Source organism: Erithacus rubecula (assembly GCF_903797595.1).
Source record: "Erithacus rubecula genome assembly, chromosome: 4".
NCBI lineage: Eukaryota > Metazoa > Chordata > Aves > Passeriformes > Muscicapidae > Erithacus > Erithacus rubecula.
Window position 1 is genome coordinate 13,679,448 of NC_136686.1, and position 128,397 is coordinate 13,807,844.

At 39.5% G+C, this 128,397-nt stretch overlaps 1 protein-coding gene across 2 annotated transcripts; it reads left to right on the forward strand.

Annotated features, from left to right (window-relative positions):
• Positions 1–1,021: 1,021 nt before the first annotated feature.
• PTN (pleiotrophin) lies at positions 1,022–77,994 on the forward strand. 2 transcript variants are annotated; one of them, XM_079305115.1, is made up of 5 exons: positions 1,022–1,366; positions 53,675–53,774; positions 55,278–55,451; positions 56,473–56,634; positions 71,367–77,994. In XM_079305115.1, the coding sequence occupies exons 2-5, from the start codon at positions 53,693–53,695 to the stop codon at positions 71,417–71,419; spliced, it is 471 nt and encodes a 156-aa protein (XP_079161241.1). In that variant the 5' UTR covers positions 1,022–1,366; positions 53,675–53,692; the 3' UTR covers positions 71,420–77,994. The 2 variants fall into 2 exon arrangements, with proteins under 2 accessions (XP_079161241.1, XP_079161240.1); XM_079305114.1 differs by having other exon boundaries at positions 1,287–1,366; positions 53,665–53,774.
• Positions 77,995–128,397: the final 50,403 nt, after the last annotated feature.

Sequence of the window (128,397 nt, forward strand, 5' to 3'; positions counted from 1 at the left end):
AATGCTGAAACAGCCATGCCAGGATTGAACACATTACTGTGTGATGAAAAGAAGATGCCAAGGTGTGGATGGAAAGGATTAGTTTACTTTACTAAGGACTCCAGGTGAGTGCAATTGCCCATGCTGGGACTGGCTGTACAGTGCATTTCATTGTCACAGATGGTAGGTGTTAGATGATGCAATGTGTACAGTGCCAGACAAATTACTTTTTTAGCTCATTTCCCTGGAAACAGGAGGGGAATCTGAACTGGATTTCTGTGCAAAACTAGAGCAGAAGCTGCAAGCTGCAATCCCACCTGAGACCTAAGCAGTGAATGGGCCCAGTCTTTCAAGTGGAGGCAGAGACTTGCTCTGGGGAGAGGGAATTACACAGGAATTGCCTGGAGTTTGGAACAAGTCCACTTAGTTTTAAATTAAGTTGTGGATTGAGGAACACTTATTCAGTGAATGTAATCAACCAAAAACTTGGAAAAGCCTGCTCCTAAATGAAAGCCCTGATACAACTCCAGCAAACACTATGACCAAGGGTGTTCAAATGACATGGCAAAGTTCTCATAGCACTTTTAGGCCAAGTTGAAATTAAAAGCTGGGGGCGGGGGACTTGGGGGGAAGAAGGGGATGGCTGTGGGTTTGAAATTTTTTATTTATTTATTTTCTTGTTTCCCACTCCCTAGCAGTATTTCCATCCTGCCACTTTCGTGGTCAAAATGGCAAGCTGGAAGTCAGTGAGGCCGAAGTTAGAGCTCTCTAAGCTCTGGCAGCCAAGGGCTGAAGTTGCGGTGGACGTTTGTAGCTGCAAAGGCATCTCAATCCCCGCACCAACCGGGCTGTAGGGCGCAGTGCCCCTCTCTCTGCCTGGGGAATGAAGAGGAGGGCAAGTTGCTTGGGCTAACAATCCCGGCAGGGAAGGTCGGGGGAACCGCGCTGCACAGCTCCCCGGTCTCTGCCGGGGAAGCAGCGGCCGAGGAGGGGACGGGAGGGGCCGGGAGAGGACGGGAGAGGCCGCGTCCCGCCCTCGCCCAGCCCCGGGGCGAGGCTGCCCCGCTGTTGACCCGCCCGATGGGCGCGCCCCCTCCGCATCACACGAGGGGGCAGCGCGGCCGCTCGCTCTGCCCTAGCGCCCGCCTGCCTTCCCTCCTCTCTGCCTTCCAGCTTGGGCTCCGCCGAGTCAAAGCGCGGATCAGGTTCCCTGCCTCCCATATAAAAATCTCGGCGAGAAGGCTCTGGCGGGACAGAGGGTTCGGCGTGAGGTGGCGGCAGGAGAGTCCGTCCGTGGGGAAGCGTAGGCAGGACCAGCCGCTGCTCGCCGGGGACCGTCGCGGCTCGCCCCTTTCAGCTGCGGGAGAAGAGCTTTTTGCCGCCTCAAGTGAGTTCGAGGCAGCGGCGGGGTCTGTCCGTGAGGTGGTTCTCAGAGCGGGCTCTTCTGGGGTCTGCCCGAGGGATGGTGCCTTCAGCGTTTGATCCCCTGTGGCAGAGTGGGAAGCGCTTCCGCTCGACCCTGCCGTGGCTCCGGGACACTTGCCCCAGCAGGACTCCGCAGAGGGTGGCCGGCCAGAGGGGCCGTGGGGCTGGGTGGGACAGGGGTGCACCTAAGGGGGACACCTGAGCCCCTGGAGACACCTGGCCGAGAGGCAGGCGGGGTGGGTGAGGTCTGGGAGTGCCCAGAAGCAGGAATGGGACCGCGCTTTGCCGGGAGCCTTGCCACGGTGCTTCGGTCCCTGGGAGCGCTTAAATGCCAGCGCAGGGTGACAGGGACAGGGGTGGCAGTGGCTGGCGTGACCCAGCGGGGACGGGAGGCAGGAGTGTTCGCGCAGGTCCGTTCCCAGAGGACAAAAGGGCAGCGGAGCGGCAAGCCCCCTGCGTGTCTCAGGTGCCCTGTGCCAGGAATGTCCCGACTCGGGAGTTTAAATTGTACCTTCAGACCGAGAGCTTCGGCTGATATTTTTCTTGGGACTTCGCCTTCTTATCCCTAGTTTACTTCTGGTAAAACAACTAAATCTACCAAGTGCTGATAGATCTATTAAAAACTGCTGTTGCTAGTTTGTATCTTCTTCACTGGGAGGGATAGGCTGTGGAAGATCTGACTTAACAATGGTGGAAAGTTTGCTCTTTGTTGAATTTATATGTTACTCTGCAAATGTTCCATAGCTCCAACCTCCTAACCTCCTAAGGTGCTTCTAACTACTTACCTTTTTAAAAGTACAACTTTTCATAGGCGAGAGGTAGTCTTCATTCTAGGGGAGCTTATCTGCATCTTCCACTTGGCTGTCTCATCTCTCTTCCATGCTGCCAGTGGCTTTACCTTAGTGGTGAATGTCTACTGCCCTTTAACTAAGTGGCATCCTCAGGAAAATTGGCTTCTAGGATGTATACCTGTGAGACTGGTTGGTTCTTGGGAGTACTGGGGAAATGTTTGTGACAGGCATTAAATCTTCCTCCGTGAGATAACCCTGCAGCTACGGACAGTGGTACTTTAACTAAATCCTGTTTGCTTGCAATGACTCGTATTGCGGTAGAGGAACATTTTACCTGTGGCTCATCAGCTCTTGAGTTGATGTTCTTTCCTTGTTTTTCCTTCAGGCACTGATTTTTTTTGAGATTTAGCAAAGCTCAACTTTTTGAACATGAAATAAAATGTGTGTGTAACTGACTGTATTAGGGAGAAGGACAGAAGGGATGGAGAGAGAAAGAAAGAAAGACAGAAAGAAAGTAAAAGTTACTACAAAGAGATACTTGGATTTTTAGGTGTCCTGAGCAGTGTTCTTGAGCTGATTACAAATCAAAATTAATGTTTCTGTGTGTTTGTATTGTTTCATTTGTTTTGGTATCCTCCCTGCAAAGGAATAAGAATTGGAAAAAAAAAAGTCTGAACTGTTGATCATGAGAAATAGTGTGAAGGGAAAATTGAATCAGTGAATTTGTGACAACATTTGTTAATTTGCTATAGGAAAGAAAATTCAGAATTGTGTTGAGAGGGTACTTCATTGGACTAAAAAAAATCCCAACCCCCCCTATAACTGATCCCAAAAAGCAGCAAAATCAATTCCTGCTGCATAATTTAGCGACTTTTGCTAAAGAGAAGGAAAGTGAAGGTTTACTATACTCCTGTCTCCAGGCTAAGCTAAACTCTTCATTATTTTTTTTATGTATGAAGCTTTGGGTGAAACTGAATGATAGAAATTCACCAACTTTACTCCCAAGCGAGCTCTTGGATGGGGAAAAAGAGAAGCCAGCAAACAATCTTTCACAAATGGTATATATTCATTTATAGTGTAGAAGCAGCCTAAGAAAAACAGGGTTTTTTCAATTATCCAAATGTCTATCCCCAGTTATTTGAGATGCAGTCTTCTGCTGATGCATCCTTGCCAGCAGAAGGTTTGTCTTACTATAGGATTACAAAACATAGTGCTTCTATCCCAGTGCCATATGCCTGACACTAGGGACACTTTGGAGGCTCATCTTATTCCTGACACAGCTGTGCTGATGGATGTTTTGTGTAGATTAATCTTTCTGCCACAAATGTGAATATTGTTACTTCCAGCAGTTGTGGCTTTGGGAAGGTACTTCCTTAACATGTCACCGGTTTCTTCTTGATCATACTGAGAATGGTTGTTCCTGAGTCCTTAGACAACACGTAAAAATAATTATTTACAGGAGCTTTGAAAAGGACTCATTTAATTCATACTGGGTTGTTTTTTTTTTTCTGTGTGTTTGTGCGTGTTGGGTTGTTTTGTCAAGGAAAATACAATTTATCTAGTGTTATGGTATAACAAGTGTTTTAGTGTAAGGCTAGGGCATTAGGGGTGGAGCTGGCATGGCTCATTGCTTCTGCTCTTTTCAGGCCTCCTCATTACCTACATTCCCAACTGTGGTGTTTTCTGTGGGAATTGCTCTTTAACAATGTATGCTTTGCTTCAATATTTACAACCTCTTGCTGATCAGTGTATCAAAAGCATTTTCATTTAGAGGATGCATTTCAGGACTTTAATTGAGGAAATCTCTTTGTTCTGAGGCTCCATAATAAACCATACAAAATTCTGTCTTTGAACGAACTAGGTCACTGTAGTGTGTGCGCATATAGACTGATTCTCATCTGCTTAGGGTAGCTGACACTCGCTTGAGCCATATCCCTGGTGAGCTTGTCCCTGATTTATCCTTCTTGGACTGGCTTGTTCACAGGGAGCTTACACTGAAAATTCGCTGCTGGAGGTCATTCTCCATTCTTGGCATCACTGGCAGCCTTAAGCTTAAATTGCAGCCTCATTTTCTATCCAATCAATACCACTCTTATGTCGCTGAGTTTCCATGGTGCCCCCAATCTTCTGTCTACACATTAATGTCTGACAGCAGGAATAGCATTCTGTGTCACTATATATACTTACTAAACCTGTCAAAACTATTTAGGGTCTGTCACACTAATTTATATCCATATCCTGATATTATTTGTATCTGTTGAGCTTTGACTGATGGAACTTGCTGCACTAAGGAATCAGCCCCAACAATGCACTCCAGGGATGGCTCAAGGGATGGATGTTTTGAGAAAGGGGAAAAAGACTCTTCTAGAGTAGCTGGGGTAGTCTAGAATCCTTTGAGCACAATAGAGTAGTTTTGAAAACATCCAAGTCTCAATGGCTCCAAGTTAATGCTTTGGAAATCATTCTTCATTGTGCTGCTCTGAATGCACAGAGGGCCGTTTCCAATGGAGCCCTGGAGAGGAAAATAGAAAAGTGGGCATTGTCAAGTGCTCAGTGTGTATTTGAGGGGAGTTTGGGGAAATTTGAGTCAGTTGTCTGACATAAATTTCTTCAGCAGAAGAGGTGGAAAAATGGAATTAGAGGAGCCAGCAATATCTTCAGTAATGCGGATGTTTTTGTTTTATTACAATAACCCACAGAGCAGAGTTGTTGTGTAAGAAATGGTGTGGTGGTGTCTCTGTGGACTGACACAGCATCAGTGAAGCCAGATGAGAAAGGGCTCATCTTCTGAATTTCAGGGCACTGACTACTTGTTACTCGTGTCAGCAGTGTTAGGCACTAAATAAAGACCATATCAATTTTTATTTGCTTTGCAAACTGTTGATTTTTAGATTGAACAAAGTGGTCACAGCTGAAGAAACTCTTTAATCCCACTACCTTTAACATGAGCTTGATCCAGCCCATGAAATAAGAGCTGGCAGTCAGGATGGAATTTGTTTCTTAATATTTTTCTTGTTCTGAGTTGTTAGAAGAACTGATCTTGTGATGCCAGGTTTGTCAATACTTTTCAGGCTCCTACAGTTTTTTTTCCCTAGTGAAAAGTAAGGACCTTGAAGACTTAAAAGTACCTGTTGCATGTGCTGGTATTGAAGCAGTTCATTTTTTTTCATCAGTGTTTCATCTTACCATGATAGAAAGGTCAGCAGGATTTCACCTGACTAGACACTCTCTTGGCCAATATGTCTCACCTTCTTCTATTCCAAGGAGCAGAATCACTGTGCCATTTAAAATATCTGACTCTAACTTCTGCAGTGGCGCTGTGATGATTTTCTTATTTTCTAACTTGTTTCATTCCTTGTCTATATGTGTGGGAGTGACTTTTGAAAAACTGTAGTCGTCTTGCAGACTGCTTTTTCATATATTTCAGGCTGAAGATTGAGAGAACAGCTGCAGGCAGTTTGATGGGAGATGAGAAGGAGGATTTGGAATGTAATAAAGAACGAGCTGTATTACTAATAAAGCCAGGGATTTTCACCCTCACCATTCTTTCATTCCAAAAAGTCCTTCCTAGCCTTCCCAGAATGGCACATTCTGGTTTCAATAGGGATGACCTCTGGAGGTGAGGAGTTAACTATATCTGAGGCAAAATCCAGTTCCATTACATTAGGAAAAATATATTAATGTGTTATTTTGGGCCTTAGGAGCACATTGCTTGGCAAGTGCCACTGATTGCATGGCAGCTGCAACAGAGGGGTAAAGCCTTTAGAGCAGAAGAGCATTACAGGAGTTGGGTATTTTCAAACAGTGTTTGAAAATAAATAGTGCTTGGAGTTCCAGCATATTGCCATTTAGTAAACTGCAAAGTTCAGTTTTAAACTGGGTCTTTCTTCTTTGAGGCCTGCCAGCGCTATTTCAGAGCTCATTAAATGTTTCATGACAGCATTATAAAAATCTTCCTTCCTCATTGGTTTCTTCACAGTTTCAGTATAGCTTGGACCTTGTAGACATCCCCTATTTGTTTGTGAATGAAACCATCACCAAATGGCTGTGGGAAGGGAAGAGAAAGAGGAGAAAATCTTGAATACCCCTACCTAAATCCTTAATTTGACGCTGGTCTACAGGTAACTAACCTCATTAATAAAACAGAAGTTTTGCTGTCTTCAAACAATGTTTTTGGATGATTTCCCTATCTGTACCAAAATTATCCTCCTAAGACTAATAAAAGAGGGACTGGGAGGGAAGATGAGGCAGGATGGGCTTTGCTTTCTTTCTCAAAGCCTCATCTACACACGTGGGCTGATGCTGAGGTATTTTAGGGTGGCTGGTCCAGCTGGGTGGAGACAGGCACAGGACAATGAGGTGTAGATAGACTGTTTCTCAGGCTTGGGTGCAAAGTTGGTCTTGATCTTCTGAGCTCATTAAGGCTCAGAGACAACTCTGCAGTTGTCTTCATCATCTGACTTTGCTAATTGCAGCTACCTGTTGCCTTTTTTGTCCCTAAGGAATAAAAAGGTGAAAAAAAAAGATAATTTGACTCCACGGGTATTCGTTGTGCATTGACACGAACAGTAAATATATGTGTATCTGTGGAAGCCAAAGTGTCTCTGCACAGAAGTAACTGAGTTAACTTCTCAGATTCAGTCCCAGGGGATATCAGGAACAAAAACTGTATTGTTCTCACTCTTTTTTTTTTAAATTTTTTTTTTCATTTGTTTGTTTTTGTCCTCAGAGCCATTCAGACAGTGGCATTAGTTTCAAAAGCAACTAAAGAGGATATGACTTTTGCATTTAAGGCTTCCTTGTTTCTACTGGATCATTGGAACAACAGATTCATTTATGTATGTATTTATTTTTTTAGCTCTACTCCTCACACATCATGTATCTTGAAGTGCAAAGGAGCCTTAGTAGTGCAGTGCAAATATATGCACCCATCTGTACCCAACAACAGAAGGCTCACAGTCTGCAGCATCTTTTCTTCTGTGATAGGAGCATCCAAAATGTGCTTAATACATTGTGTAAGGGTATTTGTTGTATCAAAAACTTTGTTTTTAAAGATAACTATTTTAGGTGTTGTTTTTTTTTTTAGTTTTCTATTTTAGCAGTTTATGGCATGCGAACAGCAGTGGGAAGAGTGACATTGTCTCAAAATGCCCATTTTAACATTTCTGTAATGCTCATTTAGGCACTTTGTCAAATGGCATGGGATGGATCTCTTAAGAAAGTTTTGTTTTCTTTGAAAGTAAGTTAGAAGATAGAAAGGGATTTGGAAATAGCCTTGGTAGAAAGATGACAGTTCTGATATGGTGGTGTTTGTGCAAAGGTGCTACAAAGTCATGGCTTGCTTTCAGACAACCAAGCTTCTTCCATTTCGGTATTTAGATCTTTTTTAGCTCACTAGAAATCATATTTTTTCTGTCTAGAAGAGATTAATATTTAACCAGGCACACATCCTCCAAGCATTGTTCAGGCAAAGTTGATGCTGCAGCAAGAGCTTAATCAGAATAAGGAATCTATAATTCAGTCTAAGATTTACAAAGAGTACCCCCTCCTTTTTTGGGCAACAAATTGTTCAAAATAAGACACAAATGTGCTATAGTGCTGCTAAATATTTGTGACCCTTGTGCTTCATGCAGCAAAATTTCATTGAAAGCATGTTTTGGACTGAAACATCTTTTAGTAAATTAGAGATAATAGGTTGTTCTGATGTTCTTAAATATTCTTAAATCTGATATGCTTAAATCTGGTAGAGAAACTCTTTTTTCCTGTAGTTCAAACAATAAAAGTTAAAATAAAAAGTAGGCTTCCCACCCCATCACATTAAACAGAAATAATTTGAAGTTCTTTTTCTGCCTAGGATGGTTTTACCTGGAAAACCAGTCTCACACTGTAGGGATTTAGCTTGCATTTTTTGTTTTTGCTTCCCAATAGCTTGTGCCACCTGAGTGCCTGGTTCTTTGCTTGGATTGCTGCCTTCCCAGAGGCCAGAAATCTGTTTTTCTTTGTACAAGAGTCAGTTGCTTTTATTAGAAGCCTGTCTGGCTGCAGCTGATACGCAGTAGGGATGGGTGGATGGAAAAGATCTACTAGCCAACAGATAGGATTTTCAGCAGTCTTCCAAAAAAATGCTCCAAGCTTTGATTTGGGAACTTCACTTACTAAATCCTCACTTTGCTAAGCTGTCTCTTCAGCCCGTGTTTCTTGTCCGATTTGTGCGTTGTCAGATGCTTTTGCTAATCTCTGTAGTTGATGTTTGCTTAAGTGATTATTTGGCAGAAGCGTGTGAGCAGGCGTGAACGTGTGTGATTGCTGTTGGCATGGCAGTTGGTATGATATGGCATTAGCATACTTGTTCTGAGCTCTGGGCCTCCTTCTCTTCTAGGCTTATTTATGCAGCAGAAGGACAAAAAATAAATAAAACCCCAAACCAAACTAAAAAACCCCACAAACCAAATGAGAAACCTATGTGGCAGCTGGTTACGGTATGATGATCCTTTGGCCAATTTGACCAGACATGTGCAGAGTTCAGAGGAGCCTGGATGTTGCTCTCATTTTCTGTCTAGTACTAATCCCAAATAGACCATCCACCAGCAGAGGATTTGTAAGGAGCTGCAGGGACTTTGGGCTGCCTATAGGGCTATCTGCATTGAATCTAGTCTTTGCTGTGCTTGCAAATACCATGGGAAACTGCATTTATAGGGTGGTAAAGAAGAAAAGGCAAGACCCTCTCCCTTCATGTTTTTGTTTTTGTTTTTTTTTCTCAAGAGCCTGTCATTAAATGGTTTCAGTTTATATATTGGACTCATTAATATTGGGATTATAGGTGTATATGGTTTAAGAGGTGCTGTTCTCTTCTTTCCATCGCTTCTAGTTGGAGCTATAATCTTTGCTTGTCTCATATGTTGTTGGAACATCTTTATGAGCTCTGAGTTGCCTCACTGAAAATAGTGGGATTTACTTAGACAAAGTAAATATAAAACTGTGTGTGAAATCTTTGCTTGATTGTGCAAACTTTGTTTATAAGGTCCATGCCCTTTGTGAGTGGGGTGGGATGAAAGCTCTTGTGATAAGTTATATAGCAATATATTTACTGTGAGGCCTCTGACAGCTTCACTTGGTGTATTTCGGGACACCTGTTTAAGCATGAGCTTCTCTTGTATGATTTTTTTTTTTTTTTTTTTTGGTATGTGTAAAGTCAAGCTAATGATGAGCTGGGTTTCTCCTCCACTTTTTGATGAAAACTGCTTCTGTTAGTCCTGTTAATGACCATACCTTTCCAAGACTGAGTCTGGGCTGTGCAAACCCCTGGCTAAACCTGTCCCTGAATGACAAGATGGTCTGGGTTTATCCTGATGAGTGTGGGAGGCTGCCAATCTTCCCACTGGGATCAATCCCTGCTTTTCTCTCTGAAGAAAGAAAATCTTCTGGGCTTAACATCTGATATGCTTGTAAAAGTTGGGCTGAAATCAGAAATGTAGGAGACAGGAACGTTTTTTCTCTGTTTGCAACTACCTGCAAAATTGGCTATGTTTTCATGATGGAAAAAGATCCGAAGTTCAAAAATTATTTTGAAATAGCTGAAAAATATTTATATTTTACAACTGAGTTAACATTTATCTCTTCTTACTTGAGTGTCCTACATGGTCATAGCCTTTCTTTGGCTGCTCCTCTCTGCCCAAATACAGCACTTTTTTACTGATTTTCCCAAGGATGAGCGTTTTTGAGAATAGCAGTAGGTTGAATACTGCCACACAAAAAAAGGACCTAAAAATAGAAGTGACATCTCACAGCATCTACTTTGTTCGTTTAATTGCTATATGTTATATTTTAGTTTGAATTATTTGTGTCTATGCCTGAAAATCTTTTAAGTAAGAGCCCTTTCCTGTGCTAACCACAACCATAGGATGAGTGGGTATGGAAAGTGTGTGCTTTTATAGAGGAAAAGAGAGAGATATGTAGAGACTTTGCCCTGACATCATGCTTTACACACACACATACCAAAAGCAAGTCTCTGCTTGGAGAAACTTTAAAAAATTTAGGGATGCGTAGCAAAAATGTGTTAGATAACTTTAGACTTACCAATTTTGCAACATGTACTGTAAATGACAAGTTCACATCTTTGTGCATTGACACCTCCAGCATGTGCAATAAGTCTCTGATTCAAGTTGGGATTTTACCAACTGATATTTCTCTAGTAATTGTGGGTGGGAAATTCTTGTCTTATTTAAACTGCAACAAACAAAAAACTCAAAGCAGAAGTCTGTGAAATGTAAATTATCTGTCTTAAGTCTAGAAAATTGAGGTTGAAATATTTATTCTATGGCTTATTGAAATGGAAATTTGAGTTACTGAATCCATGATTTCTGTTCCAGGTCAATGGAATTTTAGTGTGTATCCAAACACTTTCAGCACTTAATGAGCATAGAAAGAATGGAAACAAGAACTTAGACTACATATGAGATAGGCATGTGGGCTACAGTAAGCTCTTCATGGTGCTAATGCATGCTCTTCATTAGGGCATTTTTATGATCATGATGTATCAGAAATAAGTGCTATAGAATACAGCAGTGGGTAAAAAGGAGCATTTTATCAAGTTTATCCTTTCCTGATCCATTTACAATTTTTTCCAAAGCATACCTTTGAGAATTAGAATCTAAGTGTAGTATTTGTAAACGTTTTAAAGAGTTGCAAAAATTATAAGCTATCATAAAATTGTCTATTTACAAAATAATTTTGAACAGTTTAAGTAATTTGTAATTGTTATTTACAATTATTACTAATATTATTGTAAAATTGAATAAAAATAGAATTTCTATTTAGTTTTTTCCCCAAAAACTTGTGCATGTGCTTTTCAATTGTTGCACAGGACACGTTTTTTTGGTTTTTTTTCTTTTTTCATTTTATTCTCCCCTTATAATCATAACTTCTGCTGCAAAAACCATTTGGTTAGTGCCCTTAGCAGAGAATAAGCTTGTTTTTCACTGCCTGATGCAAAGTTTGATATGAAATGAAAGAGACATTTTTAAAATCTCATTTGTATCTGTCTTCTCCTTCAGGTTTAAAAATATGTTCTAGGCCTAAATACTTTTTGCAGTAGCAGACCGTCCAAGCTTCAGCTGCTGATTCCAGGTGAATTCTGGTTTCCTTGCTCAGATTCCTGTATGGTCCCAGCTTTGCTGCCTTGCAGAGCTAAACCATTGAAGGCAGAAAATGTTTCTGTAGCAGCAGCTGGGTCAGTCAGTGGCATGGGTCACTCTCTTCAGTCTAATTGTAAAAGATGTGAAAGTGGATGGAAGAGCATGGGTTGATTTCTGTAAAACTAGGCTTATGTAGATTTCTTAAAACTGTTCACAGATAGCATACATCTTCCTTAGCTTTAAATCTGGACAGGTCTTCTGAAAGGGGTTTTCCCCCATGCAGATAAGCCACAAGCAATCTGTTTTTTGCTTTGAGGATATATTTTTATTACTCTGAATAGCTGAGGTTTCCTGAATCTTAATTTTGAATTCAAGTGTCTATACCCTTATTTTCATAACCTCCGCTTGTCTCTGCTTTAATCTCTCTTCTATTTAAATAGTGCAGTAGGCCACCTTTCATAAATATTACACATTCTTTCATGTTTCTCATTTTCAGTAGTCTTTTACTGCCCCATGCCTGGGTCTAAATAAATAGAATATTTCAGTTTCTTTATTTCTAAGTGTGCTCATAATTCATGCCCTTATTCTAGCAATTGCATTTAGTTAAAATTTAACCTGGCATTCTATAATTTTAGTTTCCACAGTCAAATGTTTTTTCATACTACAGCTTACAATTTTAGAAGTGCTGTTCTAAAGTTTTGTCTACTCTGAAATGACTCTTTTGCTAAGCACAGGGATGTGACATCATCTGTCTTCAGATTTTTTTGATATAAGTTATTCTAGTAGTCATTAGTGGATAGTGGTATGGAAGCAGATAAATAGGATTTTTTGTTTGTTTGTTGTTGTTTTGGTTTTTTTTTCTATTAGACTTCAATATGTCTGTGGTGAATTTTATCTGGTATTTTGGTTGTCCAGTTGCCCGAGTAGTTGTGAGGACAAAGACCCCCATACTCTTGGTTAATACCACATTATATGGGCAGCGTATTTTGTGACCTTGTTTTCTTCTCTTTCTTTCAGATGCTTCACAAATACCTTATGCAACACTGATCCTAGGCAGGACTTCAGGTGCTAAAATGTCTCCCTTTTGTACAAAAAAAAATACTATTCTTATCCTCAGAGTCTCTGTTCCTTGGCCAGTATTGAAGGAGTGACAGGACCTTTCCTCTTGTCCCAAGATAACAAAGCTCTCCTAACAAAGACTTTGAAGATCTGAACAATTTACATCTAGTGAAAAACAGCCAGGATAAGTTTTTGAAGTATTTTAGTAGGTTAGTGAGTTGTTGTTTGTAGGTTATGATTTATCATTGTGAAAAATGTGCTTTTTTATACTTTGCTAGTTTGCAGGGTTCCTATTTTATCTGGTTTACATTTGCCTTTAACTGACTTTTCTCAGCTCTGGAAATGCAGTTAATGCAATCAAATTTCTCAAAGTAGCTTCTTTTTATCATTTGATTTATTTTATTTCCCCTAACTCTGCCTAACAGTTCTGCCTCAAGTTCCCATTTAACCTTGGGGCATGCATCTCCCTCCCCTGTAAACAGAAGCAAGGGAGCCATTTAACTGCTATGCAATATCTCTTTCTGCCCTCACTGACTTTGCATCAGGAGAGTCTGCAGGACCTGCTGGCTCTTCTGGGGTTCCAGTCTCCCAAGTGCTTAAGGAATGCCTTATAACTTGTCACTATGCATTTGCTGCCATGTTTTTCAGCCTTGCTCTTGGACCTCTTAATCTCCATTTTACATCTCGCCTGCCAAAGTTGTTATCTTCTATTAGTTTTACTTGGGCTGCATTTCCATTTTCTTTCTCTTAAAGATATTCTGTTAGTGAATAAATTCTTAAACAACATTTGTGAAGTAATTATGGTTGTTTTTTTTTTTTTTTTTTTTTTTTTTGACTGACCAGAAGTATCATCAGTGATTGCACTTTGGCATCATTTCAGAATATCTGTGCTCATTCTTGGTATGCTCTTTGAAAGGACAGCTCTTGGGGAACAGAAAGAAGCAACTCCCAGATTCTGTGATTTTTAGAACTTGGTTCTCTTAGCACTAATAATGACCTCCGAGTCGTATTCCCATAATCAGATAGTAACTGTGATGTGAAGATTTCAAATAACTGCGAGAGAATTCTGTGTTTATATCATGTGGAAATGTGTGTGAGCTGTTGCAGTCTTCATGTTGGAAATAAGTCTAGAAGCAGCTCTAATCCCTTAATCAATAATTTTACATTGTTTGAGACTTAATCATTGTAGATTTTTTTTCTGCAATCTTCAAACTAGCTGCCACCATGTGAGCTGGCTACTCTGACAAGAAATCATTGATTAAAATGATTGTACTTTCACCTTTATAGAAAATGGTAATGCCGTCATTTGATCACCAACTATTTCACATCGATCAGCCCTGGTCTGAATTGGAAACTTGTATATTATCATCCTCAAAACTGTAGCTCAACATTTTTTGGTTGGAAACTCTCATCTCCTGCACCTCCCTGCCAGGAAAGCCTGAAAAGTCCTATTTGTCCCTCTGACTTCTGCATTCTTAGCTGCTATATGTGCAATATCATATATTTTTGCCTTTTAGAAGAAATCCCTCTAAGCATTTTAGCTAACAGCCTGATCCAAAGTATCTGAAGGTCCTCCAAAGTACCTAAATATATGTATAAAAGTGAATGTATATATGTATATGGGCTCATTGTGATATAGACTGACTGTATAATTTAACAATTTTTGTGCTCCTGCCTTGTTGGGGGAGGTTTTTGATTGTTAGGCTTTTTCTAATTAACACCTGGGCAAACTGTGCTCCAGGAAGCTGTTTGTGATATTAGAAATGTAAATTAATAGCATCCATGTACATCTAATTTTTTGCCCTGATACTTTCCAGCTGTGGTAAATGCATAACTATTTGAAAACAAATATGTTGTCCGAAGTGAAATATCCTGTGCAAACCACAGTCTTCCCTTAAGTCTGTAAAGCCTGACTGTGTTCAGTTTATCTGATGCTGACTTAGTCTCCATGCATCTCACAGAAAATTATTTTAATATTAACTTCTCATAGTAGCACTTACACATCTAAAATGTCCTTTATTTAACTCCTAGAATTATTTATATTATTTGCAAAATTGATGTTTATTCTCCCCTTTTTTCCCCCCGTCTGATTCCTATTATAGAAAATCAAGTCTTAGTAAATTGAGGTTGTGGCTACTATAATGTTTTTACCTTTTATGTGTGGAATCCCAAAGCAACTCTTTTGAAAGAGAGGAAGCTTTTGTTTCAGCCTTCATTTTGGAGCTATCCTGCATTCTCAGCAGTGCTGGGGAGGGCAGGGCTTGGACATCTGCCACTGTTCTTACTCCTCAGCAGAAGGTCACAGGCAACCCTTTCCCCAGGTTGCATTCCTGTGCACAGATGGAATGAGAGAGATGGGACATTAGTGTTTTATCACTAGCTGATGTCATAACAAGCAGTCTCAAAACATCTCTGTGCTTTTTTTTTTTTTTCTATTTTGATGCATGCCAGCATCATTTTAGCAGAAGAAAATCAACTTATGCAAGCATATGCCAAGAGAAGGAAGGGAAGGCTATTTGATCAGGAAGTGTGAAATGGGCTTGTCTTTGACAGTTGGTTTTCTTTCTTTGTGCTACTGAAACAAGATTTAAAACAGTGATTATTAATCACAAAGGTCACCCAAGCCATTTTAAATTCATATCTTCAGGTAAAAGCATCTGTAAAGGAATGTATGTAGAGGAAAGAGGCAATTGTGAGCCTGAGCTAGGCAGCACTGACATGGTCGTCCTTTTTAGCAAACTAGTGTGTGCAAGTTAGGTGCACTGCCACTTGTCAGCCCTTTCTCTCAGCATTTCCATATAAGCCTGTTAACTGGATTGGGCTGGACTTAAGAAAGAGCTCAAGTGGCTTTCATGGAGGGTGCTGTGCATGGGCACTAGAGCTTAGTGTTCCTTGTCATCATGGGAGTCACTGAACGCATTACAGGTTTTGCTGTGACACACACAACACCAGGAGTGACAGATGCCAGCAGAGGCTGCAGATAACCTCCTGCTTCTAAAGGTGGAGCTTTTAGAACCCTTGCCTAGCATGCCTCTGAGTGTGGCAAATGAAGGGGTGACAAGAAGGTTTTATTTAAAGTCAATCATTATTTAGATAGAAGTTGAGGAGAAATAAGCCTTGTTTGAACGGTGCTCTACTGTGAAAAGGCTTTGGAAATGAAAAAACTTGACCTTTCTTAATAGCACACCTGTGTTTGACATCCAGCTGCTAATGCTGCTGCACTGAGCTCCATGGTTAGAGGATTTTTGGGGGAGGGAAGAATTTAAGTGTGCTGATCAGAGTTCAGTGGGAATGATTTTGCCATATGACAAGTAGAAACAAGCCTCCTGGGGCTGGAGTGAGCCTTCAGCTTGGTCTGGTGGGATTGGTCTGTGACATTTGGTGGCCCTGTTAACACAACAGTGGTGCATTCTCTGCTGCTCTGGTATTCACTACAGCTCACACAGCATCCATGACATTGTCTTATGGCTGGCTTTGCTGGCTTCCAGAAGCTCTGTGAGATCCCAGAGGAACCTACCATTGATGCCATTCTCCTCCCTCCCTGTGACACACACAGGATGTGCATATAAAAGGCAAATCACAGCAGTTGAGGTCAGGGGTAGTCAAAATGGTCTGGACAAATCTTTTTCTCTGGAACTGAAAGGTTCTCACTGTAAAATGGAATGCACTGGCCTTTGAGGTTAATAAAATGTGCACATACAAAATTTGCAAATGTATAGTAGTAGGAGGCTGTGTGAGAGCAGTTTCTATTTGCTGCCAAGAATGCTGAGTGTTCATTTTTTAATCCAGTCACCCCAGGACAGCTGAGCTCTAACTGTGGCCTTTATGACTTGTTTGGTGCACAGGAACTAATATAGTTACTGTGTGCTTTCAGTTATGATACAATATGGTGTAAGAATTTCCAAGTGAGAATTTGGCATAGTGGCTAAAATGTGCTTGACCCAATTTGATGCAACTTCAGCATCTGCCTCTTTGGAGGCTGGGTTGATTTGGAGCTGGGGATGCTCCTGAAGAGGCAGAGATCTGTCAAAACATTTGGTTTTGTGATTCCTGGAACATAGCTGTAAAGGCAGATGAAGATGGTGTCCAAGAAAAGACCAAAGAGGATTGATTTGCAGAGTGCTCTAAACCTGAGGAGAGGACCTTGATGTGCTATGACAAACCTAGACTGGACATGCTGGGAAGCTCCCAGGCCTAGCACTGATTGGAAAACAAGCTGGATTGTTGTGCTCTTAGACCCTTTTTCCAGGGCCAGACTTGGGACAGCTGTTGGAATGGTGTGGCTCCCACACCTTGAGGAGAAGTAGATGCTGCAGGTAGTGATTAATAAATTGTGTGAGTGCAAGCACACCAAGGACTGCAGTAACAATACCTTTTTTCTTTTTTTTTCTTTTTTTCCATCCTTGTGGCTAGAACAGGACTGTGAATATGGAGGGAGTGCTGTAGGATGACATATTTCTATGGAAGACCAGGGCAAGAGAAGAGAAATGCTTTAGCAAAGTTGCATGTAGGAAGTTTATATTTTACTTGTGTGCAGGTCACTTGATGTAGTTAATAGCATTTAATGCTATTATTTGGGGTCTTTTTTTGAGGTTTTCTTTTCCTCTCTTTTAAGCCATGTGTCTACCACATAAAGAAAAACAGAATGTTATTCATGTATGTAATACCTTCCAGGGAATTGAGAGGAGTCCAGAGCAATTTGCAGTTGACACAGATTTATTTCTTCCTGGCTGAAAAATCAGTTCCTGGGGTACTGTGGGACAGGCCTGTGATTGGGCTTTCATAAAATTCCAGCTTCTTGTGTCATATTGTCCATTCAAAAGATTTCAGGACATTTTAAAAAGCTGTCCTGATCTGGGCCCATGTATGATTGTTCTCTCCTATTCTCTTTGCTATCCTAACTATTTATAATTCACAGTGCCTGCACCTTGAGGAGAAATCCCATCAAGAATTGTGTGAAGCCTCTGGATCTTTTACTGGATACAGATTTCAGGTTTTCTCTTGCTCTTCATTAAGAAAAAGGAGAAAAATAGTCTATTGCTGAAAACATATTGGGTTCAGAAGACAAGAGATGAAATAAATACACCTTATGGTCCTTGAAATATAAGGATAAGTGGGTGTAGTATCACACTGCAAGGGAAATCAGAGGCAGATCTCCTTCCCCAGGGAGAGTTCCTTCCAGTCTAGGCATGAGCTGACATGTCTGATGGTAGAATGTTTTCAGACTCTTTGAAGAGGTTGATGTTCTGGTGCTCCTCAGAAACCTGGGTATTAAATAGCATCCCTTTCCCATTTTCTAGTCACACAGCTGCATAAAATAAAAGCTTCGTTCAACTCCAGGACCTTGGATTGGTCTTGCAAAACCCAGCCAGCCATTGTGAGTGTGGTTAATTCACACCGTCGCCACAGAAGACAAAATGATCTTTGAAACAAATGTGGTGGTGGGGGTAAATCCATCAATCATGTGAATGCTTCTTTACAGTAATTCACAACTGCAGCTTTTCTCTCAGGCAAGGGCTGGCCCAGTCTGATCAATCCCTTGGCTCTTAAATAGGTCTCAGCAGGCAGTAGCTTGCTCCTTGTGGGTTTGTATGTACATGAAAGCCCACTTTATATTAACTCTGTGGAATAGTATTTTTTCCTCTCTCTAAACCCCTTAACACTAATTCAGTGTAATTATACTCATTGAATACAGTACTGACAGCCCCACTCCTCCCCCTTTCCTGTCAGGATATTTGCCTAAAAATCGCTAGATGAAGAAAATCCAAATCAACGATGGGATTCTTTGCTCTGGCCTTCTGCATAGGTTTTTGTTTTTTTAATGTAATCCAGTGGTCATATTTTGAAGTATTTTCTTTAAAGCTGAAGACAGAAAACACATTTTAATTTTTTTTTTCTTTCAAAAATTAATGAAGAATTTTACTTTAGTCTATAAGGAAAATGTTAAATAATGCAAAAGTCATTACTAACTTAGTATTGGAGTAATTAACAGTCTGAGGCTGCTGAGGACCTCTTTCTACCTTTCTGGAAAGAGGGAAAGATGTCAGGAAAAGGCAGACAACCTCTTTCCACCTGTTCCTATGTCTATGTGTCTGTGTCTTAGGGTTGGGTGACATTTTCCCTGTCTTGTTTCAATTCTGAAACTAATGATGTAAGTGGCTTAGCCCATTTGTCACAGATATTTTAACCCTTTCTATCTCCATATGTATGAATTAAACTTATATAGTGGAAATATCTGGAAAGCAGTCATTAAAAAGGATTTTAGGGGGTCATAGGAGGCAGGAATTGGCAGATGAGCTTTGTATGTAGTGCTGTCAGAGAAAAGCCTAAAACTAAATCTTAGGCATATGCCTGAGAGGGCCAGACCAAGGTGATGATGGAGATACCAGTATAAGGCATCCTGTGTTGGTGTCAAGATTTTCAAGAGATAAAAAAAAAAAAAAGAGAAAAAAAAGAAAGGAAAACAAAAACTCCCCAGCAAACTAGTGTCTGGAGAAAGTTTGCTCTGCATCTTAAAGAGCTTAGTTTGCCTGACAAACTCAAGAAGAACAGATAACTACATTATAAATATCTCATGGGAATAAAAATTACAAGTACTGAAGGAATCTCTAACTTTCTGGGGAAAGCTATGATAAGAAGCATTCAGTTACAAACTAATTTACTATATTACAGTGTTGATGGTGGGAGGCAGGATGATAATTTCACAAAGGCTTTCCTTAGGAGGAAGTGGATCCCTCATCTTACAAAGTGAAAATGGCAAATGTGGAGTTGTGGATACCAGAAAATTGGTACAAGGTGCTAACTTGGGGCTTTTGCATAAGGACATCCATTTTGTCTTGACAGAAGAGTTTTTCTCAGCTTCTCAGAGGCGAAATGTGGGCAGGTTAGGGAAGCAGAACTTGTGTTTTAAAAGATAGCAAATGTGTCCTGCTTTAGCAAGTAATTGAGTTCCCTTTTTAACTGTAATATGCAAATTTAGGTGCCAATTTGCTTCCTACAAAGGCTGTTGCAAGTCACACCTCTTGTGTTGCCCTTTATCATATCAATTTGTAACTTGCCTTCTGTAAACCTAGAGAAATGGAGTCAAACATTGTGTGAAAAGCAGAGGGAACAGAAAAATATGCATCATAGAAACTAAAAGGGCTGTGTTGGGGTGTCATTTACTAGCCAAGCAGAGAGTTGCTTACTCTTTCCTTTCTAAGCATGTATTGGTTGTTGGTAGTTTTTTCTGTTTCCTTTCTGTTTTTTCTCCTGCTTACCTTGGCTTTTTGGAATGCTAGTTAAGTGCACACTTTCCTTTCCAATCAAAAGATATTTTCTTGACAGTAGGTGGGCAGGCCACAGCCCTTATTCCTGTAACCCAGGTCCTTAGGCATCTAAATACTATTTTCCTCTCTTCAAGTCACACCTATATGAAGCCTCTTAGAAAGGTGAATCTGAATGAAGAAAAACATGCATTTTTGAGATAGATGGATTGTATTTGGGTGGGGTGGAGGTAGTGTCAGTATTATGGGCTTCCTTTCCTCATGGGAGTACCATATGCTTTTCTGGTCATGTGGATAAGCCCGTTCTGTTGCCAGAATCAAGGGAAATGCTGATTTTTCTCTCACTGAGAACAACGAACCAGCTTAGTAGCTTTGAACTCTAGTTCAATTTGAGCACTGGCTATAGTTATAATAAATTGCTGGCTTTATTTAAGAAGATTCTGAAATATCAAATACCAAGCAGGATTTTCCCAAATGGGAAAATTTATTCCTCTCTCTGAGAATGTGGAACTGTGCTTGTCCTTAAATTGTGTAATACAATTTGGGTAGGAGGATATGGGAGAAGAAGGCAGAAGTTGTAAGGTGATGGTGTGAAAGGTGGTTGAACACTACATCAGTTCCACAGATCTTAGAGCAGCCTCTCTTCTCTTTGTCCTGCTTTGTTTTACATGCTCATTCTCCCAAGTGAGCATTAGGACCCATTACATTTTGTTTAGTCTCTCTGATTAATTTTGCCTGTTTTGATGATTATGTTGCTATAGTGGAACTATCTGGTGATTCAGCTTTAAAAGGCAGAAATTTTAGGCTGAAAACTTTGGATAGAAGTGCCAGGATTGGGCTAACCTGGATTCTGTGGAGCAGCAGGAGAGTAATTCTGGATTTCTAGAGCTGATGAGATATTTACTCTCAAACTTTATGCAGGTAGCTCCTCCTGTTGCTAAAAGTGTATTCAACAAGTTGTGTTGTTTAGGCCAAGGGATCTTAATTTTGAACTTTCCTCTGTGAGCAGTTGCCTAGGTAGCAAACTTTCTAGCTTAAACAACACACACAATAAGTGTTACCAGAGCCAGATAACTCCAGGTAAGCAGGCGGCCTGATGATATTAGAAGGGCAGCAGTAGATACCACAAACAGAGGAATAGCTGATTAGCTCCTATAGTCCTTAAACAGACTTTCCTGAACTGTGCATGGTTGAATTGTTCTCTCATGGGACACTGTGCTTTGATTTGTGTTGCTGACGCAGAAGAAGCATCCGTGCTTACTTTTGAGCAATTGTGAACTGCCAAGGCTGAGAGTTCAAAGCCTGGAGCACAATGAACTGGGGAAAGGCAGCCTGGAGCTGGTGCTCTTGATGAACAGATGGTGACCCAGAAAGCTGGCTGCTCAGCAGTAAGTACTTAATGACATCCAGGTGTCCTTCATATCTGCAGCAATGAAGTTTTTAAGTTTACTCTAGGAAGTTTCTTTGAAGACCAAATGAGGCTTCCCACCTCTGTGGAGCCATTTGTGGCACAATTTGCTACTTCCAAAATCTGTCTATGTTAAACAGATGTGCAGCACAGAGCTGACCTGAACTGCCCTACAGCAGGAATTAAGCATGGATCAACCAGAGACATCTTCATTCAAGGCAATTCAAAGCTTTACGCTGAGGCCAACAGAGAGAAGAACCATTTAGAGGGTAACTCCTCACTAAAATATTACTGGTATCTGTTCTTAACAGTAACACAAGTTTGTTATGCCAGAGCTGTGTGTTTGCTCTGTTTGTGTGGAATAGCATCATCCTATTAACTTTTGTCGTGCCCTGAATAAACAGTTATTTTTAAAGAGCTTTCAAAATCCTTCCTAAATTATCTTTTTGCCTTTGCAAGCAAGTTCTGAATAGGTAAAGCTACATGGAGGTGGGGAGAGCAGAAGTATGTGGGTCAGAGGCCTGAGGAAGATGTGGCAAGGTGTGAGGATGTGAGGACCATCACTGTTGGCTTCCTTGGTCTCTTTCCTTTTACCCTCAGCTGTGCTGCAGCCTGAAGGACAAGGAGCAGAGGGGTCGCTGCAATTCTGCATTGTGCTCTCAGTGCTGGCATCCCTCTGTATGGAGATGTGCCTCACTAACCTTAACAGGAAATACCTGTGGTCTTAGCAAGACTTTGTATGTTTGGAGGGATTGACTTCCCAAGAACAGCGGGTGAAGGTAAAAAAACCATGTCAATAGGCATTCTGCAGTAGGCATTCTGCAGGTGAAAAGGAGTGGTACCTGTGCCTACTTCCATTTTTGATAGATGTGTTTTCGTAGCTGTGGAAGAGAGATTTGGAAGCAGTGGAGAATGCCAGCTTTAGTTTCAGTTAATTTGTATAGAAGTTGCCAATTCTGTTTTTCTTTATTCAAAAAGCTTTGTGAATATACTGGCTCCCCCTTACTGTGATTCCTAGGCTGTATATTGTATATTCACTGAAGTGAGTGTTTCTGCTTGTGTGCCTGAATTTCCCTCCCTGAGGAATGCTCAGAGTAGCTCAGGCTAGGGCAGGGTTTGAGCCACCATGGAGGGTAATACAGATTAACCAAAAGATGAAGTTTAAGTATGAGCTCTGGGTCTGAGCTCATTGGCCAGCAGAGGTGCTAATGTCATTCCTAGGAAGCTTGGCTTGGCATCCAGTTCACTGAATTAACACTGAATAAAATTTTATAATTCCTGGCTCTCAAATTTCACTTGAATTCTAAAAAAAAAGGAATTAAATTGTGGCAAAAGGATTGGAGGAATAAAAGAGAATCATGCCTGATTAGCTTTTGGAAGAAGGAAAAAGAATCTCACAGCTCAGAATGGTAATGGCTCTGCATGGGGCAGCTATCTTCTGGAGTTATCACTTAATCCCTAGGTAGGCTCTCTTCTGAGTCATACTAAATGGGTAAGCTTTGGACTGGCCTTCACTGGAAAGGAGAACTGCATTTTTATTTCTCTGTTGGAATAAGTCTGGAAGGCAGTCTTAGATAAGAATTTACCTCTTACTGAGATCTGCCCTTTACAGCTTTTCTGCCATAACCATCCTCAAGGGCCCTGCTGGCTTCTGCCTAATTTTTGGTATACTTGAGATTAATTTTGACTGGTTATTCTGGGAAGTCATCAATTATATAAACATCCTAGTATAATCTATGACACTCTTACCTAATACCTTTGCAAAAGATTTGGGGTTTAGGGGATCACTTGTCACAGCTTGTTGCCTTCCTTCTGTCCTGCTTATCTCTTTTTCAAGTGGTGCAGGCAAGTTAAGCTCTTTGGAGCTGCTGCATTTCAGACTTTCCCTTCTGTCCTTCTCCCTTTCTTTCTGTCACTGGCATCAGCAAGCTCACTCAGCTCTGTAAGTCAGCAAGCAGTAGCACATTTTCCATCATCTGACGTTGGGATATGTGGTGTCATTTGGCTGTGTTTTTAATTATTATTGTATTACTGTGTACCTGATTCAGATGCTCTGAAAAGAAGGAGCTCTTTGCAAGTGACATTGCAAGAAATGGGGGAATTGGAAGGATGCACCAGGAAACCAGTGCTATATCTGATGAATTAAGCTATTGCTTCTAGAGTGCTTTATTCCCTAGTGCTAAAAATTGCTTTGGTATTTGGTTGATATCACATGTGAAGACAAATCAAGCTATGTGATGCGGAGGTGATGGGGGGGGGAAGACAGGTATATGCATTGGGAAAAAAAATACTTCCCTCTAAAGAAGAAGATTTGCTGAACAGAATTTAAACACTAAAACTACAGCTTTGATTCTAATTCTATTTTTTCCTTTCCATGAGTGCTCCATCCTTCAGACTTACACTGAGATTTCTTTTCAGGCATTTTTCCCTTCTTCCCTGAAATATCTATCCTTTTCCTGGTAATCCTTTCCTAAGAAATCCTGTCTTGGAAAGCAGCTGAGGAAACAATCCCTGCTTCAAAAACCAACATCTTTCTTGGTAGAATCTGTAGTTTTTGCAAGTGAACTATGTTTCCTCACACCTCCTGTGATTTTCTTTTTCAAATCACATAACTTCCTGCATGAGGTAACCTTTTCTATCTCAGGCTCTCTCTCCCTTGCTTGCTCTGCCTCTGGCTTGCTCTCTGGATCCCTTGCTCAGTGATGAATGAGTTTCATTCATCTTTCTTTTGGGGGCTCTGTGAAAAGCTTTAGACTTTGCCTGCTCCCATTTTTTCGCTCAGCTATCCATTTCCATGGTGATGGAGAAAGGAGGGGGGTGGCAGAGTGGGTGGCAGTGGGGCCAGAGGTCAAGAGTGGCCACTTTCTGAATTAAAGCTTTGAATTCCATTAAAGGTGACACGTTGTAACCTGGCGTAACTCTCCAAGAACTTGGCTGTCAAAGTCATCAAAGCAAAGAGTGAAGGAGGCAGGAGAAAGAGAGAGATCGGAGGAGGAGGGGGGAACCAAGTGCTTGGAGCTGCTGTCAGGATTACATCTGGTGACTTAATATAGGGGTAGTTCATTTGTGTTGCCATACACTGTGCTTCAGTGAGGTCGTGCTCCAAAATCTGATTGTGGATGGGGTGTGTGAGCTAGGGAGGATTCCCCTCATCCTTTCATCAACATATGTAATATTCTGATTAAGTAAACAGCCATTCTCCTCTGAGAAATGGGAGGGGAAAAATGAGTTTAGGTAAGAATCCCAGCTACTTTGGCATTTCACTAGGTTATTTTTTATTTCTTTCAGAGAGGTTCTAGGAGGACCTGCTCACAGAGATGAGGCCTGTTTTCTTGGTATCATACAAACAATCCTTGAGTGAAAGTCTGTGTCCCAGAAGACAGCATGTGAAGTATCAAAGTGTATCAAGCTGTTTTCAAACATACAAAATACAAGTGCTTTAAATACATTTTTAGGAAACTCGCCAATCCCTATATTAAAAACCAAAAAAGCCAATATGAAACAACAAAAGACCAAAATCAAAATAAAAGTGGCTGGATTTTGACATTTGTGATGGTTTTTCTCTGAAGGTTGATTATACAGGGGAGGAATTAGGACCTCACACTGTGTAGGTTGCATTCTGAATTCACATCCCCTGTGAATCAGGGTCTCATCATGTGGTAATCAAGTCTGTGCTAAGATTTCCCTTTTTTTCATTTCTGTGACCTAATGAGGCAGTGGTTCAAAGCAGAATTTTCTGTTGGATTCCAAGTGTGGGATCTTGCTTCTGATACTATTGAGTTTCAGAATTTGTAATCCTTCCATCTCCGGTTTCCATTTCTTCTTGTATGATGACCTGAGCCTAATATGAACTACAAGGAAAGACTGAAAATTGTGGAGTGGGAAAAAAATTGTCATGCTTGATTTCCTGAGTTTTCTGTTGTAAATGAAAATGCAAAGTTTGGTGCTAAACTCCTTCAGGAACCTGCTTGGGAACCTTGCCCCAGCATTATTTCTCAGTTTGTTAAATCTGCCTAGATCCTAGACAGAGCAATACTATTCTTGCCAGTCCTGGGTGTGCTGCTGTCAAAAACTGTGCTGTGTGATCAGCAACCACTCTCTATGAATCATACATGATAAGAAGCCTTCAGCATCCAGGTCAAGCTGGGATGTCTGGAAAGACTCAGTTCCTTCTCATTCAGGATACTTGACACTTCTTAGAAAGGTTTTTCTTGTAATTACAGTTTTTCTCCTTGTTTTGCTACTCACTAACATCCTTGAGCTTTCCTGTGGCCCTGTAATGAGCAGTTTAACCTGTTAAAGGTAGAGAAGGATTCTGAGGTTTTTATTTTGCTAGTAAAGTGTGGCTTTTTTTGCTGGAGGCTGTTAGGGCTCTTTGGTGAAAGTCAATTGTGACAGACTCTTGCTGTTTTTTTTTATTATTAGACATTCCTTCATATACAAAAATGTATTCTGGAATCTTGTAAAATAATGATCTTAGTGATTCTTTTTTATTTTCCAAGTTTGTATTTTCATGGAGTTTTTTTACTGATGTGTGGTATCTAAGATAGTAGCCAGTAATTGGTCTAGTAATGAAACATATTTTTTTTAATCTTAGGCGTTTCTTCACTTGTTTAAAAAGCAGTAATGAAGGACTTGTAGCAAAAGGAACACTGGGATTTTCAGACTGATTAGTACAAACCCTGCATCTTTTCAATGAAGTAAAAGTAAGAATTGAGGCTGTATATAATAACTACAGGAGGTAAAATGAGGTGCTAGGAAAGTTATTATAAAACATTCATGTGCATTTTTAGTTTGTTTTTGGCGAAGGAAAATAGGGAAGGAATAGCCTGATTTGTCAGAAATACTCTAAACTGACAAGTAAAGGTAGAATGGAGGCTTACATTACTGAATGAATGAGAGTCCTATCAGTCAAAAGTAACTCTAGAGATGTTAAAATTCCTCTAATGAGGGAGAGATAATATTCATTATTCAATGCTAAAGGAGAGACTGCAGAGAAAACGAACTCTAACTTTGGAGAAATGCTGCAGCTAATAAAGGCAGCTAGACCAGGCAGGGAAAGAAAGGATCAAAACTGCAACAGCAACCCAGTTCAGAGGTATGCAAACTGAGGCTGAGGAGACCCTAGAAAAAGACCAGAGACAAAGTGAGTAAGAATAAAGGCATAGGAAGTCTTCTTATATGAGAGGTAGAAGGAGGCAGTGCAGGGACTGAGAGTGCAGTTCCTTTGTTAATAAGGAAGATACTGGCCTACTTTAGCACTCTGACTGTTTGGCAGCACGTGAATAGGAGGGAAGCTGCTATCGTGTTTGTAGTTGTGACATTTGATGGGAGGTCTCCCAGTGTCTGCAGGATAGTGAGTTTGATGCAGCATTATGTCAGAGAAAGGGTGCTGTGAGCTGCCTCGGGAGCAGCACTTGTACCAAGTGAACCGGGGCTATTCTCCTTTCCCTCTTAAGAGATTTGTCTCCTATTTTAATCTGCTTTTGTTGGTGAGCTGCTTGTTTGGAACAAATCTGCTCCAGCAGGATTTTAGGTTCTGTTATTCTCTATTCCACTCACCCAAAACAAATCGACAGAAAGCATAGAAATTTGATATGCTGTGAGAGACTTGATTTATCTGCTATCTTTGATCCTCATTTTCGAGGTACACTTTTCTTCATGTGACACGTCAAGGGTGTTGGCTTACTCAGTCTTATTAAATTCCTTTGTATTTTCATATCTGCTTCCCCTCTCTATAGCAAATCAACTTGTTGATGTTGGCTCTACCTTGAAAAGCTGACTTAATTGTGTGTTATCTGAGGAGTGAGAGTACACTTCATTGAAGAAGCTGTAGTAGGATTGATTGGGTAAAGGACGTGCAGTTTTTTTTCCTGTCAAGCCATTTTGAGACTCAAAATGCAGGAATATAGCATTTTGCAAGCTGCTATAACCACACCTTCCATTTAGAGGTGTGTCTTGCTGAAGAGCAAGACATTAAATCACACGGCTTTTGCCTCCCTAGCTGGCTAGATGTTGACAGTAAAACTTGTTAGCATGGATGGGGTGAAGAGAAGGGCATTCACTGTGTGTTAGCTTAAAAGGGAAGAGGAAATGTGGTACTAAACTAGCTTTTTGTTTGTAAGAACTAAGGGTATCAATATTGCTACTTCAGCTGTTGTCTCAGTCATGTGCAGACACTGACATCCTGTTAAAGTTTTGTGTCTGAAGGAGCAATGTTCTTGCTCCTTCCAAGAGACCTAACTGCTATGGAAGACAACCTGGAGCTGCAAGGAAACTGGTCCTCTGTTGTGGTTTGTATCAAATGAACATTTTAGACTGCAATGCCTTCTAGGCATCCTGTGTGTCTTCTTTGGTCGTGGAGCCAGGAGGCCAAAGTAGCCAGGGGCTAAATTTGGTAGAAAGCCATCTAAATGAGAATTGTCTTTGCTTTGGAGGGAAGTCCAAACCTCCAATATGTGCAGAGGAATGGTTTAATGATTTGTGCAGTCTGGATGATGTGAAGAGGTCCTGATCACATGAACTGCTTAAATATAGCTGTTCTAAAATCTATGAGGATGAATTGCTGCTAGGAAAACTGGTAAGAGTGCCTTGGAATGATCTGCTGTCAACTGGCCCTGAAAATGGCTCGAATTCCTGGGATAGTTTTTGTTCATTCCTGCCCTACTCTCCAGGCTTTTTCACTAAGAGCCCTGTTTTTTATTTCTGAGGTAATTTCTGGGTCAGTGAAGATGAAGATATAATCCTCGAGCCTTGTGAGGTAGTTACCTTAATCATCCAACCTTCTTCTGGCAGAAAGCTGCTTACAACAAGCCTATGCTGTGGCAGGGAGAGAGGTGGAGTGAGAGGAAATAGGGTGGCCTGGATCACAGATCTGGAAATAGATGCTGGAAATCCCACTCTTCTGATGTAGAACTCCCATTGTTAAATCCCCTGACAGCCTCTGGCTTATGTAAATGTTTATATGAGAGCGAATCAAATCACTCAAATCTTCTACCGGTTGAAAGTCTGACATCTATGGGTAATTGCTTTTCACATAAATTCTATAAGGTTTAGTAGTAATAGTTATTAAATTCTATGTTTCCATCCTTTGAAATCTTACAGGGTGTTTTTTTAAGTCTAGCTCTTAGTAGATTCTGGTATAATTAAGCTGTCATCATCTTGGCTTGAGAAGACAATCTTTGGAAGGACTTATTTTTCTCCAGTTTCTTTGCTGAGTTTCAGGGCATACAAACTAGTTACTTGCTGTCACATGCTCTCATGTGAGCTACTACCTCAGTTCCAGTGTCTGCATCCCTGCTGGCTGGGCTGAGCTCCATATTCAGAGACTTCCTGTATCAGCCTTCCTTCTCAATTCACAGCTTGTTTGTCCCTGTGTCTCCTGGCCCATCCCATTCTTGATTGTCATTTTCTTCCAAGTCCTTCCTTGTTCCATCTGTTGTAGGCCTTTGCCATCTGTGACACAGTCCTCTACCCTGAAAGAGTTCAGAGTCTTTTCCTTGAGTGATAGAGTTGGGACTGATTTCTCTGCTCAGTGTATTTGATGTATAGCTTTTGTGCCATCCCTGTCAGCTTTTGACAACTGTTTCTCATAAGGTGTATATGCAATATCTGTGTGCTAGGACTTTACCTTCAGGAATGAATAAGACCTCGGGTAACTGGTCTTTGAAAATGCAGTGATATAGTATATTTGCTTCTAGAATATATGTTTAGAAGAATTAGTAGATGAGGGTTACAGTCAAATGTAAATCCAAGTTCTTGTCCACTTCTCACTGCGTTCATTGTGACTGAATCCTGACTTTTCTCTTTCTCTGGAAAACTGCAAACTAGGCAAATATTGACTCTTAAAAGATCAAGCAAATAATTTTTGCTCTTCTTTGGTTTGTGCTGTTGTAGTAGGAGGGCAGATCATTGGAGTGAATCAGAAGCTGGCTGTCTGCCCTGACCTGTAAGGAGACATGGTCCTAGGAGTAGAGTAGAGCTGTGGTAGAAATGGCCCTGCATGTATTCCATCCATTCCAAGGGCAAACTGTGGTTATGGCCAGTCCTTCTCTGTGTGATAGTGAGGATCTATTGCAGGTTGCTCTGCATCAGAGCATCACAGTAATCAGCAGTGCTGCTCTGGAAATCTAGGAAGAGCATCAGACTAATTTTCTCATCACTTTTGGCTGATGTGATTAGCAGTTAACGCAAACTACCTGCAGGAGCATTCCCTCTTTCCTCCCTGAATCTATCCATGAGAAAGCTGGTGTTATGATCCTTAGCCATATAAGCTGTTCTTCCTCCTTTCTGTCAGAGATGAAGATATGAATATTAATGAATTTAAGGGTAATGCTTCATCGTCTTTCCTCAACTTTTCTTCTTTCTGTGTTCCATGTTGTTTTATTTCTCCTGTTGGTAGAATAAGGAATTACTGGAATGTTCTCAGAAGCAATCTCATATTCCATACATCCATACATCTCATATTGCATACATCCATTATGCAAACAGTATACCCTCTGTATCACAAACTATCCACAAGGGAAAAACTAACATGGCAAGGCTGGATTTTGGTGTTTGAGCCCTTGCCTCCTGTGCTGGCAGACATCACTGAAGGTGCATTCAGCCTCACTGAGCTACTTGTTCAGGAGTGGGATTGAGATTCATTGAATTGATGATGTACAGGGAGAAGGAAGAGTGTATGGCTGGGATCCATAAGGGCCTGCTGACTGAGTGGTAGCTTGAGTGCTGAAGATTTTGTGGCTACAGTAATGCAAAAAGGTAATGAGGTAATTTAGCTTCTAATAAGCCCTATGAAGCTGGAGATTGTCAATATTCTAGCTACTCAGGATGGAGCTGAGCTGCAGTGATATTTAGCTGTATTTAAACTTCACTGCCATCTGAGAAATTATCAGCACTTGCTGAGCACTGAGCAGACGTGTAAAAGATGCTTGATTCACAAAATGTGTATCTCACACCAATAAAGTCCCCAGTCCCTTAGGACTGAATGTGCAAGAACTTGCCTGATTAACCCTATCACCACTGTGAGTTGCCAGAGAAAAATAATGTAGTCTGTGGCATCCATTAAAGGCAGTAAGTTCACTTAATGTGGGTTTTACTTTCTAAAGCTTGCAACCTTGGACATGAACACACTATCTTGCAGTTAAATGTGAGAAAAGATCCAATGCTGTGTCCATTGAATGTTCTGGACTTTGTTTTGGCTTGATTTTTTTTTTTTAATTTTTATGATTATTATTTTTATTTTTGTAGAAACTGAGATGAGAAGGGAGGATGAATGCATTAAATTTTCCAGTATTTTAGGCTTTGTTTGTAAATAAAACAGTTTTTGGCTCTTCTTTCTCTTGGCATATGCTGAACAATAACAAATAGCATAATTTTCAGAAAGTTTTGACAGTGGAAGGTTGTTCCTTGCCCTTCTGTCAGCATAACTCTTTCATTCTCCAAATTTCATCAGGAGTCATGGTGCCACGAGGCCTGAGTTGAATGTAAGTCTTTCTGTTTCTGCTTGGACTGTTGTACTTTACTTATGCCTTATTGCAGTTGCTCAACCCTCAGAGATTTTCTCTGATAGGGACTAAAAGTCATTCTCAGGAAAGCTTAAATACACTGTTTTAGGCAAGATATTTTGAAAACTGGACTTTTCCTACCTTCTTGTTGACAATAATTTCCAAATGCAATTATATGGCATAATTATAAAGAGAACAAGCTATTTTTTCCTCCTTTCCCTGTTGGCAACGTTTAACTAAAAAGGCTACATGTTGCCAGAGTCCTCCCACTCAAGTCCTGTCCTCCAGGGACTCTGCATATTGCTTTGGAATGTGGCAAGACCTTTTTGGACACCCACACCCTGAGAGAGAAAAGAAGATTAGCCATTTGATAGTTTCCCTGCCTTGATTTTTTTGACATTGCTATGAAAAGTATCAGGAATAAACTGTCACTCCTATATTTGTGACCATCTAAAGCCTTGCAAAATCTTTTTTACACCCCCCCCCCCCCCCCATAGTTGTTCAGGACAGTGCAGTGGTCACATGGAGATTTTTTGCATTTTTACATACTGTCATCACCAAGTTTTTCCCAGTATAAAGCATAAATAGCTACTGTTGTGGGGGGAAAAAAGGGTTAATTTAAGCAGTTAATAAAAAATGCAATCAATCATGGACTACAGTGTGGCCAAAGACTAAGAACAGTCTTAAGGAAAGTTTATCTTTGTAACTTAAATTTTAAGCAGCAATGTGTTTGGGTTTACATTTTTGTTTGTTTGGTTGTTTTTTCTTTCCATTTGAATGGTTGTGCTTTAGAATGTAAAGTAGGGAAGGAACCTGAGTGTGACATATTGGGAATTTTATATGCATTGCCTTGCACCTTGCATCACTGTGCTGCAATATTTTCATTTTGATTTATTCCCTCAGTCTTAAACTGGAGTGATCATTTGCATCACTGCTCCAAAACAGTTGATAACTGGTTCTGTTTTGGAATTGTTGCATGTTTAGGTGTCTTCCATCATTACAAGAATGATTTTACGGTTTGGCATGTTGTCCAGTCATTGGTTCAAGGTGAGTATAAAACATTATTGGATCGTTTTGCCTAGTCATTTGAACAGAGAGATAATTAAAAAAAAAAAAAACAAAAAGCAGTAAAAAATTAGGCTGATGCTGTGAATTGTGTTGTTTGATGTCTTCCTGGTCCATAAAAGTCTATTTTGGCATCTAGGTAAACCTTGTATTTAAGAACTGATTTCTAGATAATGAACCTTATTATCTTTGTTTTTTATTATGCATTTAATTCTTATCTTTCATCTGTCACTCTTTCAGTACATTCTTAGGAATTTGATATCTGTATACTTTCATATGTAGTACTGCAGACCTTTAATTAGTGTTAAGTTCTCTACTTTGCACCTTTAACCTAAAATCACTAGATGATCAAACCTTGACTTGTGGTGCTAACTTCTTTCTAGAGATCAAACAATATAGGCTTTTTTTTGTTTTGTTTTCATTTCATGTGGCTGGGGTTAAAAATTTTTAAATTAAACTCCAGCCATTGCTCTTGGCTTGCCAGTACAGGGGGGAAAACAAGAAACAGGAAAAGGGCAAAGTGCATTTGGAAATGCAGTACAATGGAAAGGTGAAATGGTATGGTGGCAAAATTTAATTAGCTGTAAGATAAAACAAATAACGACATTTATTTTTAGCAAGAAGCCTCCCACAGAGAACTCTGAATACCTTGCAGGGAGAAGCAGGCTAAAGGGGGCTATTTAGAGTACAGATGTTTTCATTAAATGACGAAGCAAGCAAGTATCTTTAGAAACTGAAGTTTTTATTGTTGTAGTTATCACTATTAACAATACCACCCATGAAGAAAAGTGGGTTTCTCCCGCAGCCACTAGTGACATAAGAGTTGGAATCTTAAGAAAGCTGGTGATATAAGAAGCTGCTTTTGCAGACTAGGTATTCCAAAGAGAATATACTGCATTTTTGGTGGAAGAGGGAAAATAAGTAAAATGGTAATCTGAGACTGGAAGGAGAGAATAAGGTATAATGAAAAGGGGAAAATTAACATTAAAAGAAACAAAATAAAGGACCACTTGAGAAGTGCAAGGGTAGACTCTGGAAATTAGTATAAATGGAAAAGAGCTTTCCTTTTGCAATTCCTTTTTATCTGAAACAGTATTTTGTTTAGTCTCAGCTTCCGGTATATTAGTCTGAATTAGCAGATGTCCTGATTCTCTGGATGGGGTCCCATTTTTGTACAGTGTCAAGCTACAGGATGCAAAAGACCTCACTGTGTCTTTTACATGGACAGCAAGAATAATAGCTGAAGAAATACAGAAATGGGATTTTGTGTCTGTAGTTAGGTCATGTGAGTATAATTAACCTGTTGCAGGCAGCTATGTTCAAATATGTATTTACATATATAGATGTGCCTCTATACCTGTATATGTGTGTGCATTTGGTTATACCAAAAAGTCGATAAAACAGGGAATAGTTAACAAATGATAGATGATGAAAAGCAGGAATGGACAAAAAGATTTGCTTTATATCACAGTGCTGCATCCAGTTTGCTCTTTGTCATGGTTCAATCCCAGCTGGCAAATAAGTACCATGCAGCCAGTAGCTCAACTTTTTCTCTAGTTGGCAGGGGAGGATAATTAGAAAGAAAGAAAGATCCATGGGTTGATGTAAAAACAGTCTAACAACTGAAACAGAATATAATACTTGTAACAATAATAACAATTGTAATGAAAAGGGAGACAGCACAAAAGAGAGAAATAAACCAAAGAAACAAAACACCAAATGATGCACAAAACAATAGTTCACCTCACAATGACTGATGCCCAGACCATCAGAGGTCCCAGAGCAGTGGTTAATTTCTCCTAGTTTTATATACTGAGCATGACATTCTGTGGTATGGGATAGCTCTTCAGTCAGCTGGGGTCAGCTGTCCTGTTCATGTCCCCTCACAGCTTCCTGTGCACCTCCAGCCTGCTGGCTGACAGCAAATAAGAAGCTGAGAAGTCCTTGACTTAATGCAAACACTACTTACCAGCAAGTAGAACATCAGTGTCTTATCAACATTATTTGCATACTAAACCCAAAATGCAGCACTATACAAGCTACTAGGAAGAAAATTACCCTAGTCAAAAGCAGGAAATCCTTCCTTATTCTTGTCACACTCATCCTTCACAGCTATGAAAAGACGAAACATCCCTTGAGTCTTCATCAGACAATGCCCAGAAAGAAGTTGGTAGAAGTTGGATACAGCAGTAATGCTGTGTGCTGGATAACACCCAGCTGGATATGACAATCATGTGTGACTGACCACTCTTGTAGGTACCAGAAGTTAGCTAGAGTTCACCTACAATTCAGTTTTGGCCTGTTTAGGTGTTGTGTATCTGTGTGTAAGTCACTCTGCAGTATTTGGGTTCTGGGGAATGCACAACAGTCCGAGACTGTTGCTGCACTGGGGAAGGGCTGACTAAGCCAACACTGCCCCTTGTCTGAAGCAGTGCTATCCCTGTGGGGGGGAAAAAAAAGGCTTCTTTCATTCACTATTTCATTCCTTATTTGGTGTCAGGATATTCCCTTATGGTAATTAGTACAGTGATTTTAAAAAATCATCCTCTCTAGCTCAGCTAGAGGCAACTTTGCATGAGTAGACAGCTTAAAATCCAGCAGAGGGCAATGCTGTATTGCACCTACACAGATATTGCAAATTAGTCTGCCTAGAGGACCCTTGAGTTATCTTCCCTAATGAAAAATCATGCATTTAATTCATGACAGATTATACCAACCTTGTGGTTGGGATTTTGCAATACAGCCCTGAGGTGTTTCTGGAAAAATCACTCCCATTGGAGGTAGGTGTGTTGCTAGTATAAGAATGGACTGATTGCATTGCAGGTTTGAGCTGTGAGGAAATAAACCAGTAAAGACTTGTCATAATTTTCACTAATGCTATCAAGAGTTAACATCCCTCACCGTTTCTTCTTTCCTTTCCCTACCCCTCCTCAGTACCTGCCCATTAACTTCAGCTATTGCAGTTTTATTAAGGCCTTTTGCCTCCATTGGTGTTTCTTGCAAATTCACAAAAATGAAAAATGACAAAACTCAGTAGTTAAAATAGACAATGTTCTTGAGAGACTCATTGCAACTCAATTCATTTTTTACAGAAATTGTGAAAAACGTGCATACTATGGCACTTTTCTGCTTATTAAATCTCTGTGAAGAAATTAGAAACAAAGGATCAATGGGAAGTACCTTTTGAAGTTACAAATATATTCAGCACTCTAATCCCTCATGAAGAGTATAAAGAGCAGTGGAAAGCTTACAAGGTCTGATGCATTTCTAGACAGCTTCAATTTCAGAGGTTTATATGACACTGATTTCATTTGAGGTGGATGGCACTCCTGTTGTCACAGGATTCTTATGTGTAATTCTGCCCTAACTGAAGAATCCAAAGCCTTCGGGAGCTCTTTGCTTCAACAAGGGTCCCTGGGCCCAGAGAGGAGCCCATAAAATTGATTTTTCAGTCACACACTAACTCATCTTTATTATCACTATGGCAGCTCACAGTAGTAGTAGTATAGTCCCTGGAAAGCTGCTTTTGCTATGCTAGTCTCCAAATTCCTCAGTCAGCAGTTGCAGTGAAGAGTTTCAGTTAAATTTGTGGGAATAGAAACAAAAAAATGTTCACAGGGGATTCTGTCCTGAGTAAAGCACGTCTTTGAGAAACCATGTGCTCTTTTCCTATCCTCTCAGGTAGACAGTTCTTTGGAATAACCTGCAGAGAGGCTTGAAGCACCAAATGGAGAAGGATTTCACTCTAGATGTCCAAAATGTGTATGTGTTTTTATCACACTTTGTGATTTTTTTCCTGTTCCTAACTCCAGAACAAGTCATCAGTGAATTCCACATCTTGCAAGCCAGTTTGTTCTAGGGGACTAGCTACATTTATTAGGATGCAGGACAGAGAATCCATTTTCTGTGGTTTGCATATTTGATTTTAATTGTAGAGAGCAAAGGAGAGGAGAGGATGGAGAGTGTGAGGATTTGTTTCACTGGTGCTTAGCTCTAGTGCTGTAAGGATGGTATGATACTGAGGGAGGATATATTGGAAGGGAAGGAACACAATGCAATGCCTTACGAATTTGAACCATGGGTGATGCACCTTCTTGCATTTAAATATTGTATCTTGGAGGATCCAACTTGTACAAAAAGATCTTGCTGGAGAAGAGCAGACAGATGCCACCCTTCTTTGTCTGAGGGATTCATGTTGCTACTCCTGTCCTGGACACACACCACACAGAGGCATTTAGCCTGGGACCAGTAAAACACTGTGACTGATGTTTTATACATAATTGTTGTAAAGAATAGAAAATCAAGAACAAGTTAAAATTTAAGGGGTTTAGGACAGTGGATTACATGAGGGAGGTAGTAATGAGTTTTTCAGTGACAAACCCTACAGTCTGGGAGTTATAACTAATCTCCAGGCAAACTGTTTTTCTTAATTGGTCTGTGCAGAAATGAAGATGACCTAAAATTCAAAGTCTGGAGCCAGTCCCCTCACAAATTCTGTGTGTGTGTTTTTGCCCTGAGTGATAGACTGCCTGCTGCTTTCTAGGAGGACAGGGGTTCCTGGGTCAGAGCTGTAAATCCCATGCTATAGGGTAAGTGTCTCAAGCTACTTTCTTAGCAGGTGCCAAACCAGTGAAGCAGCCAAGTTGTGTCCCAGGAAGAGGAGCTGTCTCAGGTGCTATCCCCAGTCTGTAGCTACCCCAGTGACACCTTCAAGGTGCTTTGGAGTGCTTTCAAGATCCTGTCTGTCCCCACCAAATCTAGCCCCAATAACAGGTGTTAAAAATGGATGAGAAAAAGATACTGAATTGTGTAGTAAACAACAGGCTAGATACAAAAAAGGGTGAAGGCAAAAAGACTGCCATGGCATTTCAGTGAGAGCTAAAGCCTCCAAGTGTTGTTTATAAAACAAGTCTCAATATCCAGCTTTTCTCAAGTCTTTAAGAGTGCAAATGTATCTTGCAGCCAGCAAATTTTCATTGTCTCTGCTCTGTGGCCAATTAAGTGTTTTAATTATATATTTTTTTTAAGGACATTTGGACTGGGTCTCTGAATACCAAGTCCCGGCTGAGCATGAATTCAAATGACTGAGGCCTAAGCCCTTGATAATAAGGATTTAAGGAAGCACTAACAGAGCTGAACTGGAGTGGACTGAATGGCTAAACCAAAATAATGGGATGCTTGTGGCAACCAGAAAATGATTGTTTATTGGCATAATCCCAGGATAAACTTCTGCCAAGAGCACACTGTCTTTCCTTGCCAAGTTCTTCATATGGGGAAATACAGCACTGAATTTCTGCACGTATTAGCAGAGCAGAAGACTGGGAGGAGGAGAAGTGGCAGTTTGCATGAGGAAGGGAAAAAGCAGGCTCTAGAGATCACCTGGGTTTCAACTTCAGGAACATGGTCAGAAAATCATGGATTTGGCTATGGAGTTTTATCACTTGAATCTCTTAAGTATCCCTGCATGCATCATGCAGAGAGTAGAAAAATTGGAAACTTTTTTCTAAAAATCCTGCTTTTATGATTTTTGAAGTGCTTACAAGCAGTTTCTTTCACTCATGACAAACAGGACTGTTTTGGAATTCTGCTGGGAGATGCATTCTCAAGAAAATTCTGTTGAATAACATTTTGCAGTATTTTAATGCAATTGCATGGTGTAACTACATGACTGCAGGTTAAGTTTAAAAGTTTATGGAATAACTGCTGTTCATATAAGAAAGAGGAGAGACTGCTCTATATCATACTGTCTTGCCCTTTTCTAGCAGTTTTTTGAATATGATATTTAGTGAGGGAGTCCTGATTTGCATTACCTCTGTTTTACTGGGAAAAATTTTTCTTCTCAGTCCAAAACTGGCATATCTGAATATTTTCAGATGCCAGAAATATTGTCCTATGAGGCACTTTATTGTGGTAGTTTCCCATTTCTCCTGTGCAAGCTAAACACACGGTATAAAATACTTAAATATTCCCTGGAGCATAATAGTCTTGCCTTCCAGGAAAATGCCTTGGAGGCCCTCAGAAATATTTGTAATATAAAACAAGATTGATGTTCCTGCCTGAAAAAAATCTTTGAGCTATAGCTAGGGCTATTTTGAGGAGTAGACAACAGTAATCAAAACATAAGCTATCAATTACAGAACAGAGATCCCAAGATTTAAAATTTTGTTTTAAATAACTGTAATAACTATAATAATTGTAAATACCTGTAAATTATTTTTCTTTTTCTTTTACTATCTGCTGGCAAACTAGCACTATGTTTGTGTGACTAACTGGTTGTTCAAAGTGCCAAAGGCTCAAAGAGCTTCATCATGAACCTGATTGCTGAAAACCAGTCTGGTTTGGAAAGATGTGGAAAATTTATTGTCTGGGAAAAAAATCAATCAGTAGATCATCAAGTGATCGGTGCTACTCTCAGACTGCATTTTTTTCCTTTTTTTTACTTTTAGTTATTACTGCATTTGGGTAAGTGGCATAGATGCAACTTTTAAAAGTTTAAATGTTTAAATATAAACATATTTATATGTTAATAAGAATTCAATTTGAATGAAACCTTCCTTCCAGCAATATTTCAACATCCTCGAGGCTATAGCTTCCCTTTGGAGGTTAAAATGCCAACTTCTCCCTTCATAAATGAAATCTTATCTTTCTGATATCACCTGGATTAATCTGTAATACTGTGATGCTACACTGTATAATTAGTATGACTTGTATCATACAAGTCTGTGCAGAATCTGGACATCATTCAAAAAAAAAAAAAAGAGAAACAGAAGTGAACTAAAATATCTCTTATCTCTTTAGCCATTAAGGTTTGGAAAGACAACTCTGGAGAAAGCTTTCCACACATGACTTGTTGCATTTTTATTTATGTGAATATTGAGTAAACTGAAAAGTAGTTCTCAGGTTATTTTGTTGTTCTCAGCTTGCTATCAACTCTTTCTACCAAAGATAGTGGTCTTAAATGTCACTATTTAATACTTTCTTCGTTCTTTTTTGAGTATCTAGTTCTCCTGTTTGGACTGTCATGGTAACAGTGGATCTGGTCTTCCCTCTGTTAGCTGCCAAAGTCTGCAGTTGTCTCCCTGAGATTTTCTGGCTCCTACTTGCACATTGAATGCTGACATCTGTGGCAGATGCGAAATGAAGACAATGGGAACATTGTGAAATGTGTATTTATTTCCCTGCCCAGATTTTAAGAAGAGTTTCACCTTTACATTGCAAATTTTGCATTAGCATTGCTCAATGAAATTTCAGTTTTCTCATTATTGTTGGGTATGATCTTCCCATCAAAGAAAATGTTAAATACTTATTAGCATAAATAACTCCTCCAATTTTTTCCCCTTGTGGCATTGCTTTATGTTCTCCAAATGCTAGAAATTATCCTTAGTGTCAGAGACATAGATGGAATAGAATAAGTGTCTGGTTTTGGAAGAATGTAATTTCCCTTAGGAGCTTGCACCTTCCAGTGGTTTGATGAATGCTACCTTCCAGTTTAGAGACAGGACTTTTTATTTTATTTGTTAAAAAAGAGCTCTTTTATTAGTCTTTATTAGTTCTCTAGAGAGAACTTTGCAACCTGAAGCAGCCATAAGGTGCAGAAGAACTGATAAGGACATTCTCTTTAAAAATGTGTGTACAAGGAGAAAGGAACAAAGAGGAAAGGAGCATTATCTTGGCTGGAGAAGGTGAGGCTTGGAAGGGTAACTGAAAGGACAGAGTGAAATGGTGACCCTTAGTTTAGAGCAGTGATGTCAGATGACAAGAATTTTTCATTCTTAATTTTTCCATAACTTTCCAACAGATAAGGATGATAACAGAGAAGATTAATCAGCCATGAAGACACATTACTTGGGTAGATGAAAACAGGCTTTTAAAGAATTTAATGTATTTTGACCTGTTGCTTTGCTGGAATGTAGCTGAGGCACAGTGTCCTTTCCATAGTAATACAGTAATACAGCCTGCAGCCTTACTCTGTAGCTACCAAAATTATACTGCACATATGCAACTCTGTATTTACTTCCAAAATGGAAGTATTTTCATGGGAAGTAACGAAAAAGTTCAACTGTTCAAAAGCCAAAAAAAGGCTGCACTGAAGTCTCGCCTCAGGTTTCATGCTGTACAACTTCATCCTCTGCCATCTGAAATGATATAGCTATGCTATCATTTGACATTTTTTACCTTGTATAGGAAAATGAAACTTATTCCAATAGGAGACTGTACAGGGACAACTCTGTCTTCCTGGGCATATTTGAAAGTTGTATTTTCTGTCTAGGATGTTTTCCTCGTTAAGGTGAAAGACTATTTTCTCTGAAAAAAGTGCTCTCTGTCACACACATTTTTTTGATAATTACAAGCATGTTGATTTGTATCTATAAAGCCCAGTTCTTGTTCTGCCAAGTGATGTTGATTGTACTTTTTGTACTTTGTTTTCTTCCACTGGCTTGCTTGTTTCCAGGACACAAGAAATCTCCAATGGATGGAGGTAATACTTGTGGTGCTGACACCACAAGCTGCTTCACTGCAGCTGTCAAAAGGTTGTTCCTTTCTAGCACTGATGGTGAGCATTGGCCTGTCTCCAATAGCTGAAAAGGAAATGGCAGTGCATCCCAACACATTTTTGCTGTTATTAAATTATATGATGAATGTTCTTTCGCGAATTCAAGGGAGGGTCCAACGTAGTTGCTAAAATTGCACTGGAAGTGGTGAGGCAGTTCCTAAAGTTCCAGCTAAGTGGGAAGGGCTGTGAAGTACTTGACAGTATGTTGTGGTGAGATCAGGCTCAGTCTCTTTTCCGAAGTAACAGGTGATAGGATGAGCAGAAATGGCCTCAAGTTGCACCAGGAGAGGTTTAGATTGAATATTATGAAATATTCTTTCACTGAAGGGGCTGTCAAGCTCTGGAACAGGCTGCCCAGGGAAGTGGTTGAGACACCATCCCTGTAATGTGAAGATGTGACACTGAGAGACATGGGTTACTGGTGGTCTTGGCAGTCTAGGTTGATGGTTGAACTTAATGATCTTAAAGGCATTTTCCAACCTAAAATATTCTGTGTTTCTATGAATCAGTTGCTGAGCAGGACTGGTGTCACAGTGGAGGCCATACGTGCCTTGGAGATGCTATTTGCTGACTGGCAAAGATGAGATAACATGCCACACTGCTGCTCTCTTCTCACTGTTTTTGAAAGGGAAGGATTTAAAAACACATTCTAGTCCTGTGTCAACGAGGCTGAAACATGGATTTCATTTTACATAGCTTTTGTTTCAGGGTTTCAGTTTATTTATATTTTTCCTAATTCATTTTTGTGTAAATGTCCCAATGCCCTGATGTTTGTCACTTGAAGCAAAGAGACAATTTCTCTGAAAAAAAAAAAAAGTATAGATGGAGTCCCTTGGAAAGGTTAATAGAGGGCATTGGTGAGAGGCTCTGTGCTTTCAGATTAGATAGTTTTCTGATTGTACTGCATATTATGGAATGTCATCTGGAAGGAAAAACAGCAAAGGAGACAGTCATAATGAATAAAAGAAATAAAATGGGTTATTTTCTTTATGAATATGGACTATTTCCCGGAGCCTGATTTGAAGTTAAAAAACAAAAAACAAAACAGTAAAAATTCTGGACCTGACAGCTATCTCAGACAAATCAAAACTTGAATACTTGCCAAAATTTGTTTACTTTTGAGGAAAGGTACTTATCAAAGATAAGGGGGTTGTGCTGAGTCTGGCAGCTTTCCTTTAGCAACATGCTGAGCCACTGGGAGTTCGAGTGTTCCTGCTGTTCTCCTCTGCTTGGGGGAGTCTGGCTACCCTGCTCAAAACCTGGAAACCAGGCATGAGATGCAGGAAAGTAGAGCAAGCTGCAGCTGATGCTGGCTAATAAAGTTATCCCCTCTTCACATAATCATTTTTATTATGGGTTTCTCAGTGTTCTTTTAAGGGAGGCTAGTGCTATTATCCCTGTTCCATAGATGTAGAAATGAAGATAGTAACAGATGCTGTGATTTGCCCACTGCCATTGAGCTGAAAATGTCTTCATTGGAGCAGAGGGGTAAAATGAAAATAGAGTGGAGGCATCTGTTTGGCTTGTACAGCACAGCTATTCATTATGCAAATCGTGTCACAGCTTTAACAGCTCTCAAATGATTCATTCACGATTGTGGTGTGACCACTGGGGCTGTGGTGACATCAAAATATATCTGCATACAGCTTGTGTTCTCACAGTATTAGTAATAATCGTTGGCTCTGGACCCAGTTACAAAAAGTTAGTCCTTGATTGCTTCTTTTTTCCCCCTTCCTGACTGTGATGCCCATAGGACATTGTTGCAACTGCAATGGACAGGAAATTGGGGATTCATAATCTTGCTCTGTTTCAATAAATAAATTTATATGAGTAAAGAAAACTTTCTCTTTGATAGACAGAGACAGTGAAAGACTCTTCTGCATTCTACTCAGCAAAAGTGGATGGGAATATGCCACTCCTTACTCTAACGTTTTTCAGAATGTACCCAAATTAATCTCTGGTAGATGAAAACACATTAGGTAGCCAAGGAAGTGTTGGAAATATTCATTATATCAGAAGGCTCACTGTAATGGTATTGATTTGCCTTTTTCTGGTCTTGTAGTGTCATGGTAGTGGAGTAGTTGGGATCTGGCCACTTATCAGGGACTTTGAAAATCTATGCAAAAATTCTTTGTGTTTTAACAGTCTCAGGCAACCAGAAGATCCTTAGGTAAAGCAAAACCACGGGTAGTTTGAAGTGTGAAAAGAGGCAGAAAGAATAACTATTAAGAGCCTGTTTTCCCTCTGCTGTCATCAAGTAATTATATCCTTTGCATTCTGGGGGGGGGGGACAGAGTTGAAAGGGAATAGAGAGATAAAGAACTATCTATTCTTTAGTCCTGGAGAAATGAAAATTTAAGAAATTTACTGTGATTTTGTTGATACTGAGACAGCAGTGTGATTGTAGTGGGAAGAGCAAGGAGGAGGAAAAATTGCAGCAACAAGTGGCTTAAAATGTCTTTTTTTCAGTTAAGATCTGGAAATATAGTTGAATGAACTGAAATAGGAGTTGGTTTGGGTTTTTGTTTTGTTTTTCCAGCCTTTCAGCTGGAGAAGGTCAGTAGAAGAGGCAGTTGCAGAGCTGTATTAGTTATCAGTTCAGAGCCCAGACTTGCTCAGCCCCACAAAGAGTGAAAGAGAGAAAGTGTGTGTGTTGTGGAGAACAACAAAATAAGAGCTTGGGGAATGAGAGGAAACTGATTTCGACAGCAATGTTCATTTCAAAAATCTCATTTCTAAGACAATTTTTGAAGTCCAGGGCTAAGAAAATTATGTCTGTACACTCACTGGGGACCCACAGAAAAAATAGCAACAACCCCTTTTACATTAAAGAAATGTAATGCTTTGCTTGATAGCACAGCATGCTTTTTCATCCCTTATAGATATAGCTGGTTCCTTAACGTCAGTTTATGATACTGAATGGGGTTTTCTTTTGTTGCTAGGTTGTTAGTTGGGTATTTTCTCCTTCTTAGTTATTACTGTTTAGAAGTATTAGATGTATTCCCTAGGCTTTCTGAAATATAAAATCACTTGTTAAAAATTTCATGTTGGAGGTCTGGAAAGAGAGAAGCATAGCATTTTTAATCCCCTTGAAAATTTTGACCATTTCCACTCCAGATTTTTAATTCTTTGGCCTTCTAACCATCAGTGCTGCCTGTTGTGTTTGTTTAGCACTATGTTTCCAGTTACTATACTTTGAGGAAGGAACTATTTGCTACCATTGTCTTTTTCACAAACGTATTACATAAATGTTAAATTTTGACCCCTGAATATGACACCTTTTATAACTGATTCATTCTTCTTTGATGAGATAAAAGATTTTAGTGATCTGGTTTGGCAAAATTTTGCCTAAAACTTTCAATAAAGGAATTGCACATAGATGAGAGAGAGAGATTGAGCTGACTAATGAGGAGTTCAAACAGAGGTTCAAATTTCTAGTTTGGATATTATGTTGCAGTAGTATCTGTAGAGTCTGCTGGTGAGAAGCAGTAGGATCCTCTGTATATCTTGTGTGAAATTATTTTTTTTAAATGGAAAGGGAAGCAGTTGTGTAGTAGTAAGCTTACAAAAACATGCACAAATTTCTTTTAATTGATAAGAATGCTTTCAAAGACTTGCTATCCTGTAGAAATTGATTTTTTTCCCATGAAACTTTTTGGAAAAATGAAAGAAATGTTCCATCTGTAATTGTTTTCCATTTTCTTGAGTCTTACACCAGTCTAAATAATGCTCAGCATTTGAAGGCAGAATTCATGTACCTAGGGGTATCTGTTATTAATTTGAACTATTCATTTGTGTCTGGGGAACTAGAAATATAAAATATCCACAGCATGTATATTTACCTTAGTCTCATGCGAGAGACAAATACACAATCAGCTAAGCAAATATCAAAGACTAGGGGAACTGTTATTCACAATGGAACTAATTAGTTTATTTACTTGAACAAAACTAGATTAGGTGTGTTAATAGGTCCTTGTTTTTGTGGGGTTTTGATGGTGGTTTTTTTTTTTCTTTTGTGTTTGTGTTAATAATTTTCTTCAGGCATGTAACTCTTTGTTCCCTACTTCTTTTTATGGCATCGGCATTGTTTGCTGACCTCATTGCTCATTTTCTGGTCCTTAATAATGTCCGTGTTGAAAAGAGAACATAAAAGAACATAGAATTGGTTACATATTGAAAAAGGTTGTCCTTGACCTGCACACTGCAATTTTTGAAAGTAAGTGTTTGACTTGGGCTTATCAGAAGGATCATGCTATGATTTTTTTTTCCTTTTTAGCTAACTGTTTAATTCTTGCTTTTTCTTATGGTACCCTGTGCTGCAACTTGTATAAATGCTAGTTTGAAAATATACACAAAGTTTGCCAAATATAATTTCTGCCTTGTAGGGCATTCTCACTTCTCCTGGCTTGTTAGCACATAAGCCCAGAGTACTGGCATCCAGTGTTTGGTGTTAGTGATGGAACTGCCAAAATTTCATTACTATGAGCCAAGAGGAAACCAAGTCCTCTCAGAAAAGTCACAGAAGTATGAAAAATGAGCACACAGGTTTTTTCTTTTGGCAGTGGCTTCAGGTCTCTGAATTAATATGGGGGAGTTTTTTGATACATGGACCAACCAACTCACCCTTACCCACTCAAGCATAAAATATAATTTCATTAATTAAGTTGCCTAAAGAAGAAAACATGGTGTTTCAACACTATCCTAGTAGGTTCTCTTTATCAAAATCATTCTGAAAGATCACTATGGTTATAAATGAGATTAAGATGTGGTTTTTCAGCCAGAGAGTGGCCATTTGGCTGGACCATCAGTTATAATTAAACCTTCCTTCTTTCCTTAAATCTTGGCTTGGTCTTGGGCTTAGACCACTAAGGCTATAGTAATAGATTTAAATGAACACAGAATTTCTTTGGTGCATGAATGTGTGATAACATGATGGAGACTCAAGATTCTGTTTTCTGAGAAGATTTGGGTGAGTTTTACCCTTGAGAAAGGATACAGAGAAATACATGTGATGTCTGTCTACTTTTCACACTCAGGATAGGAAAAGTAAAGTGAATAAAGATTATTCATTGTATAAAGGAATGACACTACAGTGGCAGGATAGACAAGACAAAGAGCTGAATTAGATTATAAACCACAGTAGTCAGGATGGAAAGCAGTTAAGGAGAAGTTGGAACCTGAAACACATTTGGGTGAGAATAGAGAAATATCAGGTGTGGGTGGCTGTAATGGCTCTTTAAAATGCTGTTTATTGTCTCCAGATGATACAGCAATTCATGGGTCGTGGGTGAAAGATCCTAGCCTACAGCTGTCATCCACAACTGTAGCCTTGTCTGAAGCCAGCTCTAGTTCTGGTTACAATGTATTATGTACTTTGCTGAGAATCTTAATACATAACAACCAATTTATTTGCTTGGTAAAAAATCTTCTGTTTGAGGTGGGTTTATTCTTTGCTCTGAGACATAAAAGCGCCTTCTAACTAACATACCCTTTGCCTACTTAGATATCCAGTATGACTGGCTCAGCAATTCTCTTCTATATCAAACTTCCTTTAATTTCTATTCCTTCTTCAGATTCTGCATTCAAAGAACTTCCTGCTATGCATACATATCTGTGAGACTTTCTTGTCAAGCTTTCATCCATCCTAACAGGCCTGGGAAATTAATTGGAGAAGCTGGAAAGAGGTGTAGTACTTGAAAATGAAAATTATGTGGTTAGCCCCCATACACTCTGTAACTGCAGTCATAACTGGTTAAAAGAACTTGAAGGTTCAGAAAATAGAGAAACCACAGCAAAGGAAATGCAGCTAGAAATGAACAATATGCACTAGATAAATATATAAATGAATAAATAAAAGCTATTGGTATACTTGTTTTGTTCAGCCCAGAGAAGAAACTGAGGGGAGACCTCATTGTGGTCTTCAGTGAGGGGAAGTAGAGGGGCAGGTACCACTTCTCTTCACTCTCATGATCAGAGATTCGACAAAACAGCCTGAAGTTGGTTGGAAGAGGTTTAGGTTGGGTAATCAGGAAGAAGTTTTTCCCGTGGTAGGATGGGCACTGAACATGGTCCCCAGGGAAGTGGTGCCAGCACCAAGCCTGTGTTTGTACAATGCTCTCAGGCACATGGTGTCATCCTGGGGTGTGCTGTGCAGGGCCAGAAGGTGGAATTGATGATTCTGATGAGTCTTGTCCAACTCGCATATTCTACGATTCTGTGATGCACAAGACAGTTTTAAGTCATGTGAATCTTATCTTGGAGAAGTATAGAAAAACATCTACTAGCTTTATGTCATCCCAAAGTTAGATGTGTAACTTTAGTTAGAAGCCCTTGTGTTATTACACATGGGTAAAATAGAAAGATATATTTCATTACAGAAAGGTTTATCTTCCAAAACCTAACTTAGAAGGTAAATGATGCTAACAGTATTAGGAGTTAAGCATTTGTTGATGTGATTTCTTCACAGGAGTATAAAAAGTTGAAGTACTTTAGAATTAAATTCAGTATGAGCTTATATCTCATCTTAAAGTTTATCCCAAAAAATAACCATTTGTATCTAGTGTTAGCAAGAAAAAGAAGTGGGGGAAAAAAGCTGTAGAGAGGAATTCCTTATCTAACAGGAAATCAAGCCACTGAAGGGCTGTTATGAACTTGAAGAAAGTAAAAAAAAAAAAAAAAAAAAAAAAAGGTAGTGATCATCCTATAAAGAAATGCCTTAAAAGTCCAAAAGTGGAAGATTGCTGAGACTCACCAAAAACTAAGCTGGCTTATATCTTGCAAGGAAAGTGAAGAAGCTTTTAGATTTTATTTTCCTAGTAGGGGAAATCAAGACAACAAAGGAAATGTGCATGTGTGTGAAGGAAGAGGGAACACCTTAGAGCTGGAAGATTATGGCTCATAAAGGTGTGGCTCCAGAAGCATGTTAGCTTTGCCTCAGAATTGAATGGAAGATCAGGTACAACATAGGGCCAAGCACTGGGGGGGTGGATGAGATAAAGACCTGGAGAAACAAAAGATTCTTTAAGTGCTTCTGAAGTAAAACTCCCAAGAGCCAACTGCTCTTAACTGCTCTTTTACAGAGAAAGCTTGTGTTTCCATCTCTGACTACTGTAAAAATGGCATGTGACATTTCAGATTGATTAAGACCATTAAACCATGGACCAAATTTTATTTTTGGCTGTTGTACAACTGGAGTTTAGTAAAAAAAAATAAAAAAAATTACGTTTAAGAAGAGGGAAAGAAGCAGATCCAGGTATCTGCAGACATATTCATCTGCCCTCGACAGTCTGTAAAGTAGAGCACATTTTGAATAAGAGAATAATTTAAGAAGTGGAGTTAAATATTACGTTTCATTAAACACAGCATGTGTTTACTGAAAGGAGACTGATGTCCCAAACTAGCTAATTTAAAAACTGATTTTGTAGACGTAACTAATCTGGTACTAATCAAACTGTAATTTATATTAAAGTATTTGTTGTGGGACTTGAGAGAAATTGTTCATTTAAGCAGGAAAAAAGAAGGATTAATGCAAAAGTTAGTTCTAACGTGAACAGGGAGTTTAAAGAGGACTCAAAATGAGCAGTGTTTTGAAGAAAAAGAATGGATTGAAGGAACTTTTTAAGTCTGCCCCTGGGATGTATTTTTATTCATGGTCATGGGGTGAAAATAATAGTGTGTGAAGCTGGGAGTCACAGCTCAAAATACTGTCCAATGCAAAAGAGGAACTATACCTTTTTTTATATAGTTATATTAGGCCAAAGATTTATTTTTAGTATAATTTAAATCTTAATGGTCTAATCCAAGGATCGTTATTAGTGTGCATATAACTATTGCAGAAAAATATTATATCTATGCAGGTGTTCTAATAATGTTAACAACGTCACCACCACAGTTAAAATTGTTATACGTGAACTTGGATTCAAATGCTTTTCCTGATGTTATGTTGACCCTTCCCCAGCTCTTCTTATCTCAGGTTGGTGATTTCATCGTGTGGGTGGTGGGGATGGTTATGGTGACCTGCCATCCTCTGAGGTCCTTGTTCAGAAGAATGTTCATGTTGCTGGTTTCATTTTCCTTGCTCTAGGATCAACCTGGGATTGTTTTTTTGGGGTTTTTTGGAGTTCTTTTTTGGGTTATTTTTTTTTTGTTTTTTTGTTTTTTTGTTTTTTTTATGTTTGCTATCATGCTTTCATGCCTTTCTCTCTCTCTCCATTAGTCTGCAATCTTGTTATGTGCAAACTTCCTAGAGAAGACACCTTCTAGATATATTGGAAACTATTTCTGTTTTCTCTTTCTTGCCCCTGTATCCAGCTTCATCCAGGTCCATGTCTGAGCTTCTTTATCTGACTGTGGGATAGTTGTTTATAGCAAATGTTTGGGTCTCTGTGTCAAGCTGGTGCACCATATCTTCCATGTCTGTACTCCTCTGCATTGTATCCTGTGTCTCCACTTCTCAAGGCCTCTGCTAACATAATAGCTCTGCATTTCTTTATAAGATATTATTATAATAGAGTCATAAAACCTGTGTGGCTCATCAACACAGCTGGTGTTTGGCACGTTATGCTGGAACAGCTGGAGGATATGGGCAAGTTGTTATAATAATGTGAGAAGACCTGGTCATTCAGTGTGGTAGATTATACTCATATGGACTAATAATGAAATACTTGCTTCTATAACTAGGACTTTGACAGTTGCTTTGGAAAGAGCAGATGAAGGGAAGAGCTTGTGCATAAAAGTTATTAACAGCAAAAAAAGCCACCTGTAAAAGGCATATGTGATCCTGGGATGTGTTGCATATGCCAGCTTCATTCAGGCCAGGAAAAATAAACACTTGCTCACCAATAGAGCTTCATCCAAAATTGTCTGCTTTGTTCTGAAAGCTTGTATTTGGGAAGACTTGCTCAGATTCAGGAGTACTTGGGTGTCAGTTAATTTTGTGAGTGCAGATTGAGTCACTCTGGCAAGCTTAACTTGCACTTAGAGCAATCCAGAGGTCTAGGAAGAACAGCATTGAAATGCCTGTGCTGCCTGGGCTGCCCACTTGAGTGGGATTGTAAAATGGATTGGGTTGGGGGTAGTGTGGGATTTAGAGTGGGAGGCTCAAGCTCTGCTCAAAAGGTCCCTTAAGTTGCAGCCATGGAGTGATTTCTGCCAGATTTTCTTTCTGAGGCTCAACGTGTAATTGAAACCATGGATGGATGGTTGATGAAGTCATTAATTCTCTGACTGCCTGCCACTTTTAATTTTACATTCATTTTTTACTCTCAAGCAAAATTGACTGTGAAATCAACTGTAACACTGAAGTAATTCCTATGCCTTACTTTTGCTGCAAGAAGCCACTTGCTATGGTGTATCTCAACTGGTCTTCAATTCTCCCTTCATTATGAACTTCATGCTTTTTTCAACACTCTCTGGTTTAGTGTTTAACTGTCATTAACCACTTAATCTCTTCTCTCTTTCTTGCTTTGGTGCTCTTTATGTGATTACTCGCTCTCTTTTCCTCATGTTGTTCCAACTTCCCATTTAAACTGTTCTAAACTCTTTCTTTCTCTTTACCTTTTCTCTCTTCTGAAGTTTCCTGTAGCAGCCCAAATGTTAAAAATATATTTTCTTTCTTTGACTATTATCTTTGTCTTTCTGTGGTTGTAAATACCCCTGCCATTTGTTTAAATACTATCGCTTGCTTTGTTTAAGGAGAGTCATGCAGGATTTTAGAGATGCTTTCCTCTCATGGCATGATTTACCTATTGCAGTTGGTGTACCCAGAAGGCTCATTAAAAAAATCAAAATATCCAGGAGGAGTCTGCTTTGTATGCAGTGTAACACTTTTTATTAGCAGTTCTGGCTATTCTTTAAATCAAAGGCTCAACAGAAAATGTTATCAAATAATCTCAAAAAAAGCCAGACTGTCACCTCTGAAATTTGAAAAAGTAACCCAAAAAAGACACAGTTATTTTCAGTAACATATATTATTCACAGAAACAAGTCTGGTCTGGCGAGTTTTTATCTTAATTTATCTTTTAACTGGCAACTAAAATATTCCCAAGAAAAACAGATGATTGGACTCATATTGGCTTGTGGATGGCATTTGCTGGACTTTTGAAAAAAATATCTACTATTTTGTGAGTACTACATATGGGCTGTTCGTAATTTTGTGAGAGCACCCACCTTTGCTGTTTATCATGTGCAAAACAGTTAAATGGTTTTCTGTGATCGCACTGGTTACATCATATTTGAAGTGTTGGTGTGGTGTGAGGCTTGGTCTCCATTTGCACATCATGGCTTTTCACTTGTAGGTGTAAGAAAAGCACTTCAACAGGTGGCCTGGGTCTCTGCAGAGAGATGAAATATCTGTATCTCTGCAGGTTCAGTGTTTGCATTAGACATCTGGCAAGTGTTCGAGCTGTAGGGAAGTCTTGAGTCTTAGGAAAACATGCTGTGTTAAGGGTGTGTGGGGTTTTGTTCATAGGGCTTCTGGAATGTTTCAGATTCCCAAACCTAACTATTTTCCCCTGTTTTACTGAAAAGAATGTTAGATTTAAATTTGAGTCCCTTTTAAATTATTATGAGGCAGCTTCCCTAGTTATCCGTGACTCCCAGTGACTGGGGAGTCTCTGGGGTATGTGTGACCACATCCCAGATCCCTGGGGTGGGCAGTGAGGATGTAGGAGGGACCATCTCTTGTATTTGGTGGCATCCTGTAGAGCAAAACCACTTGTGCTGCCTTTGCTTCAGCTTCTGACACCTCTCTGTGACTTGAGGTATGCAAGTGTTTGAATCTCATTCTGTGGCAGTGCATATGCAGCTCTTCTAGGGGCTGCAGTTTGGAGCTCAGCTGGCCTGTAAGGCAGTTACCTGGGTGAAAATCCCGGCTCATCTCTTGGACCCTGGGTGCTCATGTATGGCTGGTTGAGGAGATGAGTGACTGAAATAGTGACCAGACACCTGTGTGAGCCCGGGAAAGCTCAAGCACCCTATTTAAGCGTGCTCACAGTGACCAACGAGTGTGGTGTCTTTGTCTCCGACCTGGCACACCAGCCCCCCACCCCGGGCCCAACCAATGCAACAACAGAAACAACTGTAACATCCTGCTGTGTGTGCTTCCAGGACATCAATTAACTCTCTCCTTCAACACAGGATTCTGAAAAACTGATTGGAAGAGATTAAATGAGAAGACAATTAGAGTGATAAGGGGGTGTTAGTGGGAGTGCAGTGTAACTGGTGGGGAAGCTTCCCCAAAGGAAGGGGACAAGGGACTGAGTGTGGAGATTAATTTTTTTTTTTTTTTCTTTTAATAGTATGACAACTGTGTTTGAATCATAGAATGGTTTGTATTGTAAGAGACCTTGAGGACCATTTAATTCCAACCCCCTACAATGGGCAGGGACACCTTTTTACTAGACCAGTTGCTCAGCACTCCATCCAGCTTAGCCTTGAACCCTTCGGGGGATGAGGCTTCCACAACTTACTCGGGTAACCTGTTCCAGTGCCTCACCATGGTCACAGTAAAGAATTTACTTGGGTAACCTGTTCTAGTGCCTCACGATGGTCACAGTACAGAATTTTTTCTTAATATCTCATCTAACCCTACTCTCAATTTGAATTAATTCCTCTTTGTTCTGTCACTACACGCTCTTGTGAAAGGTCTCTCTTCATCTTTATTGGGAGCTCCCTTCAGGTACTGGAAGGTTGCAGTTAGGTCACCCCAAGCCTTCTTTTTTTCAGGCTGCACAAATACAATTCTCTCTGCCTTTCCTCATAAAATGAGATGCTCATTTGATTATGGAAAATCAATTTGATGTAAGCTGACCTAAAAGGCAGGTTGCATGTTTTATTTTTAATTGCTTATTTAATGTATTTATTTAGTTAGTTAGTTAGTTATCTATCTATTTTATTTCATTATTTTTCTGCCAAGCATGAGAGGCTCTGAGTGGAAACATGTAGCAGAAGAAAAGGAAAAATGAAGCCAAGCTCTCTGGCAACTCACATGCTCAACTCTGGGCTCGTTTGAGTTTGCTGGAAACAGTGGTTGTCCTTTCTTCTTCATGGGACATGATACTTTCTTTTGAAGTAAATGAAACTGGTGCTAATGACAGCTCTTTCAGACATTTGAATGCCACACCTCTTGCAGTCTTCGAATGAGCACGCCTATTAAGATGTCTCATCTGACTTCTAGGATGATATTAAAGTCAGATACTTAAAAGTCTCTATGTTTGGGATTCCTCTCCTGACTTCCATGTCAGTTATAATTATGTTGCATTTGAGCAAGAGATGGCCAGCAGAGAATACTGAGGAAAGCCAAATTAAATTTCAAATACATTTTGTTCTTTGTTCACGTTGAGAAATATTTCTCCTCCACGGTTGCTGTGCTCAGCAAATGAGATCAAGCTGCCATTAAACTTTAATATCAGTCCAGCTGAGTTTTAAAGACCATCTTAGTGGCACTCTTACACTTCATCTGAAGGCTGGTATAACATGCACGTCATGGGTCCCGGTGTGAGAAAAAAGAAAAACTGAACAAATAATTGGAGTAACCTTCCTTTCTTCCAAGAGAAGTCCACTGTCTTGGTACCTGGCTGCCTACTGAAGAGATGTCTCTAGGAAAGAGGGAGGTTGCTTATTTTTAACATATGTATTGAAGGCCCTGTGTTCCAATAAACAGTGCCAAAATGAGACAGTGCAAATCATAGAAATGGGAAAGAGAAAACTCAGAATGACTTTTGGTGACTGATGCTTCAATCCCAAGCAAATGTATTTAATACCTTTTGGTATTTGAATATTTACTTCCCAAATCCAGATTTTGGGTTAATTAGCATGATGTGGATAGCCTCTAGGAGTGTGTACAAGTCCTATCTCTGTGCCTACTTTGTATTTCAAACAATTATATTATAATTCAAACAATTAATTTATATTATGAAGAGACACTAATTTGAGGGGAGGAAGTATGTAGCAACATGCCAATGACAAGATGATGCATCACATACCACCAATATAAGTTTTTGTGAAAGAAGCTATTTTCAGATGTCAATTAAGCCTAATAAGAACTTCAACCCTTGCAAAGTGGACAGTAGAGTATTCCCCACTTCATATGAATTAATAAACTGAAACATGAAGTGTATGTTTTGCTTATTTTTACACAGCCAGAGGTCAGAAAAGAAGAGTGACATTCCAAACCTGTCAGGATCCTTGATTCTCCAGCAGATTTCTAGAAGGCAAGCAATAGTTACAGAGCTTCCCATACCAAAACTCCTCCAATAGCATCAGTGATATAGATTTGGTACACAGGCTGGAAAATAGTTAAAAAAATATCTGTATTCTCTCCATACTGGAGATAATTGCCCATTCTGGCAATAGCTAGTTATGTTTGACCTGCTTCTGTCTTGTGGTCCTGAAGCAGTGCTTCCTAAAAATGCTTTAGTTGAAGTCCCACTTTTTACAGTCTCACTAACCATATTTTTCCCTCTGTCATTGATCTGCAGAATGCATCAGCAACAACTGCAACGTCGAATGTTCAAAGCTGCCTTCCTGGCACTCATTTTCCTTCTGGCAGCTGTGAGTACCACTGAGGCTGGCAAGAAAGAGAAACCAGGTAAGGTCCAGTCTAACTCAGTTAACCCTCAAGATAGACTGCATATGTGTGAGAATGTCAAATACTTCTGGTTTTGTTATGAAATCAAGTCACTTGTTAACCTTTTGATATCAAGGTAGGATTTTTGGCTGTCATGTTGTTCTGTGTTAAATAGGGAAACAGAAAGGGGTTTCCATGTCAAGTGGTAGCTTGGCTGCCCCAGAAACTGGGGTAAACCCCTTGGTTTATCACATAGTGGGTATTGCAAAGCAGCTTAAAATCTGCTCTGTGAATAGTTTCATGTTTGACTTAGGGGGAACCAGACATGAGTGATGAAAGAGCAGCTATGTCACTTGTTCAGTGTTATATATGACAGTGTTACACTGATGCTGTGTGATGTGGAAATCCTCTGACAAAGAACTGTGCTAACATGCTGTTGCACAGCCAGACATCCAGCAGTACTTGCTTTCTGTCAGTGATGAACTTAGACCTCATTATAGGAGAAACCGGCCCGGGGTGGAAAATTCATATCTGTCAAATCAGCTTTGACATTTTTTAAGGAAAGTATTTTTTGGTGGTTTTCTTGAGGTCTTACTATTTTCAGGCAACTTATACACCAGATAATATGAACTGTGACTCTGTCATAATTAGTGTTCCCAGTAAAATAATAATAATAAAAAAGAACTTTTAAAGCATTTTGGCTTTGTGGAAATTCGAGGGAATGCTAAGATAAGCATGCAATACCTAGAAGAAAAATAATTTAATATAAGTATATTTATAGTCACTTGTGATGTTTTAGGGGCCTAAGTAATTATTTTGTGAATCCTTTGGTTTGATAACATTGCTGTCTTTTCTCATAAAAATGGGGTTTAAGGATCTACATAAAATCATGATCCTTACTTTTTTTCCCTGTGCAACAAACCCACCTGAATTAACAGCACTTCGATAACACTTTTTCCAAGTAGCTGCTTTGCCTTTGAAATTTTATTCATATTCTGATACAAAATATGACATGGTACAGCAGATCAAAAGTTTGCATCCCACAGTTGCTTCCTGGAGGTGCTCAAATCCTCTGATACACAATGCCAGCACATACATTTCTCATTGCCTAGTTTATAGGGCTTCAGCTGGAAGTGATGATATTTGCATGCCACTAGCTACTGGACATAGGGGAGTGTTCTTTCTGAGTGAGAGCCCTCCTGCATGTTTTGGTCAGTGATCCCTCTGGGTTTTTAGATTTCTGAAGATGAGAATTCACTTGAGAATATACAAATGGAATAGTAAACATGGCAGTGGGGCTGAATTTGAATGATCATCCTGCTTTGGACTTAAAGGGACTGACTTGTCTCTACAGAATTGTGAAGAGGATGTCAGACCTTTTGCTTTTAAGGCAATCGTGTTACGAATGTCTTCCTAACTCACCCTTCCAGGTGCTGTGATTTTGGTTAAGTTTGGTTAAGGCAACTTCTCTGTAGGCTCTGGGTATTAACCACTTCCCTGGCTTGGTTCCTTGTCTTCATCCAGAGAAAAAGGCAAAGAAGTCTGACTGTGGGGAATGGCAGTGGAGTGTGTGCGTGCCCACCAGTGGTGATTGTGGCCTGGGGACTCGCGAGGGCACTCGCACTGGAGCTGAGTGCAAACAAACCACCAAGACCCAGAAGTGCAAGATTCCCTGCAACTGGAAGAAGCAATTTGGAGGTCAGCATCACTTTCTTGAGGGATTTACTTTGGGTTTTATTTTGAATATAGAGCAGGAAGCCTGTGTTCTCTGCTTAGTTCTGCACATGTCTTGGTGAAGGCATTAGACCTGTATTTCAGGTTCATCAGAGCTAGAACATTCATGGTGTCAGAAGACTGCTTCCATAGAGCTCCTCTGCAGAGGGTCCCTATAACTGGTTATAAATGCTGCCTTCCTGTGTGCTGGTATCTGCCCTCTGTGGGGTTTGTCCCTGCTGAGGGCAGTAAGGCAGGTTCACAGCTGTGAGCCTCTGCGATGGCTGTCACAGGCTATCAGTGAGTGATGGGCTGTGGTGGGCTGGCTGCCCGTGTATGCAATGATGGCAGTGAGTGAAGTGAGTGGATTTCATTGTTATCATTCACATCAGAAGGTTTGTACGTACCAGTTTGGGAAGATATATCAGATCTGTCCTGGACAAGATGTCTGTCCAAAACTCAAATTTGATTACTCTTGCAAACTTGTCTTTTTTTCCTAGTAAACAGTTTGCATGATTTTGAAATTATTGTGACTTTACCAACACAATCAGTGCTGCAGTTTCAGACTTGAGAAGTTTATGGGTGCGCATACATTCTGTTCAAGCTTTATTTGGTAACCTCTGGCATCACACAAATGGAGAAACAACCTTATAGAATGTAAATGATATTTCAAACTGCTGGGGTTTTTTTGTTGTTGTTGTCTTTTTTTTTTCTTTTTTTTTTCTATTCATATCCATATAGCTGAATGTATTTTTCGTTATATGCCAAAAAATGCAATGTCCAGGAAAAAGCCAGAAGATTAATTTTAAAGCCCTGGGGAGGCGGGCGAGAGTGCAATTATCACTGCAAATAATCTTGAAAGTTTTCTTGGGATTCTTTTTTTTGGTTGCACATCTTTTTGTCTGTAAGCACCAACTGCCTGGGATATCCTATTATACTCACAACATTTTTGTTTTCACACTCAGTCACTGTGTTTTAAATTTTGCCTTTTTTTTCCTTGCTGCAGCGGAGTGCAAATACCAGTTCCAGGCCTGGGGAGAATGTGACTTGAACACAGCCTTGAAGACTCGGACTGGGAACCTAAAGAGAGCCCTCCATAATGCTGACTGCCAGAAGACTGTCACAATCTCAAAGCCCTGTGGGAAGCTTACCAAACCCAAACCTCAAGGTAAATTCTATTAGCTGAAAGCTGCATGATAATTCATTTGAATCAGTGGGTTTGTGATGTCCTGCATGCTTCAGTGGGAGCTCAGCTGTACAGGATATTGCACTTTCATGGCCTTTCCTCACCTCTGCACTTCTCCTGTCTGTCAGTGCTCAGGCAGGTAATATTCTTGAACTGGATAGCCAAGACTGTCTTGCACTTGAAAAGTAAGAAGATTAGAGCTCCAATTTTAACTTTAGCCCACCTGTACTGTTACCAGTTTGCTTACACAACTAGACTTCCAGAGTAAAGATTCTTCTCATAACTCACTTGTTGATAGAAATGGAATAATAAGAAAAACATGAAAAAATATCCATTGATAAAGACATCTTTATTTGGTAATTATGACTTGTTGAAAAAAAGGTGGTTTTCCTTCTGGAAAAGTAGGATTGAAAGGATATTCTTCTCACTGCACATTGAAATATGAAAATATTGTGCACCCTTGGGGATGTTTATTATTTAATCAAACATAGCAGGAAGAATAGTACAGAATGTATTTGTTTATTTAAGTGAGACTGACAGTATAATCCCTGGTACAGAGAAAGACATATGCCCTGCATTTGTTTTTCCAGGTGGCCCTTAGAAAAACTTATTTTCTGTCTAATCATTTAAGCTTTTTAATATACTTTTTTGTTGGAGTAGCAGGTGTTATGTGTATAGGATGATTTATAGAGGGACTTAAAATTGAAATCTTGTTTGAGAACAAAAGTAATGTGTTTTAAGTAGATTATAAAAGCTATTCTACCCTGACATTTGTTTACTTAAAACTAGCAGGGTTTGACACATTCTAGTCTCTGAATACTTGGATAACAATGCAAATAAATGTGATTAGGTGTGGCAGGTACACCAGGACAAACAATTTTCAAACTGTGGCCTGTGCACCATTGATTGGAGCTGTACCTGCAGGTGGCCTGCTCTGCTTGAGCAACCAGGGAAGTTGCAGGCACTTTGTGTGCTTGTGTTTGTGTGTCCATCTATCCATCCATCCATCCATCCATCCGGTTTTCCTTGCACACTATCCATGGAATTATCAGACAAATCTAGAATCTGTGCAGACAGTGATAGATTGTGGAGCAGCAAAGTTACAACTAGATTTCCAGAGACCACCTGAGCTGGTTGAGCTGGAGACAATAAACATCATTTAGAAATTGAAGTGATTGGATGGGAATGCAGGAAGGGCTTTGAGATGTGTGATTTTATTGTTTAGCAGTTTGGAGGGCAGGACTTCTTTTCATGTTTTTGGAGTTTTGATTTTTGTTTTTTGTGTGTGTTTTTGTTATCTTTTTTTCACTGAGTTTTCATGCCTAAGTAGCCTTTGGGAGTTTACTGAATGAGGCTTCCTATTGTGCTGCCAGACGGCCTCTGTCCCTTGAGCCTCTGCTTTGTCCTGCTTCCACTGACTCATAAATCTATATTCTGTCAATGGCTGTCAGAACAGGGGGAGAGAGGGACAAAGCAGAGCATTGATGCAGCATTGTTTTGTGAGAGCAGTGCTCTTGGGTGCTACAGGCTCATTTTCAAGTTATAGCAGTAAAGGCAGAGCTTGAGAAATTGCTGGACTGGAGTCAACTTTAACTGATTCTAGAATCTAGGAGTGAGTTATAGCTGAGACTGAAAATTGGATTGGGACTAACTGCAGCAACCAGTTATGGGGTTTGATTTAATTATGAAACCTGACTATTTGATTTGAAGGAATGCAAAAAGAGAAATAGGTGCAAATGTGGGTTTTTAATCATAATAACTGTGGGCAGTTGTGCTCTCCTGATCTGCGTTGGAAATCTCACGGAATCTTCCTGCATGCCACCTGCTCACTCATCTGCTGTTGGCATTAGCAGGAGCAGCAGGCGTGGAAGTCATACACACATAGCCTGCCTGGGCTTGGAGCTAAGCCCATATTGCAGATCTGTGGGTATGACTACACAGGAGCTACACTGGACAGTGTGCTGGCACCAGGAGAAGGAGATGCTAGAGGAAGAAATTAGGTCAAGCAGATTAATTAATACTGTATGAAAAGATTTGCCCCACTGAACTTTATTTCTGAGTTAAAAATTGGAGTGCTGGCATGTTGGCTGGAATGAGAGTATTTGTTTTCTTCCTGAGATGAAGGAAATTATGGGTCAGAGGTAAGTCCAAACCCACAACTAAGATAAAGTAAAAGGTTTAAACTGCATTCAATCTGTAGCTAGAATGGGAATGAATTCCCTTCTTTGGAAATGAGAAGAAATAGGTTATGGCCTGAGCACTTCAAATGGTCTACAGTTATATATCAGGCTCCTTTTTCATCCCAAACTTTTCATCAGTGCCCCAAGACTATAACAAAAAAAGCCCTCAGTGCATTATTTGGAAGCAGCAGGTTATTTTCTGAAGTGTGAAAGGTCTGTACTAATAGACACTGATACAGGTGGATCTCTGAATGCTGATCCAAGGCTGTCCATTCCTACTAGGATTGCCTGGCCGATCAGGGCAGGGTTATCTGGCATTTGGGTGCTGTGGCAGCAGAGCAGTCAGTCAGAGGCTTAGCAGGTCAGGAATCTGTGTTACTGTGAGTGGTTGCCTTTCTGACTGGTCTTTGCTTCAAGAGGTGCACCATGAACGTGCCTCTGACAGCAACAGGCTGAGAGTACCAAAAGCTGACTGAGAATATTGCACTGAAAAATACCAGTATATTCAGAAAAAAAGTGTTGTTTTTGTGACTTTCATAATCCCCTTTCCAATTAGGTGAAATTTTTATTCTATTAGATTGTATTTGCAACTTCTCCATTATATCAGTTTTCCTTTTTATTTCGTACTATAATTGACATCAGTAAAAACCCTATTTGGCTTCTCCAATCAATGGTACTTTTATATATCTTCTTTTACTTTTTTGTCGCTTGCCATCTTTTAAAGATTCAGGTATAGTATTTCTTTGTACAAGAATTTATCTACAGTAAGAATACTAACTACTGGACTAACCTAAATTTCTTCTATTATTGCAAAAGAGGTTTTGTTATGGAGAGACTGGATTGTAAACAATATTCTGAGCATGTCTTCTATGGATTGTGTTGAAAGAAGAAAACCTTCATTGAGAAGTTCAAGAAGAAAATCTTGTTCATTAGACCTATTGAATTAGCTAAATATAAATTTTATTTTGATCATTGCTTGCATGGGGAGAATCTAGGACCTTCAGAATTCTACCTAATTTTTAAAAAAATTAGTGTGATTATTTAAGAACCTCAGGAATTGTGTGGGTAAGAAAGGTTATCTTGTCTAGGCCTGATTAATGAAGTGTTGTGCAACAAATTTCCCCTGATATATTTTCTTCATGAAATATGGGATATGGTGACTGACATTCCTCCTCATCTTCTCTGTTCTTTGAGAAAAAAGCCAATAAATCAATCTTAGGCATTGATGCTGCTCTTTTGTTGCTTATCCACCTTTCCTGCCCATCAACATATGGCAGCTTTGCAGATACGATGAGTCTCCCTCCTCTCACTTAACAATTTCAAAAATGACAGCTCTTTATTGGAGTTGGATCTATTCTTAACAGAAAAATCGTAGCTGCAAAAAAATTGCAAGGTTTATAATTTTACAGATTTTTTGATAAAATCTAGTTTCGTTTTCCAGGACTTCTATGATCTCTGACAAAAGTTGTGCTAAGTTAAAGCAGGAGATGCTCAGAAACTTTGGAAATCAATGCCTTCTTCATAAACTGATAACCTAAGTATTTTTATGGGTTTATTTTATAGTTAGTAAGCATTCATAGAAAAGCCTAAAACCTTTTTTTAGCACTCTCTATTATTTTTGAAACTAAAAAAAAAATAAATTTTCATCTTAGCAACTGGTCTGTGTCAATACTTTTTACTTCTGAGCAGCTGTTTTATGGATTACAGTTATATTTAAGGATGAGAGCAGATGATGAACCAGGAATTTTAATTTTACCTGGTGTCCTCATAAGCTTTTTGCTCCATAGCTTTGCTCAAGTGTTCTCAGACTGAAAGACAGTAGCTTGGTCCTGGGCTGCTGGGTTAAAGTGTAGGTAACACAGGATGAAAAACATCTTTCCTTATTGACTACTGTGCATTTAGACAGACAGATTGTCAGCAATGTGACAGTGATGTCTCAGGCACCACAGTTTATTGTGTATTTAGTACACAAATGAGGTCATGAGACAGCCTCTCAAGAAGTCTGGAAAGGATGAAAGGATGATTTTTATCACAAAATCCCAGTGGAGGCAGGCACCTCTCCTGATTTACCAAAATATGAGTACTGGTCTAATACTGATACTAAACTGTGATGGACAAGACTCTGTAACAGTTTAAAGTTTGAAAGTGTATGTTTATTCAGCACTGGGCAGCAGCGTGAGGTAATCCTCTAATATGCACTGCAAAATTACAGGTGATCACAAAGTCTATTTATTGGCAAAGGATCCAACTAAATACATATTCATAATAACAGCCCTTCCCATCCCCCCTTCCTATGGTAATTAGCTTGAATAACTATTAAGCATGCGTGATTGACTTCTTAAATTAAATCTGGGGACTCAATTAAGTCATGGGGAGGGATCTTAAAAGGAAGAAGTAAGGCAAGTCTTCCTCACCCTAAACTCTTTACCTTTTCTATCAATGACAATACAAATGATTTCTGGAGATAGTCCAATTTTTCAAAGAATGGGTTTCTGGTTGTATTGTCTGTGTTTCTTTGGTTTTGCTCACTAGTTTCATGTTTTCCCATTGTAAGCGCAGCTGAGCAAGGATGAAATGACAATAAATTATTTAAGTTTCAGACAACTACTCCTTTCTAACTTTTAATTATTTTCAGCAAGGTAACTAAAATTCTAATTTTCTAAGATTAGTGTTTCACTCCTCTAGCACACACAATTGCATATTCTAATCAATGTCTGCAAGGCTGGTGATTTTGAAGGTCTCCCTAAACTGTCCTGACAGATGTGAGACTCAGGCACTTCTGTTGAGTGGCGGCTTTAAGGGGCAACTTGTGCTGAGGAGCACAAAATGCTTCTGACATCCTCCATCTGGCCTACTTCATACCCACCCAAACTTGATTGATGCTTATTCAGGTGCCAGCCAGCCAGAAAGTAGTAGGATGGAGTATTGTTAAGAAAAGAGGAATTTATTTTTGTTGAGCTGGGCTGTCTGATGGGCTTTATTTTTTCTGATGCTCTTTCCATCACTTTCATTCTTTTTCTCTTTCCCATAACTGTTGTGCTTTTAGATATTTATTCTAATGATTAAGATAAAATTAAATCGAATAAGCAGTTTGCCTGCCCTTTCTTCAATGTACCCTTCATTTATTTGTATTATGACCCTTCCTGATAAGTTTTTCACCTGGCTGTATTTACTTCTTTATAATAAATCTCCCTTCCCAGCTCTTAATCAATTTACAGTATATCACACCTATGAGTTACTTTGTCATGGCTCAGCTCAGTCCATGCCACACAGGAAAAATACATGCTAAGGTTGGCAAATATTAATACTGCTCACACAGCTGTTTTAGTAATTGGGCTGCCAGCTGCATGGAGGAAGATACTTCACTCTGTATTTTTAATCTAATCTGAAGAGTTTTACTTCAGAGTTAATTATAAATAATCTGCCCTACCTTGTTTTATCTGTATATCTTTACAGGCAGCAATTAGCTAATCCTGCTATCACTCCTTTGAGCTCAGGAAGCCTAATTAAAAGAAAAGTAGTAATTGAAAGTCAGAAAGGCTAAATGACTCCCCAGATTGATTAAGTATCTGTGGCAGGTAGCTAGTAGATGTTGCTCCCTTTTATCATGTAAATAAATTTATCAGAATGTGACAATTAACTTCAAGGTGAATGTCTGAACTGCAGTGTTTAATCAGGGTTTTTGGTTTTAGGTTGGTAATCTCAGTAGACTCCCATCAGTGTTAAATGCCAATTTCCCTTGGGTCTTCTTAGGAAGCTTCATGTCAAATTGTGGAGATGGACTTGTGGTAATGAGCAGGTGTATCCCTGTCTTTGGTGGCAGGAACAGAAAACAACCTGTGGTTTTTTGAGCAGTCCAGTGGCAGATTCCTACTTGTAGGGAGAATATCTTCCTTGCAGACTGACCATCTTTGGCAGGATGGCTTGATTGCTGGTTGTTGCAAGGAGCTGACAGTGGTGTAGGGGTAACTTGCTCTCCTGAGCTATTCGTTCCTCAGACAGACTGGGTGCTGCGCTGAAGAAATTGGACCACTTCATTTTGCATTTGGAAAGTTGCTTTTCTGGAGTGCCCTCCCTCAACTTTGTCTTTGTGCAAAAGCACAAAGCAGATGGAAGGGACACAGAGAGAGAGGAAATGACTTGTTAGGGCTGCAATTTTCTTTTGTTTGAGAGATGCTGGTGTCTCCTGTTTTGGCTTCGCAGTCATGCTGTGTCTCCCTCAGTAGGTTTTAGAATTCCCCAGCTTTAATGTAACTCATTAGTCATGCAGGCATGCAGCTAGTGTAATAATTAGTATTACAGGAGGCAGAAAAATAGAATCTGCTCAAACTAATTGGTTATAAAAACGAGGGATTTTCTCATATTAGGAAACAGCTGTGATAGTTAAAGAAAAACCTAACAAGCAAAACTGGGTGGTTTTTTCTCTTGTTCTAAAGGGTGAGGCAGGTTTACTGAAAAATGGCCCCTGGCACTGACCAGGAGCCTGTAGTGAAATACAGTGATGTGAACTGTGTGGAACAGGACACTGGAAGTATGTGCTCAGTGGGAAAAGCATAGCTGGCTGTTATTATTGTTGCTATCATCGTGATTATTTGTATTGCATGAGTGCCCAGAGGCCGCAGCTGAAAAAGGGTGCCATTGTACTAAGCACTGCATAAACATTGTGCGAAGCAGTTTTTCCATGAATAATTTATGCCTTATGGTGCTGGGAAATGTGAAAACCAAGAAAAGAAACAGTGGCCCAGAGGGGTGAGACTGGGCACTAAATGCTTGGTTGTGTTTCCCAGTGCCCAGTGCTGGTCTGAGGACAAGGCTTGTGTTTCAAGGTGAAGTAAAACTCACTGGAAACTTTAGGCTCTGAGACATGACTCTGTCATTTGGCTCCTTGCTTCCATGACAGGTGGAAATATGATGTTTCTCAGTTTCAGTGGGAATGAGAATAAGCTATATAAGGAAAACAAATCACAATGGTGCTTACAGTGTGGACCAGCCTCAAGCTGCTTATAAGTTGCCAGTGCAGCCCATAACTAATAAAGTTTGGATGTCTTTTAATGCCTGCTTTTCTGCTTTCATTCCTTATGTTTCTTGGAGGCTTTCTGCTCTAGTTTCCCTTAAGACTGCTTCTGTACCTTTGAAAAATTTTGCTGTTTGGATAAACAATTGGAATGCCTTGCTAGATCATAGCATAATATCAATCTGATTGACACAACACTAATTCCAGGAAGAAGGAAATACGTGTAGGAGAGAGAGAGAAGAATTGTTTTTTTTTAACTAAATATTTTCCAATTTTTAGTTGTTTTGCAGCTTTTATGGGTATTTTTGAAAAGAAAAACACTGGGATGTTTCATGGAAATCTAAACCTCCCTGTTTTTCTGACCCCCTGGTTTGTATTTCAGATAATTTTTTCTTTTTCTATGTGGCCCCAAAAGATCTAGAACTGGATTTAACAAATTCTCATTTAACCCTGTTATACCTGCAGGAGTTTCTTTTAGGGTTTAATGCAGGCCTTTGTGGGTGAAAGCTTAAATAGCCTTGTGTGTATCAATTCTGTTATGTGCTCATTGCCTCACTTTCCTGGCTTGTAAGAGCAGCCCAGCCTCCATGGCATTAGTTAGGCCCCTTGAGCCATGGAAATGCCTTAAATTGTGAGATTTGCTGTGATAAAAGGTATGCCATCAGCGAATGTTCACTCTCATTACTGATCCAGCAGTGACACAGAGAGAAACCCTGTTCCTTCTGTTCTGTCCTTTTCTATTTCTTCACTTCCTTTCATTTCAAGATTACTGTCCTAGTTTGAAGTTTGAAAGATTTTCAGAAATCCGGGTATTTGTTTTTACAGTCATGGAAATCACGAGATAATATAATGTCCTATGCCCCAAGGGTAGACCTCATCTGGGGCAGATGCAGAAAGTGCATGTGCCTAATTTTCGAGAGCTAACAGAATAAAATAGGTTCTCTACTCACATAGAGTGTGTATACATATATATATATATATATATATATATATATATATATATATATATATATTCTTACATATAATACAAATGTCAGTTCAGCATGTGATATTTTTGTTGTATAGGTATATACTAAAGTCCCAATGGGTTATAAAGCTTTCTGTCTCCTGCAGACACGTGAATGCAGTGAGTAAACTTTGAATGTATCAGTCTGTGCCTGCACCTGCCCTGCTGGCATTAGGAGGGATCTTGTGTACAGCATAGAGAGAGGAGGCTGAAGAGCCAGCTGGGACTGAGCACAGAGCATGATAAGAACAGTGAGAAAGTCCCTACCTACAAAAGCAGCAGCGCAAATGCACCTGAGGCAGGTGAAAAGCCAACTGAAGAGCAAAGTGAACTACTTCTGAAAGTGTTAGCCAGACCTCTATAGCAGAGTCCAGTTGCCAAATGGCCTTGGTTTGAAAATTTTATCCATTGTAATCTTCTGAATATTTACTCTTAAGATCTCACGTCTTAAGGGCTAACATAGATGTCAAGAAAATGAGATGAAACTTTCATGTTCATTGCCTTTGGGTATTAGGCCATCTAGCAAAGTCAGAAACTGTGTCTTTCTTGTCTTTTGAGTACCTATGCATAGGCAATTTTGAAACTTTTTCTCCCAAATATTTGAAGAGAAAGAAAATAATCAAAAGGAAACCGTTCTGATGAAAATCCTTCATTTCAGCAAATTATCTCTTAAATAGAAGCTCTTTGGAATTCCTGACTAGTTTAAGTAAGGATGTTAAAGGAAAAGATTTAAAGGTTTTACATCAGTATGTCAGGTTCAATAAATGGCTTCTGATTAAGATAATTTCAGTGTTTTGTGGCTCATTTTAAAACAAATTGAATTATTTCCCCCCTACATTTATTTCTTCTTGCACTTCCAGTGAGAAAGATTATTGACACATTTTCTGTGAGTGGTGGCTTGGTTCCATTCCTTTGTCAGATATGTTAGTGTTTGTTACAAGCATAAGTCTGGTTATTCCCTATTTCTAACACAATTTTGTACCATGACTTTCTGACTTAAATGGGGCAGCTGCTGCCTTTAGGCCTAAATCAAGTCCATCTTGTGTTCAACTGGGAACAAGCCCAAATCTATGCAAAACAAAACTTTAGCAAAGTGAGAAGCAGAACAAAACCTGATGAGAAGGAGTCAGCACGAGTGCGAAGAAATTGAGGAACATGGATAACTAGAGAATGCTGCTAATGAGCAAAGGCTAAAATATAAGTGATATAATCAATTGAGATCTATTAATTAAGTAAAAGTTACATCAGGGTCATTAATTGATTGGAAAGGTGCCTTCTCCTGCTGTTCAGTTGGTGTTTTATTGCTTTTTTCCCCATCCAGTAGAACTGTGTTTCTCAAAGAGGCTTTTCAGAAGAATTCATTAGGGAGCAGAGTTGATACCGTAATATAGTTTTTCCTTCTTATACCATTTGGAATGCATAAATGCTGTATATAGGACAGGAAAAAAGGAAGACAAGGATTTAGATAGCCACGAAAAGTTATCTTCCTCTACAAGAAAAAGAAGTACTATATTTAAAAGGCTTTCAGAAATGTCAGGTATTTGTTTTTATAGTCATGGAAATAATAAGATAATACAGTTTCTGTTCCTAGACAGGAGTATGAATCTCTTTAAGGTGAGATTTTCTTTGCCAAGGTATAAAATCCTTGATTATACCAAAGTTAAGACTTCTCCATTCCACAGGGACTGGCATTTCATCCCCAAAATTCAGAAGCTCCCTGTACCTCATGTCACCATTACCCTTTACTGCCATAGCAACCTGGTGCTTTGGAAAATTTGCTCCAGTTTAGAGGCTGAGAGAAATTTTTAAAACATTCCTTCCTCAGAGCTTAGTAAGACTGAGTGAGTGCTAGGCCATAGGAAAATTATATCCTGAAAATCTGATGATGAATTTTTTACTCTAACCTTCCACCAAAAGCACAGCTTTTACTATTTTGAATGATCTATATTGCTTTTGGGGACACTGCTGACTTTTATACACAGGAGTTCAGCAGTGCCATGAGTGAATTGTTACCTTATTTTCAACAAATGAAAATGAAAATCCTGGCTTACAAAGCTTGACTTCCATTAAAATGTAATTACATCCCTTTGGTGTCTTATATATTAGGAGTGGCTTCAAATGGTGTGTGGCTCCTGTTCAACTGAATTACTTTAATTTTCTGCTTGCATAGGAGAATGAGGTTCTGGAATAAAGATGACTGTTTAAATAGGACTGCTGCAATTCCAAATTGCGTAGAGAAAGTTCTGCTAATCAAATTAACTTGTTTACTCACTAATACCTTGATTAGAATTTTTTTACTGGTCATCTTGGGCCCACAGAAAGTGGGTCCAACGCTAACCCACGGCCAGTGTTTAATCCTGTGAATAATTCTAAGTCTTGCAACAATTCATAGGGTTATTCTGGTGATGAAGGATTAGTTAATCCAGTGCATTTATGCATTGATACAGTTTACTCCTGCAGAGCTGTTTGGTTTTTATCTTGCTGGAAGTGCATTGGTTTCAGGGGGGAGCAGAGTGAGTATGTGATGCTTGGTTGCTGCACACTGCAGGGACTACCAGGCACTTGGAATTTGCTCTTTTGCATGCACCCTGGTCCAGAATATTTAGCCTGTCTGAGCAGGTGCCTGAACTGACCACAACCTGCCCTTCTGAAATCCAGAATTCTCATCCTGCTTTTTGCTTTGCTCCTGCCTCTCTGGACCCTGAATTCTACCATAGATAGCTCATAAAGGTGCTGCCGACTGGTGTCTGGCAAAAGTGGGCTGCCTAAATTTAAAGCAAATAGGGCAGTGAGTAGATTCAGATCCAAATTCTGTGGGTGCGGATGGTGTGAACCTGAGTTTCATCTGGTTAAGTGGTTTTATTGCAGTGTCTCTCTATATTTTTGGTAGCACTTGTCTGCAGCAAATACATTCCCTGAAGCAAAGGACAGCTGGTGCACAGCTCTGTGGCTCTGCCTGTGGAAATACTGAACTCTATGGGGTGGGTAAGGTGAAGGAAGCTACTGTAGGTCCAAAGCTCCTGCAAATATCAGGGTTCTGCTCAGGGTAGCTCCTGCTCACTGGGCAGCTTTTCCTGCTTCCCTCTGGCTCAGTGGTGAGTGTTGCTGGGGTCGTGGTGCTTTGCAGAGCCCGTGAAACGTGGAATCAGCTTAGTGGCTTTCCCATCATAAAGGCTGTCTCAGTGGGCTCTGCTTAGTGGGTTGCTATAAATATTTGATGGCATCACATTAAGATGTCTGGTAGGAACTGGTTGAACCAAAGGTCTTAACATCCCATCTGGACTAACCTGAATTTAATTTTGATAATTTTCATTTATGGAACAGGAAACTGAACAGGATTGTTGGACACTGTACTAAGGGGATCTTTCCCTAACTTAACTGGCAAATGGTTACAGCTGATGTTGGAGTATGGGACTGATGAGCAGATAACTGCCATTGTACTCTCCACTCAGCAGCCTTTTGAGCATTGTGACCCTTTCAGTCATGCCTGATTACTCTGGAGATGGTAGCACTGGCAGGGTGATCAGGATAGTGCGGTTCCAGTGTGGCTGTGACCCAACAGCACGTCCTGAAAGTGGAAATCATAGCCTAGGGTCAACAGAAATGAGGCCAATAAAAGCCTGAATGATACAAATGCAAAGAGAAGGTTGAGAAATGAAAAACCATGAGCAAAGTGCATCTTAAAGCCCTTTATACATTGGTAGCCATGGACATACCGTGGTCTGTAGCCTGAGCATAAACAAAACAGCTGGAGTGTAGCTGTGAACAGACTTGTGCACAAGCACATGAACATCAACATTTTAGTGGGTCAGCACATGGGTATTGGTGCCTGTGGTAGGAATTTTAAAAGAGCCTAAGGGGCTGGGAAGTAGCTGAGCAGTTTTCTCTTTTTTAAAACAATTAATTTTTTTAATACTCCCACAATTGTGTGTGTATGCATGTCATTTCATGGAACAAGTGTGCTGTGCATCAATACAGAATATCTATCTGAAAGACAAAGCTGTGGTGGTGTGAGTACTTTGAATGAGGGAAGAATTCCATCTGGCACGTGACAGCTGAGACCCAAAGCAGAGACACTTGTTTTTGTAGGTAGATAGGTTTGCCTGTTTGGATGATGTGTGAATTACCACAAGGTAGACAAAGAGAAGAATTGGGAAAGCAAGAGATGCAGACCCACAGGCATTAAGTACAAATGGATAAACAGTGGGTTGCCTCAAGTCAAGTGAGGATGGGGACCTAGTGCGTACACCAGACCAAAATTTTCTTTCGATGCTGACTTCATTCTTTCTGTGAGCTGCACAAGCTTTTCCACAGAGTCCTGTCAGCAGTCTGCCTGCATTTATATGTCTGCTTTGCTCTTAGGAAATCTGGTTGAAGTCTGCATAGTGCCCTGCTGCTTGTACTGGATCTAAGTAAATGTTGCAGATTCCAGTGTCAGTCTGATTGATAAAATGCCACTGTTTCTTTCAGAATGTCAGGGTTTTGGTTCAACTGGGCAGAAACACCAATTTAGTGTAGTGGTTTAGGTTTGCCAATTTGAGATTTCCTGGCTCAATGCACCAATTTATGTGTGCATTTTGTGGGAAATAAAAAGTGTGAGGGAGAGTGCAATCAATACAGAATCCAGGAGGGTCAGTCTGATAAAGAGGCAAAATTAGAGGAAGTGGCTAATGTGGGTAAAAGAGGTTGAGTGGGGATTCAGGACATTTGTGGGGCGGGGGGGAGGGTGAAGCTGTAGCTGAAAGCAAATTAGGTACTAATTCAAAGAAAGATTACTTTTTCAAATGGCAGGTTATGAAATAGTGTCAGAGTTTCTGAATAGATCCAGACTACAGACATTCAGACACGTATGCAAGCACAGGCATGTGCAGAGACCGGGGCGAGGGGGGGGGTGTGGAAGGGAAGTTATTTTTCAACTAGAAACAAATATGTCTTCTTTTCAATTATTATCCCTTTGAAAGTTAAGCAAAGTTTTTAAGGGAAGGAGGTTTTAGTGGAGATTACATGACTAAGCAAGTATTTTATTTTGATTTGACTAAAGGATTATTTGAAACTATTTTTGTGTTATAACAGGTGAAAAAAAATGTTGGTTTGAAAGAAAAGAATCTAGGAAAGACGAAAAACAACCATCAGAGAAACGTGATAGCCTAAGTTTGCCTTCTGCTGGAGGTACCTGGCCCTATCCATACCAGAAAGATGTTAGTGTACTCACCTTGTCTTTAATAGAAATGAGCTGTTTTTTTGCCACAACTGCTGATTCTGTGATTGTGTTATGTAAATTAGAGGGAAATGAATCATATTTACAAATAACACCTTAAGGGCCAAGTGCTTGTCTTCTCATTCAAGGTGATTTTTGTTATTTAACCAGAGGTGGTGTTCATGGCAACAAGATTGGCAGAGTTCAAGGAATGCTAGGATAGCCCTTTCAGGCAACATGGTGTGATTTTTTTTGGGGACTCAGTGATCCTTCTGGATCCATTCTAACTCAGCACATTCTATGATAGTTTTGATCGGTTTGTTTGAAATCTGAGTTAAGGCAAACATGGGTCTGCTTACTTGCTGGTTTGCTTCCAGGAAGGATGCTTCATAGAAGCTCTGTTTCCATCTCTCTGTGGTACCTGTTGTGCTGTTTTTGGCTGGTAGCAATAAGGATTTACTCATGCTCCCAGTGAGAGCTGTTATTTTCCCCATTACAAGGTGACATGTGATACAGAAGTACTAATCCTCTTAATTTGTTTGAGTTTTGAAGGTCCGTCTGTGAATTTCCTTTACCCATCAAATACCACGCTACCCTAGAGTGAGAGTTACTGCAGGTGGTAGTATAATACACAGATTTGCACTTGTATATTGTTCCCTTATTTACCCCAAATTAAATAGAGAAGCAGGTGCTTCTTAGTCCTTTGCTCACCCCATCAGTCTCAGCTGGCTGGACAGGCTGTGCTCCTGTGACCCCAGGCCAAGCTCCCATTGCCTCCCAAGTGTGTCTCATAGGTGTCTGCCCCAGGGAAAGGATTAACAGTGAAGGAGCTGGAGCAACAAGGGAGCTTTCTCCCCATGCTCTAGAGCTGCTCACACATTCAGAGAAAGCCAAAGACTCACAAAGAGCCAGAAAGGAAGCAGGGGAAGGGTTTATGTGTGGGTAGTGTGTGTGACACTTTCTTCCAGCTCTCTGCTGAGCCGTGACCTGGTTTCTCCAGGAGATGCCTGCTGTTTTCTTATTTTCCAAGGAAGTTCCTGAAACAATGCTTTGCATGCCAAACAGGGTCAGCTCCTCAGATAGAGAGGGTTCTGAACAGAACATGCAACTCCATCTTCTCCACTGCCTGAGCCTTTCCTGTTACTTCTCTTCTTTTCCTTTTCTTTCCTTTTTTTTCCCTTTTTTTGTTTAAAATGAAGAAACAATTTGTATGTGCATGGAGAGAAACAGAAAGAGGAATTTCCATGGGTATTAAATGTAATTTATTGCAGTGCCTTCTGGACACTAATTTTTACTGGTTTTGTTATATCTTGACAGAATCCAAGAAGAAGAAAAAGGAAGGCAAGAAGCAAGAGAAGATGTTGGATTAATGGAGTCAACTTGGGCAATGTGAGGAAGGGACATCAGCAAACATGATCATTTAACAGTTTCATTTATATCTAGGCATTTTATCCTAAAAGTATTTATAGCTTAATGGTACTCTAGAAGGAAAAAAGCAAACACAGAAAAAAATATCCTTTTTTTATTACTTTAGTGTTTTTAATGTATAACCTAAACAGCAATTTTTAGAGGCCTCTAATTAAGAACTCCAGGCTCATTTGGAAAATTATGTCTATTGTATGTTGAACAATGCTGAAGTTTTTAATTTTTTTTTTCTCAAGTCTTGCTATAGGTCTCAGTCTTGTAATTAGTCCATGCAAGCAGAACCTGACCTGTGTGGAGCTCTGCTGAAGCCAGTGGTGTGAACCCTGTGTGAACACAACACTCTGGCTGGATGCATTTATATTTAAGATTGGGACTTTAAATCTGAAAAATTGAGGCCTGTTTCTTAATTTTTGATTACATCTGCATAACTGTGAATTTTTTTTTGTTGAAGGAAAAGATGGGGACATTTTGTTGAATATTTACAAGTATGGTATTTTCTTGGATGTGTGCTTAATGTTCATTCCAAAATGTCACCATCTGCAGGTAAAAACCAGTAACACTCCTTCTTTAACCATATTTTGAATGTTGGTGGTAAATCTAAAATCTTTCAACAATTGGACATAAAAGGGTCCTAATTTTTCATGATTTTCCAGCAGTGATTTTTCAAAGTAGAATGATGACAAAACTTTCCCCTTTTCAGCATATCAGTGTTGGTGGATGGTAGTGTCCTCCATTTCACCTGTAAAAGCTGAAAAATGCTGTATTTTATTTGTTCATTTTGACAGAAGGGGAAAATCCTTTTCATAAAAGATCTAGTTGAAATTGTTGGGATTCTGTCTGACCCAGCTTCCTTTTGTATTATTGGAAATATTCCTGTTAATCTTAATTATAGCTGGTTAAAAAATAGTATGTCTGGTGGGAAATAATAGGAGGTATCTCTTTGGAAACCACCAGAAGTAGTTCATATTTTTGACCAAAAAAGGGACAATTTGTGGGACCTGAAACCAATAGGAATGAAATTATTTTTGATTTATCTTTTACTAAAACAGAAGGGAAATATAAAACTGGTATCTTTTGCTTTCTTCCATTTTTATATAAGCAAAAAGACCTTGGAAAGAGCTCAGTCAACATAAAATTAGTTGTAATTTTTTAAAAACATAGTCTGTGGGGAAAAAAACCACAAAAATTACAACCAGCTGTTTTTCAGTTTGTTCAGTTTATTTAATTTAAATTATTCTGAATCCTGTGAGAAATCACAACGTAGAAAAAAGATCTGACAAATGGCTGGTCTGTCTCTAGGTAAAAGGATTGTTTCACAAGCTGGCAGCAAGCAGACCAGAATTTTTAGAGAAAACATGAGGGATTTCACTGCCCAAATTAAGCTCAGAATCATTGCTTTGGAATTCTAAATGTTAAAATTCAACAGCAAGAAACAAGCTTTGCTGTCTGTGTAGGCTGCAGGCGTGCCTGCTGATTAAGAGGAATAATCTCCCTTGTTCTCCTGCATGGTTCCCACTGACTTCAGTGAAGCTGCAGCAGGCTGTGTTCATCTGAGTAAATCACATTTCTCTCTTGGGATTAGCTTGTAGACAAGCAGAAAGTCTTTTTTTCATACTAACTTTACTTCCCTTTTCTATGCAAAGAAAATTGTAACAACTGTAGACCTTGCCCTCTTTTTTTCTCACATGGAGGGAATGGCTGATCTGGACTCATGGTGTAAGGCAAGTCCTTCTGTTCCCAAACAATCCTGAAGCCTGCTAGCCAAGGCTACATGTAACTTAAGGTAGACTAACCTCACAATTATTCACCAGACTCCTTGGGTGTGTTTTGCAGTCTCTGTTGATGTCCTTGCTTTTTTGACTGTGCTTTTAGACATACGTAAGTTCACAGTATAGTTGAAAATGTTACCCACACATGGTGGATGTGCAATGACCAAATCTAAAATCATAAAGGCTCATATTTAGGTGGTTCTGGGTGCTATTTGGTTTTGTTCATGATCTAATCAGGTCTACCTGTACTTGTGCCTCAGACTTAAACTAATGGTTTGGTAAGTCTGGTTGAAAGCAAAGGGAGAAGGAAACTTTTTTTCATTCACCAAAGGTTTGTCTGTCTAAATGCTGCATCAGTTCACTTAAAGTGGCTCAGCTTTGAGTGCAAACACTGTTGCACCATTGTTTCACACTGGTTAATCTAGTCCATGTTTCATAGGGAGCTGGCAGGAATTGGGAATGATGTTAAGACCAACACTATGATTGTCCTTTAGCAAGCCTTAGATGTGACTTCTTATTTCCACCTCCATGAGTATAAAGAAAATAAATTCCTCTGTGTTTCCTCTGACACTTTATGGTCCTTTTGTTTAACTGCTCATTTGGCTTCTTAAAGGAACATTCCTAATAGTTTTTGAAGGAAGCCAGTCAAGTTCCTGTGGTGGCATAAGATGTTCATGGAGATATTTTACAGAAAACAAGGAAACAAACAAACAAAATATCATGTTAGGACCAGAAGAAAATTCAGAATGTGAAATAGGAGAGCATTTCTTATGTACTACTCAGCCACATAAGTTCAGATCTCTATTGGCATCTTATTTTTGACAGCAATTGGAGTAATAGTTTATAAACTTAAAATGAAGAAAATTTCCAATAAGCCAGAAGAAAACATTCAGTGGAAAGTCTAGCTATGTAAGAGGTAATTAAGTAAAGGCAGAACACAGAGGAAGATTGAATAGGTCAGTCAGGTCAGCTCTACAAGGAGGCTCCTGGTACCTAAAAGGAGCCCTTGTGTCACTAGTGACATTATCAGGAAAGCAAAAGGCAAGATTCTGAACAAAACCTCTTCCCACTCATCTTGATCAGTTTCTACTTCAGTCATTCTGAAACTTCTCCTTACTTGCTTTCTAATCTCTACCCTTCCTGCTTTGGGAGGGCAAGGTTTTCTGACAGTGCTGTGGGAGCAGCTAGTTCAGATGAAAAACGTGTTTACCCTCTTGGTGCTATTCTATTGCAATGAAGAATGACTTAGCATAGATGTGTTGCTTACCTAGTTAACTGTCAGAGATTTGTTTCATGAATGTCCCTCTCAAGGAGTGCTTTATATCTTCATTTGTTACAGCTGTAATAGAGTATGGGGAGGTGATAAAAATCCCCCAAATGATTGCATTTTCCTAAGCACTCAAATCTCTTGGAAAAGAGATGGGTGAGCTGCTGAACATCAGCTAAGGATGAATCTGCATCCAGACTCTGGATTTCAGTGAGTTTAAACCTGAACATATTTGGTTATATCTCCCTTACCTTTCTCTAAGCAGAGAGTTAGGCCTGTCTATATCTTGATTTAGTATTTCAGTATTTCAGGACTGGGACATTTTCTGACTTAGACATGTCTTCTGACAGAAATTCCCATAGTGAGTGAGAGTCATTGCTTGTGAGCCTGGCCTATTTAACAGTCTGTTAAGTGCAGCAAAACTTCTGGGCAAGGCTCCAGGAAGGGAAAATGATTGTTGTACATGCAGGTAAATACTAAATTGTAATTTACTGATTTTCATCTTCTAATTCCATAATGACATTCTGGACTGAACTGTTTTTCAAAGGAGAAAAGTTAGAATAAATGAAAGAATAACAATTACAAAACATGTAAGCAGGCAGCTTTGGAGAGTCAGTCAAGAAGAGACAGATAGGAAGTCAGGAGCATTTGATACAAATTTCTATTTCATGCTCCTTATGTGTGGAAGGCAGAACTATTGGTTGGCACATTTGTTTTTATTCTTTCCCTGATTTGTGCCTTAATGAAAACTAATCAAATGTAAAGTGTTGCAGAGAAGTAAAGTCCTGCTCCAGTCAAAAGGAGACAGCAGCATACAGGCTAATGTTGATGTTGAGGGTGGGACAACAACCTGATACTCCAAGTGTAGGAACTGCAGCAACATTACCAATGTAAACTCACCACTTTTCTAAGGCAATATATTGGTGAGGTGGAGACCATTTTGATATCATACAGGAGTCTTTCATGACTCCCAAATCACACTAAGAAGAGGAAGTAGTATGCCAGTGGAGGTAGGTATCTTGTATTCAATCAGTTTTATTTCTCTAGGACTGCACTTCTCTGAAGTTGAGACTGAGTTCTGTCCTTTACAGAGACAAATTCCACCTGTTGCCTGCCTTCCCACACTTATCCATAATTTTGATAGCATTTGTAGGTTTTCTGTTAATTCTGTTAAGGCACTATGCTTCTCTGTTAGACTTCTGTGGATGTTGTTGATCTTTCCTCATCCTTGAGACAATATCCACCATTTCTTCCTGGATTGTTCAAAACAGTCCCAGGAAGCCCATAAAATTAAGTTCCTCTGACCATGTCCTTCTGAAATTAAAAGTCACAGTAGCAACTTGTTAATCATTGTATAAAAATGAATAAGGAAGTATGATAATGAGCAAAGAGAGTTCCTGAATTTGCTGGAAGGATGAACTGTTGGTAAAAATTTCCTCATAACTCGACCTTGTCATGGCTTCCCAGGGGACAGAAATGATCAAATGATCATCTCAGAAATTAGAGGCATTGATGCAGCAGCGTCTGCCTTCAAGCAAAAAAAAAAAAAAACAAAAAAAAAAACAAAAAAAAAACCAACACCACAGAAAACCACCTTAATTAGATAAATGGCAAGAAGCTGCTATCCTTTACCACTGTCCACTTTTATCATCGAATTATGATGGTGCATAGAGTTCCAGGTATAGTGAAAGACTTGCCTGAGCAGGTGTAGAGGATGGAGAGAGCCTATTCCACCCGTGGGTGTTTGCATTTGGAGAAGATGTAGGTAGTCTCATTCATAGCAGCATCAAACTCTGCTTTTGAACCAAAACTAAACAATGCTGAGATCTAATAATTTTCCTAATGACCCCTTTCTGTCACTCTTTACAAATGGTCATCTGTCTTGTGGCCTCATCACTCTGAACTGAGCAAAAATCTGGGAAGAATGAGAATTTAGCTATATCGACTAGCGCTATCTCATTGCTGGAATTGTATAATCCTTTAGTCCTTTCTGTAGTTTGCCATTTAAAATGGAGTTTCTTGGAGTCCCAAATGGCTAAAGAACTCTGTAAGTATCTCCTAGCCTTTAAGCCACTTGGCTTTGAGTTAGTGGTGTGTGTAAAAACAGCACCTACAGATTTGACCCTTTTCTTAAAAAAAAACATGGTAACAAACAAAACCCACAACAAAACTGAATACATGTCCAATGGGTGGATTTATTGCTGAGCTAAAAACAGAGGGCTCACAAGTATTCCCGTTTCAGAGATCATTGAAAGTTGAAGACTGTACAAAACCTTTAACCCTGAATTCAGTGATGGAAAATGGGTAGCGTCTGTGGGGCAGTTTTACCCTGTGCCAATTTAACTTAATTAATTTTTGCTGTTCAAACTCCATCACTCTGATCTACCTGGCAATGAGACATTATTTAACTTATCTTATTAGGTCATTCATTTTATATTACAATTATGTAGTTCATCTAGATTTCTACAGCTGAAGGGAATGGCTGTGATAGTCCAGAGTGTATTGTGGTTGCTGAAGTGGCCTGAAGCAGAGACAGGCTGCAGCTTGGAGCTAGAATCCACCTAATGCAGATGTCAGCATCAGACACAGCATCTCTCTAAATCCACAGACATGCATACTGTATGTTTATATATACATTCATACATGGGGGAACAGAACTCTAGAAAGGTGTATGCACGACTCTCAATGTGAATCACAACCAGTGCTGCCATGGTTTCAGGCTGTGGTTGAAATGAAGGAGCTTTTTGTCCTATGCTCTTATTTAAATAAAGGTACACAAATACAATGAAGAGATAGATTTCTTCCCACTTGCCAGCACTTCAGTTTAAGGATAGCTGTGTCCAAGGGAAATGCAAAACACATGCCAATGAATTAGCAAATGGACTTACTATCACAGTGATGTTCTCTTCTGTCAGACCAAGTACATGCAAGGGCTATGTTCAAAGTTGATTAACTGCTTACGTTAGGTGTGAACATAGAAACACAAGACAGGAAAAGTGTTTTTCTCTGCCAATAAAAAGTGAGGAAAATGGGTAAAGTAAGATGGAAAAATAAAAGAGAGAAACCATATTAATTCTTGTAGTTTGAGTGATAAACTGAAAGCAGAAATAAAAGTCAAAATAACAAAGCCTGAATATCATGTTCAATGGATTTCTAATTCTGTATATATCCATCAAACCAGTGCTATATATCTTCTTATGGGTTACTTTCTTTTCCTGTTCCTTTTCCTTTTTTTTTTCCCCAGTTTGTATATTGATTTTGTAAGCTAGCAGTGTGTTACCTTTTCAATTTTTTAAAACTTGTATGAAAGCCATATATTCATATTGTAGAATGAAAGCATTAATCCTGTAACATCCCTTAACGTTTCCCTTAGCTCTGTGGGATTTTGGGGGGCTCTAGCAAATGTATATGTTTACCAATTGTATCAGCATAATTTACTTGCTCTTAGTGACGATAAAGAATTAAATAAACTAATGCACAGACACGTGGTGTCCTCATTTGGTTGTGGAAACTGTTTCTGGTGTTTCTTAAATGAATTATAAGTACTTAATAGTATTTATTTATTGCACTAATTAGCCTCAGCTGTAGGTGTTACTTGTCACACAAACAGATCTGTGAATTCAGAAAAAAGTTTTAATCTGTAGAAAGATATCTGCCAGAAAGTGAATCTAGCAGGAAACATTTCTCTGGTTTGTGCCCACTAAGGCCTATCTGTCCCAATTTCCTGACACATTTCAGTTCTTTTAAGCAGCTTGTTTCAGTATAGAGTTATTTCAACGTGTTTGATATTGATACAATGATGGATTACAGTCATGCTCAGCTGTTTTACTTTAGCAGTGACTTTAATGTGTGTATTTGTGTGCATGTGTGTGTGTTTGGTGAGCAGTGATTAAGACTCAAGAATAGAAGAAGTAGAAGAAGTTATGTTACAATTTATCTGGATTTTTTCTTTGTCCAACTTTTACTTAAAATCTTAGAAAAATTAATTAATTACTCCATGAAAAGTATTCCATCAGTCGCTGCTAAAAGAGGGAGATGCTTCACATGAAAAGCATTCCATCAGTCATTGCCAAAAGAGGGAGATGCTTCACATTTTTTACAAGATGAGGAGATTAATATAGGCTTCTAAAATTGTTTGAAAGAAAATTAAGTACTGCAAGGTTTGAAAACTGACAGTACATTCTTCAAACCACTTAAGGACTCAGAAACCTAAATGTGGTCTTTGGAAAGGAGACCGAGTACTCCTAATTACTATTGTTTAATTGCGAAAGAAAAATGTTAATTCCATTTTAATATGCTGCTTAGCAGTTAGTTACATTTTTAGCATTTAAGGTGCTCTTGGACTTCCTTCCATGTGAGATACCTGATCTTGTTAGTAAATGTGAGCTGCTTGAGGAGTGTGTCAAGTCAGGGTTAGCTTCCCTAAGCTCCATCATGCTCGAGACATGTTTCTGGCTATAAACATGGAACAGAGCTTTTACACCCATTCTTTCTTGGCTGGGTTGCTTTCCTGGCACAGGGTCTTAGGAGGCCATCTCTATCAAGACATGGCCTCTTTTTTGTAAGTAGATTAATGGAGAGGACTTCATGCAGGGAAACCCAAGCTCTGCTACCACTTTGTGCTCCAAACTTTTGGGAATGGTAGTTCCTTAGGTCTGGATGGAAGGAGGACTGCCAGTGATAAGTGGGATGAGATGTCAGCAGGCAAGTGTCTACTAGCATCACAAAGCCACTCTGAGAACTTTAAGACCCCAGAGCTCATCTGGTGTGCTGCTACAGCTGAAGTTCAAAGCCTGCTTGCACTTCATTATCCCTCTGGCCTTGCACAGGATAGACTTGTAAAATTAATACTCAAATATGTGGCAGTCACCCTTGAACAGACAGAGATGCACTCACTTTCTCCCTCGCCTCATAGATGATGCAGCAACACCTGATTCTCACTGAGAATATTTACAAAATGAACTCTTTGAGTCCAGGATGAAGCCTTCTCACAAAGTAGTAATCTGTGTTTTTGTCCATTATTATCTTTTGTAGTGATATGGGAAGTCACCTACACAAGATTCTCTCTGTTTTTCTTAGCTGGTACTAATTGTCTGCAGTGAAACCCAAATGGAAGAAAAAAAATCCCTGTAATATTGTAGTAAAACACAATTCTGTTATAAAATCTTCACTGGGAGCATTTCTGAAGAAAGATTATTACATTTGTGGTCAAATGAGATTTGACATTAAATATAAATGTGCTACACAAAAAAAGTATCTTTTACGGAAAAATATCTCCATCCTTACTGAGTACCCTGAGTTACAGAAGGTTTTATTGCTATACAATCATTATTTAAATTACTGTCTCCATTGGAAAAGAATGCTTTTTGTTTTTTTGTTTATTCAGTCTCTGCTTTCTTAGTTAACACTTTTCATTTGCTGCTTTACACCATTTCTACCACGGGAGCAAAAGATGAAATCTTGGATCTGAAAAGTTCAGTAACAATTTTTTTGATCTGTTCAGTACATAAAGCTTTGCAAGACAAAAACACACCCAAAAAAATCTGTCATAAAAAAGATTGTTTTCAATTAATTAACAGCTATTTAGGGTTTTTATTATTAGTTTTGATTACTGGAATTTCTGGATGGAGAGTATTAGAGAAGTGATTTATGTTGGCAGTGGGGGAACGCCATCCATAACAATAATTAACTTGCATACTCATGCATTTTGTTTATTCCCCCCAGTATGCAATTTAAAAAACCCTACTGCTCCTAATAAAAGCATTCTGCTCATATATAATAATATGGGAACTTTCTGGCTGAAACCTTTTTTATTACATTGACTTTTATAATTTTTTATTGCTCATTACAATTCACTAGAGATGCTCATGGGATCTTGATGTTCAACCTTGCTCAAGTGCAGTGGATGCTGCTTCAGGGTGTGCAGTGGGGTCAGTAGGATGAAGTGTCTGCCTGGGGATGTGCTTGATGCAACAGGAATCTCCAGCTGGAAAGGTGAACTTGCTTCAAATTTCTCCTCAAAGCAGTTATGGCAGAGCTAGTAGCCAAAGAGATGTAACATGAGGCAATATTTTCCCTATTGTAATTTTCTCATTCCTGTCTTTTCATTTCTCCCTTGCTTGCTTGCTTTCTTCCTTTCTTTCACTTCCTCCTTGGGCTTAGGACTCACAATGATGACCCAGAATTCAGGGTGATATGGGAAGAAATTCCGGGGAGAAGTGATTTTGAAAAGTGTGAATAGAATCCTGATGTAAAGACCAAAACAACAAACAATTGGGTATGTGTATTAGAAAAAGACATAAGAAAGGACACAGACTAGGGCACTGAAGAATCCTGTCCCAAATATAGGTTTGCCTCAGTGTTTGCTGGAACTGGCTGCAAGGTAAGCTAGGTATATCTGACATATAAAAATATATAGGTCATATATATATATATATATATTTAGTATATCTGACAAGGTATACTAAAAATATTTATGCCAAATTCAGAACCTGATTTTGGATATATTCCAAATGTGAACTGCCCTATTTTCAGCATAGAAAAATGTGTTGAGGGTCATGATATAATGCTAAAAAAATCCTAAAATATGTAATATCTCAGTCCTGTAACAATTTACATGAGTGCTATGCGTGTAGTGCTACTTACTCAACAGGACACTTCCCAGTGCCAAGAGAGGTGGCAAGACCAGGTCTCCATTTATCCTTAGCTGGGAATGAAGTGCCAGGTTTGGTCTTTGCTGCTGTCCTGCTTTGCTTACAAGGTCCATCATACGCCCTGTATAGCTGAGTGTCCTCAGAGACAAAACATACACTCCCTCAGACAAAGACTGTTTTGTAAGTAGCTGAATTTGAACTGGGCTTGTGTTATCTCAACTGCTACTTGCTGTCTTATCATGAAAGCTCCCTAAATAAGCTACTGCTTTCTGCTCATATGCAAAGAAACTAGGCCAGTCAATTTTCTTTCAGTGCCAGCTGCCCTGCTGCCTTGCACATAAGGGTCACAATAAACTGGTGCAAAATAGTAAGAAAAAGGCAATGGAAAGGGCAGCCACCTTCCTACTTTGTAGCATTTATGCTACAGGTCTCTAGAGAAGTCATCAAGGAAGATGAAAAACAGTCTAATTTTAAATCCAGAAATATGTATACCACCCCAGTATGTGGGGTCAGAGGTTAATCTGAGAGGCTGTCCTTAAACTCCCTCTGTAGTCAATGGAGCATGACAAGCCCATTCAGAAGGTGATTCAGATGAGAGGGCTAATTTAGCAAATCTGAAAGGTGTCAGAAAGGACCTCTTCCTTTTTTTTGCTAGTTGCTGAGGGAGCTTAGGGAAGTGAAGTGTATGAGGCTGACTGGAGTTTTTGCTTGGTAGTTTTCCCTTCCAGTAAGGTTGCAAGCTGCTAAACAGGAGGCCAGCACTTCAAACATGTTTAGGAATTTAAAAACTAAAGTTTCTTAACATCTCTGAATACAGGGACCCAAATATGTATAAGGCAAGTGGATTACAGACACATATTGTGGCAGAGAATCTATCTGAAGTCCCTGTGCAAAACTGCTGTGGCTTATGTTAGGACTGCCCACATAGCACGGCTGAGAGGACCAGAGAGTGGGAGAGAGGTGACATGGAGAGCTCACTGCCTCCTCCTTGGCCCCGACGGAGCAGCCCAGTAATTCCTGCAAACAAGCAAGCACAGGAAGGGCCTGTGGAGTGAGAATGGGGATGGTTTGGGAATAGCTTACAGGACCACTCCTTATCTCGTTTTTCCCACTGACAGATTTAGAGCTGTATCCCTCAAGGTGATCTACTTCTGAGAGAACTCAAACCGGTACCTTAACTACTTTTCTCCATGAAAAGCTCATCTGGATAAATTTTAAAGTCTTCAGTTGAAAGGGGCTGCATAAACTTTAAAACAATTTTCCCAGCACCCACAGGCCCCTCTTCTGTACACCCCAGTTCCTCTCTGTTTGAGCTGTCACCAGCCCAGTGTTATTCCTCCTGCTCCCATATCAGCAGCTGCACAGACAGGAGCTCTCAGCCAAATGCCAGGCGTGTGGGACCCTCTGTCAGGACAAAATCACATATTTAGCTCTCTGTGCCAGTGCCAGCTGGGAGGTGTGAATGCCAAAGAGAGCAGGCCTGGGGCTGCAGCTGGTTGCCTGTGCTATTGATCCAGCAGGTCAGCCAGTGTTAGAGAGCTTCAGAAAAACAGAATTAAGCTCAGACAACCAGAGAATCATCGAGGTTAGAAAAGACCTTTTATATCATCAAATCCAACCATTTAACCTGGAAATGCCACATCCATGAGTTAGAGCAGAAGGGTTGTGTGCTGGATTTGCCTCATGCTTTTAATACTTAGAATGGGTTTATAAAAAAGAGGGAGGGTGACTTTTTACACAGGCAGATTGTGATCGGTCAACTGGGAATGATTTTTAACTAAAAGAAGCTGCCTTTAAACATGCAGAGACACTTTGTACATATCCATGGAAAACAAAGTAATTGTGTGTGCAAGAATCTGATTTTTTTTTGTATTGCCAACCAGCATGTAATTTAGGAAATACTAAACTAACATTCCTACAAGTCACAACTTTCTATTCAGAAGAAAGTCTTTGACAATGAACCACAGCCATGCTGTGGGAACAGAGTTGGACAATTTGTGAATGTGATTGATGTGATTCAGCCATTCCACCCCAGTGACAAAAAGGGATAGCCCCTATATACACCAGAAAGTCAGCTTAAACTATGTGAGGAAAGAAGGGAATAAGAAATAATGAATAAACACAGGATAAGAAAGGTAACACGTTGACAGTGAAATGCATAAAGAATATGAGCCACAAGTAAACTGAACTTTTAAGCTTTGTTTATAGCTGGAGGAGATTTTGCTTGGCAAGTTGGAGAGATGACAGGTTAAGTTTTCTTCCTACGTTCTTGCAGTGTACATTCTGGCCTCCTGCCAGGGAAAGAGTTTTTTTCAGAGTCTGCCAGGTAGGCTAGCAAAACAGCACTCATAAAATCAGGCAGACTACTGCTTAAAACAGTCAACAGCTCTGCATCAAGAGATTTCAAAGGGCAGGAGAATGGATTGCAGGTACCTTTTGGCTTGGAATGAGAAGCCAAAATAAACTCTCTTGCTTAACATCATTCATCACTGTGAACAGCCAGCAAAATGTGAACACACCATGTTCATATCTTGCCAAGGTCTTCGGGACTTCAGCTCACCTCTCTGGTGAGAGACCTCTGATTAGGCTCTCTGCTCTCTGCCAAAGCACATAATGCCTCTTCAAGCTACTTGCTTTCTAATCTTCACTTTATTAGAAGGGCTTGCTCCAAAACATGTATTTAACAGTTGTGGGATGGAGCTAAAGATTTTCTCCACTTATTAGCTTTTTATGTATGGATTCTGTTAATGAGAATCTTCCATACTCCTTTTATATTCGCTTTAATGATGGAAATACTTAGAAAGAAATCTTGACTTGTTTTCTATGCATCTGAAAGAAGACATAGTGAAGGAAGAGTTAGCACTAGCTGCTTTACAAAAGAGCTGGTCTGGAAGAGCCTTGAGCCCTGCTTCAGGTAGTTATCTTCCTTCTTGGCCCTCTGGGAAATGCCTGAATTTGACCTAATCCTGGATATTCTTTACCCAACCACAGCATCCCAGGGGTAGGACACTCCCCAAGAAGCACATCATATTTACAAGCAGAATTTGTGACAGCTTTTATTTCCATTTCTCCCCAAGAGCAGCCTGTAAAGAAATGGCATGGGATGGTGAAGAGAAACACAGTTGATATACTCATCCTGCTTTTTTCTTTATCCAGTGTTTGTGTTAATGATGCCCTGCATCATTTTCTATCTGTCCCAGGTAGAGAATGTATTGGAGATGACCATTTTATACAATGTTTATTCCAGTCATACTTTTTAAGTATACTTGCATAGATTTCAATATATAGCCTATATCTAAATATATTTTTACATTACTTATATGTGCATTTTGTGGGTTATCTGTTAAAAAGTCAGTGACATAAGTTATGGAACTGTTTCTATTCAGGTTGTTGTCATAGTTAAAAATCTAAACAGGTTCAAATAGTGGATGGAGAAATTAATAGGAAAAATACACCAAAACTATCTGGACTGATGAGTACAAAGCTGCTGTCTTTAATTTAAGAAATCTCCAAAAGATAGCTGTTAAGTTGGCAGTGCACATTAATTAGGAGTTCAGAGGTTGCCTTCCTTGCTGTGAGTTTGTTTTTTCCCCTGATGCCACTGGTCATTGTCTGTATTGACAACTCCTAAGGCTGGGATGGTGCTTGACCTCTAAAACTGCCTTACAGTACCAGCCCCAACAGGCAAAACAGGAAAAAATTGCAGATAAACCAAAAATGTTGTGGAACAATAACCAAAACAAAGAGAAGGGGATGAGACCACAAAACTATTTGGCAATGTAGATGCAACATGCAGAGCTTTCTGGACTTGACCACCTACCTGATTGGTTGGCCTCATTTTTTTTTAATATTTCCAGTATTTAACTGTAAGATATTGAGTCTCATATGCAGCTTTTATTAAACAACATGTCCATCTGTCTCCCTGCCACAGCACTCTGGTGTTAGTGAGCACAGTGGAACAGAGCTCCAGTAGAGCAAAGAGACCGGAGAACCCCAGGGGACCAGCACTCAGAAGCATTCTCAAGGAGTCTGGCAGTGTGTCCTGCTGCTGCACACTGTGAAGGTGAGGGCTGCTGCTATCCTTTCATGTCTTCTGCCCTCTGGAACCCTGACACAGAATTGAGAAAAGCCTGAAATGTCATGTATCAGCCCTATATTAGTGCTTTTAAGCTGTCATACTTATCCTATATTTACTAATATTTTTTAAATGAACAAATAATTCTCAAGCATTTTTTTTTTCTTTTGGTCGCACTCTTCTACAAGTATGTTGTTCCTGAGCAGCTCCTACATGCTGTGCTACATGGGTGCTTTCATTACTGGGTGTCAATTGTGAGCATTTTCTTGAAAGGATTTGTTCTGTGACATCTTGGTGGCTTTTCAGCTATGCACTTGCAGTATGGCATGAACTAAGCCTCTGTCCCTAAGTGAACCTGTGAAACTATTAGAATTGCCTTGCTGGCAGAAATTACAACATTTTCAGATTCAAAAATTGACATATATGAGCTATTTATTCTGACATTTTTTTTTGTCAGCAAACCACACTGCTGGGTTCTTTCCAGAGAGCTAACAGAAAAAGGGCATCTGTGCATTCATTGAGAATACACTTATAATCTGATTTACTATTACTGGAAGACATTTTGCGCTTGATTTAATGAGAGTTTTTAGTTTTATCTGAGACTTCATGTCTTTTTACTTTTGGCTAATTTTCCACTGAACTACTACTATTTCCTCTGACAGTCAGAGGAATTGAACCATCATGCCCTCATTTTCACCAGTTATAAAATTCTTTATTCAAAGCTGGAAAATTTCAGTAACAGGTGGATACCCCTGCACAGATAATAATTTTTCATACTCTGAAACATAAATGGGAAGGTTGTCTTTTTGCCAAAGGAATGTGCTTATCTACTTTTATTTTCTTGTAGTGTAGCTGCAGTTTGAACCTGTTTATAAGGTGCTGGCATGTACTCTGAATGCAAACCAGCCATTGCTGACAGGTTGGTATGTCCCATGACCCTATGAACAGACAACAAAATTGTACTACTGTGTCCATATATTGCTGAAGAGACAATAAGATCTCCAGGAAAATGAAAAAAGTCCAGACAATTCAGGGGGCTAGTAATAACTTCAAGCTTTTCTCTTCAGTTATGGCTTAAAATATACAGGTGCCCTATGATGCAAGTGAACTCAATCAAAAGACACATCATTAGCTTATAATGAAATTATTTGGTCTTCACTTATTTCTGTCTTGAATACATCTCTTTTTTTCCCCCCCATTATTCCCATTCTTTACATTGTCAGACAATTTTCAAGACAGAGTGAACTCCACAAATTCATCACCTCTTACTGTTGTAGCTGTGAAAACACGTTTCCAGCTTTTAGCTGTCTCTGCTGTTTGAGATGGCCTCCTTTTGCAAACACAGTGACACCAAGACAGTCTGCTGTGATTTCCCAGGTATCCAGCAGGAATCCCCGACCAGCTGACTGGCTCTCCCAGCACAGCCATCTTCCCCTCCACAGAGTAAAAAGGCTAGAAAAGATAATTTACTAGGTGGACTAGAGAAGATGTTTTGGTGCCAGACAGATTGTGCCTGTTGTGCAGGCACCAGACCTTTGTTTGATTTTCAGAAGGGTCCCTGCCACATAGTGTAGTGCTTTGCAGGGTCACTACTCAGGTCAACTTTTAACTAAAACCACTTACTGCTTGCTTTTATCCTTTCTGGTCCTCCCTAATCTGGCAGCACTTGTGGCTGAGCTCTTCTGCTTGGCCACCCTCAGGAATTTCCTGCTGTACTTGCTATCAGATAATGTGGTGACTTGCATCCCATTTTTACATCTGTCACAGTAATATCCCTTGCCATCTTTACAGGAAAATCAAGTGAAGATTGAGTGAGCGTAGTGGAGGAAAAATAAGGCTGCAAGTCCTATTGAGCTGATAAAACCTTTGGCAACTGAGGGCAAATCTATCTTATGGGCTATGTAAAAAAGCAATCATTATCATCCTAGGCATTTTGCTTTATTCAGTGTCCTTCTTCTATCCCAATGTAATTTGATTTGTCATTTATACCAGGGGAATAATGTAAAACCTTTCTCTGTATATATGCTCCCTTGTCTATGAACAGTTAGGTTGGAGACCAAAGAGATTGTCCTGGGACACTAATTAATGAAGAGCATTTACTGACATTATAACACATTAAAACAAATTACACTTCCACTACACTCATCTACTTTACCCCTTCCTGTATATGTGCCTGTTGAATCCAGTCCATATTTAATTTGGGAATGGATTAGCTAAGGAGGTGGTAAAACCAACCAGGCAGCAAGGCAGTAAAAGATATCCAGAAAACCCTTCCTGATTTGGAAGTTTTCTCTGAAGGGCAGCACAGAAAAAAGAAGCTGGAGCAGGGCCTCTTCATTAATCCAACATCCCTTAGGAATGGTCAGACCATAGTTCCCTCATGTGGTGAAATTTGTTCTTTTTCTTTTTTTTTTTTTCCTTTCTATTTCATGATAGTGTTGGGTGACTGAAAGACCATTACTGAGAAAAAGGTATTTGGGCAATAACTGTTCGAGGATAGAGGAAAAGTTTACATCTGCACAAGCCGACTCCAGAAAGACCTGCTTTAGTTAAATAGAAAACGTTCTGGGATCAAAGTGATGCTTCAGAAATATTCTATCAGTGAAATTATTGTGGAATAATTCTATTTCTGCATCTAATGGCCTGTTCTTGTAGTTTTTACATGGGGGCAGAAGCAGATGTTGCAGCATCCACAATCACTCGAGCATGATCTGCATGAGCAGGTCAGTGTCCTGCTTGCTGGGAAAAAGCACACACTGACAACTAAAAATGAGGTTCAAGGTTCTCAACAGGGAGAGGAACTGGGAATCTCTTAGGAGGAAGGGACACCTAGTGCTGCCAGGGAGGGAACAGGACTGAGCCCAGATCCAGGTGGAGCAAAGAAGAGGGAAGAAAAAGCGTAATGTGGGTGCTGTTACATCAGCAGTATTTTATTAACTGCTTAGTGTTAGTCTTGTACAATTCTTTTGACAGGCTGTTGTTGGTGCCTGGCTTTTTCAACAGTGACAACTGCTAGGTACAGCTGTATCTAAGATGCACAGTCAAGAACATTTCTAAAATTGACAGTGGATTTTAATAGCTTGTAGCTTTCAATCATAAAGGGAAGAGCAAACAAAACCTTTTCTACTAATAATGCTTACACAAGTCTCAAAGCAGGCTATTTTATCCTTCCCTACAATCAAGAAGAAATAAACCAAACCAGACTGTCCAAAGAAGAGAAGAATAAAATAACTTTTTATCCAGAACTTCCCTCCTGTTCTCCACCCCCTATTCTCTGCAACAAAAAATTGGTTGAATAGTGAAAGATGGGAAATCCAGCATCACAGATTACAAGGACATACTACACATCCACTTGCTTTATCAGGTGATAGAACATCCTTCGAGTCCTAGCTCCAGCCAGCCCTTTCAGAGCCCGATTAGCAGCAATCAGGCTGAGCATGGCAGTTTGACAGGGCTGGGCTGATCCCTATTGTGTGGCCATTGCTTTTCATCCCCCTGCCATCACTCTGCTGTGAGTGGCAGCAGGCAAGGGCTGTGCTTTTAAGCAGAGGATCTTCCTGAGGTGAAGTTGTGTGCAGCCTCACAGATGAGAGTTTAAAGAAGTGGTAGTCATAAAATGAAGAGATTAAAATTATAATCCTCACACCAGCCATGAATCCAAAACGCACCAGGAAATGGTGCAAAGAGGTAAAAGGAACCTCTTTAGTGCAGAGTTCAGTTTCATGTATTTTTCATTACATGAAATCTTTACTTTTCTTTATAGATGGACACAGCTTGCCGAGGGATGAGCATCTTCTGTTCCTGATTTAGTGTTTTTAGTTTTTCAACTCTAACATCATAATGAATTTTTGTTTTATTTCTAAACAAGGTACATGGGAAGGAGGGAATATGTGTGTGTGGTACTCTCCAGTAAATTAGGATTATATTTGTTTTGTACTTTGAAAATATCATATGGATACCTGAGACAATTTTAATCATAATATCTTATAGACTGGCCAAAGAATCATGCAGTTCTTCAGCTACCCTATTGCATGTATTAATTTACTCTGCTTAGAATAGCAAGGCTGCTGCTGATACCTGAATGACATGTCTCAGAGGTTACCTGAGAGATGATATAGTCCATGCCTGTGTGAGCATACACTTAAAATAGGTCAGTGAATTACAGTGCAGTATCAGCCTAAAAGCAGTAATAAAAGGATTTATTTGGAGGTAGGCATAGAAAGGACAATGTGGGTTTTGGATGCTGCAAAGATTTCTAAGATGCTGGAGAACAAGCAGCCACAGCTATTAGCAACAATCTAAATACAAGTCTGTGTGAGCAATAAAAGAGAAGACAGCACAGAAGCTTCTGCTCTTAATAATCATTGTAGAGATGGAGCAGGGAAGGCAGGGAATTAGGAGTCTGGTTTGTCACATTTTAGTGCATGGAGGAACTTAGATCTGTGACAGCTTAGAAGGGAACCCTGCCATAGTGGGCCTTACATTTTGCCCTTCCAAGGCCATATTTGAAACTGTGCACTTGCTAGAAAGCCAATGAGATTTAAAAGCAGTCCAAAGACATTCAAGCTGCCTTTAATGCTATCTCAGAATGTGTGCCCGGCCCATCACCAAGCAACTCAAGGGTACACAGAGCTTTTTAATGCAAGGCATTTTAGCACAGTCCAAAGATGCTGTCATGACACATGCCAGCAGTGATTCACTGCCTCTCAGCTGCCACGTGATTGCCTCCCTCTATACATTCTCTCTAATCATTGTTTCCTTTTTTTAATAAAACAAAACCATTGTGTTCTGATCTTTACTACAAAAAGTCATCAACTTCTCAAAAAAGAGAGCACCTGGTAAAATTTTCCCCCTTTTTTAAGCTCATCTGGCTTCTTTCAAACTGAGCTATGCAAAGCACTAGTGCAGCCTGACAAGTTCTGACTGCTGAGATTTCACAGACACTGAGGGAATGATGGTAGGAGGGATTGTTCCTGCAAGGGTTTTGCTACAAGCTGCTGCATTCTGCAGGGGCTCTCACAGGCACCTTGCAACTGTGGCAGGACAGGCAGTTAAAATGGAACAGGGAGAATTCAACAGGAAATTAGTGTGGGCATGGAAAAATATGAAGGTATGTTGCATACTTCAATGTAAGAAAAGCTGCTGATTTAAACAGCCAAAAGAGTGAAAACATTTTTGCAATGAGACTTGCCCTTGGAAAGGAAGTAGGAGGTCCTTGAGTCATGATTTAATATGTTTTATTTTGAGGCAGAGAAGTTATTTTACTCACTGAAACTGGATTGGAGGATTACTGTGCTACAAGCAGGCCATCTGTCCATAACTGTATTAGACATGATAATGTTCTTTTCTTCACTACTATTAATACCATGGCTCCAGTAGGCATCCTCCTCTGCATCGTCTGCCTGGATCTCCCTGGCAAATGGGCACTACAAAAGACTGCACTATTCCTAAGATGAAAGTATTTTACTGAGTCTAGAAACTCCCATTGCAGTGTGAGTGAAGGAAAGGCAGCTTCTGTCTTCTGCCATTCAAGGTGCAAACCTCTGGTAGCTGGAAAGTTTTGTTAGTCACTGCTCAACAGCAGAACTTGACCTCTTTACACTGGTGACATCATTCAGGTATTCATTGCATCAGGACAGTGCATTCTTGATTTTATCTTTTCACATAACTTAGGCAATTCTTAACTGAAGAGATTTGGAGAAGCATTCCAGATTTGTTACTTTCTTGTGCAGGTCTCCAGCTCCCTGCCAGGTGCAATTACAACTGTTGGCATATTTAGGATGAAAGATAGTGTTTTATGGGCTGTGCGACCAAGGTGGGAAGCAGAGGCATGATGAAAAGAGAGATCTGTAGAAAGTAATCTGCTTTTGTAACAGCAGAATTTCAGCTTATTTGCCTCTTTGGTTGTGACACCTTTTATTTTGCCAAAGAAAGCAATAATAAGTGGCATTTAATCATCAGAATACCCAGGGATACAAATGCACTGTGATTATACTGGGACTTTTTTTCTGCCACTATCTGGATCAGCACTTGAGTTTACAGCTGGAAAAATGTCTCTTCTTTTATCTTTTTTCTCAGTTGGTACCTTTCTAGATGGCAGATAGGAGCCAAGCTTATTTTCAGTAGTTGTCAAGCTCTGTTTCTTAAACAGAAGCTGCTGTAGGAAATCCTCTTTCTCCTAAGTTATAGCAGATTCACTCAGGAGCAGGAAAACACTGAGGAGCCATCTTGCTCCAGAGAATTTTTTACAGTTTTCTGGCAAATATTTACCCAGCCTTCATGTCACTGGATGAGCAGCCACCAGGGGAATTTGTTATGGCTCTTCACCAGCTACAGTTTCTTCTCCCCCAGTTAGTGTCCAGGTGAGAACTATCTTCCCTTTCTTCTACATTCTCTAAGCTTGCCCCCAGCTCCTGAGCTCTGGTTTTCTTTTGGCAGGAGCTCAGAGCTCCTGGAGCTGCTGGTGTCTGGGCAGAATTTGTGGAAGAAACAGTTCTTCCTGCAGCTTCTCAGGGCAAAGGATATTTCTTTTTCTGCCTGGCCATTGTATTGAGCCACTGTCATTACTTTAGTTCTGAATCTGTGAGATACCCTGCAGTGCAGGTTGTCTTAATCCAGAGGAATAGAGGTTACCAAATAACAGTGCATGCACTGTCATTATAAAAAAAAAAAAAAAAAAAAAAAAGAAAAATAAGAAAAGAATATTCCTTGGGCATAATGGTATCATTTTATCAATGTTCTCTAACTCAATAAACAAGGAATAGAGCATTGATTCATAGCTACTTGAAAAAAGAACCACAATTCTCACTAATAACATTTCTTGTTTCAGGTTTGACAGTGGCTGATGGCAGCTTTTATAGACCAATCTCTGCTGAGCACACACCTGCAAGGAAATGGACCTGTGAGTTAATGTATTGTGGAGACTTAGCTCAGGAATAATGTGCACAAATGATGGCAAAGGCCAAGTTGAACACACAAGGCCTGCTGTGACAGCAGCTGGTGGGGTGCAGGCCCAGGGGAGGTAGGTGACTTCCCCATGCATTTCAGTCAGAGCCCACAAGGTGCCCTGCTTCTCCAGCTGAGCCCAGACTGAAAACAGATTTAAACCAACTCTTTGCTACAGCTGCTTTTGGTAGTGAATTCTCACTTGCCTGTGTAATTTCCACCTGAGTCAATGCTCTTAACTACAAGGAAGAATTGCACAGCTTAGCACTGTGCTGTGGAACAAGAGGAGGAAAATGTGTGAAGATACCATAGGCGGGGAAAGAAATACCAGTGCATTCCTGGTGCCAAAGAAGAATTTCTCAGGTTATCCTTGGCTCAGAATTTCAAGGAAAAACATCGTCCTGAGCAGAGGTACTTCTTACTGAGTTTGCTCTTTGTGGTAAAATGCTTTTGTAGTTCTATTTCTGATGAAGGATATGTAGGGCTCAAGGGTAGTCAAGGCTTTATATTGAAGGCCAAATTTTAACATAAGAGGTGAAGTTACTGTGATCATGCTTCTTCTCTCTCCAGGTGCTCCCTGAGTCACTGAACCTTTTAACATAGTTTGAGAGAAGATGTTTCAAAAAGGCTATTCAGGTTTGTCTCCAGTAATCAACTAAATCAGTTATAAGTAAAAAATCAAATAAAATTCTCTTCCCTGCAAATTGTTGTCTGGTGATTTATAAAACTAGTATGTGTAAGCCTAAATAAGCTTGATTAACAGCAGAGACTGAACTATTTTTCTGGATGCAACAGATTATTTAAATAGAGAGACAATCTCAAGGACTGTAGCTTTTCCACTTCTGTGGATTAACTGTTTATTAGTGCAAGGAGGGCTGATTATGCCACTGCTCAGAGCATGCAAATGCAGAGTGGACCCAGGGAAATATCTGGTGTTGTGTCACCACAGGAACAGGCAGCCCTTTCTTGTCCTTGTTAAAGGATGCATGGGAGCCTCTTGGTAAAGCCATGTAAGTGTGTCTTCTGATGGACTTTGGCACAGAAGAGGCTTATTGTGTTAGGAACAACATGTTCCCTGAAAAAACAAATCCTAGTCACTCACCAAGTTCTCATTCAGGCTTGAGTGACCTGCTTTTTAAGTTTTAATACCCTTTTCCCAGAGAAAAAAAGTATGAACTTGTTTCTGGAGACATGCAAGTTTTCAGTTCTATCAAAAGGAACTGCCCCCTTGTGGATCTCATATATTGCTTTCCTTTGCCATGACCAAACTACAACAAAGATGTGATGTGATATTGCATGCTGAAGCTTTCTTATCCTCAGGAAAAATATGTGGAAGGTAGGGTCAAGCAAAATGGGGATTTCTTCTAAGCGAATGAAATGCAATCCCCTCTTGTAAGTGAAAATAACCTGCTTCATGCTTTTCTAGAGAAAAGAAGAATGAATCAGGAAAACTGCTCTAAGAAAACATTAGGCTGAACACAGCACAAGAGGTGGTTTTCTTTCTTCTTCATCTGAATACAGACTGGGCCTAGTCCCTAGAAATCTACACTTTCTCCAATAGAATATCATCAGTTGTCACTCACCTGCATTCTGGTAGTAAAAAACTGATTCCTCACATTTATATTGAAACCTATGGCTAAAACAGTAGATGCTGCAAACTTTTGTTTTCAGTTTCTACTTCTGAGGTACCAAAAGATACACTGTGCATTGAGGAGGATAAATAAATTTGATACAGTCAAATAAAAATGGCAAATACTGTCCACTCTGCTGGTTCTCAGCCACATTTTATTAGCCAGTTTAGTGTTCTGCTGTCACCAATTCCTTTGAGCATATCTTTTTCTGTCTTCATTTTGCACTCATCCTGAGTACATGTGCTGCAACAAGCAAGAACTTTTCAGCAGATGTTTCTGCTTTGGGGACTCCGGCATTCCATACTTGGTTGTTTCTTGAGAACTAGAAATCCTGACTGGGATGTTTCATTTTTTCCACATGAGCTATGGGAGCACCACAGAATAACATCTAATCAGTACTAATTCGTGTAGCTTGTATTAACATTAATTTCTCATCTTAGGGGACAGAACATACCCTTAGCAAATTTGCAGATGATGCTAAACTGGAGGAATGCTTAACATGCTGAACAGCGAAGTTCCAACCCAAATAACTTTGCCTGAGACAAACTCTTCTCAACAGTGGCAAGTGATATAAAATGGGACAAAAGTCACATGCTGCAGCTTGGCAGATTCAGGTTGAACATTAGGAAAAACTTCTTCACTGTGAGGCTGGTGCAACACTGGAACAGGTTACCCAGAGTGGTCAGGGACTGTCTGTCCTTGGAAGTTCCTGGGATTCAGCCAGGAAAAGCAGCAGCTAATGTCACCTAGTGCTGGCAGCAGCCTTGCCTCCTATGTGGGATGGGAGCAGAGGCATCCAAAGATCTCTTCCAGCCAGCACTCCAATGCTTGTATGAATTTGAGGGATGCAGTGAGCCAATCTAAAGTAATCCTGTTGCACTCAAGCTTTAATTCAACAGCCTACAGTTATTAAGTGTCACTGAGAAGTGAGCTGTGTCTTCACACACAATGGAAAATTTATTTTCCCAACTCATGCTACACATGTTATAAAACTGCACCAGACCACATGAGTCTCTGATGAGGGCAACTTTTCTTACTGGCTTTTGCCCCAGATCTGGAAGACTTGTAGGACATGCCAACATTTAAGTATAGACTTTGATTTAAACTATTGCATTTATTTTTTGTTTGATTAAATTCCAAAAGTATGTGCATGATTCTATAATGAATCAGAGGATTTACAAGTCCTTAGTTGGCTCCTGGTGTGGTGGTTGTTCTCTTCCTGGGGTACCTCAGCTATGGCTGACTCTGGAGAATTAGGTCAGACAAACAGAATGTACATTTTACAGTGAGCATACCTGTGTCCCTTATTCAGGTTACTGGTTCATGAAATAGCATATCTGCATTCCAAGTGAAACTTCCATGAAAATACAAGCTGCTCCAACTTTTTAACTTGAATTCTTCCCAGTAGGAAAATTCCCCCACATCTGCAGAAGTGATAACTATTTCAGCTGGGAGTTTTTGCTGTTCCTTGTGAAATACACCCAAAACAGCTGAAGAGCATTTTAAAAAGTAAAGAGAGCTTGCAAGTAGTCCATGACATGTTGTAGCTCTTCACCAGACTCCTGTCTTGTTCCACTAAAGCCAAGAATGTTATCACTCTGGTTGATGCATTATTCGTAAGACTCATTACTTTGCTGTCACAGGGCCAAAGTTATTTTCTCGCAGTATCCTGTTTCAGTATGAGTGAAAAGTGTAGAACCTAAATTCAAAGCATGTTCTGGGCCTGTATAAACCTTTTCTAAGGATCTTTTTTGAGTAACTGTACAAAATTTGAGGGAATGGCACTATATATTGAGACCTTCTCATTTGACCGCAGTATTTGGATAATACATGCATTTGTAAGTATGTGTGCTATGTCAATTTAAATATCTTGAAACTCAGATGCTCACTGCCCAGTTCAATGCACTTATCCAGAATTGTTCCATGTTTCTCTACTTATTTTCATAATTTAAATTTCATGTACTATTATGATACCCTTATTCCACAGAGAGAATGCTTATACCCAGTGTAGAACAAGTCCTTGCTGTATCCAAACCTCATTATGTGACCATTTATTTCTGATAAGTTTGAAAGGATTGCAGAATGTCATTTGCAGCTAAGAGCAGGTAAGTCAGTGAATCTACATGGCAAAGGATTCTTATTAGTAGAGAGATAAGAACTATAGTGAACATTATATGCGTGTATTCAAAAGGGAAATTGTGGGGTGCTGCTGACAGCTTGTATATTTGCTTCCTTTCAAAATTATTGTACCTTGAGGCTTCCTGATCTGAATTTTGTCTTCTAAATATGGAAAATGTGTATGTCTTATTATCTGAAAAATGTCCTGCAAATCCTTTAGCCAGCATCTTGTTCTCCAATATTGTGTCTTTAGTCTTCAACATTGACATTTGTTTAGGGTAACTGAGTTTGCATTATTTAATACAAATTACTTCACCCAGGAAAGTAAGAATAACAGCATTTAAGTACTGTGACTTTTGTTTGATCTTCATTCATGCTTTAATTTCCATATCATTTATGTATCTTAGGAAACCAGAGACAGAATTAGTGTCAGGAAAAACCAGAAAGAAAAAATTGCTCGAACATGCAAGATTCTCCTGGAGTCAGCTCATTCATCCATTATACTAAATGCATTTTTACAAGGTTCTTCTTGTCACATCATTTTATCCTGAAGCTGTGATTTAGTCAAATGAAAGAATGGAAAAGTATGATGTGCTATAGTGAACTTGTTTACCAAACACTTACCCATGCCTTTTTGAGGCTATTACATTGTCCTGTTTTCAGCCTGCTGGACAATGTGTGGGGCTCACAGGGTGCTTTGTACTTCTGCCAGCTGTCCTCTGTGTGGTGATAACACTCATTCATGCTTCCCCTACTCCCAAAACACAAGTGGCCCATTGGCATCAGGAGTAGCATGTCTCAGCAGCTACACCTCTGAAGGAGTCCTAGCTGGACCCTTCAGAAAGGCTGACATCAACATTTAAAGTGGATGCAGTTACCCACTTCTTTATGGTAGCCCACTTCTTTCTGAAAGACCCATGAATTCTGAAAAGAAATTGTGCTTTAAACAGCAAATAAAGATTTAAAAAAAATGTTTGGGTGGAGGCTTCCATTAAGTATTGCTGTAATCTCTCTGCTTCTGGTCTTTTTACACTATCACTGAATTAGTATAAAGCCATATGCATATAAAATTAGGAGACTACTGTGTGGAATGCATTTTTTCTTAGAACAATTGCTTGTTTTTGGCATGAATACTTGATGCTGGAGATACCATTTGGTGTGTGGCCAAGGCTAAAGACCCATAAGGATCATGCATGGTTTAGAAAGAGAGGCTGGAAATGAGGATGATACTCATTTCCAGATCGTAGAAACCTGCTCTAGGAATGTGAAAGAGAGATCTTGGTGTGACTTGGGCACATGAGTATTCATTCTAATCAGAGGACAATCAGTATTTTATTTTGCTTTTTAATAAATATCTAATTGTTAGTGTTTGAAACACATAATCACAGAATGATTATATGCAGGTGCTTTTATTGAAGAGCTCTGGGAATCAGGGGTACAAACTCAAATCTGACTCTGACATGGATTCGAGATGGACATGTTTTTATACCCTTTTTGTTATATAATTATGTATTAATTATTAAACCCATATTGTTCTATTGAATACATTGATCTTATCCAAGCATGTATTCTTGTAATTTTCATCAGGACTCCCCAAACATCCTTTCTCATGATTCTTGTTATGATTACATGGTTTCTCATGATTCTTATTACGATTAAACAATAATTATATTCAATTACCCAAAAAAATCATTATATTTAACAATCCTATTATTTATCACATGATGATTACGCAGGTGCAGACAAAGCTCAACATTCATTCTCAGGGTTCAGTTCCCTTTCCCAGGCCTACCAGACCAAACCTTTCTTTCCACCCCCTGAATTAAGGTACCGGAGCTATCGCCCTTGCACTGGCAGGTATGACACAAGACAGAACAGAATCCTGTTCTCTTCAGCAAATAAATGAGTTGGGTAAGATGCCATAGGATAACTGAAACAGCAGAGTGTGGACAAACAGACAAGCCCTAGACCTCCAATAACTATGTTGGACATAGTCACTGGCTCAGACATCTGAACCACAGGTAATTCCAATAGAGGTAGTACTTCAGATCTCTGAATTTGAGTGTAATGTGTTTGTGAATTTGTGTGTTTGTAATGTGAATTTGAGTATAATGAATAATCTAAGTGACTGAAGAATAGTCTTCACTTTAGCTGAGGATGGTGCAACACTATTTTATGTATATGCTGAATGATCTGTTAAAAAATTGTCCCAAATTGTTGGACTTGTTATAGGGGAGGCTTCAATTGATGTTTATAGTGATCTGAAGTCTGATCTCATTATCTAACATCTGTGTGAGGGTAGCCCTTCTGGGCAATGACAGAGCTCAAAGGTCCACTCATAAAAGTCCTTAGCTTTTGTTCAGTGATGACTTGATGGCCATCTTGGTGACTTAGTAGGCTTTTGTAGGAGTAAGCCTAAGAAGTTGTAAGGTTTCTTTGGGCTCAGTAAGTTACAGAGTTGTCTTTGTTGCATTTTGTAAAGACCCTGGGTGTAGACTCCCTTCAGAGAAGCAAGCCCCAGGGATGTAATTACATCCTCCATGTTTGTGGACACACAAGAGCCACTTCTCAAAGCATAATACCTGAAGGCAGTCTCTTGGAAAGTTGGTTTTCTCAGAAACTCTGCATACTAGAAGAATCTTTTGTACTGGCAATGTTTTCACTTCCAACTGTGCAAGAAACTCATGATCTAGGCAAAACAGCAAAACATCTGTGTGCACTGTGCACTGTGTTCTTTGGACTTAAGCCAGATGCTTCAAGAGCTCTATAATTCCTCTTACACGTCTTCTATACAGCCCATTTTTCTCCTCCCCTGAGTATTGCCCTGTATAAATTCCTTGTCAGCTGAAACTGGTGAATTGATTTCTGTGAGACTTTGTTCAGATCCACTAATCTTTCTAAGAGAGGCATTTGAAAGTCTTCTTACCTGTTGGATCCCAAAATATATTCCTACATAATTTTTCAGAGGTCTAAGCCTTCTTGCCATTATCTCCTGAGCTGTTCATCACCTCTTTTGCTTGATGTGACTGTGACATTCTGGTATTTTCATTTCTTAGTCAAAAGTTATGTTCAGAGAGTAAATGAAAAAGCCAGCAGATTCACAATGGGAGAGCACAGAGGAGGCACCAGGTACAATTCAGCCTTTTCCCTGGTCTTATCTATATCTGCCCATTGAAGAATACTCTGTTATATCTCCAGTTTAAAGAAGCTTTCAGTATGACACTCATTCCATCAAACCAATAGTGATCAGCAGTAGCTGAAGGCCTAGTTATGCTCAGATTTTCAGAAATAGCCCAGCAGACAAGTGCAGTGAATGTAAAGGATTATCAAATAAGCCCCATTTTTGATTTATTCTATTACATATCTCACTGGTGTCAAAAATGCTTGTGTGGTTCTCTTTGAGGGAATAATGCTTCCATTTCAATTTGGTTTCTTCATCCTACCTGCTGGGTTATTAATTTATTTTCTTCATAAAATTACATAGCAGCAGAAGACTATAGCCTCTTGGGTGAAACACTCAATAGGCAGAAACTGCAATCTGGGCACTTTCAAGGGGAGATCAAATTACTCAGTATGCTGTGTAAAGCATAAACAAATTTTAGTCTGGTTGGCGCTTATCTATTTTTGCAAGTACATCACTTTGGAAAGAGACTTGCTCAGTTAATCTATGGCTGTCATGGAAATGTAATTTTTCCTTTCTCTGAACCAATAACAGGCACCTGGCATGCTTGCTTGTGCACCCATGCATTCAAGTCTGGCAGTTTCCATGGAAACCCATCAAATTGTCGCACCAGTTTTCTAACATGCTGCTGCTTCACAAACACAGGACAAACTGTTTTGCACAAAATTCCTCTATAATGCTGTTCTGCTTTCCCTCTGGAGACAATTCAGCAAGACCAAAGGTATATATATTTAGATGGCAAGAATTGCTTCCTATTGCAGGTAAACCTATGTGAGAACCTTCAGGGTGCGGCTTTCAGAAACTCACTGAAAAGTACATTTTAGGTAATGGAACATCCCATCTTCAGGTGAAAAAAAGGAAAAGGTTGGTTTTAAATGTAAATATATTTATAGTTTGATTTCATTAATACACCAACTATATCACTGGTCCCCTTCAGAGAAGATATTTGTATTCCTAACTCAAGAAGCCAGACACAACTGCTTCTTTTGTGAGACTGCTGTGCTAATTGTCAAGTTAGTTTGATAAAGTTGTTAAAAGAAGTTGAAGAGCATGATTTCTGTGACAACAGGAGATGAGAGTCAGAGTTCCAAGAGGGCTTGTTCACTCTAGGCCCACCAAGTACTAAAAAATCCATGGCTTCTGTGGTTATAAATAATTCAGATTTCAAGCCATATCCTAACATACCCAATAAGCAAGTTTTCAGAGGAACTTCAGAATCTCAGAGGTACAGAGTTGTCTGGTACCCTCTCATCTCTTTCCAAACATGTAGGTTTCAGATACGGTCCAAAACATATACTCCTTCTAGAATTTATGTTGGGGTAAAACTCGTGGCATGTGCCCTCCCACCATGCCACTCAACATCTATTTATTATTCAGCTGGTAGAAAGTAAATAAATATCTTGACACTACAATTTTTTGATTCATTTACTGCTCATTTTGAAAAAATTATTTCTGAATCTTGGAGGCTACCTGCTCCTATAATGAGGAGTATGTTCTGAGAGCTTTTTAAAATATCAATGATTTTTCTGCATTTATTTCTTCCCTATGCAGTATTGTTTCATTAATATCAGCAGCTGGTCCTCATCTAAACTGGGGAAGCATCAAACATGTTGATTTCATCCTGTGGTACAGCAAAAAACATTTAATGGTACATGTGAAGTGAAGATCAAAAAAGAAGTTCAAAACCAGGACATTTATTTGCAGGAGTCATAGAATTAATGCACAGCAAAATTTGCAAGAATGCCTTATCCACTTTTATGATAGAAATCAGATGAAGTTGGGAGACGAAGGGGCATAAACTGGATAAATGCCTGTTTATCAAGAAACATCTTTCAGCTGAGGAAACAGAATAGTGGATACCATAAAAGATTGAATACACTTAATATTGGATTGTTTTATGGAAAACTTTGCCTACGCTATTAGCTTTAATTTAATGCAAATTTGCGCATCTAATAACAATGGATATTAAACAGTTTCCTATTTAGCGTTAATTGAAAATCACTCGTCTCTTGTTCCAGACAATATTTAACGTCACTGTTTCCACTAGTGACAAAAAATACATTTTTATTGTGCCCTGAAAACTTTGCAGGAAATATGCAGTACAGAAGAAGCATAGATCAGTCAGTAGAACTATACAGTTTAATTTAAGTGCAGAATTATTTTAAAAATGACCATGAAAGCCCTAGAAACATGATTAAATGCCACAAACCACAAAGGATACACTGAGATGAAACTGCAGTGACTGCAAACTGAGTCATATTGCATTTGCTTCCTTTACTTTTTTAGCTCATTTTTTCTTTCTGGTTGAGCATGGGCATAAAATAGTTGTGGTAAGGAAAGGAATTCTGGTTTGTCTGACCCCTTTTCCAGATTAAATCATGTACTCAGCTTCTGACTTTCCAGGGCAGATGTCACTGGCCTGCCGAAAAAACTGGTGGAATAATGCCTCAATTTAGATTGACTGTTTGGCTAGCTATATGAATATATGTTGAAAAGATGCATTGTGGATTCCAGACTGTCTGTGAAACCTAAAAAATTTCTCAGCACCCTACAGCCTCTCCCTATGGGTATGTATGTATTTTTTTAGATCCAGAATGTAACTCTTATTGGAAATTGTATTCTATTTCTAGTGCAGGTGTGCTTGTATCACATGGATCACATGTGTAGACTGTCTATAAAACATCTGTGTCAATTCTCTCGTGCATGTACATGCTCAGAGTAGGAAGAATATGTAACACCTGAGGGTGGGATCAAAAGATGAAATATTTTCACATGCTATGGTAAGTACATTTGTTTCATTATTTATAAGTGGGCTGCCAGTCTAGCTGTCTAATCTGCTACTGATGCCAGGGTCGCTGTACCTATCTCAGTCTTGCTGTATTTCTTTGCTAACATTTTGTTTCCCAGAATTTGACTAATTTGACACAAGCTATCACAGTTATCTATTCTGTGCATTGTCTTAAGTCTTACTGGTTTATTCCAAAAAGTACAATGAGTCAATTATACTATTGCCTGTTTCCTACATGCTGGGGAAAAGCTCTAATTCCTTTCTGTCAGTTGACCCAGGCATAGCTATTTTCTAAGTAATTTCTCTTCTCCAGCAGAGTAATCTCCCACTGAGAATACTCCCTCCTTATTGTAGAAATACGTATTTTGGTGGGTTATAATTAATAACAGTGATATTATTAATCTCCACAGCATTTTCTAACCTTTCAAACTTAAAAAAAAAAAAAAATTAAGAAAGAAAAAAGAAAAAAGAAAAAAGAAAAAGAAAAAAGGAAAAAAAGAAAAAAGAAAAAAGAAAAAAATCCCATAACTTATAATGTTCAGAAATAAAATTATGGCCTACTCCTTTCCTGAGGGGAAATAGGTTTCCTGCACAATTCTTAATTCTTTCCCACAATGAATAGAGTCTTTCAGAGTCTTTTAAAAGCAAAGCTAATTGTGAAGGAGTGGGAGGCAATACAGACAGCATTACTTTACTGTGTGCCTCATTGCTCTTGCATATGGAAAGTGGAAAATGAATTCAGGGTAAAGCTAATGGTAATAGGTCCTTTCTGACAGGAGCTGGCACATCTGTTGTGATATCACTGTGAGATCACCCTCTTTTCTATTTGTGCTGATATGCAAATGTCCCTTTACCTGAATCAGCGTGAGGCCTTGAACACATCAAGTTATTGCTCTCCCACTGCTTACACTGATAATTCATCTTCTGCAGTAAAATTTGACAAGCATAAAATTTTGAAAAGGTCAAATTTGGGATCTCCTGAGATTATTTTTTACCTTAGTTTTGACAGCAAATGAAGGAAATCAGTATCTGTGTGCATTTTGAAAGTCCATTAAGCAGGTGGTGCCTGGCAAGTTGCTGTTATTAGTAGGATTAGTGATAGCAACCTTTCCATAGCTAAAGGAAGCCAGAGTTGACATTAATGTCTGGCAAATATAGAAGGGCTTGAGTCGCTTCAGGGACAAAATTAATGCATATAGCAAATAATTGTGGACAAATAGGGGATTTTCAAACTGGAAATCCTACTGCTTTGAAACCATGAGTCCATATCCTGGTAGGGTCTTTGATCTCTGAGGCATCAGCATTTCAGGAGGCACTAAGACTTTAATGAGGTTTGTTGTATTTTCTGCTTCATGGTGACCTGAAATGTCTGAATTTCAGGTCTACCAGCTACGGTGTCTTATCCAGCTGGAACAGGAAAATAATTTCCACATCAAATATAACTTTGCAGGGTCAGATTTGAAGACTTAAGGAAATATCCCATACCAACACTTGCCGTGTCCAGAAACAGTAGTAGGAAAACAAATACTCCTCTAGGGAGTAAATCACTCATTTGTACCAGCAATAAATTACAGCTGTGGTATTCTTACTAACACTAACATGTGTGGTCTAAGAGGAGCCAGCCTCAGTGATGAAGTTACTTGTACAGTAAATATGTCAGAATCCATTTTCTGTGTACACCAGAAGAAGAAAGTCCAGTTAATTGAAGCTTAGGTAAAATGTAAGAACTCTGTTAGGGAATGATCATACCTGGGAGACTAACCACTCCTAAATTAAATTTATAGATGTGGATCCTCTTTCCAAGTTTTACCTTGCTGATATTACCCTTTATGAGACAGTTACAGAAAGAAAGGGAAAAATGAATATAGCAGGAGTACTTTGAACTTGGTATCAATGAAGGAGCCCTTCTGAGGACAACAGGGAAGTTCAACAGGGAATTTATGAAGTGGCTTTTAACAATAAAGAAGCACTAATACAGACTTTGGTCAAATAAATATAAATAATATTTATTCATGCAACCATACAGATTTTTAGCAGTGGCTTGATTTGCATTCATAACTTTTTTTTTTGTTTTACTGAATCCTGCTTTCAGGGAATAGAGGAGGGTTCACTTTAAAATCATTCCTCTTTTTCAGGTTTTGATTAGTCTATTTAGAAAGGAAGATAAATCCCTTGCAATAAAAAAGGGAATGATACAGAAAAACCAGAGCTGGATCAAGAAGAACCTGTACAAGCCCATAGGCTGGTCCACTTGTTTTGCCAGTCAGAGGTGTTCTTGCCACATTCCCTTGCTGCCAGCAGTTCTGCCTGTTTGTCCCAGTTCTACCCATTCACCTGAGCAGTCAGCAGTTCTGGTTCCTCGTGTCTGCACACCTGGCTCCAGCAGGGCACTCACAGGACAGGGAAATACCTCATCTGCCTCTTGGCACAGGCTCTTCAGCCCAGTTTTGTGATGGCTATGTACTAGCAATGCATTTCCATGCTGTTGAAATAGTAGCAAAAAGTAATGAGGAAGAAACTTCAGCCAAGAGAACAAATTTCACTTCCAGAAGAGAAAAAAAAAAAAACAAACCAAAAAACCGTGTTTGCTTGAAAAAGTAATCTCAAGGCAATTCTGAAAGTATTGGAATTGCAGGCAATGTGGTGCTATTTTGTTCCCTGCTCAGTTTCTGTTTTGGCTGTACAGCATGTCAGTTTATTTTTATTTATAATTATTTTTAAACTCACAGACACCCAAGCTAAACGAGTTCATCCTTAGAAACAGGCTATCATTTATTGTGGATTATCTTTTGTGCCATGTAAGCTGCCCCAGCCTCAGGCATTTGTGCCTTTTAGCACCTTGTGGCCCACAGAACATGGTGATAAAACTTTTATAGCTTCGAAGTCATATCCTTGTTCTACATTACCAGAATCATCCAGACTGAATCAATATGAAATGTGGCTATGATAGGGAGGGAGGGAGGGAGGAGGGAGGGAGGGAGGGAGGGAGGGAGGGAGGGAGGGAAGGAAGGAAGGAAGGAAGGAAGGAAGGAAGGAAGGAAGGAAGGAAGGAAGGAAGGAAGGAAGGAAGGAAGGAAGGAAGGAGGAAGGAAGGAAGGAAGGAAGGAAGGAAGGAAGGAAGGAAGGAAGAGGAAGGAAGGAAGGAAGGAAGGAAGGAAGGAAGAGGAAGGAAGGAAGGAGGAAGGAAGGAAGGAAGGAAGGAAGGAAGGAAGGAAGGCAGGACGAAGGAAAGGAAGAGGACGGAAGGAAGGAAGGAAAGGAAGGAAAGGAAGGAAGGAAGGAAGGAAGGAAGGAAGGAAGGAAGGACGGAAGGAAGGAAGGAAGGAAGGAAGGAAGGAAGGAAGGAAGGAAGGAAGGAAGGGAAAGGAAGGAAGGAAGGAAGGAAGGAAGGAAGGAAGGAAGGAAGGAAGGAAGGAAGGAAGGAAGGAAGGAAAGGAAGGAAGGAGGAAGGAAGGAAGGAAGGAAGGAAGGAAGGAAGGAAGGAAGGATAGGGGAAGGAAGGAAGGAAGGAAGGAAGGAAGGAAGGAAGGAAGGAGGAAGAAGGAAGGAAGGAAGAAGGAAGAGGAAGGAAGGAAGGAAGGAAGGAAGAAGAGAAGGAAGGAAAGGACAGAAGGAAGAAGGAAGGAAGGAAGGAAGGAAGGAAGGAAGGAAGGAAGGAAGGAAGGAAGGAAGGAAGGAAGGGAAAATTCCACAGTAGCAAGAGATAAGATGAAAAGAAAAGGACTCATTTAGGGAAGAAAAATAAAATAGAGAACAATAAAAGAATCAATCTCTTAGGAGCTGAGATTAAACTTGAGTCATGAGTCCTGCCATGACTGTTTTGTCCTTTGGAGGGTTTCTTTCTCTAAGGGTGATTATGTGGTGATATTTACCTGTGCAAAGAGCGCTGACAGTGTACCTAAGGACTGTGGGAGTGTTTAAGGGGTTGGTTCAAAACACAAGACATGATTTGAGCAGTGCTGGCTTTCAATACGGACAGCATTTTGAGATGTTAAATAAATCCACTTGGAAATATTGTCAGGAACATATAGTATTTTCTGTTAGAACCATGCCTTTAACATGATTTGTGGTGAATCCTTCTACTGCACAAGTTTTGGACTCAGCTGGGGCTATTTGTAGTCACTACTTCCATTTGCTGACATTTTCACTCACTTTACATAAAGGACAACAGTGGACAAATAAACCTGTGGGATTTCTGTCTGACTTGTAGGCATCTGGATGTGCACTGTGCCATGAAGAGCTACGAAAATTATCTCAGCGATGTTAAAATGTTTTAAGTACCTGGCACAGCATTTGTGGTCTGAGGGTTTAAAGCAATATGGCATCTACTGGATGATTTCATTGTCACTAAGAGCAACTGCCAATGGCAGTGGGAGGTGGCAGAGGAAAACTATCAGTCTGATTTACACTGAATTCTACTTGCAAATGTTCCCATCTGAAAGGTTTCCAAACAATTCTTAGTTCTTTTCATTAAAGATAACAATATTTTCTCTTTTGTGAAGAGCAGCACAGTGACTGAATCTTGTCTGCAGCCCTTGCACTGATGAACAAAATGTTTTAGAGAAGCTTCAGTTGTCATTTCACCAAAATTAATTGAATTGCTCTGAATCCTACATGACATTAGTACTGGGAGCCTGGGCTACTGGGAAGCCTGGGCTCCCCAGGCAAAAAAATCTCAGCACTCAGTTACTCTTGGGCTGGAGATACTTTCTCACAAGATCCTTTGCTGAACCAAAACTCAGCAACAATCAGTTAGTTCTCTCATCTATTGGAAATAATGTGTTGTCAATACCCTTGGAATCACTGTCATGGGTCAGTTTTTTAATATTAGAAGGCATTAGGAGAGGTAAGCCTGTTCGGTGCAATTGTTTTTCAAAAGCTACTTAGTGGTGCCATAGGTGCACTATATTTTTTTTATTTTTAATTTTTGCAAAAACTTCATTTTTCACATTTTTTGACATGCCAAGACTTCCCTTTAAAGGCATTTTGAAACACATAAGCATTAAACTGGAAGAAAAATAACTTGCAATGGAAAAAATTGGGATTTTTTTTTCCTCAGTATGGAAAATAAAACATGACAAAAAATTTCTTTTTAAAAATCTGAAATAGAGGAGTGCATGCAGTAGTTGTTGACTGCCATTTTTCAGTCTACAAAATTATTGATATTGACTGCATTTAGTACACTTGTACAGATTATGAAGTTTAAGATATAGGAATATACTTATCATATACATAAGGGGCCCATAAGTGTGTGTCTGTGCCAGACAGCAAATCAAGGACTACACTAGAAACTGAAATCTTATCTCTTTTTAAATCACAGATCATAAGCCAATTTATCTCACATTAATTTTACAGATATTTACAATTAAATTTGATCTTGCCTTCTCCAAAACCATCTCCTCCTTTGACTTCATCTGAGCTTCTAGTAAAGAAAAATTACACTGAGCTTGTGTCATCCTTAGCAAGATGTTATCTTGCCATCAAATGCAGGGTCAAAAAGGGGTAGGTGCCTTATGGCAAAAAGAAAAAGTATCTTTTTCAGGAAGCCTGTCTGGTGAAGTTAACATTCCCATCACTCCAGGTTCCTTCAGGAGAGTGCTAGCCAGCATACATATGTTGTTCTCAGTTCCAAGTGGTGCAAAGACTAAAGGAAAAACAAAAGCCCTATGGGCCTCTATAATACACCTTAAACACACTGAAGGTCGCACAGATCTGCCAGTATGAGAGTTGCATTATTGGAATACTGAGAAACCCAAACTAATAAATAAAAAGTATTCTAGGAAAGCAATAAGTTCTGTTCTTCAAAAAGAATATTTTATTTTTTTTTCTGAGCTGGAAGCCATCTAGTAACCTGAACATTTCTGAATGACATTTCTGAAAGACAATTCCTAAAATGTGAAGCACATTTTAAACCATGAATGTAGTTAGGCATGGAAGAATTTATACAGAATTGTGATGGATTCTGCATTCTTGAAAACTGTGGCATTAAAAATTATCATTCTTTCACAGAGGACATGCTTGTCCAAACAGAGAGAATTCAGTCCTGAAAATCGTGTGATCCGTATTGTACTGTTGGCCAGACTAGGGTGTCTCTGGGACACTCTGACATTATTTGTGGATGTGTCTGTGAGTCACTGCTTACAGAAGAATCAGCCACTCATTTTGTTGAAGAATTTTTATTGATGACTGATTTTAACTTTTTTTTCTCAGTGTGCAGCAAACATAAGTTAAAATTACCAATTTGTGGGGGGAAAGCATAGAAATGTTGGTCTTCATTTCTTCATGCAGATGTTTAGATGCACGCTAGAGGAGTGGCTGAGAGAGGCAGAAATCTGTAGGCAGGGCTATCCCAGTCTGCTAGGTCTGATACTGTGCGATGGATACCTCATGATGCTCACTGTGCTGGAAGCCTGGCAGCTCCATCTGGCAGTCACAGCCATAAACAACAGCAGCACATACATCTTATTTGAAGGATGGGAGAATACTTTTTGCTGTAACAAAAAGCAGGGTAACTGCTTGTTTCACTGTTCTGATAAAGCAGCTGTTGAAGGAAGTGAGAGAGAGGCTGCAAGCAGAACAAGGACTAGGAAAGAAAGTACAGTGTTTAGCAGCTTCAAATTCTGTTCCTGACACCAGTAACAAATTGAAGTAGTGCAGAGCCCTTAATGTTGGTCCTGCTCTCTTATGTGCTACAGTTTGAGGACAGACATTATCCAGATTTTCTCTGCCCTGTGAGCAAGGAGGCACACAGCTCTTTTTATAGAATCAGACTGAGTTGGAAGGGACTCACAAGGATCACTGTGTCCAGCTCTTGGCTCTGCAATGGGCAACCCCAAACCCTCCATACCTTTGCTGATACATGAATGTTCATGTAGACTGTAGAGAAGTTTCTGGCTTTTAAGTTACTGCAAAGTATACCCAGGATGGTCTAAAATTGGCTTTTCATCTTGGAGATGACATAGGCCCATGAAATTCCTTTGTTCTTTCCTATGCCTCAAAATTTTGCCTGGGCTACTACTCTTGAATGCTTGTAGTATTTCTGTCTGAGGAATGCTTGCAATGAAGGCATAACTTTTTTGTTAATGGTGATTTATAGTCTCTCATGACCAGAGTAATTAAACTGTTGCTGTTTAAGGTGAATATATATATGGCAGAAATTTATTTGTGCATATTCAGCAAGAGTTGGAGGATGACATCAATGGAAAAATAAATACTGGCCATGTTCTGAAATCTCAAAGTATAAAATGCTATGACTAAACTCATGGTTATGCTGGTTTATTTAATGTCTCCTTTAGTATAATTTCTCCATAGGGAAGACAGCATGACATATTCATATTACATTATTTTTGCCTCCCCAGATAGCCTTTATTAGAGAAATGGAAAATTTACGTATTTGAGAAATAATTGCAGGATTTCTGTTTTGTTTGTTTTTCTAATTTTCAATGTGGTGGATAAAAGCAAAATTTCATGGTCAGTATTTCCATCTTTGAAGTGCTGCATTGATAAATTAGTGGCTACACATATTAATGCTTTTTTTTCTCACCAACCTGCACTGCTTTTTCCCCAAAAAAGGTGAATAATTTGGATTAACAAGAAATTCTAAATAATATTTTTAAGAGTCTGTTCAACAAGCATATTTTTCAGCTATTTGAATTAGACTTTAAGTAAAGGGGTGAAGAAATAAAACAAGAAACTGTAAGAAAGAGAAAAAATGAGAAAAAAAGAAGAGAAAAAATGAGAAAAAAAGAAGAGAAAAATAACTAGAGAAAAAATAACTAGGGAAAAAAAAAGCTAGCCATCATCTGTATCAGTCTAGCTTTTATTAGAACTCTTCTAATTTGATATAATCTGTGCAATGACTTCTGATTTCATAACTAGTAACTTAATTTAGATGTCATGCAAAGAGACCCTGAAGGTGAAGATTGATTTTAGCTACACCCTATGTTCTCTACCTGATATTATTTAAATAATTCCATTTGTTATTACCTGCATATCTCAAGGAAGTTGAAATTCCCTGCAGCTCTAGTGCAAGGCAAGAATTAATACAGTTAATTTGTCAAAGTGTCACTGGTCTATTTTATAAGAACCTGTATAGTACCCACAAGTTCCAGATTTATTTTTCTGGTGGAACAGTGAAAACAGTTTTAGTGCAGGTAAATTGACACTGGAAAAAAGCTCTCCCTTTTCCTTGCAGCATTCCTAATGGCAGCAACCACAACAGGACCACGGGAGTCTTTGAAGGAAAGTCTTAGTGCACAACAAATAAACATTCATAAATTATCAGATGCCAACAAACAACCTGCTGGAAATGTAAGCCACAAAAAGAGACCCACACTCAAACCCTCACCCAGGGATCAGTCTGTGTGCACATATAGGCACACATACACAATACATAGGCACATGTACTCATGCTTCCACACCATGTAAGAGCAAGCAAAGCTTTCCCTGTTTCACTGTAACCATAAATGTATAAAATCTTACTACTTTTTCACCTTCTGAATTTAATACCCACACAGGGAGGAGCAATTAGGCAAGTGCTAGACTTGGTCATGTCAGTGTTATTAGGGACAACTTGTTAACATTTAGAGAGGATTTAAAAGGGGTTATAGCATTGTATGGTATGGTCTTGGCAATAAGGCAATAATACATTTCTCTCTCTAAGGAGAGAGAGAAATAAGGAAGAGCTTAGACAGTCCTTTCCCAGTAGGTTCCTGTAATTTATGATCTCCAGAAATATAGAAGAAAGGAGTGAATGCGCTGGGAGCTTTGAATGTCTTTCATTTCCCCCGTGGTATGTGCCATCCCCAAGACAAGTATACCTGTAATTATCTCACTTGCTTTAGCATCAGGGTTGATAATCAGAAAAAATGTGTTTCCCTTCCTTCCTGCATTCAGTGGAAATAAGATACTCCTATTGGCTTTGTGACATTTAGCACACTCAATTTAAAAGAGATGTTTTATTTTCTTTTCAAGTGCCTTCTCTGTTAGCTTCATACTTTTGACACTATCCACAGCATGATGATTGTTTTCTAAGATCCTCTTGATAAGATAGAAGTCTTTGAGACCCATTAATTTTGTTAAACTTTATTTTCCTTTCCTCTGTTGCCTAGGGCTAATATTTATTTTTACTTTTTAAATTAAAAGACTGTGGACATACATAGAGGGAGGTGACTGCATTTAATCAGTGACTGACTGCATGCAAAGAACAGTATTTGATTTCTCCCTCATATCACCAGTAAACAAAAAAAGAAAGGAAGGGAAGAAGCTGATGGTGGTTTCAGTCTTTCTCATTGAAGCCTGGATAGGAATTATTGTTTACATCACCTTACTGTTGACACAGTAGATGGCTTGTAACAAAAGCAGCCCAGGCAAGCCCTTCTGTCAGTCTCTGTCTTGTACTTGGGGAGCAAATGGAGAGGTCTGGGATGGAGGAATTGTGCAGGGCAGTCTGAGCAGCTCACACCTGTGTGGGCTTTGGCTTAAGAAAGTGCTTTTCTATGATGTGCCTGTGTTGCCAATGGAAAATAGTTCATGTTTATAATCTCAATTTATAAGTTTCCCTCTCGCAGGTGTGGAGAGAAAATGCAAGGCAAGGCAGGATCAGGCACCATGCCTGGGATCCACAATGTGAAATTAAACCACCGAATCCAAGTTTGAATGCCTCTACATTCCATTTCAGCTAGTAAGCTTGAAAAAATGTAGAAAAATATAATTATCTTTGCAGCGGCTTATACATTTCTTTTAGGTTTTTGTGATCAGAATAGAGTTGAGAACATAGGGACAGAATCAAAGATCTTTTCTGCTTCTCACACTGCCTACTGACAAGGGGTCACAAAAAGGTGGAAGGATCGCAGTGGGGACAGCTGACCATGGGAGAATATTCCATGCCATATGAGGTTGTGTTCAGAAATTAAAGCCAGGGTAAGAAATGGGGACAGGGTATTCAGGGTGATGGTGTTTGTCTTCCCTAACTACTTCTGTGTGTAGTAGCCCTGCTTTCCTGGACATTGCTAAGTACCTCCCTGCAGATGGGAAGTTGAGGATGAAGACCTTAATTTGCTTTTCTTAGTTGTGCCACTTTTGTTATACCAAATGAACTCTCTTTATCTCAGTAACAGGGTATCTCATTTTTACTCTAATTTTTTCCCTATCCCACTTGGGGTGTGAGGCAGCAGCTGTGTGGAGCTTAGCAATCCACAAAGTTAGCAGGCAGGAGTCATTTGTGGTGCCCCAGAGTAGGGAATGACTCACACTCCATGTAACCCTGCCACTAAAATGTGTCTTTTTGGGCTTAACATTTGTGTCTGGAAGCAGAATTTGTTTACAGCAGCTCAAAAAGGACTCAAAATATCCCTTTCAATACATGGCAGTAATTACATCTACCTAATGTAGACTTAGGTGATAGTTCAGTCTAAAAAAGAGATAAGCAACTCCTGTTTTTCCAGGATATGAGTCCTTGTTCAGTGTGATGGAGGAAACTGAAAGCTGAAGCATTCTCTGCCCTCACGCTGAATTAACTGGGGATTTCAGTCACAACAATGTAAATGCATGCTCTTTTCAGGGAGATAACATATGTACCTTGGTGATTCACTGTCAATTCATTAATAAATAAGGAGCTATCATGCAAAACTTAACTTCTAAAATTTTAGTGGTTGCTTAATGGAAGGGACCAAAGAAAAGCAGCCAAGGCCTGTGAGCTATTTGGAATTTGAATATGACTAATTTTTCTTTCACAATCAATGCAGTGATTCACTCTGCACCGAGAGCAAAATCACATGTTGTCCCTGAAATAGTTTTTAGATGACCTGGGGGCAAGTTTTGTTCTTTGAATGTGTAAACTTAGGACAATACAAGCCCCAAGGGATCCTAGAGGGACATGGTTTGGATACTTTGTACTAATTCCAAGTGAAATGCCAGAGCTGCTGATTAGAAGTATTCACTACGTTGGCAGGTTGTTTTATAAAGTTTGTGCTATTTCTTTTTGTGTTTTTCTTTTGTTTAGAAATTCAAAGCCTCACTAAAGCAGAATAGAGAACATTATTTTAATGATTTGTAAATACATAGGAATAATATTATTTGAGATGTGCCTTCCAGAACAGAGTCATTTTCATTTGTGGGTTGTTTCTTCTCTTGCAGGATACTGAAGATTTGCGAAGATAACACATCAGACTGAATGGACTTCTGGTCAAAGAAAATGTGTTCATTAGTAAAGCCATTAATCAATACTAAGCCTTTTGGTTAGTCCAAATGTGACACCTTCTATAGGAGAGTGTAGGAAATAGTATGTGGAAATCATTATGGATGGAACATGGTAAAAATGACAACAGTAATTTTTCATAAATGGGAAACAGTAGTGGCCACTTATGCCAGATTAATTTATTATATTAGGAAGTTAGATAACTGGGACACTTTATGGACACAGGTCAGAAGAGTTTAGTCTGTTTGAAAAGCAACTCATCAAACTTCTATAACTTGCTTAAATTAAAATAAAATATTTTTATTTAATTCATTTTTATTTAAAACTCTGATATTTTACCATCTTAAAAACAGTATTTATTAATATAATTTTATCCAAATAATAAAAAATAAAAGACCACCATGGAGAAGATGCTGTCCAAAAGCAGTACCTCAGTAAAAAAGGGGGGGGGGAAAGTCTCATATTATATTTTTATCTGTTTTAGGAGCTGAAAATCAAGGAAAAAAAAGGATGTTACACTTGAGTGGTGCACACACTTTGCTTTTACTCAGAATAGTATTGATATTAGCCTTTGAAGATTTACTTCCTTTGGGGATTGTCTCTTCCCCCTTCCTCAGAAGCCTGGATCAGAGCTGCTTGCCCTTGAAAGCTGCTTCTGGTAAAGAGCTGTCCTCCCACGCTCTCCATACTGCTCCTGGTGAGGATGAGTGAATTAAAAAACCCAGAAGCACTGTGAATGTCAGAAATACTATTTTTCTTGCGATTTTTTAATGAGGTTACAGCTTATGATAATCAAGAAATTTCCTACTCTGGGAAAGAAAAGAGGTTTATGCTAATTTGTTGTGATGCTGATTGTTTTCCAGAAATGATGTTGTGCCTGTGTAGCAGCAGCCTCAGCCCGTGGCCCCTCACTGCTGGGCCTGGGGTACAGGGCTGAGGTTGTGAAATGTGCAATTGAGAGCCACTCCTGTTTGATACAAGCTGTCTAAGTGTCTTTTACAGGCATTGTATCAAATTCCTTTCCTTTGACCACTGCCTGAGGGAAGGTACAGTTCTCTGTGTTTTCCTTTTGCATGTGGAGTGGGATGTGAGACCAAGAATATATTACCACTTTTAGAAGAAACAATTGCGTTTAGTGAAAATCTTCCTGTTGAAATATAATTTTATTAGTGTGTTAGCTCTCTCCCTTAAATATTGCTTTCATAAAAGCTGTCTGCTTTCCCTGGGAATTGTATTTGCATGTATTAAGAAACTTGTGAAATCAAGAGATTGAGCTTTTACTACAGTTAAAGGGTAAGAGTGTTGAGGAGGCTTGAACAGAAATATTTTAGTTGTGGGATTAAAAAAAAAAATCCAAAACATCATCATTTTAAAATTTGATTTCTAACCAGGAACATATTTAAATGAAAAGTGAGCAGTTTTACTGGTAGAGATTGGAGTTGCCTGGATTAACCTGTAATCACAACCCTTGTATATATTGAAAACACTGTCCTGTTTAATCACAGTATGCTTTTCCATGCATGGATCAACTGCTTCTGGCTGGGACCTGTTGGCTCTGAAAGTCTTTGCTTAGGCTTAGCTTTGGCTTTGGGGAGATGAACAAAAGGCAGAGGAGAAAACATGGCTTGTTGCTGGCTGGCAAAGATGCACTTTGCAGAGGGCTGCATTTCTAAGAAAAACTTTTGGGGTGTCTACAAGAAAAAACCCAACGCTGAAAGTTATTGTCTTCTGAAATGGAGGGATAATTAAGAAGTCAGCAGCACAGTAAGTATCACAGGGATTGCTCTCTTGAGAGATGGAATTTGCCTCTTGGGAAAATATTCTCCTGTGCATCCAGGGATAAATAGGAAAAAGAGACACTGATTAGAGTCCTCCAAGATGACAAATTACATGTGTTCTATGTGTATCATCAATCACAGAATATTCTGTGTTGAAAGGACCCACAAGGTTCATCAAGCCCAGCTCTGCAGGGAATAGCCCATCCAGGGTCCAAACCCACAACCTTGGTTAGCACCATGCTTTGACCATTTGAGCCAGTATGATAGTGTACTGAAAAGCAAAACTCCACAGACAAACTTGCATGCATAAGGCGTAATCCTACAAGACTACTCAAGCACAACCTTGAAAAGCTGCACAGTATAGAGAGGAAATTGTGAATAGAATTTCATAAAGAACATGCCAAAATGAAGAGATTCCTTTGTACACCCATGTTACCAGGGATAGAGCCACTTCACTGCTTCCTAATGTTCTTCTGGGAAAGTTGTTCTATATTAGGAGGCTGGAACAAGTACTAAAATAAAGAGCACAAGTTGGAAAGTAATTTGAAAAAATCCACACCAAATCTTAAATGCTACCCTGCACTTGAGATAAATAAGAATCTGTCTCTCATGTAATTTGGGGCATGCAACAGCTGAAAAATGCCTTTACCTAGAAGAATTGTACAGGACCCAGTTAAGCTGTACTATGTGCCTATAGGCACACATTCTTTCTCTTTCTCTTTCTCTTTCTCTTTCTCTTTCTCTTTCTCTTTCTCTTTCTCTTTCTCTTTCTCTTTCTCTTTCTCTCTTCTCTTCTCTTTCTCTTTCTCTTTCTCTTTCTCTTTCTCTTTCTCTTTCTCTTTCTCTTTCTCTTTCTCTTTCTCTCTTTCTCTTTCTCTCTTTCTCATTTTCTCTTTCTCTTTGCTTGAGGCACAGTAATTATATCTGTATTTCAGGAAAACGTAGGCAGACCATTCTTCCTGTCATATAAAAGCTCCTGTCTGGACTGCTTTTTATTTCTTGTCACAGAGGGAGAAGGCTGTGAGTGCTTTCAAAACTGTCTGCCTGTGTGAGGAACTGAAGCTGCAGGAGGGATGAATAGTGTTAATGCTAAATTACAGAACAAGAGAGGACTTTAGAAGATGCGATGTGCTCCACACTTCTCAGAGGCCTGGTTTTCCTGAATGGGAAAGATAGTTGGTAGGTGATGAAGAACTAGAAATCTTTTTATGGCAATTTTTGGAGATGTGTTTTGATATGCAAGTAAGGGAAAATCTCCCTGGGTTTCCTGTTGACATGGTCTTTGTCTTGATCCCTTTCCCTCAGCCACATGAGCTGGAGCTTGTCTCCAGCTGGAAGGATAAGGTGAAGGATCAGGATGAATAATCGTTTTAACATGAACTCTAAGGATGGTGTATTAGCATGACAAGAACCTAATCAGTCCTTGATTGTGTAAATCAAGGTCAACCACAAGCAGAGCCACTCACACCACCACATGCAGCAAGACTGTATACAGCTTTTATAAGCAAAGCAGATCTGAAAAGTAGGAATTATGCTTTGCCAGGTGTTTCCCTGTACTCATTAACGTTTTCACAGAGATGAACGGCAAAGGTTATGAGAAATTTAAAACCATAAATATTTGATGATTTGTCTTCAAAACATCCTCCTTCTTGTTTCATTCTAAGCATGCCATAGATGAGGAAATGTAGAAGATGTGCACCTACAAACACAGAGATGGCACTCTGGAGTGGCATCCTTCGTGCTTTATTACCATGTGGTGAATCCAACACACTGTTAAAAATACAGTTCTTTGAGCACTGCTTCATTTAGTGTAAAATGAGAAGCTGGCAAATGGATTAAGCTTCGAAGAAGGTTCAGTATGTGCTTTTGATTGTCTGAATGTCTGTCTGAATTGCTTTATTTCTAGAAGAAACAGTGACATCTAAAAATCCTTTCAGCTGGATGACTGCAATAATCACCTCATTACTTTCAAACACTGGTGATGTGACTTTAGAAGAGAAAAAGGGTTCAGAATCCACTTTCATTTGTATTGGCATGTCATTTCAGATAGTCCCGAAAATGAACAGGGTTCCAATAACCCCTGAGACTTAGTTTCAAGGAAGATTCCTGCCTACAAGGAAATGAGCTCATGTTCAAATGCAGCCCCTTGCACAGTGAGAGCATCACCACTGGGATCTCCAGGATTTCAAAAGCCTGTGGCCCTGAGCACAAGGCAAAGGGTTACCACTAGGTCTTTCCTGAAGATGAAAGCTCAGAGGCAGAAGGAGAGGCAAGAGGAAGGGCAGGGCTGGGGAGAGTTAGGTTTGAACGAGCTCAATTTTTATTCATTAAATACTGCTGAGTGATGAAATCTGAACTGATTCATCATCTCAGCTCCCAAGCCTAGTTCTGTGTGATTATAATTAGTCAACTTTGAGTTTGTGGTCAGCAGCCACAGGTGTGATCAGGTTACAGAACTGCATAGGTGTCCTTCATTTCAGCCAGGGAAGAGTTAATTTCCTCTCATTACAGTGCTGTGTTTTGGATTCTGAATGACAGTGGTGTTGATAACACACTGAAGTTTTGGGGTTTTTGCTAAGTCGTGTTTATCCTAAATCAAGGACCTTCTTTCCTTGTCTCATGCTCTGTCCATGAAGAGCTGCATGAAAGAAGCTGGGAAGGAGCACAGCTGGGACAGGTGACCCAAAGTGACTAGAGGGATGTTCCATACCACAGAATGTCATGTCCAGTACATAAACTGGGGAGAGTTACCTAGAAGGGTGGCTGGTCCAGGCTGGGGAAGGGGGATATTGCACCAGTCAGCAAGTGGTGAGCTACTGTGTTGAGCAGTTCCAGAGCTAGAGAGAATAAACCTGTTTGGATCCTGATTTGAAGAGCCTGGAGCTTTGGACAAGTGGCAGAGCAGTGTGGGTGACAGTCTGGGGTGCCCACCTGTGAAGCTCCTCCATGGGAATGATTTATCACTGTAATGCATTTTCCTCTGATTGAGCAGCAGGCAGCCATCATCTTCAGCAAATGCAAATGGATTTGTAAGGATGAGTGTGCCATGGGGAGTATGCTGCCTTCTCAAACACTGAATGAAAGGAAATTTTCTTTTCTATCCTATTGCTGTAATTATGCTGTTGTGTTTTAATTACTCCCAATATATATGTCCTGAGTAGAAGTGGAATTGATAAAATGTCTCCAGATGCAGAGCTTCCAAACATCATCCACCTCATTAATGAACTCAGAGTCACATACGAGCTGGGGACTCAATGCCAGGCCTTTTGGTGCTTCTCTTTAATGACAGGGCTCTGAGAAACTCCCTTTGTAAGGAGCTGGGCACCTTGGAGAGGAAGACCTGAGAGCTTCTTGCTGGGAAGGAGATGGTTTTTTGGTTAACTGGAGGCAATGAGGAATAAAAGAGGGTTTGAGAAGACTGAACCCTTTCTTCTACTTTGTATTTCTAGGTACAATTTTTTTCCCAGCTTGTTGCCAGTTTCTAAGGCTTGAAGCAACACTTTAGTGGCCCAGGAATTCTTGTCTACCACTAGAAGGCCTTGGTTCATATCTCTGTCTGTCATGTCCAAGTAGGCTGAAACATCCATTTCTATTTAAATCCATAAGAGCAACATATTCAGCTGTTTTTTTTTTTCTTTTTAAATGCTCAACAGTGACCATCTAACCTGCTTAGAGCACTGGATAAAAAAAAAAAAAGGAGGAAAGTCAGTGCTGAATGTTGTTCTAGGTGATATCTGAGGCCCCCAAAGGCATCTTTTGCCACAGCTGAGTATCCTAACAGCAGATACCCAGCAGGTAAGGAGTCATTCTTTTGTTCCATACTTGCAGTTCTTAAAAAGTATGAAAAGTTCAGCCAGGAGATATGAAGAGACATTGCTGACAAGCCCTGCTGACAGCAGGACTGGGAGAAGTACTGGGAAATAAGTGAAAAATCATGGATAAGAACAGATAAATAATTGTAATAAAGCAAAATGTGATACAAATAATTCTAATGATAACAATGCTAATAATTGTAGTGAAAAACAGAGAGAGGGAAATAAAACCCAGGAAAGGAACCACCTGATGCCCACCCTGTCCTCTAGCCAGTTTCCCCCTAGTTTGTATACTGACGTTCTGTGGGATGGAATATCCCTTTGGTTATTTTGGGTCAGCTGCCCTGGATGCACTCCTGGATATGCAGCTTCTTGTGCACCTGCTTTCTGAAAAGTCCTTGAGTTTGGGTAAACACTATTTAGCAACAACTTAAGCATCAGTGTGTTAACAACTTATACTAAAAACAGAGCACTGTAACAGCTGCTAAGAAGAATATTAACTCTGTCCTGGTTAAAACCAGGTCAGACAGGCAGAAGAATATTTGTTTATGAGTTTTGGAATCCAAGCAGATCTTGTGGATGAACAGAGAACCTCCATGGCCAGGACTCCGCAGGCAGAGGCAGCTCTAGCAATGCAGCTGCAAGTTTTCAGGCACTGGGGGTGTCTTACCAGTTCTCTACTTACTCCTCTACCTCTGCTCCCACGGCTGCACAGGGAATCTTGTAAACCCAGAGTCCTTGCTCAGCTACCATGTAAGTTGTTCTTAGCTCATTTAAGTGTTTTTCTCTGACATTTTGTATGGCTGTTTTCGTGTCCTTATGGCTGGGGCCTTGGGTATGCAAGAAATGTTTTGTAGTCTTCCTGCGTTATAACTTTTGCTGAAACTTTTGGACAATTTTTTTTCTTATGTCAGAAGTGTGGGCACATGGGAAATGAGACCTGTATTGCTGACTTCTGCTGAAAATGTTTGCTCATTTTTTCTCCTTGCTGTGGTCTAGTGACCTGGTGTCAATCACCTTCCAATTCTGCTTTGTTCACTACAATCTCAGTATGAGAAATATCATAAAGCCAGGATGGAAGTTGCTTTACACTACAGAACATAGCTAAGACTAGGTAAAATAACTTGTATCTTATTAGGAAAAACAACCAGGAAAAAAATCTTGCTTTTTTATGAGCATAAATATTATGTCTGTCTCTTTTTTTTTTCCTTTTTGCTTTTTTCCCCACTGGCCTTAAAATCATGTTTATTTGCATTGTGTTTACTACAATTGCCTTTTACACATACATCAACAGCAAGCTGTTAAATTATGCAGTGAAAATGGGATAAATCACTTAAGTTTCCTCATATTTTCCTTGGAAAGGACCCAATATTTTGGGGCTTTTTGACCAGCAAACAGGATTTGCTTCTTAATGGGAACCAGCTGCAGATAATTTTTTCTGTGCTTTGTTCTCCATGGTGCTTTCAAGCTATTCCAATTTCCTCTTTACTCTTGGGGGCTACAGAGCAGTCAATCCAGGTAGCTGAACACAGAGGACCTGGGAAGCTGAGGGTTCTGTACAGCAGCCACTGTGCACCAGGCAGTACTCATGAGGGGCCCCAGCCCCACTGAAAACTCATGATTAACACATAGCAGCATCTGACACCTAATTGCTTCGTGTGGAGGTTTTCAGTGAAACATCCTGAGAGTGTAATAATTTCTGCAATCGATGGCACCTCTTGGAGCCCTTCTGGTTATTTAATTGATTGCAGTCTTGTGGTAAGAAAAATGCAGCTTGTGGGTGCTTGAGCTGTTTATTAGCCATTAATAACCACGTGGGTGGACAGCTGTGGTGTGCTGATCCGTATGCAGGGCTCTGCTCCTGAGACACAGGCATAGGGAATTTGACACCCAGGCTATGCAGGGAGAGAAGAGCTCCCTTCTTGCCTACAGGGGTGCTTCTTGCCCTTGCTCATCTGACCTGAACTCTTACAAGGGTCTATCACTCCCAGGTGTCTGGAGAGACATGTGTGTGCCAGGCATGAGAGACACAGGCTGTGTGCTGATGCTGCACCACCTCCTCTCAGCTGAGGAACTGAACAGGACAGCAAACACCCCTGCCCAGATTTTGAAAAAATACTGCTTTTCAGTGTTTTTCCAAAGTTTAAAACAGCAGATTTTTCTGTTGCTCTGCTCAAACCACACTCACTGCACAGTTACACTGAACACAGATTTTAAGTATCAAAAAATTTATTTGTACTGAGGAGACAGTAATTATTTATACTTCAGCTTTTGTGCCTGCTTTTGTGACATCTAATTTGTCAACATTCTGGCCTTCAGGTTTTTCAGTTGTACATCTGTGTATATGCTCATGAGGCAGACACACAAATAGTAAAACATTGTAATACAGTTTTCCAGCACACGGAAAACTAGGAAATTATTAATTTTATTCTTTAGGCTTTAGGAAGAAAAGCTTCTTCCTATAACTTTCCATGAAATGAGAAATCCTCAAAACAGCTTTCAATATTTTATGTTGTTGGGCACATGAATTTCATTTCATTTATTACAACATCACTGACAAATGCATGCAATAATCAAAGAATAAATAATGGAATTGTGTTAAATTAAGTTTTAATTCTGTTGAATTTTTCATTTCTAGTTTTGAATTGCTTTTCTGATGCTTATGTCACTGCAGCTGTAATGCTACACCCTCCCTCACCTTGCCACTTTCAGTCTAGAATAATTTTAGATGAATATATGGGTGAGATGTATTCATAAATGATAACCGGACTTGTATTTAGTCTGAGTTATAAGTTAATTTTGAATTTATTTTCAGATAAATTACTGACTTGATGAAAACCAGCAGAAATTAAAGACAAAACTCATAACACTCCCTAAATTCAACATTTCATTTAAGTTCTTCCTTTAAGTGTTTTGCTTTGGGGCAGCAGTACACACCACCATTAACATATTTTGTTATCAACAGATTGAGATCACTCCTAGCCATGGAGAAACTAGAGGTGGTTTCAAGGCAGTGACCTAGAGATGAGGGGCACTTTATCTCATTAGAAGGTAATCAGCATTGTCTGGGCCCCTGAGGAATTACTGTTTCATAATTAGGTCCATAACCCAATAAAAGGAAAGCCCCTTGAAGGAAGTATCCTGGAACAATACACAAAAGGCAATAGAGCAGGAGATGGGGTGTGCAATGGAAATTACTTTAAACCAGAGTCTCAAGGCTTCTCCTGGAAGATTAATGCCAAGGGTGTCTTTTTTTATTCAGTATATTTATTGCTTATCCATCACAGTCACAACCTGTGTCTGCATAACAGGATAAGCAGTGACTTGTATGGAATTGAATCCAAATCTGTTATTTTATTTTCCCCTTCTGTACAAAAGGCAAACTTAGAGAGGGAGGGGTGGATAGAAGCAGAAAAAGTGCATGTAAACAATTTTCTGTCCCTTCTTTGCCCTTTGGGTGATTGTCACATTGGGTCTCTGCAATCAGGTTCTCAGTTCTCTTTGTAAGGCTCCTCTCATTTCAGGTTAGCATTCACATGGGATGGTGTTACTGTGAAGTGGCTTTCCTGGCACCTTCAGTGGGGTTCATGCTGATGGGAGTGATGTAGAGGAGAAAATGTGATGGGGAATGTAAGACCCTGTTAACAGAGCAGTCCTGCTCTGCCCTTTCCAGCTTGCACTGCACCAGCTGGAGCTCTCTGCCTTATTGCTTGGTTCACTTCTCATAAAGTGCCTTTGTGAGGGATGAGAGGGGCAGATCCATGCCAGCCATGACCACTGCATCCAGGGCAAGGAAAGAAGGACCGATCTCCTGTGCCCTCAGGAAACTCATCTCAAAGGTGGCTCTACTGCAATGAAAAACTAGACATAATAGTTGCTGCTGTAAGGACCAAATGCTCTCCCAGAACAAGAGACACTCCTGAACACAGAGCAAAGGCATAAGAACCAATCAGTTTATTTTCTCCCCATACAGTTTGTAGCTTTGCATAATGGATTTCCCTCCTTCCTCACCTCTCTACTTCTTGTCTCATTTTTTCCCTGCCTAACACCAGTTATTGTAATTATTGTTAGAGCTGCATCTACAAAACCCTGGGGCTGTGCACACATGGACTGAGAAGCATCTCGTGTAACTGCACCTGGTCAAAAAAGAGTCATCTGAGCCTGTCCCCATGGCTCTCCCCATCATCAGTATAGGTAGAAAAAATTGTGTCAAAAGAGGCCTTCAACCCATTTAAATAAGGTTCCTTAAAGAAGGGAAAATTCTGTTTTTACATTGCCCTTAGGAGGGTGTCCTACTTTTGACAGATGAAGTGTGACATGTCTCATTTTCATTTCTTGCTGTGACTTCACAGTTCTTTGCAAACACCACTGACTTTCACTTTTCGGCCCTTCCCACCCTGAACTGTGTCTGCCAAGGGATTAACACATATTTTAGCATGTACCTTTTACAGTATATATTCCTCCCTTTTATTCCTCTTTGCAGGGTCCCAAGCATTAGAGGAGCATCTCCATAAGTGCTGATAAAAGCATAATCATGCTGACTGCATGCTCTGGATTATGACCCAAGCATGCCCAGAGCAAAAATCGTGGTCATTCTTGCTCTCTGAAATGCTATGGAAACCTGCTCAGGCTTGTTCAAACCTGGTGCATATCTCTGGTTGGACACTGCCAAAGGCTGTGCATAAGCCATGAAACTTTTCCCTTTTTTTTCCTAGAACACTTCAAAACCAGGAATTCCTTTGAAATAACAGATTCACAGAATAAGCTGAGTTGCAAGAGACCTTCAAGGTTCATTGGGTCCAACTTGACCTTGCACAGCACCATCCCCCAGAGTCACACCCTGTGCCCAAGAGTATTGTTCAAATGCTTCTTGAACTCTATGAGGCTGGTGCTGTGTCCACTGCCCTGGGGAGCCTCTTCCAGTGCCAAATCACACTCTGGATGGAGAATATTTTCCTGATATCCAACCTAAACTCCTCTGACACAATTTCTGACCATTCCCTTTGGTCCTGTCACTAGTCACTACAGAGCAGAGATCAGTGTCTGCTGTTCCTCTTCCCCTTATGAGGAAGTTGTAACTGCAGTGAGGTCTCCCCTCAGTCTCTTCTTGCTTTACCCACTCTACCCCCACTCCCAAAAAAAATTAAAAATCAGCACTTTATAGCAGAAAAAGTTTCACTAGAAAGTTTCCAACCAACTCCATTATTTTGCAGTTGTCTTGCTCATGTTTTCTCAGCATGAGTAGCAGACTTCAACTCTGCATTCTATAAAATTATGGTGCCTTTTTTCTATAAAAGGAAATTACATTCCAGGTAATGCAAAACACATCAATTAAAACACTTGGAAACTTTTGGTTTATTTGTGTTATTCTAGAAAGACAGCATAACAAAATCTGGTATTTGCTTTCCATATTTGATATGTCTTATTTATATTTTCTGTAGAACATCCTGAACAACCTGTTTTAGTAGGTCCTGAACACTATTTTAATAACTAAGCCTGTCTACACTGAATTCTGCTCTCATCCTTGTCTCTTGGCTGCTGGCAGGAATGCTGAAGCCTAACCCTCATGTTGAGAGACATGCAACATTAGCTGTAGCTTAGCTCTTCTCACCCAAAATGACAACCTGGCCAGACAAACCCAAGAGTATCTTAATTTGTCCCAAGGAGTGTGGCTTTTACAGAGTTCTTGCTCCTTTGGGCTCCTGGCACTGCTTAGTCTTCCCATCTGTAATGGGAACAAAGGTAGATCTGTGCTGGAGTGATTTAACTGCTTTGACCTTGTTCCCTATTCTTTTACTGAGCAGCATTTCAGTTGGATGAATTTTCAAAATCACAGATCCATTGTGTCTATAGCTCCAGAAAATTATTCAGTGCACCTGCCATTGGCAATGATTTTATTTAGGAATATTGGTCCTGTGCCATATGGATTTAATATTCTCTGCTCAGCCCTGTTTATAAGTGCTTTTCAACTGCAGGCAAAATGAAATACTCTTATAAACATAATGAGCAGTGATTATTGGGGGAGTCAGGGAAAACCTTTGGTCCCTAAACTAGATGAATTAAACTCTAGAGTTTTTGTGGCATTCCTTCTTATCTCTTTCCCTCTTACATTGCTCTGCATTTTTAAGCCAAAGGCTTTGATTTTGTAGTGATTCAGCACCTTTAGCAAACTGTTAATGAGAGAGAGAAACCTGGAGAGGTAGACGAGATTTGTCAGTGACAGGTGAGGGAAAGAGAAGGAGAAAAATAAGGAAGGAGAGGGTGGCAAGACAGAACAAAGACTGAGCAAAAGAAAAGGGATATTTTTGTCTCTCCTATTCTTTGATATGACTCTTGCTGATTTTATTCTTTTACCTCATTCTGTGTGTTGGCAGAAGTGAAGTTGGCAAGCTCCATGGAGAAGAAGGTGTCAATCTCCTAGTGCTGCCAGGTAGGTTCCCACATCTAGACAGTGCATACAATGCTTGGCAAAAGACCAGAAACAGTGCTAATGGATTTACTAAATAGCAGCATTTCTCTGCATTGATTTTCTTAGGGTGCTCCCAGAACTCAGGATGAAGTAGGTAGCTATACTTTACCTTATTTTTTAATAAAGACATTTCTGGCCTGCTGGCCATTGTCTCAAGATGTCTCTCCAGAGGGGAGATGATGTACATTATTAGGTATTACATTAACTTCAAATATTACTGGCTCTACTTGAAGATTGAGGTGGTAATTTTTATTGTGTTAAGTGTGATTCTCCTTTTATAAAGAGAAAAGTAACTTTGTTCAGCCTGGTGGTGAAACTGTGAGTCAGTGAATGGCATACGTGGCATAACCACGTATCATTTCTACTGTGTAGAAACAGCACTGGAAAAAAAGTTTATTTTTAAAAAAGTATATAAAAAAGGTGTATTTCAAAATATATGTGGGAAGATAAACAAAAGTTTAGCAGCAGTGTTCTGAATTTACAGGTGGCCTTAGCTGTATATTTCTGCAATGTGGACTATAAATAGATATGTAAATAAGAAATGTGCACGGCAAAAATAGTTGTGCCTTGGGAAAACAGATTTCAGGTACCTGTTTGGGTCTCTATTGTGATTGTTACAAAAGTCTTTTGACCATCAGGGCCTACCCCTTAAAATTTTCCTATCCTATGGTCTATCAGTAGTCTCTGTTCTACAGGATGCAAGGGGGTTTAGATATAAGTAAATAAATAAATGTAAATAAATAAAATATTCAAGTAAATAAATATATTCAAGTAAATATATATATCAAGTAAATAAATGTATTCAAACACATGAATTTATCTGATTTCTCTGACACAAAGGCAGGTGAAAAACTGGCTTTTCTCACTTTCATTGTGAGAAGGTGAAAGTTAAGAGGGTTGATGAAATGCTTGAAGGTGAGCTTGGGTGAAGAAACAGTACAGCAGAGGCAGAAAGTCTTTGGCAGACAGTTTGAAACAGGTGTAAAGTCCTCTAAAGGTTGAAACAGAAAAGGTCCTCAAATTTTAGAAAGGAAAAATTAGGTGAAGGAAGTGAAGGAAGCCAACATAGACCACTTCATTAAAACAGCTTTTTCTCATTTGGAGTGGCTGAACAAAACTATCCTGACCCTGACAGGGCTGATGCACCCACCATGCACAAGAGACACCCCCTTCAATCACTTGTCATACTGATAGACTGTGCTCCAACAGCTAGATTTACCTGGGCAGGCATGGTCACCACCACTGGCTCCCCTTGCTGCTGCTGAGCTTGGTCTGCTTTCTGAAGTGGTGGTGAAACAGTGACCTAAAACCCTGAGAAGCTGAATATACATCTCATTTTTCTCTACTCCTGGATGCTTTCTGAGCATGCCATGCGGATAGGCTTGCATTCATAAGGCAAAGGGAGCTCAACATGTGTTTGTTAGTGGTACTATCTCCCCTCAAAGTTAAAAATTTACTTTGCCTGGATATAACAGCAGAGCTACAAAAGAATCTTACCTATACCCTTTCAATACCTGGATGACAGAAATATCTGTAGGAATGTTTTATTGGAGGCCCTTGTCAGAATGGTCAAGGGACATTGTCATTAAAAGTCACCTTTTCTGAAGGTGGACGTTGACAAAACAAAGGCAGGTGAAGTTGTACTTCAGACCTCTCTTGAACTTCACACTTGCCAAGGAAGTCAGGGAAAAGAAGGATAGAATTTTTTTTCTAGTTACCACAGACATTCTTACAGCCTGTGGCTACTGTAGGAAAACCATTTTTCTCCATCTATCGCCATTACATTTCACAGAGTAGTTCAGTCAGTAGGAAGATAAACAGAGATACACATACAAACATTTTTAATATTATAATTCTCTGTTTAATGCAATTCTTTAACTAGGAATACAACTCAGCAGAAGTACATATACATATATTGCATGTAATTTTTTTTGTCTTTTCAAAGTGTTTCAAACCCTCATCATCTTATTCCTTCATGGCTTGTTTTGATGAAATACCTTCTTTCTTCATCTTGTATAACAAATCAGGATGCTGCTGAATAACATACATTTTCCCTCCAAATGGAAAACAACATTACATCCAAATTCCCAGTTAATATAACTTTATCAAACTTTGCTTCCACTGTATGAATGTTGTGTGTAATATATGTATATCTATACAGCATATATAAATATATATATCTATAATATACATATAGTCAAGTGAGTCAGCTTTACACAGCTAACTATAAACTTGTGCTTATCTTATTTATACAAGATCAAATGTATGGCATCAAGAATTTGACCAGTCCCCTGGTTTTACCACATTATTTTGGATATCACATACAGGTAATGCATTCCCTTCTTTCTTGCAGTAGTATTTTCTTTTGAAGAAAAGAATGCAGATTATATATATATATATATATATATACACACATATATATATATATATACACCTCAAGAAGAGGTGAGGTTCTTCCTCATACATAGAGCTTGAAGCATAATTTGACATTCATTGTAGATAAATTTACATTATGAATTTATCTGAACAGTATTACACGTAATGTATTATTATTTACACAGTCAAGATATGGTGTTGGAAATGTCAAAACACACTATCTAAAGATATTTACAAATTGCTAGTCTCCAACTTACCAACCACCTCAGCTAAGTGGCACCAGAAATAAGGGAGAGGATAGGAGAATATTGATTGGCAGTCATGGTGCTTCCACCAGTGTTATTGTTATTATTACTGCCACTACTACCATGATGTGCTTCAGGAAAGGGCTGTCTTTGGAGTAGAGGTAGAGAGACAGAGTCTCCAGTCGGGGCAGAAATCCCTACCTCTTCCCTGAAGCCTACATGAGGTGGGGGAAGCAGAAAAGCAATCCAACTGTGATTTGCTTGTCCCTTTGCAAGTAAGAACACCAATATTGTCCTGTGCTTTCTCCAGTGCTGTCAGGCGAGTCAGTCCAGATATTAACCACTCAGTGAAATTCTTCCTTCTAACAGTACTGTAACACGGGCTGTGATCACACTGCCTCATATACAACACAGAGCTGCTTCTGCCAGAGTCAGAGCACTTTGGGATATGTCACTGAAAACAGTTTCTATGTGCTTCTTGGGAAGTATGATAAAAAAAAGCAAAAGCAAAACCAAAACCAAAAAAACCCCCCAAAGCAAACCCCCTGCACCCCCCCCCCCCCACCAAAAAAAATCCCCACCCCAACTGACAGTGGAAAGACAAAAAAGTGAAAAAAGT

Coding starts and splice junctions, on each gene's coding strand:
- PTN (XM_079305114.1), top strand. CDS start 53,666: ATGCATCAGCAACAACTGCAACGTCGAATGTTCAAAGCTGCCTTCCTG. Junction 55,452..56,472: donor CTGGAAGAAGCAATTTGGAG/GTCAGCATCACT, acceptor TCCTTGCTGCAG/CGGAGTGCAAATACCAGTTC. Junction 56,635..71,366: donor TACCAAACCCAAACCTCAAG/GTAAATTCTATT, acceptor ATATCTTGACAG/AATCCAAGAAGAAGAAAAAG.